The sequence below is a fragment of the Artemia franciscana genome, unplaced genomic scaffold, assembly GCF_032884065.1.
Source record: "Artemia franciscana unplaced genomic scaffold, ASM3288406v1 PGA_scaffold_174, whole genome shotgun sequence".
Classification (NCBI taxonomy): domain Eukaryota; kingdom Metazoa; phylum Arthropoda; class Branchiopoda; order Anostraca; family Artemiidae; genus Artemia; species Artemia franciscana.
This window is the reverse complement of record NW_027062641.1, coordinates 1-133,726: the sequence shown is the minus strand read 5'-3', so window position 1 is coordinate 133,726 and position 133,726 is coordinate 1. Positions and strand designations below refer to the sequence as shown.

General features: G+C 34.6%; 1 long non-coding RNA gene across 1 annotated transcript; it reads right to left on the bottom strand.

Annotated features, from left to right (window-relative positions):
* Positions 1-64,616: 64,616 nt before the first annotated feature.
* On the bottom strand, positions 64,617-133,702 carry LOC136041385 (uncharacterized). The gene is made up of 5 exons (XR_010621014.1): positions 133,556-133,702; positions 125,028-125,189; positions 120,409-120,580; positions 77,805-77,953; positions 64,617-64,781 (listed from the first exon to the last, which is right to left on the bottom strand). It is a non-coding gene; the product is annotated as an uncharacterized LOC136041385 (long non-coding RNA).
* Positions 133,703-133,726: the final 24 nt, after the last annotated feature.

Genomic DNA, 133,726 nt, shown 5'->3' with positions numbered 1-133,726 from the left:
AACCCTGCAAAAACATGGAAAGTAATTAAAAGTGTGATGCAAAAAGGTGCAGTCCATTTTTTCTAGACTTCGAAGGACAATATATTTGATAATGGAGAGATTTTTACCGAGGTAAAAACAATTTCAATCCTAAGAATGTCAAAGATCAATGAAAAAGCAACTGGGTCATATGAATGTGCGGCTACCAATGCTGCAGGAACTGAAAAGACCAGGATTTCAGTGAAGGTGTAATGTAAGTTCCATAAAGTTTTTACGTTTTGGTTCTATCTTCAGCTAAAACATAATTCTCCGTTTTGTTTATCAGAAAGACCTTACGGATGATATAAATACGAGTTTTCAAAGATTTTACGATAAACTAATTTTGTTAGTGACAAAAACATGTATAATGGTTCGTTCGCCATCAAGGAAAAATAATCCTAAGAAACCATGGATGTCGCCTAGCTCGTTGCGCTGTATTAATAAAAGAGATAAACTTTATAAGAATTCCATAATAAATGGAAATGATCCGACTTGCTTAAGAATTTATAAAAATTATAGAAATACCCTGAACAAATTACTGAGAAATGTAAAAAAAAAATATTTCGTAAATAAATTCACTGAGACTTGTGGTAACCCTGCAAAAACATGGAAAGTAATTAAAAGTGTGATGCAAAAAGGTGCAGTCCATTTTTTCTAGACTTCGAAGGACAATATATTTGATAATGGAGAGATTTTTACCGAGGTAAAAACAATTTCAATCCTAAGAATGTCAAAGATCAATGAAAAAGCAACTGGGTCATATGAATGTGCGGCTACCAATGCTGCAGGAACTGAAAAGACCAGGATTTCAGTGGAGGTGCAATGTAAGTTCCATTAAGTTTTTACGTTTTGGTTCTATCTTCAGCTAAAACATAATTCTCCGTTTTGTTTATCAGAAAGACCTTACGGATGATATAAATACGAGTTTTCAAAGATTTTACGATAAACTAATTTTGTTAGTGACAAAAACATGTATAATGGTTCGTTCGCCATGAAGAAAAAATAATCCTAAGAAACCATGGATGTCGCCTAGCTCGTTGTGCTGTATTAATAAAAGAGATAAACTTTATAAGAATTCCATAATAAATGGAAATGATCCGACTTGCTTAAGAATTTATAAAAATTATAGAAATACCCTGAACAAATTACTGAGAAATGTAAAAAAAAATATTTCGTAAATAAATTCACTGAGACGTGTGGTAACCCTGCAAAAACATGAAAGTAATTAAAAGTGTGATGCAAAAAGGTGCAGTCCATTTTTTCTAGACTTCGAAGGACAATATATTTGATAATGGAGAGATTTTTACCGAGGTAAAAACAATTTCAATCCTAAGAATGTCAAAGATCAATGAAAAAGCAACTGGGTCATATGAATGTGCGGCTACCAATGCTGCAGGAACTGAAAAGACCAGGATTTCAGTGGAGGTGCAATGTAAGTTCCATTAAGTTTTTACGTTTTGGTTCTATCTTCAGCTAAAACATAATTCTCCGTTTTGTTTATCAGAAAGACCTTACGGATGATATAAATACGAGTTTTCAAAGATTTTACGATAAACTAATTTTGTTAGTGACAAAAACATGTATAATGGTTCGTTCGCCATCAAGGAAAAATAATCCTAAGAAACCATGGATGTCGCCTAGCTCGTTGTGCTGTATTAATAAAAGAGATAAACTTTATAAGAATTCCATAATAAATGGAAATGATCCGACTTACTTAAGAATTTATAAAAATTATAGAAATACCCTGAACAAATTACTGAGAAATGTAAAAAAAAATATTTCGTAAATAAATTCACTGAGACTTGTGGTAACCCTGCAAAAACATGGAAAGTAATTAAAAGTGTGATGCAAAAAGGTGCAGTCCATTTTTTCTAGACTTCGAAGGACAATATATTTGATAATGGAGAGATTTTTACCGAGGTAAAAACAATTTCAATCCTAAGAATGTCAAAGATCAATGAAAAAGCAACTGGGTCATATGAATGTGCGGCTACCAATGCTGCAGGAACTGAAAAGACCAGGATTTCAGTGGATGTAATGTAAGTTCCATTAAGTTTTTACGTTTTGGTTCTATCTTCAGCTAAAACATAATTCTCCGTTTTGTTTATCAGAAAGACCTTACGGATGATATAAATACGAGTTTTCAAAGATTTTACGATAAACTAATTTTGTTAGTGACAAAAACATGTATAATGGTTCGTTCGCCATGAAGAAAAAATAATCCTAAGAAACCATGGATGTCGCCTAGCTCGTTGTGCTGTATTAATAAAAAAGATAAACTTTATAAGAATTCCATAATAAATGGAAATGATCCGACTTGCTTAAGAATTTATAAAAATTATAGAAATACCCTGAACAAATTACTGAGAAATGTAAAAAAAAAATATTTCGTAAATAAATTCACTGAGACGTGTGGTAACCCTGCAAAAACATGGAAAGTAATTAAAAGTGTGATGCAAAAAGGTGCAGTCCATTTTTTCTAGACTTCGAAGGACAATATATTTGATAATGGAGAGATTTTTACCGAGGTAAAAACAATTTCAATCCTAAGAATGTCAAAGATCAATGAAAAAGCAACTGGGTCATATGAATGTGCGGCTACCAATGCTGCAGGAACTGAAAAGACCAGGATTTCAGTGGAGGTGCAATGTAAGTTCCATTAAGTTTTTACGTTTTGGTTCTATCTTCAGCTAAAACATAATTCTCCGTTTTGTTTATCAGAAAGACCTTACGGATGATATAAGTACGAGTTTTCAAAGATTTTACGATAAACTAATTTTGTTAGTGACAAAAACATGTATAATGGTTCGTTCGCCATGAAGAAAAAATAATCCTAAGAAACCATGGATGTCGCCTAGCTCGTTGTGCTGTATTAATAAAAGAGATAAACTTTATAAGAATTCCATAATAAATGGAAATGATCCGACTTGCTTAAGAATTTATAAAAATTATAGAAATACCCTGAACAAATTACTGAGAAATGTAAAAAAAAAATATTTCGTAAATAAATTCACTGAGACGTGTGGTAACCCTGCAAAAACATGGAAAGTAATTAAAAGTGTGATGCAAAAAGGTGCAGTCCATTTTTTCTAGACTTCGAAGGACAATATATTTGATAATGGAGAGATTTTTACCGAGGTAAAAACAATTTCAATCCTAAGAATGTCAAAGATCAATGAAAAAGCAACTGGGTCATATGAATGTGCGGCTACCAATGCTGCAGGAACTGAAAAGACCAGGATTTCAGTGGAGGTGCAATGTAAGTTCCATTAAGTTTTTACGTTTTGGTTCTATCTTCAGCTAAAACATAATTCTCCGTTTTGTTTATCAGAAAGACCTTACGGATGATATAAATACGAGTTTTCAAAGATTTTACGATAAACTAATTTTGTTAGTGACAAAAACATATGTATAATGGTTCGTTCGCCATCAAGGAAAAATAATCCTAAGAAACCATGGATGTCCCTAGCTCGTTGCGCTGTATTAATAAAAGAGATAAACTTTATAAGAATTCCATAATAAATGGAAATGATCCGACTTGCTTAAGAATTTATAAAAATTATAGAAATACCCTGAACAAATTACTGAGAAATGTAAAAAAAAAATATTTCGTAAATAAATTCACTGAGACGTGTGGTAACCCTGCAAAAACATGGAAAGTAATTAAAAGTGTGATGCAAAAAGGTGCAGTCCATTTTTTCTAGACTTCGAAGGACAATATATTTGATAATGGAGAGATTTTTACCGAGGTAAAAACAATTTCAATCCTAAGAATATCAAAGATCAATGAAAAAGCAACTGGGTCATATGAATGTGCGGCTACCAATGCTGCAGGAACTGAAAAGACCAGGATTTCAGTGGAGGTGCAATGTAAGTTCCATTAAGTTTTTACGTTTTGGTTCTATCTTCAGCTAAAACATAATTCTCCGTTTTGTTTATCAGAAAGACCTTACGGATGATATAAATACGAGTTTTCAAAGATTTTACGATAAACTAATTTTGTTAGTGACAAAAACATGTATAATGGTTCGTTCGCCATCAAGAAAAAATAATCCTAAGAAACCATGGATGTCGCCTAGCTCGTTGTGCTGTATTAATAAAAGAGATAAACTTTATAAGAATTCCATAATAAATGGAAATGATCCGACTTGCTTAAGAATTTATAAAAATTATAGAAATACCCTGAACAAATTACTGAGAAATGTAAAAAAAAATATTTCGTAAATAAACTCACTGAGACGTGTGGTAACCCTGCAAAAACATGAAAAGTAATTAAAAGTGTAATGCAAAAAGGTGCAGTCCATTTTTTCTAGACTTCGAAGGACAATATATTTGATAATGGAGAGATTTTTACCGAGGTAAAAACAATTTCAATCCTAAGAATGTCAAAGATCAATGAAACAGCAACTGGGTCATATGAATGTGCGGCTACCAATGCTGCAGGAACTGAAAAGACCAGGATTTCAGTGGAGGTGCAATGTAAGTTCCATTAAGTTTTTACGTTTTGGTTCTATCTTCAGCTAAAACATAATTCTCCGTTTTGTTTATCAGAAAGACCTTACGGATGATATAAATACGAGTTTTCAAAGATTTTACGATAAACTAATTTTGTTAGTGACAAAAACATGTATAATGGTTCGTTCGCCATCAAGGAAAAATAATCCTAAGAGACCATGGATGTCGCCTAGCTCGTTTGCTGTATTAATAAAAGAGATAAACTTTATAAGAATTCCATAATAAATGGAAATGATCCGACTTGCTAAGAATTTATAAAAATTATAGAAATACCCAGAACAAATTACTGAGAAATGTAAAAAAAAATATTTCGTAAATAAATTCACTGAGACTTGTGGTAACCCTGCAAAAACATGGAAAGTAATTAAAAGTGTGATGCAAAAAGGTGCAGTCCATTTTTTCTAGACTTTAAAGGACAATATATTTGATAATGGAGAGATTTTTACCGAGGTAAAAACAATTTCAATCCTAAGAATTCAAAGATCAATGAAAAAGCAACTGGGTCATATGAATGTGCGGCTACCAATGCTGCAGGAACTGAAAAGACCAGGATTTATGTAGAGGTGTAATGTAAGTTCCATTAAGTTTTTACGTTTTGGTTCTATCTTCAGCTAAAACATAATTCTCCGTTTTGTTTATCAGAAAGACCTTACGGATGATATAAATACGAGTTTTCAAAGATTTTACGATAAACTATTTTGTTAGTGACAAAAACATGTATAATGGTTCGTTCGCCATGAAGAAAAAATAATCCTAAGAAACCATGGATGTCGCAGAACTCGTTGTGCTGTATTAATAAAAAAGATAAACTTTATAAGAATTCCATAATAAATGGAAATGATCCGAATTGCTTAAGAATTTATAAAAATTATAGAAATACCCTGAACAAATTACTGAGAAATGTAAAAAAAAAAATATTTCGTAAATAAATTCACTGAGACGTGTGGTAACCCTGCAAAAATATGGAAAGTAATTAAAAGTTGATGCAAAAAGGTGCAGCCCATTTTTTCTAGACTTCGAAGGACAATATATTTGATAATGGAGAGATTTTTACCGAGGTAAAAACAATTTCAATCCTAAGAATGTCAAAGATCAATGAAAAAGCAACTGGGTCATATGAATGTGCGGCTACCAATGCTGCAGGAACTGAAAAGACCAGGATTTCAGTGGAGGTGCAATGTAAGTTCCATTAAGTTTTTACGTTTTGGTTCTATCTTCAGCTAAAACATAATTCTCCGTTTTGTTTATCAGAAAGACCTTACGGATGATATAAATACGAGTTTTCAAAGATTTTACGATAAACAAATTTTGTTAGTGACAAAAACATGTATAATGGTTCGTTCGCCATGAAGAAAAAATAATCCTAAGAAACCATGGATGTCGCCTAGCTCGTTGTGCTGTATTAATAAAAGAGGTAAACTTTATAAGAATTCCATAATAAATGGAAATGATCCGACTTGCTTAAGAATTATAAAATTATAGAAATACCCTGAACAAATTACTGAGAAATGTAAAAAAAAAATATTTCGTAAATAAATTCACTGAGACGTGTGGTAACCCTGCAAAAACATGGAAAGTAATTAAAAGTGTGATGCAAAAAGGTGCAGTCCATTTTTTCTAGACTTCGAAGGACAATATATTTGATAATGGAGAGATTTTTACCGAGGTAAAAACAATTTCAATCCTAAGAATGTCAAAGATCAATGAAAAAGCAACTGGGTCATATGAATGTGCGGCTACCAATGCTGCAGGAACTGAAAAGACCAGGATTTCAGTATGTAAGAGTTTTTACGTTTTGGTTCTATCTTCAGCTAAAACATAATTCTCCGTTTTGTTTATCAGAAAGACCTTACGGATGATATAAATACGAGTTTTCAAAGATTTTACGATAAACTAATTTTGTTAGTGACAAAAATATGTATAAGGTTCGTTCGCCATCAAGGAAAAATAATCCTAAGAAACCATGGATGTCGTCTAGCTCGTTGCGCTGTATTAATAAAAAAGATAAACTTTATAAGAATTCCATAATAAATGGAAATGATCCGACTTGCTTAAGAATTTTTAAAAATTATAGAAATACCCTGAACAAATTACTGAGAAATGTAAAAAAAAATATTCGTAAATAATTCACTGAGACATGTGGTAACCCTGCAAAAACATGGAAAGTAATTAAAAGTGTGATGCAAAAAGGTGCAGTCCACTTTTTCTAGACTTCGAAGGACAATATATTTGATAATGGAGAGATTTTTACCGAAGTAAAAACAATTTCAATCCTAAGAATATCAAAGATCAATGAAAAAGCAACTGGGTCATATGAATGTGCGGCTACCAATGCTGCAGGAACTGAAAAGACCAGGATTTCAGTGGAGGAGCAATGTAAGTTCCATTAAGTTTTACGTTTTGGTTCTATCTTCAGCTAAAACATAATTCTCCGTTTTGTTTATCAGAAAGACCTTACGGATGATATAAATACGAGTTTTCAAAGATTTTACGATAAACTAATTTTGTTAGTGACAAAAACATGTATATTGGTTCGTTCGCCATCAAGGAAAAATAATCCTAAGAAACCATGGATGTCGCCTAGCTCGTTGCGCTGTATTAATAAAAGAGATAAACTTTATAAGAATTCCATAATAAATGGAAATGATCCGACTTGCTTAAGAATTTTTAAAAATTATAGAAATACCCTGAACAAATTACTGAGAAATGTAAAAAAAAATATTTCGTAAATAAATTCACTGAGACTTGTGGTAACCCTGCAAAAACATGGAAAGTAATTAAAAGGTGATGCAAAAAGGTGCAGTCCATTTTTTCTAGACTTCGAAGGACAATATATTTGATAATGGAGAGATTTTTACCGAGGTAAAAACAATTTCAATCCTAAGAATGTCAAAGATCAATGAAAAAGCAACTGGGTCATATGAATGTGCGGCTACCAATGCTGCAGGAACTGAAAAGACCAGGATTTCAGTGGAGGTGCAATGTAAGTTCCATTAAGTTTTTACGTTTTGGTTCTATCTTCAGCTAAAACATAATTCTCCGTTTTGTTTATCAGAAAGACCTTACGGATGATATAAATACGAGTTTTCAAAGATTTTACGATAAACTAATTTTGTTAGTGACAAAACATGTATAATGGTTCGTTCGCCATCAAGGAAAAATAATCCTAAGAAATCATGGATGTCGCCTAGCTCGTTGCGCTGTATTAATAAAAGAGATAAACTTTATAAGAATTCCATAATAAATGGAAATGATCCGACTTGCTCAAGAATTTATAAAAATTATAGAAATACCCTGAACAAATTACTGAGAAATGTAAAAAAAAATATTTCGTAAACAAATTCACTGAGACTTGTGGTAACCCTGCAAAAACATGGAAAGTAATTAAAAGTGTGATGCAAAAAGGTGCAGTCCATTTTTTCTAGACTTCGAAGGACAATATATTTGATAATGGAGAGATTTTTACCGAGGTAAAAACAATTTCAATCCTAAGAATGTCAAAGATCAATGAAAAAGCAACTGGGTCATATGAATGTGCGGCTACCAATGCTGCAGGAACTGAAAAGACCAGGATTTAAGTATGTAAGTTCCATTAAGTTTTTACGTTTTGGTTCTATCTTCAGCTAAAACATAATTCTCCGTTTTGTTTATCAGAAAGAACTTACGGATGATATAAATACGAGTTTTCAAAGATTTTACGATAAACTAGTTTTGTTAGTGACAAAAACATGTATAATGGTTCGTTCGCCATGAAGAAAAAATAATCCTAAGAAACCATGGATGTCGCAGAACTCGTTGTGCTGTATTAATAAAAAAGATAAACTTTATAAGAATTCCATAATAAATGGAAATGATCCGAATTGCTTAAGAATTTATAAAAATTATAGAAATACCCTGAACAAATTACTGAGAAATGTAAAAAAAAAATATTTCGTAAATAAATTCACTGAGACGTGTGGTAACCCTGCAAAAATATGGAAAGTAATTAAAAGTTTGATGCAAAAAGGTGCAGCCCATTTTTTCTAGACTTCGAAGGACAATATATTTGATAATGAAGAGATTTTTACCGAGGTAAAAACAATTTCAATCCTAAGAATGTCAAAGATCAATGAAAAAGCAACTGGGTCATATGAATGTGCGGCTACCAATGCTGCAGGAACTGAAAAGACCAGGATTTCAGTGGAGGTGCAATGTAAGTTCCATTAAGTTTTTACGTTTTGGTTCTATCTTCAGCTAAAACATAATTCTCCGTTTTGTTTATCAGAAAGACCTTACGGATGATATAAATACGAGTTTTCAAAGATTTTACGATAAACAAATTTTGTTAGTGACAAAAACATGTATAACGGTTCGTTCGCCATGAAGAAAAAATAATCCTAAGAAACCATGGATGTCGCCTAGCTCGTTGTGCTGTATTAATAAAAGAGGTAAACTTTATAAGAATTCCATAATAAATGGAAATGATCCGACTTGCTTAAGAATTCATAAGAATTATAGAAATACCCTGAACAAATTACTGAGAAATGTAAAAAAAAAATATTTCGTAAATAAATTCACTGAGACGTGTGGTAACCCTGCAAAAACATGGAAAGTAATTAAAAGTGTGATGCAAAAAGGTGCAGTCCATTTTTTTCAGACTTCGAAGGAGAATATATTTGATAATGGAGAGATTTTTACCGAGGTAAAAACAATTTCAATCCTAAGAATGTCAAAGATCAATGAAAGAGCAACTGGGTCATATGAATGTGCGCCTACCAATGCTGCAGGAACTGAAAAGACCAGGATTTCAGTAGAGAGTTTTTACGTTTTGGTTCTATCTTCAGCTAAAACATAATTCTCCGTTTTGTTTATCAGAAAGACCTTACGGATGATATAAATACGAGTTTTCAAAGATTTTACGATAAACTAATTTTGCTAGTGACAAAAATATGTATAAAGGTTCGTTCGCCATCAAGGAAAAATAATCCTAAGAAACCATGGATGTCGTCTAGCTCGTTGCGCTGTATTAATAAAAAAGATAAACTTTATAAGAATTCCATAATAAATGGAAATGATCCGACTTGCTTAAGAATTTTTAAAAATTATAGAAATACCCTGAACATATTACTGAGAAATGTAAAAGAAAAATATATCATAAATAATTTCACTGAGACATGTGGTAACCCTGCAAAAACATGGAAAGTAATTAAAAGTGTGATCCAAAAAGGTGCAGTCCACTTTTTCTAGACTTCGAAGGACAATATATTTGATAATGGAGAGATTTTTACAGAAGTAAAAACAATTTCAATCCTAAGAATATCAAAGATCAATGAAAAAGCAACTGGGTCATATGAATGTGCGGCTACCAATGCTGCAGGAACTGAAAAGACCAGGACTTCAGTGGAGGTGCAATGTAAGTTCCATTAAGTTTCTACGTTTTGGTTCTATCTTCAGCTAAAACATAATTCTCCGTTTTGTTTATCAGAAAGACCTTACGGATGATATAAATACGAGTTTTCAAAGATTTTACGATAAACTAATTTTGTTAGTGACAAAAACATGTATATTGGTTCGTTCGCCATCAAGGAAAAATAATCCTAAGAAATCATGGATGTCGCCTAGCTCGTTGCGCTGTATTAATAAAAGAGATAAACTTTATAAGAATTCCATAATAAATGGAAATGATCCTACTTGCTTAAGAATTTTTAAAAATTATAGAAACACCCTGAACAAATTACTGAGAAATGTAAAAAAAAAAATATTTCGTAAATAAATTCACTGAGACTTGTGGTAACCCTGCAAAAACATGGAAAGTAATTAAAAGGATGATGCAAAAAGGTTCAGTCCATTTTTTCTAGACTTCGAAGGACAATATATTTGATAATGGAGAAATTTTTACCGAGGTAAAAACAATTTCAATCCTCAGATTGTCAAAGATCAATGAAAAAGCAACTGGGTCATATGAATGTGCGGCTACCAATGCTGCAGGAACTGAAAAGACCAGGATTTCAGTGGAGGTGCAATGTAAGTTCCATTAAGTTTTTACGTTTGGGTTCTATCTTCAGCTAAAACATAATTCTCCGTTTTGTTTATCAGAAAGACCTTACGGATGATATAAATACCAGTTTTAAAAGATTTTACGATAAACTAATTTTGTTAGTGACAAAAGTATGTATAATGGTTCGTTCGCCATCAAGGAAAAATAATCCTAAGAAATCATGGATGTCGCCTAGCTCGTTGCGCTGTATTAATAAAAGAGAAAAACTTTATAAGAATTCCATAATAAATGGAAATGATCCGACTTGCTCAAGAATTTATAAAAATTATAGAAATACCCTGTACAAATTACTGAGAAATGTAAAAAAAAAATTGTAAACAAATTCACTGAGACTTGTGGTAACCCTGCAAAAACATGGAAAGTAATTAAAAGTGTGAAGCAAAAAGGTGCAGTCCATTTTTTTCAGACTTCGAAGGACAATATATTTGATAATGGAGAGATTTTTACCAAGGTAAAAACAATTTCAATCCTAAGAATGTCAAAGATCAATGAAAGAGCAACTGGGTCATATGAATGTGTGCCTACCAATGCTGCAGGAACTGAAAAGACCAGGATTTCAGTAGAGAGTTTTTACGTTTTGGTTGTATCTTCAGCTAAAACATAATTCTCCGTTTTGTTTATCAATAAGACCTTACGGATGATATAAATACGAGTTTTCAAAGATTTTACGATAAACTAATTTTGTTAGTGACAAAAACATGTATAATGGTTTGTTCGCCATCAAGGAAAAATAATCTTAATAAACCATGGATGTCGCCTAGCTCGTTGCGCTGTATTAATAAAAGAGATAAACTTTATAAGAATTCCATAATAAATGGAAATGATCCGACTTGCTTAAGAATTTATAAAAATTATAGAAATACCCAGAACATATTACTGAGAAATGTAAAAGAAAAATATATCGTAAATAATTTCACTGAGACATGTGGTAACCCTGCAAAAACATGGAAAGTAATTAAAAGTGTGATCCAAAAAGGTGCAGTCCACTTTTTCTAGACTTCGAAGGACAATATATTTGATAATGGAGAGATTTTTACCGAAGTAAAAACAATTTAAATCCTAAGAATGTCAAAGATCAATGAAAAAGCAACTGGGTCATATGAATGTGCGGCTACCAATGCTGCAGGAACTGAAAAGACCAGGATTTCAGTGGAGGTGCAATGTAAGTTCCATTAAGTTTCTACGTTTTGGTTCTATCTCCAGCTAAAACATAATTCTCCGTTTTGTTTATCAGAAAGACCTTACGGATGATATAAATACGAGTTTTCAAGATTTTACGATAAACTAATTTTGTTAGTGACTAAAACATGTATATTGGTTCGTTCGCCATCAAGGAAAAATAATCCTAAGAAATCATGGATGTCGCCTAGCTCGTTGCGCTGTATTAATAAAAGAGATAAACTTTATAAGAATTCCATAATAAATGGAAATGATCCTACTTGCTTAAGAATTTTTAAAAATTATAGAAATACCCTGAACAAATTACTGAGAAATGTAAAAAAAAAAATATTTCGTAAACAAATTAACTGAGACTTGTGGTAACCCTGCAAAAACATGGAAAGTAATTAAAAGGATGATGCAAAAAGGTGCAGTTCATTTTTTCTAGACTTCGAAGGACAATATATTTGATAATGGAGAAATTTTTACCGAGGTAAAAACAATTTCAATCCTCAGATTGTCAAAGATCAATGAAAAAGCAACTGGGTCAAATGAATGTGCGGCTACCAATGCTGCAGGAACTGAAAAGACCAGGATTTCAGTGGAGGTGCAATGTAAGTTCCATTAAGTTTTTACGTTTGGGTTCTATCTTCAGCTAAAACATAATTCTCCGTTTTGTTTATCAGAAAGACCTTACGGATGATATAAATACGAGTTTTAAAAGATTTTACGATAAACTAATTTTGTTAGTGACAAAAGCATGTATAATGGTTCGTTCGCCATCAAGGAAAAATAATCCTAAGAAATCATGGATGTCGCCTAGCTCGTTGCGCTGTATTAATAAAAGAGAAAAACTTTATAAGAATTCCATAATAAATGGAAATGATCCGACTTGCTTAAGAATTTATAAAAATTATAGAAATACCCTGAACAAATTACTGAGAAATGTAAAAAAAAAAAATTGTAAATAAATTCACTGAGACTTGTGGTAACCTTGCAAAAACATGGAAAGTAATTAAAAGTGTGATGCAAAAAGGTGCAGTCCATTTTTTTCAGACTTCGAAGGACAATATATTTGATAATGGAGAGATTTTTACCGAGATAAAAACAATTTCAATCCTAAGAATGTCAAAGATCAATGAAAGAGCAACTGGGTCATATGAATGTGCGCCTACCAATGCTGCAGGAACTGAAAAGACCAGGATTTCAGTAGAGAGTTTTTACGTTTTGGTTCTATCTTCAGCTAAAACATAATTCTCCGTTTTGTTTATCAGAAAGACCTTACGAATGATATAAATACGAGCTTTCAAAGATTTTACGATAAACTAAGTTTGTTAGTGACAAAAACATGTATAATGGTTTGTTCGCCATCAAGGAAAAATAATCCTAAGAAACCATGGATGTCGCCTAGCTCGTTGCGCTGTATTAATAAAAGAGACAAACTTTATAAGAATTCCATAATAAACGGAAATGATCCGACTTGCTTAAGAATTTATAAAAATTATAGAAATACCCTGAACAAATTACTGAGAAATTTAAAAAAAAAATATTTCGTAAATAAATTCACTGAGACTTGTGGTAACCCTGCCAAAACATGGAAAGTAATTAAAATTGTGATGCAAAAAGGTGCAGTCCACTTTTTCTAGACTTCGAAGGACAATATATTTGATAATGGAGAGATTTTTACCGAAGTAAAAACAATTTCAATCCTAAGCTGCAGTTACCAATGCTGCAGGAACTGAAAAGACCAGGATTTCAGTGGAGGTGCAATGTAAGTTCCATTAAGTTTTTACGTTTTGGTTCTATTTTAAGCTAAAACATAATTCCCCGTTTTGTTTATCAGAAAGACCTTACGAATGATATAAATACGAGTTTTCAAAGATTTTACGATAAACTAATTTTATTAGTGACAAAAACATGTATAATGGTTCGTTCGCCATCAAGGAAAAATAATCCTAAGAAACCATGGATGTCTCTTAGCTCGTTGCATTGTATTAATAAAAGAAATAAACTTTATAAGAATTCCATAGTAAATGGAAATGATCCGACTTGCTTAAAAATTTAAAGAAATTATAAAAATACCCTGAACAAATTACTGAGAAACGTAAAAAAAAAATATTTCGTAAATAAATTCACCGAGACTTGTGGTAACCCTGCAAATACATGGAAAGTAATTAAAAGTGTGATGCAAAAAGGTGCAGTCCACTTTTTCTAGACTTCGAAGGACAATATATTTGATAATGGAGAGATTTTTACCGAAGTAAAAACAATTTCAATCCTAAGAATGTCAAAGATCAATGAAAAGGCAACTGGGTCATATGAATGTGTGGCTACCAATGCTGCAGGAACTGAAAAGACCAGGATTTTCAGGAACTGAAAAGACATGAAAAGATTCAGTGGAGGTGCAATGTAAGTTCCATTAAGTTTTTACGTTTTGGTTTTATCTTCAGCTAAAACATAATTTTCCGTTTTGTTTATCAGAAAGAATACTTTCTAAAATTTGTAGAAAACAGTTGCAGCATGGAAATCGTCGTCTAAAGAATAATTTATTTCAAAAGGAAGAGCTACAAACTTGATGACGTTGGATGGCGTGACGTGACATTAAATGGCGTTGACTCCAAACTGGTATTTGGCAAAAAAAAATTATCTTACCCAAATAATTAAAAGTCATTTCCTTTTAAAATTTTTAAATTGCAATGGGACGATAATTATTTACATCAGATTTATCGCCTTTTTATGCAATGGAATTACTCGGGCCATTTTCCATCTACTAGAAAACATACCTGAACCGATAAATAAATTTAAACTATGAATAAATGCTTCAGAAATCCCTTAAGATACTCTTTAACAGCTTTGTTGATAGTCCATCACTTTTTATATTTTTAATAACCTAATGGAATTCTGCAAATATAACCGGAGCCAGAAATATGCTCATACCTTCAGAGGCAGGGAAATCATGATTACGCCTCCTGTAATAAGAAAAAAAAATTTCAGTAAAAACATTAGATTGTCAATTGCCAATAAAACAATTACTAAATATATTAGAAACAGCTTGTGGCCCTATAACTTCTTCACCATTTATGTCATATAATATCCTCGGGATGCGTTAACTGTTTATTTCTTTCAATTTCGTCTTTGATCAAAATCCAAGTTTTCTGCGGAGAATTGGGATTTATAATGAATTTTCATAGTAGGTTCTTTCGCCCTCTCTAAGAGTCATGCTAGTATCTTAAGAAGTCGTTGTAGTGACATCTGCAAATGCCACCAGTTCCTCAGAATCACTGTCATTCGTTTTAAGTGTCTTCACCACAGAACAGTTTGCAACACTAAAATTGGTTCTTCATAGGCTTTTCAAAGACTTTGAAGATGACGGAGAGAATTGACTCGGGTCGAAAGTTGGAAGAGTTTGCTGGAGGTCCCTTTTTATGAAGAGGTACAATTCTTGCTTTCTTCAAGAGGGATGGTAATACCCTCGTCTGTAAAGAGAGGCATATACATTTTAATAACGGTTTCAACACGAATGGAAACACTTCTTTCAACATTTCATATGAATGTGGTCGAAACCAGATGCAGATGTACCTTTCAAAGTTTTGATAATCACTGAAACCTCCATGGAAATTATAGGAATGACTGCAATTGACTTGAAACACGCTGGGCGCAAAAAATATTTGCAGGATTTGGCTTAAGCTGTTGCAGTCTTTGCTGTTTTCTCTCCAATAGTGTTGAAGAAGGTACAAAGTGCTTTTACAACTTCTGGTGGTTCAGTCACGGTTTTCCCATCAACGGTAATTTTGGTTGGTAGTTCACGTTTCCAGTGATTGGGTCGTAGCACTGTATTGATCAACATCCAAACTTTCTTTCATCCTTACCACTTTCAACTAGTCTTTTTTTTTTAACTAAACTAGTCTCTTTTGGCTTCTCTTAAAATTGACTGTTTGCACCTCTTGTAAATTACAGATTTCCAGGCACACTTGGCACCTTACGGTGTTTGGTTCATAAATTTTCCCGGCTGTCTATGCATCTAAGTAAAAATTCGGTAATCCATGGGCTTATTGGAATAATTTTTCTTGCATATTTGGTTGGTTTTTCTTTAAAAAAATTTGCCTTGCATACAGTTTTAAATATATTATGGAATTTTTCGAAACCTTTACCCATAACACTATCCCCTTTCGTTTTCTCCAGTTGATCCTTTAGTGACCTTAGATTCTCTTCATATAGGTTGAAAATTGTCTTTAAATAAACAGCACATTGTCTATAATTTTAGAAAATGACCTTGCTGCCTTTGATGGTTAGAAAACGGTGCATAGGGACAAATAATCCAACATACCCGCTATGTTTCTAGTCTGTTGGCTATTTACTTAAACTGGATATTCCCTCTTTGTATATATTGCTGATCCTTTTCGTCTTGTATCTTTTCTCTGCATAAAATTTGAATTGTATCCAGGAGTACATAATGGACTTTCGGTTTTACTGGTCAGAAACATTTCGTCTAGTCCAATGAAATGAGGCTTAATTTACCAGCATATTGACATTATATTTGTCATTGACGAACGTAATCCTTGACAATAAGGCTGAATTACATTGAGCTGAGATTCAGAAAATCTCTGGGCTAAATTGATTATTCGAACATGTTTAATCATAGGGAACTTACTGCTATTAAACAATGAATAATCTGATTAATGGCTTACTACACGATCAAAAATTTCTTAAGAATTTAAAAAGATTTTTTGAACTCTATCAACCTATTTTAGGCTCAGTATTGTACCCTGGGGACAAAGAGAAGGAACTCAAAACTTACCCAAATCTTGTAAAGGAGTGCGGTGGCGTCCGGAAGCGAAGCGAAGAGGTGCGAGAAATGTACATATCCGAATGGACCTTTAATAGAAAACTAGACCTACGTTGCCCGGGCAACGTGAAGGGTTGCGGCAACCTTTGTCTGGCTTCGCAGGCTAAAGTGTTGCGAGAAAAACACTTTGGTTTTGTTTCTTTGCTATCGACCAGTAATCACATGATCAAAGGCTATTCCTCAGTGTCGAAAAAACAACAGCAAAATAGTATCAAAAGAAGGGACAAAATTGACTTTGCAGCCAGTTGATATTTATCGTTTTCAATCGTAGACCCTTTTCAATCTTAGACCCTTTTCAATCGTAGACCTCGTGACGGATGAAAACTTATATATAATCTAGTTGGTATTATAAAGCTATAACTAACTTTTCAGGATCAGAACACCATAGATGACATTCTATTAATTATTACGAAACAATGTCATTGTTTTTCATTCTCGTTTGTGCTTGTTTCTTCACTATCGGTTAAATGATGAAGTTGTCAGCCTATCGAAGTTTTTAAAACAATATGTTCTAACAAGAACGCAATCAGTTATCACATGACTAAAGGCTATTCCTCAGTGTTGAAAAAACAACAACTACAAAATAATATCGAAAGAAGGGACTAAATTGACTTTGCAGCAAGTTGAACTTTATCGTTTTTAATCATAGGCATCGTGACGGATGAAACCTTCGAACAACATCTTATATAATCTAGTTGGTATTATAAAGCTATCTGTACCTTTTCAGGATTAAAATACCATAGGTGACACTAATTATTACGAAGTTACCTCATTGTTTTACGTTATCGTTTGTACCCGTTGCGTAAACACTTAATTCTCGAATACAATGTGCACCAATTTGCACAAATTTCTAGCCCAAAGTGAACAGATTCTTACTTACAAGTCCCTCTCCCGTGATAGACATTAAGTTCACCGGAAACAAATAAATGGGTACACCAACTAGCAAAAGCTGCAAACCCCTCATCGCTAAAGATGATTGCAGCCCAACAGCCGATTATTACTTACAAGTCCTCTACATGACTTACCGCTGGAACCAAATTGGTTTAACCATCAAATACACCGGAAACAAATAATAGGTACACCAACTAGCAAAAGTGGCAAACCCCTCATTGCCCAAGATGATTATGAGCTAACAGCCGTTTCTCGCCCAAAGTGAACCGATTCTTACTTATAAGTCTCTCTCCCGTGATAGGCATCAAGTTCATCGGAAACAAATAAATGGGTACACCAACTGGCATAGTTGCAAACCCCTCATCGCTGAAGTTGAATGTAGCCTAACAGCAGATTATTACTTACAAGTCCCCTACATGTCTTACCACTGGAATCAAATTAGTTTTACCATCAAGTACACTGGAAACAAATAATAGACACACCAACCAGCAAAAGTTGTTAACCCTTCCTTGCCTAAGCTGATTATTACCTGACATTCCAACTGTTGCTTACAAGCCTTCTATATGTCTCACAATTTGTATTGGCGTAGATTTCGTTTCAGTTTGTACCTCACTACTGAAGTTGTCAACCCCTTGAAACGTTCCAACTGATATACCCCACAAATCATCCTTTTTGGCCAAAGGCAAGAGTTCTTCGGAGTTTTCCAAAATGAAATGTCCTACTCATCAATCCGGCCTGAGTTCCACACTTTCCGTAAAAACTGCAAAGGCTAGACCTTTACCAGTTTCTTAGAATAGGCTGAGATCGGCGACAGAGGAAAAAAATCCGGGACTCTAAAAAAAATAGGCTCTCGCAACACAACTAGAGCAAACAAACATGAAAAGATACAAAGTACAAAAAACGTTACATCTTTGGAAACACAACAACTGCCACCAACCCAACCACATCTTGCCCCCAAACCCAACCAACAGCAGCTATTGCGGTTACAACTTCTACAAGTACTTCAACAACGACCTAGTCTGCTCCAATTCCAAACAGCTTTGGTGCTGCTCGCTATTTTGGTGGATAGTCCCATGTTTTGTCAGTGTTCTGTTTTATATGTTACAGATGTGACAGGTATTTGCACACTCAAATAATACCAATGGTATGGAAGAAAGAACCAGTTGCTGTCCTACAATAATCTCTATCCTTCCAACTGAGCTATGTAGATGTGAAAAGACACAGTATTCAGCGGAGAAGGTATACCCAAAACAAACTCACGTAGACACCTACAAGGATTACGACTATCAACAGATCGCCAGTATCAAACTATATAGAAACCCAACATTAGCAACATCACGAACACTTATGAAGATTGGAAAAGAACAACAAAAGTCCTAATTTTGTAACTTGCGTATCGACATACTAAGTAAGGTTTTAGAACTATCCAAGTCAAATGAACCTTAAGACAATTTAACAAACGTTTAAGAAACGTTAAGAAACTTTAATAACTCGTAAAAATTTTTAAAAGTAAAAATACTTATAGTGAAAAACTCAAAATGGACATTAATTGACAAGAGAGATAATATACCTATTCCATTAGTGAATGTGGCAGAGGTGGAAATTCTGGCACAGGTGTGAAAGAAAACATTATAAACTTAGTGATGAACGATAAAAATGTGCCAACAGTGAATTGTAAAAGTAGCTTGGTTAAAAATTATGAAAATGTACCAATAGTGATTTTATTATGATGCAATTTCAATCTAATTGTACACTTTAATGTTTTCGAATACCTGGGATAAATCGAAAGCTAAATACAATAAATAAATAAACAGTTAAATTATAATACAGTAAAATTGATTACAATTTGAAAAATGTTGAAATCAGGTATTCACGTATAAACCCATTTGTTGCTCAAGTGCTTTATATTAATGTAAGGTGTAGGAGTAAAATTTAAAAAAAGGAAAATAGGCATTTCGTTGTGAAGGAATTATTAAAAGAATCTTTAATAAACAGTAATGAATTTAAAGGAAACTTAAAATTTAAAAGAAGACTAGTCTGAATAATGAGGACAACATTCTACAGAGGGAAAGGGGATATGTAAAATACAGACCAACAATTCCCCCCTACAAAATTCAGGACTGAATCCGTTATTCATTTTCCCCTTAGAAAATTTTAAAATAAGATTCTTTGAAACATCTAAAGGTTTTAAAGTTAAATTCATAATTCCATAAGATACATGCTTTTAGGCACGGTTTCAATTTGTTTGTTGTTCTTGTTACAGCAAAACAAAAGTGTTCCTTTTTAAGCTAGTCAATAAGAATTGAGTTTCTACAAAAAGAAATCAACGAGTTTATTTGACCACAACGAATTAAATCAGAAAAATCTTGTTAATTCCATAAAGGGACAAGCTAGTGGGAGCGAGAAATATTAGTTACTGTTAAAGGGGAATAACTCTTTTGGTGGAGGCCGAACCATACACTATTGTTAAGAAATACCAGTTGGATAGCAACTATAGTCATCAAAGTTTCTGTCTTATCAAATTTTACCTGTTTTGAAATTTTTGTAAGTGACATACGGCTCCCTGGTTTTTACTCGCATTATCTATAAATATTTGGTTTTTATTTCCTTCCAAAAATCTTTGAAAGTTTACTTACAAAAGAAGAAGAATTAGAAATAACATTATGCAGATGACGTTAACTACTGGAACTGAATGATGCAATGTTATTGAAACTGACTAATGCAAATTTTCAAATTTGGTCGATTGTCAAGCGGCAAAACAAATCAGCCTCTCTACCCTAAAATTGATCTTCTGTCTTATCTCTGAAAGCTTTTTATCTGTTTTAATTTAAGTTGAGCTACTTTGCATCTAACCATGGTAGTTATCGGTAAACAATGTAGAAATTAAATATCTTAAAATAGGGTTTGCAACCACTGATGAACAAGGTGCATAGGCTTTATCATCAAGATAAAAACAATTGGGACTAGGCTATTATTATTCGTATCAACAGTTTCTTGACTTGGTACACAGTGACAATTAGTTATGTTGTTTAAGACGAGCATGTGCAAAAATGAAAGTTATTTTCAAGTGCTTGGATGTTTTGAAACATTATATTGTCTTAAATATGTGTTCAGTTCATTCGGGTTTATTAAAAAAAAAATTATAACAGTCATAACATACTTAATCTCTCATCTCTATGCAAAAACTGCATGCTGAGTCCCATATCACCTCAAAAATAAATACGCACTATGGCTCTCCCTCCACTTCTCGATACAACCATGGCCCCTACCAAAAAAAATATCCTTACAAGTCCCCGCCTCTTCATCCAGGAGCAAACCACTCCAACCCCCACAAAAAACCTCAATAATAGCTAAAATCACTTTTCTAATTAGATTCATTATTCAAATTAAACTACTTCAAGACAAGATAATTTTTTATTCTCTTTTTGAAAGAACCAAGGGAGCTCCTACCTCTCAGTTCAAGCGGTAGGGTATTGTGGGCCTTAGCACAGACGATGTCAGGCGTAAAATCCGACCTCACTGTTGGCGTATTTCGAATATGGATCTGTGCAGATAGTCTTGTAATTGGAAGACGCTGTTCGGATACCAAACGGAATAGATTCCTAAAAGGTGGTGGAAGCAAGCCGGAGAGGAATCTGAAAGCAAAAACCAAGCAGGAAAGCTCAAACAGCGATTTCAGCGAGAGATAATCTTCTGTGTGTTTGATGATCTTCAAGGCATTCTTGTGGATTGCATCCAGTTTTTTTCAGATGGGATTTGAATGTTGATTGCCATACCATTGCGCAATACTGTAAGTGGGGTCTAATGAGTGCATTGTAGAGAAGGGTAAGGGTTTTACGTGGGAATGTTTGTTTCAGTTTTTTCATGATACCCAGATTCGTTGAAAGCTTTAATTCTACAGCATGGATGTGAGGAAGGAAAGAAAGGTTTTCATCTACTATTACTCCTAAATATTTTGCACATCCATTTACTGGTCGTTGAACCTTTCCACGAGACGTCACAATTCCTGTTATTTCTGGGTGAAGGGTTCCTACCCTAGAAAACAGTAGGATGCAAGATTTTTCTACATTGATGACAAGTTTGTTGGCATCCATCCACAGATAGGTCTCTTCTATGTTGTTTTCAAGCTTCCGCTGGAGTGAAGGCATATCAAGTCCGCAGCAGGTAATTGTAGTGTCGTCAGCGAATGCTATAAGTTCATCTTGCTCGTTAGTAATGTCCTCAGATGTTTGATCAAAGCATAGGCTACAGCATTTTTGGTCGTCATGATTCGGATTAAGGATACGAGTTAGGTCATAGTTTGTTTCAGTTTTTTCATGATACCCAGATTCCTTGAAAGCTTTAATTCTACAGCATGGATGTGAGGAAGGAAAGAAAGGTTTTCATCTACTATTACTCCTAAATATTTTGCACATCCATTTACTGGTCGTTGAACCTTTCCACGAGACGTCACAATTCCTGTTATTTCTGGGTGAAGGGTTCCTACCCTAGAAAATAGTAGGATGCAAGATTTTTCTACATTGATGACAAGTTTGTTGGCATCCATCCACAGATAGGTCTCTTCTATGTTGTTTTCAAGGTTCCGCTGGAGTGAAGGCATATCAAGTCCGCAGCAGGTAATTGTAGTGTCGTCAGCGAATGCTATAACTTCATCTTGCTCGTTAGTAATGTCCTCAGATGTTTGATCAAAGCATAGGCTACAGCATTTTTGGTCGTCATGATTCGGATTAAGGATACGAGTTAGGTCATTTACATGGACTAAAAACAAAAGAGGACCGAGGATTGATCCTTGAGGCACACCAAATTTCACAGTAGCGTCGTTTCTTGGGTCGTCACCAATGTAGATGCGCCTATTTTGAAGGTAAGATTCAAACCATTGAAGGGCTATCCCCCTCACTCCAATATGTTGCAACTTTCCCAGTAAGATTGTATGATCCATGCTGTCAAATGCTTTCTTGATGTCAATCAATATAGCAGCTGGCAGAAGACCTGAGTCAAGTGCTCTGTTGATGAATAAGCTTAGGGATGCCAGAGCATCTTCTGTTGAATGACCAGGTCTGAAGCCGAACTGACGACTATTAAAAAATCCTTTTTTTTTCGAGAAACTGGTAAAGTAGTCTTTGTAAGGGTTTTTCAAAAACTTTTGAAAAAACAGATAATATGGATATGGGTCGGAAATTTGATGGATCGTCATGAGGGCCACCTTTATGCAGAGGGATTATTCTTGCTTTTTTTAGTATCGAAGGAAAAACACCACTTCTTAGAGACAGGTTTATCAAATAAGTTAATGGTTCTAGGATAGAAGGGAGGACTGCTTTCAGGGCTTTCGTGTGTATCCGGTCAAATCCAGATGCTGATGTGCCTTTCAAGGTCTTCACAATTAGCTCTACTTCAGTTGATGTCACAGGAATTATTGCCATTGATTTGGTGCATGCTGAGCCAAGGTAATGCTTGTAGGGTTTGTGGGGACTTTTCGCAGAATTAGATGTAATTCCTCCTATCCTTGCGAAAAATGTACTGAGTTCTTTTGCAACCTGAGTGGGTTCCGTAACAGCCTCCCCGTTGACAAAAAGTCTGGAAGGCAATTCTGCTTTCTTATCATTTGGTCGCAAAACCAAATTAATGACCTTCCAGACTTTTCGTCCATCCTTCCCACTTTCAGATATTTTATTATTCACATAAATTCTTTTTGCTTTCCTCAGAACTGAATGAAGGCATTTCTTATACGTCTCATATCTCTCTAGGTTTTCTCGGCTTGGGTGGTTTCTGTAATTTGCCCATAACTTATTTTTCTTATTTATGCATATGAGTAAGCTTTCGGTAACCCATGGGCATATTGGGGTATTTTTTCTTCCACGGTTTCTTGGTTTATCTATAAAACAGCATGCTTTATATGCAGCTACAAACGCATTGTGGAAAATTTCAAAACCTTCGTTCACATCCTCATTTGCTAGGACACTGTCCCAAGAAACTTTTTTAACTCATCATTTAACAGTTTAAGATTCTCCTCTTTAAGATTAATTACTTGTAGACCCTGGTTAGTTCTTACGAGTGGAGTTGGTATCCTCGCCGTGTTGAAGACAGTGTGTATAGGAAAATGATCAGATGTGTCACTGGTGATGACTGATACCTTCGCCGGACATAATGTAGAAAAAATGTTGTCAATCAGTGAGTTTGTACTTTCTGTTACTCTGGTTGGAATTGTAATTGAAGGGTAAAGATTAGACCCTGACATAATAGTGAGAAGATCCACTGAGCTATTTCTTAGAGGAAAGGCTAGATTAATGTTAAAATCACCCATGATGATCACATCTTGGTTCTTGTTTCCTATTAGCTGTAAAATCTGAGTTAGTATATCCGTAAAAGCAGAAACAGAACCAGAGGGTGAGCGATATATTTCTCCAATCAATATCTTTTTCTTAGAAGGCCCATATAGTTCATGGAAAAGTGATTCAAAAACGCCTTCAACATTCCGGCTCAGTTGATTGTTAATATGCACAGCATATTCATTCCTCGCATAAATAGCCAATCTTCCTCTGCGAGCTTCTTTTCTATGTAGAAAATTTGATTTATAGCCTGGGATATCTAGGAGGCTATCCGTTTGTCCTGTAAGAAATGTCTCACATAATCCAATTATGTTGGGTTGCAGTTGGTGGCACATTGAAGTTATTTCCATAAACGACGAACATAATCCTTGACAGTTAAGTTGAAGCACAGAGAACTGAGATTCAGAGTGCCCCTTGGTTAAATCTATTAAATCAACATATTTACTTCTAGGATAATTACTTTCACTAAATAACGGCAAATCATCTTCATTACTTATTTTTTCATCAAAAATTTTCTCTAAATCCAAAAAAGAATTCTCTAACTTTTTTAACCGGTTATAATCTTTTGGCAATGACGAAGTGATTAGCCCCCGGGATGAAGAATAGGAACTCATTACTTACCTAATAATTTCCAGGGGACAAGGCCATATCTTGAAGTGAAGCAAAAGCCATGAGAAATACACACACCCGTAGGAACTTTTTTTGAACTCTGAAAGAGAAAAACAAAACAAAGAAAATGGAATAACATGGATAAAAAATAGCACTGAAATACACATTTTAGACAGAAAAATGTAAGCAAGCAGCAATCAACTTGTAATGACAACTACATAATAAGGAGAAAAAAATTAAAAATATATAGAAAAATTAAGGAATGTTCAAGAACTTAATCAACATCCGACCGTGGCAAGGATGGGGGAAAATCAACATGGAAATCTAATCAATTGGCAATCAACTTATACTGGCAAAACTTATGAATGAAAGGAACACACACAATTATGACTCTGAGTCTAATTCCTCAGGTTGGATAGTTGGCACTTTAACTGGGTCAAAGCATTTATCTAGGTATTTCGCCCATTGTGAATTTTTAGACTTTTTAACATCCAACCACATTCTGACGCCTCGTTGGACAAGACGAGTTTCTGCAACTTTCTCAGCTGTCACTTTAGATGTTTTTAGCTTATACCCTAATGACAAAAGTTCCTTTCTTCTTTTACCAAGCTCCGCTGGTAGGTCCGTCGATATACTGAACCCCGTCTTCTTAAGTTTTCCACACTCCTTCATGATCATCGACCGGTCAAAGCCATCTAGGCTTACAAAAATAGGCTCTACAACCTTTTTTCGCTGTGTCCCACTCCGGAGGCTCAGAACACTCTCTGGTTCTGGTCGACTAGATTTCTTTGAAAATACGATAAATGGCACTCATACGTATTTGGTTAGCGTTGGATATTCCAAGCTTAGCCTCAAAAAATGAGGCTACAGTCTGCCGAAGATTTTCTGAGCCTTGCGGCGCTTCAATTCCGTGTATAATGATATTATTTTTTCTTGTATATAGTTCTGTTCGTAAAGTAGAAGTCTTCACTTGGACGAGCTCAGTCTTGAGCAATTTATTTTCTGCTCTGAGTAGTTTATTTTCAGTCTGTAACTGCGAAATTAGCTGTAGCATTTCGTCCATCCTCCGGTCAAAATGCTCTTTTGTCACTGCCATTACTAATTTCTGACGATAATGCCGCTTTGCCTATCTAATATACTAAAATATCATCGAGTGAAACTTACTCGCAAGGGCCCCGTTTTGTAATAAAACCAGTTATTACTAGGGCCCGCTTTCATCAAATGCAAATCTGAAATCCTATTCAATCGAGCTTGTTCTCAGGGAAAAAACACTGTATCCTAGGGGCGTGGCTATAGCAAATTCACTTCGCACAGCGGAGAACCACACTGCATGAATGCTCAACGATAACTGACTCACTAAGTTGTTTCTATTTTAATTTCAGAAAACTTTCAAATCAGGAATTCATTGAGAATATGTATATGAAAAAGCTCGTTTTTTGTGGCAGGTTTTCCCTCAGAACAGATATATTATTGAAGATATTGAATATATTATTGTTGAAATTAATATATTATATTAATATATATTATATATTAATTGATCTATTAATATATTATATATTAATAGATCAATATTGAATATACTAATATATTATATATTGAATATAATATATTATTGAATTTTCGGCACATCCCATTGACATTCATACAAAATTTTAGTAACAATTCGGCCATAAAAAGGAACTGGTTTGGCAGCTCTTCTGAGCCAGCCATGTACACAGATGTAATAGAAAAACCTAACAGCTGGACAATTTGCAACCACAAAGTATTTGGTAGGATTATTAGGAGGTTCCAACCTCTACTTAAACATCCTGTTAAGCCTTATTAAACTCTTGTTACTAGTTAGTCCAATCAAACTTGTATATATGTATGTAATCATATATTATCAAACTACGTAATCAATATATATGGTTATATGTAATCAGACTTGTATATATGTATATAGAGAAATAGGGGAAATCCCCTCAAGATTGTACTTTGGCCACGAGATTTATCCTTTGGCCATGTTGGATTTATCTTGTCTGAAGTTGTATGTGAGTACTGAAATAAAATTATTTTGTATTAATCGTCTTTGTTTATGAATCCAGGCACCGGGTACAGTGCCTATGGTCTTTAGGCACGCTCTCAAGGGGATGTATGTAACTTAGGTGACGCAAACATCGCTGAGATGATTCTGTCTCCCAGATCATTGAGGATTATCAACAAAGTCCTTCCATTCTAATTCCTCAACTATTTAGCTCCCATGAAATAATGTTGATTGGAATATCCCTTTTGTTATACCAACGTTAAGCCCCCGAGACTCAAGGAAAACTCCCAGCAAAATTACTAGCATCAAACCCCTAGTAACAATGTTACAAACAAGAAATCATTTCAGAAGACTTCAGTGTTAGAATTTTAGGCGATACACCATATGAATACTTAGATACCTTGCCCAGCTATACATGAAATAGGCTTTACTTGTGTCATAGTCTTTAAAAAGAAAGAAGGAGGAAGGTAATCAATAATCAATATACAAATCTACTTTTAACCATTGTCTTATTTGTGAACACCATGGCGTCAAAAATTCACTCACCTTGACAAACAACATTCGGTTATTCATTTTTCCTCAATTTAAGACTGATTAATTCATTTGGAAATTTTGTTGTCCTTTAGAACCCACAAATCCTATACCTAGTACAACAGTGGCTACAACGATTTCAATTAGTTCAAGCCCTGCAACAACAAGTCGTACGACTATAAAAACCGAAATCTTCACGACCTTAACATACGTTTACACTACAGTAAGCCCGAGTACATCGGCCCCAACAACAACTGCAACCAACCCAACAATATCTTGGCCCCAAACCCAAACAACAGCAGCTACTGCGGTTACAACTTCAACAAGTACTTCAACAACGACCTCGCCTGCTCCAATTCCAAACAGCTTTGGTGCTGCTCGCTATTTTGGTAAATAGTCCCATGTTTTCTCAAAGTTCTGTTTTATATGTTACGGACGTGACAGGTATTTGCGTACTAACAAAAGAGATCACCCCACTAGCCTTTAACCTTAGTTCCCAGGAAATAGAAAAGAAATCAATAGGAACCTGGTAGCATTTTTTTTTTCAAAAAGGTTTGGAGGGTAAAAAATGAAAAAAAAGGAACCACTAAAAACAAAAAAAAATACTTCTAAAATCAATTGGCTGGAATGAAAATTCTAGATTTGATAATGTGTTCCTACACGCTTATCTTTTTTTTACGTTTCGGTGTCTTCCAGGTCGTGAATAAAAGCGGCAGAGTTAAAATTAGCTCAAATTGTATCTCTTTTTATTTTAAGTATTCCAAACTTTTCAGTGGTCAAATATAATTTATTAATTTTTTGTTAATTTATGGAAAAAATTAAATTTTTACTTTGTTTCTACAGTTTTAAGCAGAGCCACTTTACACCCCCGGGCTGGGGATATACCCAATGTTAGAAAGGGCTAAAACATCTGTAATCTGATTTTGGCTGTTGAGAGAATCATATAAAAATGATCAGGAGAAAAAAGATGGCTAAATAATGGATTAATCCATAAAAATTGCGAGAAATACATAATTTATAAGTAAACGGTTGGATTAATATCTTCTACCTCTATCCAGTCCCTATTGTAAAAAAAAAATATTGTTAATGTATGGTTGAACGGCTATGACGCAATGAATTGTGTTTCTTGCTTTATATTTGGCGCAGTCATACATCTACACTATAAAAGAAGTGGCAGAAAAATATACGTAAAATCAGGCCTCTATTATTTACCAAATAGTTTGCTATTTTATAGACGTGTTCTTGCATTTACCGCCAAAACACTATAATTAGCAGTAAACTAGCAATCCTTGAAATATTGCTGATTATGTATTATTTCCAATTTTGTCATAAGGATTTTACCAATTTTATGTGCTATTTTACTTATACAGAATATGATTGTGCCAAGAAACTGTTATTACAGAAAACTGCAATAATATGGCAACCGACCACCCATTATGGTCAAAAATCAGAAAACGAGTAACATCTATGGTCATACTTTATCAACCACCGAAGAATGCCCATAAAACCACACAACTGATATTTCCCATTTCACAAAAGACCAACGAAGACGATAATCGCCCACCTCGATAACTCCAGTCATAAAGAAGAAAATTTCAACTATGATTACTTAATTAATCACGTTCAATCCACATTCTTAATACAGAGACACCAAGACCAAGTTGACCTAAGAAGAAAAAAGGATACAGCTACAAAATATACACGAACTGGCAACGAACTAATATCAGGTAAAAATTAAAGCGGCAACTCAAAGAAACAAGATATATACCACACATATACGGAACTCTACATCCAAAGACAACAACACTTGCAACCCAAGCCATTAAGAAACCCAAAATATCAACATCATCGGCAATCAAGAATATGAAAAATCCTCGACGTAAGCTGAAGCGTCATAACTTACGAATCGAAATATCCAAGTGAGGTTTTGATAACCTTCTGAATCAAACAGCCTTTAAAGATAAAAATATGAAGAAACTCTAGATAATTTAAAGAATTTTAAAGAAACACTACAAACAGTAACAAATCTAGTGAAGAGTTTACACATTAAATGTAGTTTGAGGTGAAAGGAGAAGGTGAAGAACTAAAAACTTATGTTAATAGGGACGAACAATATTTGACCAAATCTTAAATTGAAATGGACCGAAAACGTAAAATTATGCCTTGGATATGAAATAAAGACATAACAAACTTAGTGAAGAATTATAACAAGACTGTGCTAGTAGTGATTTGCAAAATATTATGAAACAAACTTAGCGAAGAATTATAATAAAAATGTGCCAGTAGTGCTTTGCAGAATATTTTAAAACTGGCAAGTTTTTTAATTGTTGATGCAAATTACACCAGACTATTGTACTTTAATATTTTTGAATACCTTCAAAATTGAAGCACCGCAATCATTCAAAAGAAAACACATTTTTTGCCCAATCGAACCAGTCATAGGTATATCCGAACCTCAACACAGCAGTTTAAAAAAAAAAATTCTTAGGGTTGTCTCAAAAGTATTTAAGTTATAGAACATAACCACATTTCTGACAGTGTTGCCACATTAATTAAAAGCACAAGTTAATTCCTAATGTATGAAAACACTTTTCACACTTCCTTGAAAGGAAAGCTAAATTATTTTAAGTTATTAGGTGTTCTATGTTTTTAGCTCATTTTTCACAAATGATTATGTTAATTTGGCAACCGCTACTAGAAAAACTGAATATAAACGTGTTTTTTTTTACAAAATTGAATTACCGATTTTTCCTATTTTTTCATATATATATATATATATATATATATATATATATATATATATATATATATATATATATATATATATATATATATATATATATATATATATATATATATATATATATATATATATATATATATATATATATATATATATGTATATATATATATATATATTAATATATATATATATATATATATATATATATATATATATATATATATATATATATATATATATATATATATATATATATATATATATATATATATATATATTGTAAATATTGGTGGTGTTTTATTAAGTTTGGTGTGCCTTATAATAATTATATTATATTATAAATATTTATTATATTATATTATATTTATATTATATTTTATATATACGATATTATTTTATACTAGCGGGGTCCAGGCGGCTTCGCCGCTAGGCCCCATTATGACACGCGGCAGGTTTCTATACATCGTTTCTCAATGCCTCTTGTGTTCTAGCCGCAGGCAATGCTGGCTCCCGGCAGCTTCGCAACCGGGCCCCAGGATGACACGCGGCAGGCTTCTATATATGGATTCTCATTGTCCCTTGTGTTCTAACCGCAGACAGTGTTGGATCCAGTTTTTTTAAGCTTTTACCTAATTTAGGTTTCTTAATTTTTCCTTTTTTTAGTTTTTTTCTTTTTTTTTTTTTTTTCTTTTTTTAGCTTTTACCTATTTTCCCCTTTTTTCTCTTTTTTTTAGTTTTTTTTCTTTAGTTTTTGTCTTTTTTTAGTTTTCCTTTTTTAGTTTTTATGGCACTTGGCATTAACCAAGTGACATATAGCAATCGCCGATTCTGTCGGTCTGGCTGTCGGTCTGTCGGTCCCGGTTTTGCTACTTTAGGCACTTTCAGGTAAGCTAGGAAGATGAAATTTGGCAGGCGTATCAGGGACATGACCGGCTTAAATTAGAAATAGTCGTTTTCCCAATTTGACCATCTGGGGGGAGTGGGGACCCGGTTAATTTGTAAAAAATAGAAAAAATGAAGTATTTTTAACTTATTTTAATGAAACTTGATCTTAATGAAATGTGATGTTTGGAATGATATTGTGTCTCAGATCTCTTATTTTAAATCCCGACCGGATCTGATGATATTGTTGGGAGTTGGAGGGGGGAAACCTAAAATCTTGGAAAACACTTAGAGTGGAGGGATCGTCATGAAACTTGATGGAAAAATAAGCACAAGTCCCAGATACATGATTGACATAATCGGAACCGATCTGCTCTCTTTGGGGTAGTTGGGGGGGGGGGGGGGGTCTTCTGAAAAATTAAGAAAAATGAGGTATTTTTAACTTACGAACGGGTGATCGGATCTCAATGAAATTTGATGTTTAGAAGGATATCGTGTATTAGAGCTCTTATTTTAAAGCTTAGTCCGGATCTGGGGATAATGGGGGAGGGAGTTGGGAGGGGAAACCTAAAACTTGGAAAACACTTAGGGTGGAGGGATCGGGATGAAACTTGGTGGGAAAAATAAACCCAAGTCCTAGATACATGATTGACATAAACGGAATGGATCCACTCTCTTTGGGGTGGTTGGGGGAGGGGTTAATTCTGAAAAATTAAAAAAAATGAGTTAGTTTTAACTTACGAACGGGTGATCAGATCTCAATGAAATATGTTATTTAGAAGAATATCGTGTCTCAAAGCATTTATTTTAAATCCTGACCGGATCTGGTGACATTGGGGGAAGTTTGGGGTGGGGGAACCTAAAATCATGGAAAACGCTTAGATTGGAGGGATCGGGATGAAACTTGGTGGGAAAAATAATCAGAAATCTTACATACGTGATTTAAATAATTGGAACGGATCCGCTCTATTGGGGGGGGGGGGTTAATTTTTCAAAATAAGAAAAAATGACGCATTTTTAACTTACGAAGGAGTGATCGGATCTTCATGAAACTTCATATTTAGAAGGACCTCGTAACGCAGATAACTTATTTTAAATCTTAACCGGATCAAGCGTAATTGGGGGGGGGGCAGTTGGGGGTTAAACAGGGTTAATCAGGTTTTAATTCTCTCTATGGCTGATTCTTGCAACTGAACGTAGCTTTACGCAACTTAAAAAATATATTTTCTCCAGATTCTGTTCTAGTCTTCTACGTTTTGGGAGGCTATCTTTTTTCAGACGAAAATTCCTTCTTTTACGGACACTTATTCTGATACTAGGGACTCGGGGGTATCTGGGATAAAGTTATAATCATTTGGGAAATTCGGATTTTTTTTTTCTCAGGGTGGAAACTCATGGATTGTATATTTTCAGTTGCCTTGAAAAAACTTAAATGGCAACAATGAATTACTTTCTAAAAATAAGCGAAAATTTCAAAAAAAGCTCAAGCATGGAAAATTATAACGTTTATTATCTATTTGGTAATTTAGGTAGACTAGTATCTAGTTTATTTTGAAGTATTATCTTTTATTGGTGTATAATGCTGAAACAGTGGAGAATTAGCTAGGCTATACAGCAGTTGTAGATTAAGAACCTTCAACCTGTGTGCTTATAAATTCTTTCAATCGGCTGGTGACCTTTTTTCCTTAGTCACCCTCAAATGCAAAGGGGATTATCCAAATAGACCACCAACTGCCTTTGTAGATCACGGCTGATGTGATTGGCTTAAAAGAATGTCTGAAAAAACTTAAATGGCAACAATGAATTACTTTCTAAAAATAAGCGAAAATTTCAAAAAAAGCTTAAGCATGGAAAATTATAACGTTTATTATCTATTTGGTAATTTAGGTAGACTAGTATTTAGTTTATTTTGAAGTATTGTCTTTTATTGGTGTATAATGCTGAAACAGTGGAGAATTAGCTAGGCTATACAGCAGTTGTAGATTAAGAACCTTCAACCTGTGTGCTTAGAAATTCTTTCAATCGGCTGGTGACCTTTTTTCCTTAGTCACCCGCAAATGCAAAGGGGATTATCCAAATAGACAACCAACTGCCTTTGTAGATCACGGCTGATGTGACGGCTGATGTGATTGGCTTAAAAGCATGAATGCACTTTTTTTTTACGCATTTTATATTGGCTAGTGTTTTTGCATTGATAGACTACTTGAAATTCTAACCATGACTTTTAATTCCAGTTCCCTGTAACTATGGCAGTCGAACAATGTGGTTTGAGTATGGATACGGAAGATGTATACCAAAAAGATGGATATGCGATGGGCAAAACGACTGCCCAGATGCAAGGGACGAATCTCCAGAGCTGTGTCCAGATTTGTTTATAATCCAGGCTGTGTTCAGACACAGAACTTAGTCTTGGACCAAGAGTCAATGTTCAACGTTGTTGAGCGTTATCCCATGTCAAATCCAAGATTTTGACCAATTACTTTGAAGATTCAAAGCCTTTGGGACTTGGTCCATGGCTGATTCCTGCATCTGAACGTAGCTTTAGGCAACTTAAACAATCTATTTTCTCCAGATTCTGTTCTGGTCTTCTACATTTTGGGAGGCTATCTTTTTTCAGACGAAAATTGCTTCTTTTACAGACACTTATTCTGATACTAGGGACTCGGGGGTATCTGGGATAAAGTTATAATCATTTGGGAAATTCGGATTTTTTTTCTCAAACAAAGGGTGGAAACTCATGGATTGTATATTTTCAGTTGCCTTGAAAAAACTTAAATGGCAACAATGACTTACTTTCTAAAAACAAGCAAAAATTTCAAAAAAAGCTTAAGCATGGAATATTATAACGTTTATTATCTATTTGGTAATTTAGGTAGACTAGTATTTAGTTTATTTTGAAGTATTGTCTTTTATTGGTGTATAATGCTGAAACAGTGGAGAATTAGCTAGGCTATACAGCAGTTGTAGATTAAGAACCTTCAACCTGTGTGCTTATAAATTCTTTTAATCAGATGGTGACCTTTTTTCCTTAGTCACCCGCAAATGCAAAGGGGATTATCCAAATAGACCACCAACTGCCTTTCTAGATCACGGCTGATGTGATTGGCTTAAAAGCATGAATGCACTTTTTTAGACGCATTTTATATTGGGCTATTGTTTTGGCATTGATAACCTAATTGACATTCTAACCATGACTTTTAATTCCAGATCAATGTTCAGTATTCGCATTTGATTGTGGCCACGGATACTGCATTTCAATATACCAGAAATGTGATGGCAACGACTACGAATCTAAATGTCGTGGCGAAGCCGACTGCGCAGATGACGAATCTCCAGAGCTTTGTCTAGGTTTGTTTTTAATTTTGATTTTTTTTTTTCTCAAACAATCTAGGTTTGATTTTTTTTCTCAAACAAAGGGTGGAAACTCATGGATTGTATATTTTCAGTTGCCTTGAAAAAACTTAAATGGCAACAATGACTTACTTTCTAAAAATAAGCGAAAATTTCAAAAAAAGCTTAAGCATGGAATATTATAACGTTTATTATCTATTTGGTAATTTAGGTAGACTAGTATTTAGTTTATTTTGAAGTATTGTCTTTTATTGGTGTATAATGCTGAAACAGTGGAGAATTAGCTAGGCTATACAGCAGTTGTAGATTAAGAACCTTCAACCTGTGTGCTTAGAAATTCTTTCAATTGGCTGGTGACCTTTTTTCCTTAGTCACCCACAAATGCAAAGGGGATTAACCAAATAGACCACCAACTGCCTTTGTAGATCACGGCTTATATGACGGCTGATGTAATTGGCTTAAAAGCATGAATGCACTTTTTTTTAGACGCATTTTATATTGGGCTAGTGTTTTTGCATTGATAGACTACTTGACATTCTAACCATGACTTTTAATTCCAGTTTCCTGTAACTATGGCAGTCAAACAATGTGGTTTGAGTGTGGATACGGAGTATGTATACCAAAAAGATGGATATGCGATGGGCAAGCCGACTGCCCAGATGCAAGGGACGAATCTCCAGAGCTGTGTCCAGGTTTGTTTATAATCCAGGCTGTGTTCAGACACAGAACTTAGTCTTGGATCAAATGTCAATGTTCAACGTTGTTGAGCGTTATCCCATGTCAAATCCAAGATTTTGACCAATTACTTTGAAGATTCAAAGCCTTTGGGACTTGGTCCATGGCTGATCCCTGCATCTGAACGTAGCTTTAGGCAACTTATACAATCTATTTTCTCCAGATTGTGTTCTGGTCTTCTACGTTTTGGGAGGCTATCTTTTTTCAGACGAAATTTGCTTCTTTTACGGACACTTATTCTGATACTAGGGACTCGGGGTATCTGGGATAAAGTAAAAATCATTTGGGGAATTCGGATTTTTTTTTTTCTCAAACAAAGGGAGGAAACTCATGGATTGTATATTTTCAGTTGCCTTGAAAAAACTTAAATGGCAACAATGACTTACTTTCTAAAAATAAGCGAAAATTTCAAAAAAAGCTTAAGCATGGAATATTATAACGTTTATTATCTATTTGGTAATTTAGGTAGACTATTATTTAATTTATTTTGAAGTATTGTCTTTTATTGGTGTATAATGCTGAAACAGTGGAGAATTAGCTAGGCTATACAGCAGTTGTAGATTAAAAACCTTCAACCTGTGTGCTTATAAATTCTTTCAATCGGCTGGTGACCTTTTTTCCTTAGTCACCCGCAAATGCAAAGGGGATTATCCAAATAGACCACCAACTGCCTTTGTAGATCACGGCTGATGTGACGGCTGATGTGATTGGCTTAAAAGCATGAATGCACTTTTTTTTGACACATTTTATATTGGGCTAGTGTTTTTGCATTGATAGACTACTTGACATTCTAACCATGACTTTTAATTCCAGTTCCCTGTAACTATGGCAGTCCAACAATGTGGTTTTTTTATGGATACGGAAGATGTATAAAAAAAGATGGATATGCGATGGGCAAGCCGACTGCCCAGATGCAAGGGACGAATCTCCAGAGCTGTGTCCAGATTTGTTTATAATCCAGGCTGTGTCCCGACACAGAACTTAGTCTTGGACCAAATGTCAATGTTCAACGTTGTTGAGCGTTATCCCATGTCAAATCCAAGATTTTGACCAATTACTTTGAAGATTCAAAGCCTTTGGGACTTGGTCCATGGCTGAGTCCTGCATCTGAACGTAGCTTTAGGCAACTTAAACAATCTATTTTTTCCAGATTCTGTTCTGGTCTTCTACGTTTTGGGAGGCTATCTTTTTTCAGACGAAAATTGCTTCTTTTACGGACACTTATTCTGATACTAGGGACTCGGGGGTATCTGGGATAAAGTTATAATCATTTGGGAAATTCGGAAAACAAAGGGTGGAACCTCATGAATTGTATATTTTCAGTTTCCTTGAAAAAACTTAAATGGCAACAATGACTTACTTTCTAAAAATAAGCGAAAATTTCAAAAAAAAAAAGCTCAAGCATGGAATATTATAACGTTTATTATCTATTTGGTAATTTAGGTAGACTAGTATTTACTTTATTTTGAAGTATTGTCCTTTATTGGTGTATAATGCTGAAACAGTGGAGAATTAGCTAGGCTATACAGCAGTTGTAGATTAAGAACCTTCAACCTGTGTGCTTAGAAATTCTTTCAATCGGCTGGTGACCTTTTTTCCTTAGTCACCCGCAAATGCAAAGGGGATTATCCAAATAGACCACCAACTGCCTTTGTAGATCACGGCTGATGTGATTGGCTTAAAAGCATGAATGCACTTTTTTTTAGACGCATTTTATATTGGGCTAGTGTTTTTGCATTGATAGACTACTTGACATTCTAACCATGACTTTTAATTCCAGTTCCCTGTAACTAGGGCAGTCAAACAATGTGGTTTGAGTGTGGATACGGAAGATGTATACCAAAAAGAGGGATATGCAATGGGCAAGCCGACTGCCCAGATGCAAGGGACGAATCTCCAGAGCTGTGTCCAGGTTTGTTTATAATCCAGGCTGTGTTCAGACACAGAACTTAGTCTTGGATCAAATGTCAATGTTCAACGTTGTTGAGCGTTATCCCATGTCAAATCCAAGATTTTGACCAATTACTTTGAAGATTCAAAGCCTTTGGGACTTGGTCCATGGCTGATTCCTGCATCTGAACGTAGCTTTAGGCAACTTATACAATCTATTTTCTCCAGATTCTGTTCTGGTCTTCTACGTTTTGGGAGGCTATCTTTTTTCAGACAAAATTTGCTTCTTTTACGGACAGTTATTCTGATACTAGGGACTCGGGGGTATCTGGGATAAAGTTATAATCATTTGGGAAATTCGGATTTTTTTTTCTCAAACAAAGGGTGGAAACTCATGGATTGTATATTTTCAGTTGCCTTGAAAAAACTTAAATTGCAACAATGACTTAGTTTCTAAAAATAAGCGAAAATTTCAAAAAAAGTTTAAGCATGGAATATTATAACGTTTATTATCTATTTGGTAATTTAGGTAGACTAGTATTTAGTTTATTTTGAAGTATTGTCTTTTATTGGTGTATAATGCTGAAACAGTGGAGAATTAGCTAGGCTATACAGCAGTTGTAGATTAAGAACCTTCATCTTGTGTGCTTAGAAATTCTTTCAATCGGCTGGTGACCTTTTTTCCTTAGTCACCCGCAAATGCAAAGGGGATTATCCAAATAGACCACCAACTGCCTTTGTAGATCACGGCTGATGTGACGGCTGATGTGATTGGCTTAAAAGCATGAATGCACTTTTTTTAGACGCATTTTATATTGGGCTAGTGTTTTTGCATTGATAGACTACTTGACATTCTAACCAAGACTTTTAATTCCAGTTCCCTGTAACTATGGCAGTCAAACAATGTTGTTTGAGTGTGGATACGGAAGATGTATACCAAAAAGATGGATATGCGATGGGCAAGCGGACTGCCCAGATGCAAGGGACGAATCTCCAGAGCTGTTCCCAGGTTTGTTTATAATCCAGGCTGTGTTCAGACACAGAACTTAGTCTTGGATCAAATGTCAATGTTCAACGTTGTTGAGCGTTATCCCATGTCAAATCCAAGATTTTGACCAATTACTTTGAAGATTCAAAGCCTTTGGGACTTGGTCCATGGCTGATTCCTGCATTTAAACGTAGCTTTAGGAAACTTAAACAATCTATTTTCTCCAGATTCTGTTCTGGTCTTCTACGTTTTGGGAGGCTATCTTTTTTCAGACGAAAATTGCTTCTTTTACGGACACTTATTCTGATACTAGGGACTCGGGGGTATCTGGGATAAAGTTATAATCATTCGGGAAATTCGGATTTTTTTTTCTCAAACAAAGGGTGGAAACTCATGGATTGTATATTTTCAGTTGCCTTGAAAAAACTTAAATGGCAACAATGACTTACTTTCTAAAAATAAGCAAAAATTTCAAAAAAAGCTTAAGCATGGAATATTATAACGTTTATTATCTATTTGGTAATTTAGGTAGACTAGTATTTAGTTTATTTTGAAGTATTGTCTTTTATTGGTGTATAATGCTGAAACAGTGGAGAATTAGCTAGGCCATACAGCAGTTGTAGATTAAGAACCTTCAACATGTGTGCTTAGAAATTCTTTCAATCGGCTGGTGACCTTTTTTCCTTAGTCACCCGCAAATGCAAAGGGGATTATCCAAATAGACCACCAACTGCCTTTGTAGATCACGGCTGATGTGACGGCTGATGTGATTGGCTTAAAAGCATGAGTGCACTTTTTTAGACGCATTTTATATTGGGCTATTGTTTTGGCATTGATAACCTACTTGACATTCTAACCATGACTTTTAATTCCAGATCAATGTTCAGTATTCACATTTGATTGTTGCCACGGATATTGCATTTCAATATACTAGAAATGTGATGGCAACAACGACTGCGAATCTAAATGTCGTTGCGAAGCCGACTGCGCAGATGACGAATCTCCAGAGCTGTGTCTAGGTTTGTTTTTAATTTTGATTTTTTTTTCTCAAACAATCTAGGTTTTATTTTTTTTCTCAAACAAAGGGTGGAAACTCATGGATTGTATATTTTCAGTTGCCTTGAAAAAACTTAAATGGCAACAATGACTTACTTTCTAAAAATAAGCGAAAATTACAAAAAAAGCTTAAGCATGGAATATTATAACGTTTATTATCTATTTGGCAATTTAGGTAGACTAGTATTTAGTGTATTTTGAAGTATTGTCTTTTATTGGTGTATAATGCTGAAACAGTTGGAGAATTAGCTAGGCTATACAGCAGTTGTAGATTAAGAACCTTCAACCTGTGTGCTTAGAAATTCTTTCAATCGGCTGGTGACCTTTTTTCCTTAGTCACCCGCAAATGCAAAGGGGATTATCCAAATAGACCACCAACTGCCTTTGTAGATCACGGCTGATGTGACGGCTGATGTGATTGGCTTAAAAGCATGAATGCACTTTTTTTTAGACGCATTTTATATTGGGCTAGTGTTTTTGCATTGACAGACTACTTGACATTCTAACCAAGACTTTTAATTCCAGTTCCCTGTAACTATGGCAGTCAAACAATGTGGTTTGAGTGTGGATACGGAAGATGTATACCAAAAAGATGGATATGCGATGGGCAAGCCGACTGCCCAGATGCAAGGGACGAATCTCCAGAGCTGTGTACAGGTTTGTTTATAATCCAGGCTGTGTTCAGACACAGAACTTAGTCTTGGATCAAATGTCCAATGTTCAACGTTGTTGAGCGTTAGCCAATGTAAAATCCAAGATTTTGACCAATTACTTTGAAGATTCAAAGCCTTTGGGACTTGGTCCATGGCTGATTCCTGCATCTAAACTTAGCTTTAGGCAACTTAAACAATCTATTTTCTCCAGATTCTGTTCTGGTCTTCTACGTTTTGGGAGGCTATCTTTTTTCAGACGAAAATTGCTTCTTTTACGGACACTTATTCTGATACTAGGGACTCGGGGGTATCTGGGATAAAGTTATAATCATTTGGGAAATTCGGATTTTTTTTTTCTCAAACAAAGGGTGGAAACTCATGGATTGTATATTTTCAGTTGCCTTGAAAAAACTTAAATGGCAACAATGACTTACTTTCTAAAAATAAGCAAAAATTTCAAAAAAACTTAAGCATGGAATATTATAACGTTTATTATCTATTTGGTAATTTAGGTAGACTAGTATTTAGTTTATTTTGAAGTATTGTCTTTTATTGGTGTATAATGCTGAAACAGTGGAGAATTAGCTAGGCCATACAGCAGTTGTAGATTAAGAACCTTCAACCTGTGTGCTTAGAAATTCTTTCAATCGGCTGGTGACCTTTTTTCCTTAGTCACCCGCAAATGCAAAGGGGATTATCCAAATAGACCACCAACTGCCTTTGTAGATCACGGCTGATGTAACGGCTGATGTGATTGGCTTAAAAGCATGAGTGCACTTTTTTAGACGCATTTTATATTGGGCTATTGTTTTGGCATTGATAACCTACTTGACATTCTAACCATGACTTTTAATTCCAGATCAATGTTCAGTATTCACATTTGACTGTGGCCACGGATATTGCATTTCAATATACTAGAAATGTGATGGAAACAACGACTGCGAATCTAAATGTTGTGGCGAAGCCGACTGCGCAGATGACGAATCTCCAGAGCTGTGTCTAGGTTTGTTTTTAATTTTGATTTTTTTTTTCTCAAACAATCTAGGTTTTATTTTTTTTTTCTCAAAGGGTGGAAACTCATGGATTGTATATTTTCAGTTGCCTTGAAAAAACTTAAATGGCAACAATGACTTACTTTCTAAAAATAAGAGAAAATTACAAAAAAAGCTTAAGCATGGAATATTATAACGTTTATTATCTATTTGGTAATTTAGGTAGACTAGTATTTAGTTTATTTTGAAGTATTGTCTTTTATTGGTGTATAATGCTGAAACAGTTGGAGAATTAGCTAGGCTATACAGCAGTTGTAGATTAAGAACCTTCAACCTGTGTGCTTAGAAATTCTTTCAATCGGCTGGTGACCTTTTTTCCTTAGTCACCCGCAAATGCAAAGGGGATTATCCAAATAGACAACCAACTGCCTTTGTAGATCACGGCTGATGTGACGGCTGATGTGATTGGCTTAAAAGCATGAATGCACTTTTTTTAGACGCATTTTATATTGGGCTAGTGTTTTTGCATTGATAGACTACTTGACATTTTAACCGTGACTTTTAATTCCAGTTTCCTGTAACTATGGTAGTCAAAAAATGTGGTTTGAGTGTGGATACGGAAGATGTATACCAAAAAGATGGATATGCGATGGGCAAGCCGACTGCTCAGATGCAAGGGACGACTCTCCAGAGCTGTGTCCAGGTTTGTTTATAATCCAGGCTGTGTTCAGACACAGAATTTAGTCTTGGATCAAATGTCAATGTTCAACGTTGTTGAGCATTATCCCATGTCAAATCCAAGATTTTGACCAATTACTTTGAAGATTCAAAGCCTTTGGGACTTGGTCCAAGGCTGATTCCTGCATCTGAACGTAGCTTTAGGCAACTTAAACAATCTATTTTCTCCAGATTCTGTTCTGGTCTTCTACGTTTTGGGAGGCTATCTTTTTTCAGACGAAAATTGCTTCTTTTACGGACACTTATTCTGATACTAGGGACTCGGAGGTATCTGGGATAAAGTTATAATCATTTGGGAAATTCGGATTTTTTTTCTCAAACAAAGGGTGGAAACTCATGGATTGTATATTTTCAGTTGCCTTGAAAAAACTTAAATGGCAACAATGACTTACTTTCTAAAAATAAGCGAAAATTTCAAAAAAAAGCTTAAGCATGGAATATTATAACGTTTAACTCTATTTGGTAATTTAGGTAGACTAGTATTTAGTTTATTTTGAAGTATTGTCTTTTATTGGTGTATAATGCTGAAACAGTGGAGAATTAGCTAGGCTATACAGCAGTTGTAGATTAAGAACCTTCAACCTGTGTGCTTAGAAATTCTTTCAATCGGCTGGTGACCTTTTTTCCTTAGTCACCCGCAAATGCAAAGGGGATTATCCAAATAGACCACCAACTGCCTTTGTAGATCACGGCTGATGTGACGGCTGATGTGTTTGGCTTAAAAGCATCAATGAACTTTTTTTTAGACGCATTTTATATTAGGCTAGTGTTTTTGCATTGATAGACTACTTGACATTCTAACCATGACTTTTAATTCCAGTTCCCTGTAACTATGGCAGTCAAACAATGTGGTTTGAGTGTGGATACGGAAGATGTATACCAAAAAGATGGATATGCGATGGGCAAGCCGACTGCCCAGATGCAAGGGACGAATCTCCAGAGCTGTGTCCCGGTTTGTTTATAATCCAGGCTGTGTTCAGACACAGAACTTAGTCTTGGATCAAATGTCAATGTTCAACGTTGTTGAGCGTTATCCCATGTCAAATCCAAGATTTTGACCAATTACTTTGAAGATTCAAAGCCTTTGGGACTTGGTCCATGGCTGATTCCTGCATCTGAACGTAGCTTTAAGCAACTTAAACAATCTATTTTCTCCAGATTCTGTTCTGTTCTTCTATGTTTTGGGAGGCTATCTTTTTTCAGACGAAAATTGCTTCTTTTACGGACACTTATTCTGATACTAGGGACTCGGGGGTATCTAGGATAAAGTTATAATCATTTGGGAAATTCGGATTTTTTTTTTCTCAAACAAAGGGTGGAAACTCATGGATTGTATATTTTCAGTTGCCTTGAAAAAACTTAAATGGCAACAATGACTTACTTTCTAAAAATAAGCGAAAATTTCAAAAAAAGCTTAAGCATGGAATATTATAACGTTTATTATCTATTTGGTAATTTAGGTAGACTAGTATTTAGTTTATTTTGAAGTATTGTCTTTTATTGGTGTATAATGCTGAAACAGTGGAGAATTAGCTAGGCTATACAGCAGTTGTAGATTAAGAACCTTCAACCTGTGTGCTAAGAAATTCTTTCAATCGGCTGGTGACCTTTTTTCCTTAGTCACCCGCAAATGCAAAAGGGATTATCCAAATAGACCACCAACTGCCTTTGTAGATCACGGCTGATGTGATTGGCTTAAAAGCATGAATGCACTTTTTTAGACGCATTTTATATTGGGCTATTGTTTTGGCATTGATAACCTACTTGACATTCTAACCATGATTTTAAATTCCAGATCAATGTTCAGTATTCGCATTTGATTGTGGCCACGGATATTGCATTTCAATATACCAGAAATGTGATGGCAACAACGACTGCGAATCTAAATGTCGTGGCGAAGCCGACTGCGCAGATGACGAATCTCCAGAGCTGTGTCTAGGTTTATTTTTAATTTTGATATTTTTTTTTTCTCAAATAATCTAAGTTTGATTTTTTTTTCTCAAACAAAGGGTGGAAAATCATGGATTGTATATTTTCAGATGCCTTGAAAAAACTTAAATGGCAACAATGACTTACTTTCTAAAAATAAGCGAAAATTTCAAAAAAAGCTCAAGCATGGAATATCATAACGTTTATTATCTATTTAGTAATTTAGGTAGACTAGTATTTAGTTTATTTTGAAGTATTGTCTTTTATTGGTGTATAATGCTGAAACAGTGGAGAATTAGCTAGGCTATACAGCAGTTGTAGATTAAGAACCTTCAACATGTGTGCTTAGAAATTCTTTCAATCGGCTGGTGACCTTTTTTCCTTAGTCACCCGTAAATGCAAAAGGGATTATCCAAATAAACCACCAACTGCCTTTGTAGATCACGGCTGATGTGACGGCTGATGTGATTGGCTTAAAAGCATGAATGCACTTTGTTTTAGACGCATTTTATATTGGGCTAGTGTTTTTGCATTGATAGACTACTTGACATCCTAACCATGACTTTTAATTCCAGTTCCCTGTAACTATGGCAGTCAAACAACGTGGTTTGAGTGTGGATACGGAAGATGTATACCAAAAAGATGGATATGCGATGGGCAAGCCGACTGCCCAGATGCAAGGGACGAATCTCCAGAGCTGTGTCCAGGTTTGTTTATAATCCAGGCTGTGTTCAGACACAGAACTTAGTCTTGGATCAAATGTCAATGTTCAACGTTGTTGAGCGTTATCCCATGTCAAATCCAAGATTTTGACCAATTACTTTGAAGATTCAAAGCCTTTGGGACTTGGTCCATGGCTGATTCCTGCATCTGAACGTAGCTTTAGGCAACTTAAACAATCTATTTTCTCCAGATTCTGTTCTGGTATTCTACGTTTTGGGAGGCTATCTTTTTTCAGACGAAAATTGCTTCTTTTACGGACACTTATTCTGATGCTAGGGACTTGGGGGAATATGGGATAAAGTTATAATCATTTGGGAAATTCGGATTTTTTTTTCTCAAACAAAGGGTGGACACTTATTCTGATACTAGGGACTCGGGGGTATCTGGAATAAAGTTATAATCATTTGGGAAAATTGGATTTTTGAAGAAATTCAAAAAATCTTCAAAGTCAAATAGAAGAATACACACTTGAAGAATGCAAAAGGCCACTCAGACAACGTTGGGAAGAAGGTGGCCCCAAAACAGATTTAGATGGATTGTAAGAGACAAAGTAGCATTTTGAGGACTAGCGAACTTGAAGTGCATGTAGAAAGGGTGGCAAGCTAGTATTCTCCATTTATTGAGTAAAAAGAATTTATTTATCTTTATATTCCCTTTTCTTTTTTAAAAATAAAAAAATTATAACTTTTGTATCGACATACTAAGTAAGGTTTTAATAACTATCCAAGTCAAATGAACCTTAAGACAATTTAACAAACGTTTAAGAAACGTTAGAAACTTTAATAACTCGTAAAAATTTTAAACAGTAAAAATACTTTAAAGTGAAAAACTGAAAACGGACATTAATTGGCAAGAGAGATAATATACCTATTCCATTAGTGAATTGGGCAGAGATGGAAATTCTGGCATAGGTGTGAAAGAAAACATTATAAACTTAGTGATGAACGATAAAAATGAGCCAACAGTAAATTGTAAAAGTAGCTTGGTTAAAAATTATGAAAATGTACGAATAGTAATTTTATTATGATGCAGTTTTAATCTAATTGTACACTTTAATGTTTTCGAATACCTGGGATAAATCGAAAGCTAAATACAATAAATAAATAAACAGTTAAATTATAATACAGTAAAATTGATTTCAATTTGAAAAATGTTGAAATCAGGTATTCACGTATAAATCCATTTGTTGCTCAAGTGCTTTATATTAATGTAAGGTGTAGGAGTAAAATTTAAAAAAAAGGAAAATAGGCATTTCGTTGTGAAAGAATTATTAAAAGAATCTTTAATAAACAATAAAGAATTTAAAGGAAACATAAAATTTAAAAGGAGATTAGTCTGAATAATAAGGACATCATTCTACAGAGGGAAAGGGGACATGTAAAATACAGACCAACAATTCCCCCCTATAAAATTCAGGACTGAATCCGTAATTCATTTCCCCTTAGAAAATTTCAAAATAAGATTCTTTGAAACATCTGAAGGTTTTAAAGTTAAATTCATAATTCCATAAGATACATGCTTTTAGCCACGGTTTCGATTTGTTTGTTGTTCAGGTTACAGCAAACAAAAGTGTTCCTTTTTAAGCAAGTCAATAAAAATTGAATTTCTACAAAAGGAAATCAACGAGTTTATTTGACCACAACGAATTTAATCAGAAAATCCTTATTAATTCCATAAAGGGACAGGTTAGTAGGAGCGAGAAATACTAGTTACTGTTAAAGGGGAATAACTCTTTTATTGGAGGCCGAACCACACACTATTGTTAAGAAATACCAGTTGGATAGCAACTATAGACATCAAAGTTTCTGTCTTATCAAATTTCACCTGTTTGAAATTTTTGTAAGTGACATACGGCTCCCTGGTTTTTACTCGCATTATCTATAAATATTTAGTTTTATTTCCTTCCAAAAATCTTTGAAAGTTTACTGACAAAAGAAGAAGAATTAGAAATAACATTATGCAGATGAAGTTAATTATTGGAACTGAATGATGCGATATTATTGAAACTGACAAATGCAAATCTTCAAATTTGCTCGATTGTCCGGCGACAAAACAAATCAGCCTCTCTACCCTAAAATTGATCTTCTGTCTTATCTCTGAAAGCTTTTTATCTGTTTTAATTTAAGTTGAGCTACTTTGCATCTAACCATGGCAGTTATCGGTAAACAATGTAGAAATTAGATATCTTAAAATAGGGTTTGCAACAACTGACGAACAAGGTGGATAGGCTTTATCATCAAGATAAAAAACAATTGGGACTAGGTTATTATTATTCGTATCAGCAGTATCTTGACTGGTACACTGTGACAATTAGTAATGATGTTTAAGACGAGCATGTGCAAAAATGAAAGTTATTTTCAACAAAGTGCTTGGATGTTTTGAAACATTATTTTGTCGTAAATACGCGTTGACTCACTAAGTTGTTTCTATTTTAATTTCAGAAAATGTTCAAATCAGAAATTCACGGAGAATATGTTCATGAAAAAGCTGGAATTTTGTGGAATGTTTTCCCTCATAACAAATATATTATTGAAGAAAATTTTGAAAATTATATTATTATATTATTATATTATTATATTATATTATTATATTATATTATTTAAATTATATATTATTGAAGAAAATTTTTGGCACGTCCCATTGACATTCCTACAAAATTTTAACAACAATTCGGCCATAAAAAGGTGCTGGTTGGGTAACTCTTCTGAGCCGGCCGTATACACAGATGTTATAGTAAAACCCAGCAGCTGGATAATTTGTAACAACAAAGTATTTGGTAATATTCAAATCAGGAATTCATGGAGAATATGTTCATGAAAAAGCTCGTTTTTCGTGGCAGGTTTTCCCTCAGAACAAATATATTATTGAAGAAAATTTTTGGCACGTCCCATTGACATTCCTACAAAATTTTAACAACAATTCGGCCATAAAAAGGCGCTGGTTGGGTAACTCTTCTGAGCCGGCCGTATACACAGATGTTATAGTAAAACCCAGCAGCTGGATAATTTGTAACAACAAAGTATTTGGTAAGATTATTCAAATCAGGAATTCATGGAGAATATGTTCATGAAAAAGCTCGTTTTTTGTGGCAGGTTTTCCCTCAGAACAAATATATTATTGAAGAAAATTTTCAGCACATCCCATTGACATTCCTACAAAATTTAACAACAATTCGGCTATAAAAAGGCGCTGGTTGGGTAACTCTTCTGAGCCGGCCGTATACACAGATGTTATAGTAAAACCCAGCAGCTGGATAATTTGTAACAACAAAGTATTTGGTAAGATTATTCAAATCAGGAATTCATGGAGAATATGTTCATGAAAAAGCTCGTTTTTTGTGGCATGTTTTCCCTCTGAACAAATATATTATTGAAGAAAATTTTTGGCACGTCCCATTGACATTCCTACAAAATTTTAACAACAATTCGGCCATAAAAAGGCGCTGGTTGGGTAACTCTTCTGAGCCGGCCGTATACACAGATGTTATAGTAAAACCCAGGAGCTGGATAATTTGTAACAACAAAGTATTTGTTTTTCTATTACATCTGTGTACACGGCTGGCTCAGAAGAGTTGCCCAACCAGTTCCTTTTTATGGCCGAATTGTTGCTAAAATTTTGTATGTATGTCAATGGGATGTGCCGAAAATTCAATAATATATTATATTCAATATATAATATATTAGTATATTCAATATTGATCTATTAATATATATTATATTAATAGATTAATTAATATATAATATATATTAATATAATGTATTAATATCAAAAACAATATATTCAATATCTTCAATAATATATTTATTCTGAGGGAAAACCTGCCACAAAAAACGAGCTTTTTCGTGAACATATTCTCCATGAATTCCTGATTTGAATAATCTTACCAAATACTTTGTGGTTGCAAATTATCCAGCTGTTGGGTTTTTCTATTACATCTGTGTACACGGCTGGCTCAGAAGAGTTGCCCAACCAGTTCCTTTTTATAGCCGAATTGTTGCTAAAATTTGGTAAGATTATTAGGAGGTTCCAACCTCTACTTAAACATCCTGTTAAGCCTTATTAAACTCTTGTTACTAGTTAGTCCAATCAAACTTGTATATATGTATCTGATCATATATATCAAACTATGTAATCAATATATATAATTATATGTAATCAAACTTGAATATATGTATATAGAGAAATAGGGGAAATCCCCCCAAGATTGTACTTTGGCCACGTGATTTATCCTTTGGCCATGTTGGATTTATCTTTTCTGAAGTTGTATATGAGTACTGAAATAAAATTATTGCTATTAATCGTCTTTGTTTATGAATCCAGGCACCAGGTATAGTGCCTATGGTCCTTAGGCACGCTCTCAAGGGGATGTATGTAACTTAGGAGACGTAAACATCGCTGAGATGATTCTGTCTCCCAGATCATTGAGGATTATCAACAAAGTCCTTCCATTCTAATTCCTCGACTATTTAGCTCCCATGAAATAATCTTGATTGGAATATCCCTTTTGTTATACCAACGTTAAGCCCCCAAGACTCAAGGAAAACTCCCAGCGAAACTACTAGCATCAAACCCCTAGTAACAATGTTACAAACAATAAATCATTTCAGAAGACTTCAGAGTTAGAATTTTAGGCGATTCGCCATATGAATACTTGGATACCTTGCCCAGCTATATATGAAATAAGCTTATCCTGTGTCATAGTCTTTAAAAAGAAAGAAGGAGGAAAGTAATCAGTAATCGATATACAGATCTAATTCATTTTGTTATTTGCGAACACCATGGCGTCCAAAATTCACTCACCTTGACAAACAATATTCGGTTGTTAATTTTTCCTCTATTTAAGACTGATTAATTTATTTGGAAATTTTGTTGTCCTTTAGAACCCACAAATCCTATAACTAGTACAACAATGGCTCCAACGATTTCAATTAGTTCAAGCCCTGCAACAACAAGTCGTACGACTACAAAAACCGAAATCTTCTCGACCTTAACATACGTTTACACTACAGTAAGCCCGAGTACATCGGCCCCAAAAACAACTACAACCAGCCCAACAACATTTTGGCCCCAAACCCAAACAACAGCAGCTACTGCGGTTACAACTTCAACAAGTACTTCAACAACGACCTCGCCTGCTCCAATTCCCAACAGCTTTGGTGCTGCTCGCTATTTTGGTAAATAGTCCCATGTTTTCTCAAAGTTCTGTTTTATATGTTACGGATGTGACAGGTATTTGCGCACTAACAAAAAAGATGACCCCACCAGCCTTAAACCTTAGTTCCCAGGAAATAGACAAGAAATCAATAGTGAAACCTGGTAGCATTTTTTTGTAAAAAGGTTTGGAGGGTAAAAAATGAAACAAAAATTGGAACCACTAAAAACCAAAACAAAATACTTGTAAAATCAATTGGCTGGAATGAAAATTCTAGATTTTAAAATTTGTTCCTCCACGCTTATCTTTTTTTACGTTTTGGTGTCTTCCAGGTCATGAATAAAAGCGACAGAGTCAAAATTAGCTACAAATTGTACCTCTTCTTTTATTGTCAGTATTCCAAACTTTTCAGTGGTCAAATATAAATTATTATTTTTTGTTAATTTATGGAAAAAATTTAATTTTTACTTTGTTTCTACAGTTTTAAGCAAAGTCACTTTGTACCCCCTGGCTGGGACCCAATGCTAGAAGGGGCTAAAACATCTGTAATCTGATTTTGGCTGTTGAGAGAATCATATAAAAATGATCAGGAGAAAAAAGATGGCTAAAGAATGGATTAATCCATAACAATTGCGAGAAGTACATATTTTATAAGTAATCGGTTGGATTAATATCTTCTACCACTATCCAGTCCCTATTGTAAAAAAAAATATTGTTAATGTATGGTTGAACGGCTGTGACGCAATGAATTGTGTTTCTTGCTTTATGTTTGGCGCAGTCATACATCTGTACTATAAAAGAAGTGGTAGAAAAATATACGTAAAATCAGGCCTCTATTATTTACCAAATAGTTTGCTATTTTATGGAAGTGTTCTTGCATTTACCGCCAAAACACTATAATTAGTAGCAAACTAGCAATCCTTGAAATGTTGCTGATTATGTATTATTTCCAATTTTGTCATAAGGATTTTACCTATTTTTTATGTGCTATTTTGCTTATAGAGAATGTGATTGTGCCAAGAAACTGTTATTACAGAAAACTGCCATAATATGGCAACCGACCACCCATTATGGTCAAAAATCAGAAAACGAGTAACATCTATGGTCATACTTTATCAACCACCGAAGAATGCCCAAAAAACCACACAACTGATATTTCCCATTTCACAAAAGACCAACGAAGACGATAATCGTCCACCTCGATAATTCCAGTCATAAAGAAGAAAATTTCAACTATGATTACTTAATTAATCACCTTCAATCCACATTCTTAATACAAAGACACCAAGACCAAGTTGATCTAAGAAGAAAAAAGGATACAGCTACAAAATATACACGTACTGGCATCGAACTAATATCAGGTATAAATTAAAGCGGCAACTCAAAGAAACAAGATATCTACCACACATATACGGAACTCTACATCCAAAGACAACAACATTTGCAACCCAAGCCATTAAGAAACCCAAAATATCAACATCATCGGCAATCAAGAATATGAAAAATCCTCGACGTAAGCTGAAGCGTCATAACTTACGAATCGAAATATCCAAGTAAGGTTTTGATAACTTTCTGAATCAAACAGCCTTTACAGATAAAAGTTTGAAGAAACTTTAGATAATTTAAAGAATTTTAAAGAAACATTACAAACTGTAACAAATCTAGTGAAGAGTTTACACATTAAAAGTAGTTTGAGGTGAAAGGAGAAGGTGAAGAACTAAAAACTTATGTTAATAGGGACGAACAATATTTGACCAAATCTTAAAGTGAAATGGACAGAAAACGTAAAATTATGGCTTGGATATGAAATAAAGAGACATAACAAACTTAGTGAAGAATTATAACAAGACTGTGCTTGTAGTGATTTGCAAAATATTATAAAACTAACTTAGCGAAGAATTATAATAAAAATGTGCCAGTAGTGCTTTGGAGAATATTATAAAACTGGCAAGTTTTTTAATTGTTGATGTAAATTTCACCAGACTATTGTGCTTTTAATATTTTTGAATACCTTCAAAATTGAAGCACCGCAAACATTCAAAAGAAAACACATTTTTTGCCCAATCGAACCAGTCTTAGGTATATCCGAACCTCAACACAGCAGTTTTAAAAAAAAATTCTTAGGGTTGTTCCAAAATTATTTAAGTTATAGAACAGAACCACATTTCTGTCAGCGTTGCCACATTTATTAAAAGCACAAGTTAATTCCTAATGTATGAAAACACTTTTCACACTTCCTTGAAAGGAAAGCTAAATTATTTTAAGTTATTAGGTGTTCTATGTTTTTAGCTCATTTTTTTACAAATGATTATGTTAATTTGGCAACCGCTACTAGAAAAACTGAATATAAACGTTTTTTTTTACAAAATTCAATTACCGATTTTTCCTATTTTTTCGTATATATATATATATATATATATATATATATATATATATATATATATATATATATATATATATATATATATATATATATATATATATATATATATATATTATTGTACTAGAAAAATAACAAAATAACTTCCACTCTATTATTTTATTGTTACAGGAAAATATTCAATATGTCAACAAACGAGATGAGCACAACAGGAACAGCAATGAGGATAACTATTGCCTATTTCAAAACCTTACCAGGAATTCTAAACGTGCTCCAGCTTGTAAGTCAAATCTAGAGCCTTTTTTCTAGACTAAAGTCATTTATGTTAAATTTGGCTCCTCCGTTTTTGTAATTTTCCTATATATCGTACATTTCTTAAGTATTCCTGACGTTTGAGAGCCTTGTCAGCGTGTTAATAAACATGGAGCTGTTTTTTTTCATATTTTGATTTTTGGCGTTGTTCGTTTATTGCTGTTTTAGCTTTTGCTGTTTTTGGCTTTCCAGGTGCTTGAATTTAGAAATTTTTCTTTTGTAATTCTTGTTAATATTAAATTATTAAAAGCATACCTAGATCATCAAACTGTACTAACTTGAAAGCAAAAACGGGAGTTTGCTCTAATCTTGTGTATTACAATTAGAAATCCATACATTAGAAATCCATACAATTAGAAATATCCATACTAGAAAACTTGCAGTTTTCTAGTATGGATATAAACCATTGTATTTTGAATACAGAAAAAAAACACCAGGTTCTATAAAAGTTCATGCAAAGCACCCGAGTTACACTCAAAACAAGTGTAAAATAAATTTAGAAATGTGTTAGCTTTCATAATATTTAATCACAGCACTTTATTTATTTGGGTATTAGAAGGGCTCCTTTTAGCAGTAGGTTAATACTAAAATAATTTATTTTACGGTAAATATAGACCTTTCATAATAAAAAAAAATGAAAAATCGACACATCACTAGCTCTATGAAAAAGTTTGTCAAAAAATATATAAGTCAACATAAAAATCATTAAGTTAATGTAACTTTATTTATTTTTGAAATTGGGTGACACCTGTCAAAGAAATTCAGGGAAAATGAGTAACCTTCCACCAACTTATTTTTTCGCCATTCAAGTAAAAAGCGCGCAAATAAAGGCAAAGGCCTCATAGATACAAAATCACTTGATTGAAAACGATCCTAGTCTATCACAGGCTCTAATTGAACACAATTCTTTCCACATTACATTAAAAGTTATCCACCTAAAAAACAATAGTGAAGTTGAACTAATGAAAAATGCTTTCACAAGAGCCATGACAGCTTTTCAGCAAGAATTTAGCGAAAATCAAATACTACTTGACTTTCAAGGCGTCGGAGAATTCTCTGAACAAATTTTATATGCAAAATTAAATAATGAGACAGAATGCAAAGCACGCTTAAGACCTGTTTTAGAAAGAATCGCTGAAGAAGCCAGTGTAAGCGGTATACATTTCGCAAGCCAGGAATGCTGGAAGCCTCACTTGACATTAGTAAACATAAGAAAAGTATCCAGGCTAAGAAGGATGGCGAAAAAACTTCACCCCTCTCGAACATCTGTTTCTAAAAATACGAAATTCGGGGTCGAATTGGCAACAAGCATCCAATTTTGTTCAATACAAGGTCCAAAAAACGAAGAAAATTACTATGAAATATTAACCGAAATTAAATTCGACCAAAAAACCACCTAAAGGGATCTGGAAGAATTTGGAACAAGAAAATAAAATAGATAATACAATTAACAGGTATCTATATTGACGGGGAGTAGTTATAACATATATATATATATATATATATATATATATATATATATATATATATATATATATATATATATATATATATGCCAGCCCTTTGGCTGGCTGAGAACTAGTAAAAAAAATGGTGATTTCAATATTGATTGCAGTTCTACTGGGAATTTATCAACTTTATTTTGGAGGTACTGATGATGGTATGGCAGTAATGCACCGGGTTTACTTTGGATGTATGACCGTAGGCATCATGGTAGTGCTGAATTTGTTTTCAGTAGCAAAGACTTTGATGGGTCCTGGGAAGACTTCCTACCCAAATGCAATAGTTGAGAGCTGAGCTGTAAGCTGAGCAGTAAATTTCGAAACTATCATTGCTATAAGCTTAATAACTCTTGACGTCACTAATAGCATAGTAACTAACCTATGTGTGTTTTTTAATACAATTAATATTTTGCTTACAAGTAAAAAAATATGTATTTTGCGAACCCAATATGTCTATAAATAAAACTGATTACCCTAATTATTATAAAAGCAAGTCTTAAAAACCTTAGATTATCTTTTGAATTAAACTCCTTTTATACAAATAAATAAATTCTTATTTTTTTAAATAATATATAAACATATATTTAATTAAACAAATTTAAATTCAATCAACAGTTTATCGCCAAATAAGGTGCGAATTTAGAAAACAAAAAAAAAGGGGGGAGAGAAACATAGAATAAATAAAATCGCAAAAATTTTAGCCTTACTAAATTTTAGCTGCGTCGTAGCATAAAAAAAATGCCAGTTCTGTAATAAATATACATCCTAAAAATTTAAAATATGAACGCTTAAATCCGTACGTATGAACAATAAGAAAAAAATCATACCTGGCAAAACAACAGAACTCTGAAGGGCAAAATTGCTAGCCGTGACGTTCGAAAGTGAAAATCACGAATAGGCATTCTATCTAAGAGACTTGTGAAACATAAAACGTACAATGTAATGCATTGTATGATAAAAACCTTTGAGGAAACTTCTATCAATGTAAAAATGACTTACGACCCAAAAATATACTTCAATTAAAACACCCAACAAATGCATTTCGCATAACAAGAGTGTGAAGGAATAATTACACTTGACAGATATATGCTCGCTGAAAAAAAGGGGTATAAATAAAAGTAAAAATGATATTAGAAAACATTATAACTAAAAAACCCGTTGCGATTTTGAAATAATGTTAAATTATACCTGAAAACTGCATGTCGGATTTCAGACTCATGAAAAGTTACCGCCCATTTCTTGAATTAACCAATTACAATGCAGGATCTCCACCAGGCATTTAAAGACATAACCAATCACAGTGCTAGATCTCAGTGATAGATATATATAAATTTGAAGCCCGATTATTTTGTCAAATAATTTCTGTTTATTTATGTAATCATCGCAAGCTAGATAATTATGTCAAATAATTTAATGAAAACTAAAACGCTATAATTTTAACTTTTTTACTTTTTCAAAATAATAATAGAAAATTATACAAGACAAAAAGTTACAAATTAACTTACCAGCCAATTTTGTTTATATTCAAGGAAAAAATGCAATCATTTTTATATTCATTAAATTGAAACTATTATGTTTACCTATTTATTTATCTAACCTAAATTTCAAGGTAATCTAGTTAACACTTAAAAATGTTAACTAGTTGTTCATAAACAAGTTCAAGACATCACTATATATAACGAATAATTTCACTTAATGTTTACGGTGCGCTGAGTGGGAAAACACTCAATGCGCTGTTCCGTGCACCATATTGTTCCGTATTGTGCCCCGCATAATAAAAAAATTTTGCGTTTCACAAAAATACTTAATTCGTTGTATAAAATAAATAATGCGACGCATAAAAAAATCTTAATACGCAGCATAAAACAATTTTTTCTTCTCTTACCGTACTTGGATAAGAAAAGAAGTGCATATAGAAATAAAATAACTTAAATCCTTTTAACCTAAAAGAATTAAAATAATAATATTTCTAGATAATCCTCAAGCTAATCCCACGATAACAGGTAAATATAGATTATATCCTGCTTTGAATAGAAAATAGTTTACCCAATTTTTACAAATTTAATCATGAAATTAATGAAATAACTTGGAACAGCTTGATCAGAAGAGCAGTAATAAATATAGATTACAAATTTTTGAGAATTCCCATCATTATTAAAAGCAATTTAATAAGAGAGATAATGAATACAATATTATATTGCCGATTTTCACAAGAAGTAATCAGGGAGGGTTTTGAGTACATAAGAAAACTTTCATCAATCACTTTTGAAGCAATACTTAATAAAGTCACCAAGAGGAATTACCCCTTGAAAGCAGACCTCATTAGTGAAAGTCTAGATATTATGTGTGACGTAGATGGTTTCACAATTATCTAGCCTCTACATCTTATATTAATACTAGCAGAAAAAGACTTCAAATTGTCAATAAAATCAAACTTAATTCTTTCACTTTACGATAAATATATCAGTAATAATTCAGAAAATGACATTTTTGAAGGATGTCCCATTTTACATAAGATAGATTACGATGCACTAAAGAAAATAACAGTAAACTTATACAAAAGTAAACAAAACTTTTGTTCAGACGTTTTTCCGGAAACAGGCATCATCGAATCTGAAACTTTTGTAGAATGTGTCAATCCTTCATAAGGTTATAAGCTATTAAAATATAATATAATTCGCACTAAAACTAATCAATTGAGTTTAATAGGACTATGTAGGGACTATGCAGGCACCAATATTTTTGAAACAAATTGAAAATACCATAGGCTAAGAAGCCACCAGAACAATTCACTCAATAGAGTTATTGCAACAAGCCCTGCAAAAAAGATTCATTGACAAAAGTTCACTGAATAAACTAAAACATGGTTAAATTATCGATAAATATTGTAGAAAATAAAACCCCTATAAAATCAGGAGATTCTTCTCCACGATTGTTCTCTAGAGAATCATCACCAGAACCCGTTCGAAATCAAAATTGAACCCCGACAACTCCAAGACAAATACGTTTTGCCCCCAATTATCAATTGAGCTCACCAACCAGTAACCAACCAATAAAGTGTTAAACCTGTAATCGATTAAGCCATATAGACAGGTTAGAGGGACGAGCAGCCGTTTGTCCAGGGGGACAAACTATAAAGGGTATGCAACAAATGGTAATCGAGGGCACACTTTCTTGACAAGAGGTAATTCCCATAAGATTCTGACAATTTCTTATTAAAGGAAGTAAGAAAAGTGATAAATTTTCAAATCTTTTTTTTTTTAGAGTTGGTTGTTTGTCAAAGCATTGGTGAATTGGTTTTTGAAAGCGAATATTGAATTTTGCAGAAACCCGGATCAGCCTCAGGTAAAGCTTTCCTTTTCAGTCACATATATGTCGCAAATTTTATTGCCGTAACCTGTAATCGATTAAGCCATATAGACAGGTTAGAGGGACGAGCAGCCGTTTGTCCAGGGGGACAAACTATAAAGGGTACGCAACAAATGGTAATCGAGGGCATACTTTCTTGACAAGAGGTAATTCCCATAAGATTCTGACAATTTCTTATTAAAGGAAGTAAGAAAATAGATAAATTTTCAAACCTTTTTTTTTTAGAGTTGGTTGTTTTTCAAAGAATTGGTGAATTGGTTTTTGAAAGCGAATACTGAATTTTGCAGAAACCCAGATCAGCCTCAGGTAAAGCTTTCTTTTTAAGTCACATATATGTCGCAAATTTTATTGCCGTAACCTGTAATCGATTAAGCCATATAGACAGGTTAGAGGGACGAGCAGCCGTTTGTCCAGGGGGACAAACTATAAAGGGTACGCAACAAATGATAATCGAGGGCACACTTTCTTGACAAAAGGTAATTCTCATAAGATTCTGACAATTTCTTATTAAAGGAAGTAAGAAAAGTGATAAATTTTCAACCTTTTTTTTTAAAGTTGGTTGTTTTTCAAAGAATTGGTGAATTGTTTTTGAAAGCGAATACTGAATTTTGCAGAAACCCGGATCAGCCTCAGGTAAAGCTTTCCTTTTAAGTCACATATATGTCGCAAATTTTATTGCCGTAGCCTGTAATCGATTAAGCCATATAGACAGGTTAGAGGGACGAGCAGCCGTTTGTCCAGGGGGACAAACTATAAAGGGTACGCAACAAATGGTAATCGAGGGCACACTTTCTTGACAAGAGGTAATTCTCATAAGATATTGACAATTTCTTATTAAAGGAAGTAAGAAAAGTGATAAATTTTCAACCTTTTTTTTTAGAGTTGGTTGTTTTTCAAAGAATTGGTGAATTGGTTTTTGAAAGCGAATACTGAATTTTGCAGAACAGAGGATCAGCCTCAGGTAAAGCTTTCCTTTTAAGTCACATATATGTCGCAAATTTTATTGCCGTAGCCTGTAATCGATTAAGCCATATAGACAGGTTAGAGGGACGAGCAGCCGTTTGTCCAGGGGGACAAACTATAAAGGGTACGCAACAAATGGTAATCGAGGGCACACTTTCTTGACAAGAGGTAATTCCCATAAGATTCTGACAATTTCTTATTAAAGGAAGTAAGAAAAGTGATAAATTTTCAAACCTTTTTTTTTTTAGAGTTGGTTTTTTTCAAAGAATTGGTGAATTGGTTTTTGAAAGCGAATATTGAATTTTGCGGAAACCCGGATCAGCCTCAGGCAAAGCTTTCCTTTTAAGTCACATATATGTCGCAAATTTTATTGCCGTAATTTTATTGACGTAATTTTTTTATCGTCAATTTTATTGACGAGCAGCCGTTTGTCCAGGGGGACAAACTATAAAGGGTACGCAACAAATGGTAATCGAGGGCACACTTTCTTGACAAGAGGTAATTACTAAAATCCAAACGAAAATTTCCAAAGCAATGCACATCAGTATCGCCGGAGAACAAAACAACCTTATAATGGTTGGAATTGGAATACAAGAGGTAGTTATACCAGCCGACAGGAACAATATAACAATTCCACTTCAAATAGTAATCAAACAAACCAAATTAGATCAGATCAAGTTTCTACACCTAACATATGGGAGCCCCAGGGAAACAATACAAGCCTCCATAACTCGTAGGACCAAAATTTGGCGGCAGACATTTTTAAAGGTCCCCAACAGTGATCACACCATTTTTATGGGCAGCAAATAATAAAATGTTACCGATAATTAAGAATTTTAGGGTAGCAAAATATTCATTTCTCAGCCCTTTTAGATTCAGGGGCAATGGTAAATGCGATAAATGCATTCGTATTTGACAAATTGCCCAATTATATTATACGGCAAATGAGTAATATATGCTCCAGCCTGTCAAGTGTAACCGGACATGATCTGGACGTGAAAGGATCTGTGTATCTAACCATACGTAAGGATAACAAAAACTTTCCTACTCGATTAATAATTTGCTAAAACTTCCCAGACGAGGCTAATTTTATAAAACCAATAAAATATTATTTTACGTTGCAAACTCAAAATTCGTCTACCTGACAAATAATAAAAGAATGATAAATAACAGAAAAACTAATCGAATAAAGGAAAAAATATGCAAAAAACATGAAAGAGTATAGAGAAAAATAAATTGATGAAATTTCAAATTTATGGAAGAAATTTGCAAATATAGAGCTGCATTGAAAGAACCAATGGATACATTCTGAATTTAATAAAGGAAAATCTTAATGAAAAATACTATAGATTTCTAGTGTGCCAGACTAAAATTCCTCCAAAATCAATTCAGAGTTCAAATATCGCAAATGCTAGAGCCAACAAATGATAAAAACAAAATTTGGGTGGCCTCACCGATGGAAGATATCCCGAAAAATCTAACATATGAAGAACAAATTATAAATTACAAAAGAGCTGAAGTTTATATTTGAGTAAAAAAGACTCACGCAAATGATCTGATTACCCTAAACAAAGGAAAATGTTTAGTGGAAATACAAGTAGTATCGAAGACTGATATAAGAAATTGGAAAAAATCGGAATAGAACTTCGTAAACGATATAAATTACCCAAACTGACCATGAATACTCCCTATCAAGAAATCTATTTCTTCAGAAATTTGATCTAAACCCCATAACTGACACCTCATTGAAACAAAAATTATACAACCTACTGTGGGAAATTAAAGATGTTTTTTTCGACATCTGAAGACGACATGGGACTTTTCCCATTTTACAAAAATGCAATCCAAACTACGGGATTATCAGTGGCAAAACAGCCCTATCGTATCCCATATAAGCATAAAGAATGGCTAATAAATAAAATGTAGAAGCTAGAAAGAAATGAGAACAAACATATGTATATAATATTCCACTTAAAGAAACCGATAGGATCGATTGTTGAAAGTCAGGACAAATCAATTTTATAACAAATTTTGAGCGACTGTAGTTTGTGGGTATTAGATTTAAAAAGAGATAGATAACAAGGTTATCGAAGGTCACGATGTTTCCTTGTATGAGGGGGTACAGTTAAAAGGGATTCAAAAAATTTTCAAGGGTGAGATAACAGTGTGCTCACTCAATTTCTATGGGTTTCCAGGTGGGCTAAAATTTGAGAGGATTTTCTAGAAGCTTCATTTTTGTCAAAATCTCAACTTTTGTTGATTTAAGCCCAAAGAAACAGCTAAGATTACATTTAGATTTAGTTATATTTAGTATATACTTTGGGTATTGTTTACTTTGAGGTCATAAATAAGCAAAACAGTGCTGATGACCTAGCCTTCGATTTTAAGCCTTTTGTTTGTGCGTAAATTGTATTCTGTTTGGGGCTATCGACATGTAATTTCAACAGTAAACTTAATCATAATTGGTCTTCTCTATTTAATAATTTAATGATAGAGTTATGATTCTTATGATTTATATCTTATATCGTTTCTATGTTGATTGTGTTACGTTCTGGATCTTTCGATTTTGTTCTTATGATTGTAAAAAGTACTTATTTTTGTTCACAGATTTTCTTCACTTTTCTCTTTTTCCCCCTAACATTATGATCTTTCATTTAGCGGATTTGCGCCCCTTTTTGTTTTGATAGGATATAAATAAAGTTTTATAAAGCAGTTGGTTGTCCAATTTTATTTCAATTTCCAGTTAATCCTGAAAGGAGCACTATGATTGTGGTAAAAGAAGATTGGTCTTTGATATTGGAGTGTAAGGCAACTGGTGCCCAACAACCTGATATTATATGGTCCAAAGAGAGCTATGGAAAATATAAAGAATGGAAGCGAAATTTTTTGATAATGGAGAAATTTTTAGCGAAACACTAACAATTTCAACACTAAAAATTTCCAACATCGATAGAAAAGAAGCTGGTTCATATGAATGTGTTGCTACTTTTTTTTAAGAAAGAAATGAGGTTGTCAAATTTTATTTCAATTTCCAGTTAATCCTGAAAGGAGCACTAAGAATGTGGCAAAAGAAGATGGGTCTGTGACATTACAGTGTAAGGCAACTGGTGCCCACAACCTGATATTATATGGTCCAAAGAGATATGGAAAATATGGAGAATGGAAGCAAAATTTCTTTGATAATGGAGAAATTCTTAGTGAAACACTAACAATTTCAACACTAAAAATTTCCAACATCAATAGAAAAGCAGCTGGATCATATGAATCTGTTGCTAATTTTTTTATAAGAAAGAAATGAGATCGTAAGACCAAGCACAAGTCCATATTCTGCACCCGTTATTTTGGTCACCCCAAAAAATAATGATCTTAGGTTAATAGTAAATTATAGAGGCCTAAACAAACAAAAGTTAGCGACAAATTTCCTCTACCTAGAATAGATGAAATTCTAGATCACATATGAAATAATAATAAAATATTTACTACCCTAGATACAACACATGGTTACCATCAAGTTAAAATAGCTCAGAATGAAGTATTTAAAACTGCGTTCTCCAAAACAGAGTGTGGCTCTTATGAATATTTAAGAGTACCTTTTGGCCTAAAAACGAGTTCAAGTGCATTATGTAGTGCAATTATTGTAAAAGTGCATTATTGTTAAGAGATCTAAATAACATAATTCATTTTGTTGAAGACGTCATTTGTATGGATAATAATTCAGATGACCATTTAGTAACCTCAGCAAAAGTATTTGAAAAATTTAGAGGAAATTTAAAATGAAGACCAGAAAACATATTTTTCTTCAAACAAACAAAAAAATAGTTTTGACACAAGGACAAATTTCCCCAGACCCTGAAAAATAAAATCAGTTAAAAATCTCAAAAACCCTCAAACTATTAAACAATTGAGAGGAATTCTAGGATTAATGAGCTATTTTAGGAGATTCATAAGGAATTACTCACAGGAAGCAAAACCACTAACTGACCTTATCCAAGCAAATTCACAAAAAATTACTTGGTCAATAAAAGCTCAAGATTCCTTAGATTACCTAAAAAAAGCACTTATTTCAGAATCTATCTGATCATTACCAGATTTCTAAACAGGAAAATTCGTTGTTACATCGGATGCCTCAACTAAGGGAATTGGGGCAATCGAATCCCAAATAATAAACGGAGAAGAAAAAGTTATTGCGTAGCCTAGCGTTTCAATGATACATGCAATCTATGTGTTTATGTAATAAAGGCTGACTAAAGTGTTAGATTAGATAAAGCAAAAAACAAAACAAAAATATTGTTCTAGTGTCTTTAAAAGTGGGTATTATTGTGTGTGTATTGTTTTTTATTTGTTAACTTGTGCAAGTATTAGTGTTGTGTTTGTGCTTTTGTTTCTAATGTTATAAAAATGGCTGAAATTCCACCTTATGATGAAAAAATAGAGTTTAAAGATAAAATACCCTTATTGACAAATATTAATGAATACGACGATGAATTTCCAGCTTTTGTCCTGGGGGGGGGAGGTTTTGGAAACACTTTCTAGAACTGATTTTGGTACTGATGAACATAATAACGCTGCGGCTACACGTGATAAATTGAATGAGGAAATTAAAGAAGCTAACAAAAAGACTTATGAAACTTTGCGTGCTCAGGGATATGACCCCGCAGTATATAGTGCCGAACAAATGATGTTGCTCAAATCATAACTGCTCAAATCACTCCTGCACAGAAAGCGTCAACAGTACCAAAACCTGTCCCTTTACCTACTGGTAAACAAGGTAGAGCACCAACTTCAAAACCAATTGAAGATAAATGGGGGGTTTCTAGATATGAACAAGATGTTGAAAATTTTAGGGAGAATGAAGGTATCGAAAAATAGGATGGAATTCAAAGGAAAAGAAGCAATCTGTTGATTTACCAGTGCGAGAATATGATGAGGACCTTCCGGACCCCGAAGAAGTTAAACAACTACTATATTTGTTCGAGTTGTTCAATGGTCAAGACACTTATTCCTACGAAAGGGTAACTTTTCGGGCCATTACGCAAGAAGGAATATTTAGTCATCCCACCTGATTACACTGTTCCAAGGATTGGGCCAGAACATGTTCTAACACAAAATGCTAGCGACCAGCTAGAAATTCGGCACTTCTTCCAGATTGCTTACTTAAATTCTAAAGTATTTGCAGATGACCTAACAGATTCTAACAAAGACATTGCTGCGAGTTTTGTGCGGGCTTTCATAGTACAAGACGGTTGGCTAGATCCTGATGATTTGTACGAGGTGAGGCGGGCTGATGTTACAGAAATGCCTAGTAAGAAAAATCTTCAAGAATTCAAGAAAAGGATTGTTAATAGTAAGGATAATAATGTTGAAATAAAATCTGGATCATTAATAGTAGATATAGAAAAATGCTCTAAAGTGGCAAAACTTATACCTATGGCGGCTGAGTTGGTTTTTAGGACTCGAGGACATCATTATATTACTGATCTATCAGATGAATATAAACAGGCTTACTCTAACATTCTTAAAGCTTGTTTAGCTGGTGACATTGTTGGTTACTTTCCACCGAATTACCTATTTCATAAAATTGCGCATTTTGTATCTGTCAACAGAGCTTATGATGTAATCCAAACGAGTGTATCAACTCAAGCCACTGAGGTACCACGAGCTATACAGATTAGGGCAGGAGCTACACCAGCTGGCACGGCTGTTGTTTGTTCTTCAGTTGCAGTTATTGCTCAAATGAGGAACAAGTATTGGTGGAATGAGCTGTATGGGTTATGTAAGACTGATATTGAGAAAATTGTGAACATGAATAAGCTCATAAAACAAGACCCAAGGAAATGGCATATAAATCAAGTCGCTTACAGATGCCCGAGGTTGACTCCATCCGAGTCATCGATGTTGGAAGATGCGCGAATGTCCGTCGCTTCATTGGCAACTATTGTACAAGCATATATTACTGCTACGGTGGATAGTTTTAGAGGCACAGCAAAGTCATCATTGGTAGGCATAAAAGCAATAGCCAAATATGCTCAAACGGACTCGGGCACATTAAGAGCTATGACCCACTTTTTCAAGAAGTCTTTTTCAAGTGCAGGTAGGGCTACAAACTTAACTGAAGTCCTTGGAAAAATGTCAAATAACACACCGAATGATCCATTTATGGACTAAATTGTAATGTGTTTTTTCAGTATGATAGTATATTCTATGTGGACGTATATATATAACCGTATTATATTATTGTATTTCTGGTATGGAATATATTCGAACTAGGCTAGTTTATATGTTCAATGTTTAACATGAATGCAATGTATTGTGTGTTTCCAAGTGCGTAACGTGTATTCGAATTAGTTAGTAGACATAAGCGAGTGCTTTAAAGAGTGCTTTAATGCTTCTCGTACCCTAGATACGTGTATCCATGATACACTTACGAGATACAAGATACATGGCACAGTACTGATGCATGTTTAAATGAAATTTCACCTCAAATCAGCGATGAAGCTTCTTCAAAGAAATTCACTGAATTGCGAGTGTTTAATTAATATCCAAAATACAGCAACAAGATACAAGACAGTAGAACAGCAATAGTTGAAAAGAATGCAGGAGATGGCAAACGGAAAAAACAGGAAGATTTGGCACAGAAAACGAAAAAGAACGAGAGTAAAATGGACAAGGAAGACAAGAAAAAGTAAAAGAGACAAAGGAGACACGAAAAAATTGATTCAAAATCGAAAGGCTGCAAAAAAAAATAAGGGGAAAAAAGCTGAGAAATTTATTTTGAAGAAGCAAGTTTTAGATCTTGTGCGGGAAAATCAACAAATGGAAGAAACGAAAAACAGTATAACGTACGCTTCTCGGACCCTAAACCCTGGAGAAAGCAATTACTCAGCTACCCGGCTTGAATTATTGTCAATTATACACCAATTAGATAAATTTCGACTGTATCTATTGGGAACATAATTTAAACTAAGTTTAGATTATAAAAGCCTTCAATATCAACAGACTTTCAAAAAGCCGACGGGGATACTTGCCCGATGGATCCTAAAAATTCAAGATTCGACTATCTTAAAGGAAAACACGCAATCCCTTTGGACAATGAATCCGAGAAAGTTAACGCAATAAAGCCAAAATACTACTCAAAACAGAAATAAAAAATAAAACCGACAATCCTATCAAGGAAGAATGCAAAGACAGTCTACTTTCATTAAATAACATAAAAATATGTCAAAAAAAGATAAAATCTGTGCTGCCCTAATATATTATTTCCTATAAGACGAAGAACTACCTAATGCCCCGTTAACTTTCAAAAAAGAAATTGACAATTTTTATTGTGACATAGATGAAAAAATATTGTACAGAATTGTGACTTGATTTAACTTGACTTAATGCTCCTGCCGAAATGCTTCCGGCGTCGAGAGTGATGCTACATGGTGCCTCCATTTGGACCGGTCTCTTGTAAGGATGTGGACATCCTCCTGAAAGAATAAATAAATTAGGACTAAATACAATTAGGAATAAATAAAACCTTCCATAAACTAAGCAGTAATTTTTCGTTACTTCAGCCTTAACAAAATTGAAGGATTACGCGAATAGCTGTGAAACATGTAACTGGTAAAATTGAAAACAGAAGCAAATAATTTTCTAATATTTTAGGAATTTAAACAAAAGAAAATAGAAGAAATTGACATGAAACCATCCCCTATTTAACAAATGCGATTAATACATTTTTCTCCCAAGTTATACGTGATAGCTCATTTTATATACTATTCGGACAAGATTTTCGAATCCCGTAAGATGAGATTATGAAGTCAAGACAATAATACTGTAATGATTCCGTAGATTATAAATAAGAATTTATCAACAGAATGAGAAAGATTTAGAAACTTGTAAAACAAGAAATCAAAAAATCAAAAATAAAAAAGAAGCCAAAAACATCTTAAATATTAAGAGAGAACTTATTATTCAAATAGGAGATTGTGTTTACTTAAAAAATGAAACGGAAGCCGACGGCAAAAAGCTCTCTGACCAATATTTTTTACCTTATAGAATTATAAACAAATATGACAACAACATTACATTTAAATTCCTAACCCTATATCTTAACAACACCTATACAACACATATTAGTCACATAAAAAGGGCGAAATTCACAGAAACATGGACCCAATGCCCAACAACATTGGATTCTTCCAATAATAAAAATAAATCTCCGCAATCAAGACTGAGGGAACTTAGACCTTTTAATTTCAAACAAGGTTATTTTGAGAATAGGAGTGATGAGCAAAAATTCAACAAATTTCTAACGATGACAAATATGATTACTTGCAAAGATAGAACCACCATCACGCAAAAACGCAAAGATAGGGATTCATCTTCCTGTGACATATGGACCAGCAGCCCCCCTCCGCCATACAGAACTCAGAACCGAATCCCTCATTTGTTCACTTTAGAAAGTTTTAAGATAAGAATCTCTTATACGTCTCAAAATTTTAAAGTGTAAATTACTCTATCGGATAACTCTATCGGAACGTTTTCAAATTTCGAAAACAAAATGACCACTTTACAGTTGTATATCTACAAAAAAGAAGCTATTTTTGTAGTTTCATAGTTTTATAAATTCTGATAATTCTAACGAAATATTTTCAAATTTTTAGAACAAAACGTTACTGTACAGTTGTATATCAACAAAAAAGAAGCTATTTTCCAAGCTTCGTAGTTTTATACTTTCCGATAATTCTATCGAAATGTTTTCAAATTTTGATAACGACCCCCTACCACCCCTAGGCCAATGGAAAAATTGAGAACAGGCACAAGCTATTCTCTAATAATTTAGGAATTTACACTAAGGGTGATGGAAGGAACTGGCACGAAACCTTACCTTATTTAACGAATGTGATTAATACAGCTTACTCCTCAGTTATACGTGATAACCCATTTTATATATTATCCCGACGAGACTTTAGAATCCCGTATCATGAAATTATAGAGTCAAGACAATACTATAATGACTCTCAAGATTATAAGCAAGAATTTATCAATAGAATGAGAAAAACTTATAAACTTGTAAAACAAGAAATAGAAAAATCAAAAAGGAAACAGGAGGCCAAAATGTCCATAATGTCAAAGGTGAACTCGATTTTCAAGTGGGAGATTGCGTTTACTTAAAAAATGAAAACAAATCGGACGGCAAAAGCTCTCTGACCGATACACCGGACTACAGAATAATTAAAAAATATGATAATAACGTTACATTTAAACTATTAAAACCAAAAACGGGAAAAATCTATAAAACGCATGTCAGTCGTATAAAAAGGGAAAAATTCACAGAAACATGGACCCCTCAACCTTCAACTCCGAATACCTTGGAGGACGAAAATGAACCACCTCGCTCTAGTCTAAGTGAGCTTAAACCTTTTAATTTTAAACAAGGATATTTTAAAAATAGTAGTGACGAGGAGAAATTTAAGGAATTTCTAACGATGACAAATATGGTTACCCCCCCAAAAAGTACCCCCGTCACGCGGAGACGGAGGAAAACAGAAGCATTGGACGATACGATTTCTCCACAAACACAATTTTTCCCAGATAGAATATCAACCCCTTATCCTCCAAAACGTTTCCCCGACAATTTGGTACACCCTATCACACCAATAGACAGACCTTTATCGTTACACGATGAATTAAATAAGGCTATACAGACTCCTGGGGGCATAGTCAGATAGAGTCAACCAGCCCCAAAGACAAACATTACGAGAAGCAATGGATCTTATTAATTATCAGATTAAGACTAGAAAAAGTACATTTAATGCTAGTCCGGCCACGGGTGAACAACAGTATCACAACATAACAGTATCAAAAGCAAAACCAAAGAACTGGGTTTCTTGGAAGGAAACCATGATGCAATCAATTCCCCATCCTCCCGAGGATATGGCTTTCAAACAATGGAGGCACCCCAAGAAAACGTTTGAATCCTCCCAAAGCTCCCAAGAATCCTTCAATTCTCCCAAGCCAAGAAATCAACAAGACGAGTCAATTAGTAAACCCTCTACTTCGCGAGGAGAAGAAATTTATGAAGGTCAAGCAAGGTCAACACCTAAATCTCAAACTTCTTCTTCAAAAGAACCAGATTCTAAATCTACAAATACCAGTTCCTCAGATACTGACAATGAATCAGACGCAGATAAGCTCAAGGACTCAGAAGGAACAAGACCACATAGTGCTACTTCCCAAGCTAAAAGGGCACAACTAAAAGGTCAAATATTCCTTAACAAACAGTATAAAAAATTTGATTTAATATCGCTAGCAAAACCGAAGAAGAAAACTGAGCCTAAGGAAGAAAAGGTAGCAACAAGATCAGGCCGAGTTGTCAAAAGACCAGATAAATTAGATTTTTAATAAGCAATCTATCGGTCTGGAGTAAAATAAAAATAGTTATTTATTGAAAAAATCAAGATAATTTAAAAAAAGTATTTTTTTTTATTTAATTTAATTCTTTGCCGCTAAGAAAGGAAAATAAGAAAGAAAAATTTTATGTAAAATCCAGACCTCTGACAAGTATAAATCACTTGTCTTTTTAATATAAACAAGAGAATAGAGGTTGTCTCTTTTAATATTCGATATTGTGTTCCTAATACGAAATATTCCTAATACATGAAAGTGGAAAGGCTATGACGCTATAAAATGACGTTTCTTTTCTACAAAGTCATGCGTTGGGAATAAAAAGAATTAGAAATATGTGAGAATCAAAGCTCTAATTTAATCATGTGCTTAACCGTCGCTTTTGAACAGTGTCCCTTATTAACATAACAAAATATTAATACGTTGCCACGTTTATCATATGCTTAATCATCCTTGAAACAAGTGCAATTAAATGTTTAATTGTTTAATGTTTAATTGTTTAATTTGTTAAATGTTTAATTTTTGTTTTGCTTAATAACCATATGATTCGGCCTGGAAATTTTTATTATAGAAATTGGCATACTCTGGCATTGGCCGATTATACGGCATGGTTAAAATTAAGAAACACCTATCATGTTTTATCAACCGCCAAAAATTGCCCAAATCACAAATCAGACTGAACCGACAGCTATCGCCCAAAGTAAGACTGCTCAAACAAGCTACAGCTACTGTCCTGCAATCATCTTCATCCCTCTAACTGAATCGTAGAGACTTGAGCAGACACAATATCCAAGCGAGGAGGTACATCCACCACACGCTCCCGAAGGCATCACGACGTACAGCCTGCATCAACTTGAAACCCGACTTAAGCAACGTCACAAACACAGATGAAGATTTGGAAGAAAACAACTTATCCTAAATTTATAACCAGTGCAACAACTGCCAAGTAAGGTATTACTTATTTAAGAATTACCATTAACCTCATAAAACAATCAACAAACGCTTTAAGAACAATACAAATGCAGAAGAGAGCGGGAACGGAACCGAAGAGCCGTAGTACCAGCTGTACTATCGTACTTAAATTGCTAGGGGATAGGTGTCCCGGATCCCACACTTCCCATTTTGTCAGAAAGCGTAAAATTAAAATAAACTTCAACAATCGCTAAAGTCTCAAGCAGTAAATATGATTTGAGGTGAAAGACTGAAAAATGACATTATCCTTAGACATCAGTTCAATTAGTGAAATGGGCAAAAATAGAAAAATTGTGATTATGCGTAAAACTAACATTCTAACAATAGGTGATGAACAATACAAGAAAATGCCAATATTAAAGTGAAATTGGAAATCAAAATAAATTTAAATCTAACAATAAGTGACGAATGATACAAGAAAATGCCAATATTATAGTGAAATTTGAAGTAAATGTGTCAGTGTAATCTTTATCATATTATTTTAATGTATTTGTATGCCTTAATGTTAGAATACCTGGGATCAATTGGAAACTAAATACAATACAAACAAATTCAAATAAAAGACAAACAATTGGAATCAGATATTCACGTGTAAACCTTGTTCATGTCAAGTGATGTATTCATATAATTCAAGTGTAAAGTGTAGGATCAATACAAGGTGTAGGAATATATACATTTTCTTTAAATAATCATTTTTGAGGTGAAAGAATTAAAATGAAAATATTTTGACAATAAAAATTTGTAAGAAAGGTAAAATTTAAGGAAAGGGAACGTTCTGATTGACGAGGGCGTCAATCTACAGCAGGATAGGGGATATTTGACATATGGACCAGCTGCCCCCCTCCCCCTTACAGAACTCGGAACCAAATCCCTCATTTGTTCACTTTAGAAAGTTTTAAAATAAGAATCTCTTATACGTCTAAAGATTTTAAAGTATAAATTCATCATCTCATAGGATTTGAGCTTTTGGCACAAGTTTTACAGCAAGCAAAAAATGATACTTTTTACTTTTGGCACAAGTTTTACAGCAAGCCAAAAATGATACTTTTTACTTTTGGCACAAGTTTTACAGCAAGCAAAAAAAGATACTTTTTAAACTAACAAAATTCGATTCAAAAATGTAACTTTTGATTAAAGCCAATTAGAAACCAGATTTCTATTGCTGGTTTGGTCAACGAACTAGAGGTGAAAATCCTCGTTGTAATAAATCTTTTGCAAGGAGGTTAGGCCATATGTTGGATAATTAAAAGAACAGTTGTATTGCAACATTTCTGAGGTCAGTCTACCCAGTGCTCAATTTAGAAATCCGGGTTGATTCTGGATATATAAGGTAGACCTGGAAGCCAGGAGAGTATTCAGTAAAATTCTGTCTTTGATGAACAACGTACAGCTAATTCATATTGAAGTCATTTTTATCTGAAGTTGAATACGAAGTAAGAAAATAAAGCTATTGTCAATAATTGTCTTTGTCTATGAGTCAAGGTATCAAGTACAGTTCCTATTGTCTGTTGGATCGTTCCCAAGGGAATATGCACAGCTCGGGAGACCTGAACATCACGATAATGATTCTGTCTCCATGGTTATAGAGATTTGTTAATAGAACCCTCTTAGTCTATGCCCCTTAACTACCCTGCTCCCATGTTCAAATTTGCACATCCACTTAACTTAACTTTATAACAAACCCCCCCCCCCCCCCCGTAACATTCCAGCAAAAATTGGGAAGAACTGGACAATACGATTTCCCCAAAAACCATAATTTTTTCCCGATACAATCTTAACTCTTACCCTCAAAACGATTCCCAGACAGCATGCTACCCCCTATCACACCATACATAGACCCCTAACATTATATGATGAATTAAAAAAGCTATACATACTCCCGGTGACAAAAGGTCAGAACAAGTGAATCAGCCCTAGAGGTAAACATTGCGAGAGGCCATGGACTTAATAATATACCCAATTAAGAACAGTAAAAAGTACGTTTGAATCAAAAGTGGTCACCAGTGAACAACAATACCATGATATAACAGTATCAAAAGCAAAACCAAAGGACTGGGTATCTTGGAAGGAAACCATAATGCAATGAATTCCCTATCGTCCTGAGGACATGGCTTTCAAACAATGGAGGTATAATAAGAAAATGTTTGACTTCCCTAAGCTCCAAAGAATCCTTCAAACTCTCACGAGCCAAGAAATCAACAAGAAAAATCAATAAACAACCCTTCTACCTCCCTAGAAGAACAAAAAACAGTTTGATTCCCCTACAATCTATGGGTTTGAAAATTGTTACTTTGCAATTCGATGTCTCAATAGCAAAACTTTAGCCAAAAATTATCTAAATAGTAATCAGACAAAAAGCATGACAAAAACAAGAGCTAAGAGCACACATAGCACTTGTGACGAGATTGGAAGAGCCAAGAGCTCATATGGCAAAGCTCAAGCGAAATTCGAAGGATCAACTGATCAATTTAAAAGGAATATCAGAGGCTTAATGTCGGTCATGATTTAAAATATCTGAAACACAAGGTCCTTCTAAATATCAAGATTCATTAGGATACGATCACCCACTCGTAATTAAAAAATAGCTCATTTTTTCTAATTTTTCCTCTCATTTCAGATGGTCGAATCGGGGAAAACAACTTTATCAACTCAATTTGAGCAGGTCCCTGACACGCATACCAATTAACATCGTCCTAGCACATCCAAAAGCGCTGAACTCACCAAAGGACTAGACTCCTCCCCTCTAACTCCCCCAAAGACAGCAGATCCAGTCCAGTTACGTCAGTGACGTATCTATATTTGCTTATTCTAACCACCAAGTTTCATCCTGATCTCTTTACTCTAAGCGTTTTCCAAGATTTCCGGTTTCCTCTTCCGACTCCTCCCCCTAGTCACCGGATCTGGTCGGTATTTAAAATAAGACCTCTGAGACATGAGTTCCTTCTAAATATTAAACTTCATTAACGTCCTTTCACCGGTTCTTAGGTTAAATATACCTCAATTTTTCTACTTTTTCCAAACTGACATCCCCACCCCCAACTCCCCCAAAGAAAGCGGATTCAGTCCGATTATGTCAATCACGTATCTAGGACTTCTGCTTATTCTTCCCACCATGTTTCATCCCGATCTCTTCACTCTAAGTGTTTTGCAAGATTTCCCTTTTCTCCCTCCAACTCCCCCAGTATCACTGGATCCAGTCGGGGTTCAAAATAAGAACTCTGAGACAAAAGGTCCTTTTAAGATCCAGTCACCCGTTCTTAAGTTAAAAATAACTCAATTTTTTCGAATTAACCCCCCCCCCCCAAGAGATAAAATCCATTCCAGTTATGTCAATCAAGTTTCTAGAACTTGTGCTTAGTCTTCCCATCAAGTTTCATCCCGATCTCTCCACTCTAAGTGTTTTCCAAGATTTCCGGTTTCCAAGATTTCTGTTTCCCCCACCCAGCCCATTATGTCACCGAATTCAATTCGAATTGAAAATGGAGGTTTTGAAACATAAGATCTTTCTAAATATCAAGTTTCATTAAGATCCGATCACCCATTCGTAAGAGAAAGATTCCTCAATTTTCACGTTTTTCAAGATTTTAGGTTTCCCCCCTCATCTCCCCCCTAATGCTACCGGATCTGGTTGGGGTTTCAAATAATATTTCTAAAGCACAAGATCCTTCTAAATATCAAATTTAATTAAGATCTGATCACCCGTTCGTAAGTTGAAAATACTTCATTTTTACTAATATTTCCAAATTACTAACACCCCCCCCCCAACTCCAACTCCCCAAAAACAGCGGATCCAGTCCGGTTATGTCAGTCATGTATCTTGGACTTTGGCTTATCCTTACCACAAAATTTCAGCTTGTTCTTTCCGCTTTAAGCGTTTTCCAAGATTTCAGCCACCCCCCCCCCCCCACAACTCCCCCCACACTGGACCCGGTAGAGATTTAAAATATGACATCTGAGTTACGAGGTCGTTATAAATATGATATTTCATTAAGATCCGATCAATCATTCGCAAGTTAAAAATACCTCATTCTTTCTAATTTTTCAGAGTTAACCCTCCCCCCCCAAACTCCCTCAAAGAGAGCAGTCCGTTCCGGTTATGTCAATCACGTATATAGGACATTGGCTTATTTTTTCCGCCAAGTTTCATGCCAATCCCTCCACTAAGCGTTTTCCAATATTTTAGGTTCCCCTCCAACTCCCCCAAATGTCACTGGATCCAGTCGGGATTTAAAAATAAGAGCTTTCAGACATAATATCAATCTAAATATCAAATTTCATTAAGATCCGTTCACCCGTTTGCAAGTTAAAAACACTTATTTTTCTTATTTTTCCGAAATTAACTGTCCCACCCCCTCCCCCTCCCCAGATGTTTAAATAAGGAAAATAACTATTTCCAATTTAATTTGGTCTGTTCTCCGATACGTATCTGAAAGTGCCTAAACTAGCAAAACCGGGAAAGACAGACCGACAGGCCGACAGAATTTGTGATCGCTATATGTCACTTGGTGAATACCAAGTGCCAAAAAAATAGCATTTGACTACTTAGTGACTCCAGCAAAGTTCCCAACCGACTTCAAAAGCAAAGGCTAATTTAAATGCTGAATATAGGTTCCATAAATTTGAGTATGCGTCACATAAATCTTATACTATCTCACTACTTCGTGACTCCAGCAAAGTTCATAATCGACATCACAAGCATACGTTAATTAAATGCTGAATATATGTTCCATAGCGAAATTGCAAAGTCGTGAGATCCTGGTTTACAGGGAGGTCAAAATTCCCATAACTAGTGAATATATACAAAAAGACTGAAGAAATTTAGCAGTCAATTTCTAGACGGGTGGAAGTGAAAAGCTAGCCTGGGTAGGATTTTAAGACAATATTGATTTGTACCTAGGCCTGAGTTTATCCATGTTTCAGTATTCAATTTGTTGCATTACACCTACTGTACAATTTGTATGTAAACACTGAAATAAATTATTATTTGTGATTTTATCATCTTTGTTTATGAATCCAGATGCCAGGCATAATTCCCGTGGTCTTTAGAAACACTTTATAGGGAATCTATGCGATAAACCAAGACCCATCCACCCCCAAGATGATTATATTACTGAGAAGATTGGGCATTATCAACAGCGTCCCTCTATCTTAATCTCTCACTTGTTTAACCCCTGTAGGATCTTAATCTTTCACTAGTTTCACTCCCATAACGTCATTTTAAGTTGAACCTCCCATATTGTTTTATTATCAACATACCCCCCTGTAACATTATTAACAATACCCCCCTCCCCCGAAACAGTAGTGTATCACGTTCGTCCTTCTTTCAAAACAGTTTTAAAATTGATGATTACCCTAACTTCTTCAGAGCTGGCATAAGCGAAACGAATGGTCAAACTATTAAGGGTTATTACTAATAACATAAATACTAGTTAAAACTTAGTTAAACCAAACTTAATAAGTGAAAACAGTTATGCTGTTATAATAAGAGTGAAGAAAAAACTTCTGTTTCAAAATGACAGTCAAACGTACACACAAAAATTGAAGAACTGTGTTTTTCCTTATCAAACACAACCTCTATGATACTTTTAAAACCTAATAAATTTATGAATATGTTTTTATCACAGCCTACTTTATTTAATTTTTATTTATAGCCAAAATTTTGGCTAGAGAGTAAACCAGAAGTATTTTAGCCAGAAATAAGAGAGCATCTTTGTCATGTGGAAATTCGAAGTAGGAACAATCAACCCGTGAGATTAGAAAGGTTGAACTTTTGGCTTTTTGACATTCAGTAAAAAAAAATCTATATGTTTTAATCAAAAACTGTGTTATCTTTTTTTATTTGTTAGTGGTAACTAGTTTTCATTTAAATAGATCACCATTTTTTGACGCACAAGCTTCTTGTTATCAGCGTAACAATTTTGTTATCAATAATAGAATCAAGGACGGCTAAATACCAGTTTAAGAATAAAAGATGAGATATGATTCTCGGAATAAAGTATTACCGAAAACTCAAAAACAAAAATTGCAACAAAAAATACATACCACACATCCAACAGTTGCAAAAAAAAATCAGCCAAAATTCAGGTGATCCAAGGACATTGGAACTATATGGCTCATGTTCATTCTTGTTTCGGTTTTGTTTTTGTTTTTTCAGTGAAGGAATGAGGGAAGGTTAAATGTCTGCTTAAAAATAAGAGATGAGAAATAACGCTCAGAAGAAAGTATTAACAAAAGTTTGAGCACAAAAAATTACAGTAAAATACATCAACCAAAGCTGCAATAAACAATATTTGTTTTCTAGACTGACCCAGTGGTCAGTCTAGAAAAGGTCTTTTAGGAAAAATACGAAAATGAGCATTCTTAATTTTTTTTTATTATTGTTTCTAGGTCTTTGTTTCTGGCAACTGTGAGTGCAATGGTTGTATTAATTGCGAGGAATTACCACAGAAATACAGCTAGAAAGAGGAACAGATAAAACACTAGAATGGTATGCTGACGACAAATGTCAAAAAAACGCATTCGGCATATTGTATTACAACACAATGAATTAACTGAGAAACAAAGTCCTTCTAAATATCAAATTTCATTAAGATCTGATCACCCGTTCGTAAGTTTAAAAAACCTAATTATTTCTAATTTTTCCGAATTAACCGTCCTTACACTACCCCCCCCCCAGATGGTCGAATCGGGGAAGTGACTATTTCAAATTTAATCTGGTCTGGTCCCTGATACGCCAACCAACTTTCAGCGATCGCTATACTGATCATGTATCTAGGTTCGTATCTTCTTCAAGTAAAAATCGGAGTGGGCCAGGATTGGAACCTGAGACCTCTCACACCCTAAACATGAATCATGCTACCAGCAAGCCACATGTATGAACAATAATCATTTCTCTTATCGACAAATAAAACTTTTCTCAACTATTTGGTTCACTCCCCCCCTCCCCAGATGGTCAAATCGGGGAAGCGACTATTTTAAATTTAATCTGGTCCGGTTCCTGTACGCCTGCTAACTTTAGCGATCGCTAAATTAATCATGTATCTAGTTCCAGATCTCCTTCAAGTAAAAATTGGGGTAGGCCTGCATTCGAACCTAAGACCTCTCGCACCCTAAACGAGAATCATGCCACTAGACCAACAAGCCAAACTTAAGACCAACAATCCTTTGTTTAATCGGAAAAAAAAAATTCTTCTCAATTATCTGGTTCGCCTGATCCACGCCCCAGATGGTCGAATTGGGGAAGCGACTATTTCTAATTCAATTTGGTCTGGTTTCTGATACACCTACCAACTGTCATCGTCCTAGATTATCTGGAGGAGCCTAAGCTAGCAAAACTGGGACCGACTAACAAACAGAGACAGACTGATGGACAGAAATTACGAACGCTATATGTCACTTGCTAAATACCAAGTGCCATAAAAACTGTATATTCAAAATAACAATATTACTCATAAAGCTAAATACCCTATCTCCTTTCTAAAACTCCTGAATAAGGATTCTCCTTCTGATTCGTCAAAGATTTATATATATTAAGGATGTATATTTATGAGAAAACTAAATAATGAGTCGAATGTAAGAAAGTAAAAGAAGGAATTCCATAAAATAATTAATTGTTTGTTTGTAAGGAATTCATTCGACTGAGGAAAGAATTTTTTGGGTGTGGTATATAAGGAAGGAATGGATGGAAATTATATTAAATGATAAGTTATATGGGGCTTAAGGAGTTGGAAGAGCTTTTGAGTGCATAAGGACCATTTTCTGTAATCTAATCGCTTCTTAATATAGAATAGAACATATTTATTCACTAGAGATACTCGTTTGTCCGTCCACATCTTGAATATGTTTCTACGGTTGGGCATCCGCAAATTTCGCAAAGATGTTCAACCACATTAATTTTATTCAAAGAACAGCACTTAACTTCAAGATACGAAAAAAAGTGTCCCTTGTGTCCGGGAAAAATTATAGAAGAAAATTCCTCTCTTTTACGCTTGTACTGACCTTCAGTTCACAGTCTTTTCCTTTTCATATAAGAAATTATTTGGTCCATATAATAAGGCTCAAAATATAAATAGGTGTTTTCAAAACTTTTATTGATTTGTTTTTTATAAAATGACGGTGCATTCCTTTGTCAGTTTTACATATAGAAGTGTTTTTAAGCCTCTAATATGTTGTTCTGCTTTTGGTTTTACTTCATAATAGAAATGCAACCCATGCAAGCTTGTGAGTTATATCTAAAGTACATTTTATCTTAACGTTTGCAATTACTTAAAACTTCTCTTTAGTCAAAGAAGAAATTTTAAATATTTGAAAATTTGAAGCGTAAGCAAAGTTACATTATTCTGGTCTAACTGATCAACTGTCTATAAAAAGGCAAACAAGCAATCAAATTTTAAAATTGTCAATAATGTAACAAGCTTAGCTTATGCCTCCTTTAGATCCCCCTTTCTTATATCCCCTTTAGGTTCCCTTCATAAAAATTCTATCAGCCTTTAAATTTCTATCAGCAAATCGAAATTTATTTTATTATTAAATATATCATTTTCCTGACTGAAAGACAAAGAACGAGTTCAAATAAACAATTTAGCAAGTAATTGTAAAATCCCAAGAACTATTATACTAGTTGTTTTACATTTTAGTTTTAATGGGCGGCTTTTGAGATTTCTATTCGTTAAACAGAGGGGTCTTGAAATCAATAGTGTGAATTAACTCAAGGATAAACGGCAAATTCACCCTTTACCGTTATTAGGATTTAACTCAAGAATAGCTTGTACAAATTTGTCCTCAGTCTTTAAGTAAGAAAAATTTTCTAAGAACAAAATTCTAAGTAAGAAATATTTTGTTAAATATCCGTGACACCAAAATTGATAGCCTCTACCTAATCTCTAGTATAACTCCAAAAGTAAAAAAAAATCTTTAGAGGGAGAATATCACAGAACGATGCTAACAGCAGCAAATAATATGCTAAAATAGCAATAGATAATTGCCAGTCAAACACATTTAATTAAATTTCAGCTTTCAATCAAGTTTCCAAAAATCTCATCCCCCTGTTTACATCCAAGAGACCCAATATTCCTCAACTGTTATCAGACAAATAATGCAAATTTGCTTTCCAGATTAATGTCTACTACCTTATATCAGCCATTGGTATCACATTGGGTGTCGCTGAGTCTCTTCTTCTCTCTTAAATATCATGAAACTACCATTTCCAGCTTCTATTGAGATTGTTATTCTATTTTTGAAGTTGTGCTTCTTTTATATCACGGTGAGAATTCTGCGCCTGAAAAGGTATGTAATTATATGTGAAGTAAACAGGCACATTTTACTCCCAGGCTTGCCTCATATACCTTGCTTTGGTACGGTGATCAACGAATAAGTTTTTTTTCAACAGATGAAACACAATTGATGAAACAAAATGTTGAACAGGAGACGTAAGATGGCACGTACGCAGGGGGTGGGATCCAGCCCCCCCCCCCCCTAAAAAAACAAAAAAATCCCACGATTTGATTTTATTTTCACATAGTCTTCTTATACCTCTCACAGAATAAGGAATGTGAAAGATTTGTGTACCCCAAAACACATTCCTGCGTGCGTACCTGGACAGGGGAATTCAATCACACCATCCCTTTACCGCAAAAAAAAAGTAGTTTTTTATTGTTCGACTATAGACCACTGTCTATAGTGTTTCGCATTGTTTCGCAACAAAAGACTCGAAACAAAACTTGAAAAACATCTAATGGAGAAGACAAACAAAAATAAAGTACTTAAAAACGAAACAAAAATAAAAATAGACGAAAATAACCACAGGGTATCCAGTTACTTTAAAATGTAGAGTACAGAAAGTAAACAAGAAGACATAACTTAGTGTTTTATATACATGGTATTGAGAGGATTATCCAAGCATATAAATAAATAGTAGCCTAATTAATGATAAAATAAAATTTTTAGCAACTTCAGAAACAGAGACTGGAAAATGGTCCTAGGGTCAAATAATATCACTAATTCCATCTAGAGTTCGACCGATCTTGCCGATATTGTTTTCTGTCATTAACTTAGTAAATTTGTTAGTTTCAGAAACTGAGACCCAGTGCTTATTACTATGCTAATATTGCCTTACAATTACACCAATGGAACTGAAGAAACGTCAAATACCAGAGCAGGCGTTGGTCACTTTTTCTTCGGTAGTAGCGCAAAATTTAACTGTTTTAAGCTACAAAGATCTCATCGAGATTTTCTCAATTTAGAATTGCGCAAGCATTACAACTTATAGCATAGGAAAGAAAAAAAACAGAAAGAAAAACAAGTATTTAGTTAGATACCAATCAGAAACATTTTCTGAATTTGATAATCTCCGCTGTCACAGTTATATACTACTCACACCCTCCTAAAAGACCGACACATAGTCCCTAGATATTTGCAAAATGAATATACAGATACATCTTGCTGAAAACAAATATCAACAAATATCCAGCAGATTGGTGTTTGCTTTTAGACGGAGGACTCTTAAAAACACGCGTTAGAAGACCAAACTTTGTGATAAACAAGCACTTTACTGAAAACTAAGGTTTATTAGAGAATTGAGACCTAAAAATGTTTATTAGAGAATTCCATAGCGGGCAAAAGACTATGCTGAGCTTTACAAACTTTATTTCTGTTGGCTAACTAAGGAATAATCTGCTCCTAATAATTTTTTGTGTTTTCAGTCAAGAGCTATAGTTTCATAATTCTAGAGCCATGGGAAAACAACAACAGCCAGTGTATTTGGAGGAGCTTTTTAAAAATATGATGCATAAACTAGGAAAACGAAACTTCAGTAGGTCAAAACTTTCAACTTCTCTCTTTACTTTAACCGAAAAAAAAATTAATTAATTTTTGGTAGAAGAACATACTTCTTTAACACCAATTAATTAACAATAAATTAATTATTGATACGGCAGTTCGTTAGGGGAAAACCAAAGAGGTTCGGCCGGGCTAACGAAGAACTGATTTTTGTTTTGGGATGAATCTAATTAACTTATTTTCGAAATTCCAATATAACCAAATCAGCAAAAAAATTGATCAATTCCCACAATTTTATGATTATAACTATTATATACAAAACAAGGTTGTTCTATTTATGAATGGCACAGCTGAGACCGGACCAGAAAAACGTGTTCAAAAAGCCAAGTTGAAACAAAATTATCTTTCTCCACGAAAAAATGAAAATTAGATTCGTACATCCAGATACAGTTCTGTATATTTTGAAGATACATTACTATCATTATTTGGGCTCTTGAAAAAAATCGCGTGAGCAATAGACAAGAGCATAGTAAATATCCGACATACATTTTTTCTCCCTGCTATTTTTCAGCGTTGCCAGTCAACCTATTTAGGTTTATGCAAAGTCTGATGGTTTAATCTAAGTTAGCTTTTTAACCCATTTCTAAGATTTATAACTTAATTATACCTAACATTTAATATCAAAGCTTGCATAAGACTGAAAATACTGATTCGCAAAGCTAATTGAATCCGAGCATGAAAAAGGAATTTCGGACAGTCACCGGTGAACGACGACGTTAACCAGATTTTGGAAATTCACAGTAACAGCTTTACTAAAATAACTATCCTTTCTTCTGAGAAGGAAGATCAAAGTTCGAGTCACTCTGTAAATACAAACAAAAGGAGACTGTTTGGTGTGACAACTTTTTGGATCACTACTTTTTGTGGATTCTGTACAACTAATAGAACTCACTGTGGCACTAAGCTGCCTTACTAAGCACTTTCTAAGACCAAGCTATTCTTCTCTCATACACCTGTCTATAGCATCTCTCAGTCTAAAGATCATCGTGTTACAAAGTAATTTACTGTCTACAAAGACCAGGCTAATGCCTAGATAAATACCACAGTCACTCACTTAACACCTGTCTTATATAATGGTTTAATTAAGCTTTTTTTCTGAAATCGCAAGGTACTTTCCCTTTTCTGTAAATCATATTTACAATCTTCAGGAGGTTATTTCTAACCTCAGGGGCACCCTGATTAAGAAACTCATCTTGTATTGTCTAATCTTGCACCGGCTGACATGATTTCCCCTTTCTTCCAGTGATTTTCGCATTAGAAATTGAAATAAGAATTGGGAAGCTAAGAAAAGCAAGTGCCTGTCCTTTAGATATCCCATTTCCCCTTATTAAAATACTGGTTTTGAAGGTGTTCCTCTGATCTCGTTTATTCTCCTAACTATACAGAGAATTTTTTTTGACTGGCAGAGAAAAAATCCTTCCTTCTTATAAAGACCTGGGAGCATTCAGAAGTCTCAGTTCCACATTTACCTTAATTCTATTGCTTATTTTGTCAACTTAACTGATAAAATTCCTCAAAAGCCTAACGCCTGACGTTGATATCCATTTAAGAGCAAAAAATAACATTTTACTTGGTTAATCACAATGTATTAGTTCGAAATTTTCACTGAATTCAATATTGACCTTTTCCTAGTGAAATTGGTTTATCTTTTATATCAAATAAATCACAAGTAGTCATATATCATATTCATTGTTTCACCCTCCCTGTTCCGAATGGAGTAACCCAACGTACTCTCCATGTTCGACACCACGTCTTGCTAAGGAGATTTCCCATAAATTGAAAATTACTGACGAGCTTATGGTTGTTGAAACCTTCTATAAAAATAAATGAGTGTCCTAATTAACATTAAACGAGATGCTTTCCTCAATAATGCCAATGTGTTTCCTTAACCCTAGAAGGGTAAAAATTCGTAAATTTTACGACACCAAAACACGTTTTGCAAGTTACCATGGAAACGGAAGCTTTGCAGGAACCCACCTCCCATATATACTAATACTATGCTTAGTCAGTTCTAGTGCTGTCATCGGGTATTTATTATCTGAACTGGTTGGGGAGATATTAAGGATTAGTGGTATAATTTACAAAAGCTTTACTATCTAAGTAACTTTCGCACTGTTCGTGAAAACTGATGTCTATATTAAAACTGCGTCATTACAAAGCTTTTTTGAACAATGGGGTCCGATCAGTTTTCAAACGTTTTTTGCAAGCTTCATAGCAAATTTCGTCTCATATAGCATATGAAAATGCTGAATTTAGCTTGAAAATTTTCTGGTTTAACATAATTGTTCGCCTATCTGGGAAACAAATAGAAACGTCACACTTGACAACAGGACATCGGTTACATTTGCAGCAGAGCTTCTGAAAAAATGTTTCGACTTAAGACAATTGGGACTGTATGAAAAAAAAAGGGATATTCTGGCAGAGCTGCTTGTGAGCAATGGGAGAATTACAGGAACCGGAATGTTCTGTTTCGATTAGGAGCTGAGTCTAGTGTCTTATCTAGCTAATCTATCAAAATGGTTCTGTTTCTGTCAACTTGCCATAAGGCTTACCAGTATAACACATATAATACAGAAGCCTGATATCACTGAATACTACAATAACACCAAAGGCGTGTTGAAACATTCAACTGACTGTGTAGTTCAATGTCAACCGTTTGGAAGATCAACATGTAGCCCATGTGCCTGTTTTATGGGCTGATCAACATCGAGTGCATCAACAGTTATGTCATCTACTCCTTAATTATCTCCAAACTCAGCAGCATTCGATCAGACTCGATAGCAGTCGAACAACGGAAGTGAAAGGTGAAATACGTTCAATTATGTCTGTGGAAAGGGAAAGAACGACCTGTAGCCTTTGCCCAGCGTGCATTTGTCGAATGACTACTAATTTCTGAAACCACTAAAAAATTCCGTTTTACGGTGAATACCATGCTAAGTCATGCACATAATGTAACTCCGAGAAATGACACTAATCTTTTGTGCTGTTTAAGACATTATTTGGATATCTATTTTCATAATTCCAACTTTTTGTTGGAATTACGTTTGAAAGTCAGTATATTTTCAATTAGTAATTTTTAAGAAAGTTTACTATCTACATTACATTTTGGGAAGATTACCTTTCTGGGGTTAATCCCCCCCCCCCTCTTTTTTTAATTATATGCCTTCTGAAATTTCTGCTTCCTCCCTGAAACTACTCGGTATCATAAATTCCTTCTATTAAAAACTGTATATTCAAAATAACAATACTATTCATAAAGCAAAAGCACACATTTCCTTTCTATAACTCCTGAATAAGGTTTCTCCTTCTGATTCGTCAAAGATTTATATATATCAACGACGTATGTTTATGAAAAACTAAATAATGAATCGAATGTAAGAAAGTAAAAGAGGGAATTCTGTAAGATAATTGTTTGTTCGTAAAGAATTCAATTGACTGAGGAAGGCACCCGCAAATGAAGATATGCTTCTCCAGTTTGGCACCTGCAAATTTTGCAAGAAATCCAAACAAATGAATTTTATTCAAAGAATAGCCTCTTCACCTCAACAATTGCTGCTTGACTTCACGATACGAAAAAAAAAATGTCCCTTGTGTCCGGGAAAAATTATCACAGAAATTTTCCTGGTTTTTACGCTTTTACTGACCTCTTTTCAAGTTCACAGTCTTTTTTTTTATATTATAGCCCATATAATCTGAACCAAAATTTATATTGGTGTTTTAAAAATTTTTATTGATTATTTTTATAATATGACGGTGCATTCTTTTGCCAGTTTTATATAAGCATATAAGCATTTTATATGTTGTTCTGTTTTTGTTTTTATTTCAGAATGGAAATTCAGCTAAGCCAGACTCGTGAGTTATTTAAAATATATATATATCTATCTATATAAAAATAAGTTGTCTGTCTGTCTGTGGATGTGTGGATCAGGTGACGTCACCTGAAAAAACTGGATCAGGTGACGTCAAAACTGAAAAAACTAAAAAAAGGCAAAAACTACAAAAAAAACTAAAAACTAATAAAAAAATAAAAAAGCTAAAAAACTAAAAAAACTAAAAAAAGGCAAAAACTACAAAAAAAACTAAAAACTAATAAAAAAAATAAAAAAGCTAAAAAACTAAAAAAACTAAAAAAAGGTAAAAAACTAAAAAAACTAAAAACTAAAAAAAACTAAAAAAAAGGAAAAAACTGAAAAATAAGCTAAAATAAAGGTAAAAACCAATAAAAAATTAAAAAAAAAACTGAAAAAACTAAAAAAAGGCAAAAACTACAAAAAAAAACTAAAAACTAATAAAAAAAGTAAAAAAGCTAAAAAACTAAAAAAACTAAAAAAACTAAAAAAAGGTAAAAAACTAAAAAAAATAAAAAATAAAAAAAAACTAAAAAAAGGAAAAAACTGAAAAATAAGCTAAAATAAAGGTAAAAACCAATAAAAAACTAAAAAGAAAAAAAGGAAAAAACTAAAAAAAAATTTTCATCTAAAAAACTAAAAAAAACTAAAAAAGGTAAAAACTAAAAGAACTAAAAAAGAAAAAAATAAATGACGAAACTCAAAGAGAAAGCGACCAGGACAAAAGGAATGTTCGATTAGCAATCAACAAAGCACCGGGACACAGGGAGTATAAATGACGATCAGGACATAAGTAAAAAAAAAAAACTATCTATATATATAAAAATAAGTTGTCTGTGGATCTGTGGATCAGGCGACGTCACCTGAAAAAACTGGATCAGGTGACGTCAAAACTGAAAAAACTAAAAAAAGGCAAAAACTACAAAAAAAACTAAAAACTAATAAAAAAATAAAAAAGCTAAAAAACTAAAAAAACTAAAAAAAGGCAAAAACTACAAAAAAAACTAAAAACTAATAAAAAAGCTAAAAAACTAAAAAAACTAAAAAAAAGAAAAAAACTACAAAAAAAACTAAAAACTAATAAAAAAAATAAAAAAGCTAAAAAACTAAAAAACTAAAAAAAGGTAAAAAACTAAAAAAACTAAAAACTAAAAAAAAATAAAAAAAGGAAAAAACTGAAAAATAAGCTAAAATAAAGGTAAAAACCAATAAAAAACTAAAAAAAAAACTGAAAAAACTAAAAAAAAGGCAAAAACTACAAAAAAACTAAAAACTAATAAAAAAAGTAAAAAAGCTAAAAAACTAAAAAAACTAAAAAAACTAAAAAAAAAGGTAAAAAACTAAAAAAAATAAAAAATAAAAAAAAAATAAAAAAAAAGGAAAAAACTGAAAAATAAGCTAACATAAAGGTAAAAACCAATAAAAAACTAAAAAGAAAAAAAGGAAAAAACTAAAAAAAATTTTCATCTAAAAAACTAAAAAAAACTAAAAAAGGTAAAAACTAAAAGAACTAAAAAAGAAAAAAATAAATGACGACACTCAAAGAGAAAGCGACCAGGACAAAAGGAAAAAAAACTAAAAAATCTAAAAATCTAAATAAACTAAAAAAGAAAAAAAAAGGAAAAAAATAAAGGAGAAAAACAAAACTAAAAAACGAATGTATATACAGACCGGTACACCGGGATACAAATGACGACCGGGACACAGGGAATATAAATGACGACCGGGACACAGGGACACAACTACAACGGGGACACCGGGGGAAACAGGGGGATATAAATGACGACCGGGACAAAAAAACTAAAAAGAAAAAAAAACTAAAAACTAATAAAAAAACTAAAAAATCTAAAAATCTAAATAAGCTAAAAAAGAAAAAAAAAGGAAAAAAATAAAGGAGAAAAACAAAACTAAAAAACGAATGTATATACAGACCAGGATACAAATGACGACCGGGACACAGGGAATATAAATGACGACCGGGACACAGGGACACAACTACAACGGGGACACCCGGGGAAACAGGGGGATGTAAATGACGACCGGGACACCAGGACAGGGAATGGTCGATTAGCAGTCACCATCAACAAAGCTCAAGGGCAATCATTAGAATCATGAGGTATAGATCTGAATACAGATTGTTTTCCCATGGACCATTATATGTTGCATGTTCAAGAGTTGGTAAACCTGACAATCTATTTATATGCAAAGACAATGGGACAGCAAAGAATGTTGTATATTCGCAAGTTTTACGTAGTTAAAACCATATATATATATATATATATATATATATATATATATATATATATATATCTATCTATATTCACAGGTGGGACATAGGGACACAACTACAATGGCGCGTAACTATTATGGCGCGTAACGACTTACGCGCGCGGGGGGGCTTGGGGGGGGGGGGGCGCGAAGCGCCCCCACCAACTAGGTGTTGGGGTGGCGCGAAGCGCCACCCCAACAGCTAGTATAGATATATATATATATATATATATATATATATATATATATATATATATATATATATATATATATATATATATATATATATATATATATATATATATATATATATATCTTACCGTTTGCATTAGGTGGCGTTTGCATTCACTCAAATCTTCTGTTTAGTCAAAGGAAAAATTTTAATATTGGAAAATTTGAACCGTAAGCAACGAGACAATATTCGGCTCTAACTGATCGACTATCTGTAAATAGGCAGATACATTATCAAATTTTAAAATTGTTACTAATGTAACACACTAAGTTTATGTCCCCTTTAAATTCTCCTCCTTAAAATTCTCCTTTAAATTTCTATCAGCAAAACAAAATTTCTTTTATTAAATATATAATTGTCCTGGCTGAAAGACAAAGAGCGAATTCACATAAACGATTACGCTAGTAATTGCAAATTCCCAAGAACTATTATTGTAGTTGTGTTACATTTTAGTTTTAATGGGTAACTTCTGAGATTTTTATCCGTTAGAGAGAGGTCTTGAAATCAAACAGCGGCAGTTAACTCAATGATAAACGGCAAAAAAGAGCCAAGAGCTCATATCACACTTGTGTAGAGGTCGGAAGAGGGAAGAGCCGAGAGCTTCTTCCCACCAAGTCTCATTACGATATCTCCAAATCGGGGGAGCGACTACTTCTAATTGTGTGGCGAGAGCAACACTTTGGTTTTGTCCAAGTTTTTTTTTTCCTATGCCACCGATCTCTGCTTATTCCTAGAAACTGGTAAAGATTTAACCTTTGCGGTATTTACGGATAGTGTGGACCTCAGGCCAGATTGATGAATATGACATTACATTTTGGAAAGCTCCGCAGAACTGTTGCCTGGGACCAAAAAGGATGGTTTTTGCTTGTCCACGAGCCAGAACCTATGGTGTTCGAAGTGAAGTGGAGTTATATAGCCTATGTCAGAGAAGAGTATCTAAAGTTGTGCAGCCAAGCTTTCGTTTCATCAAACCATGTTTCTGCTTTCGAGTGGAAAGCTCTGTTCGAGCAGGCAAGCAGACAAGCTCCACTTTCAAAGCAAAAATGTGGCATTTTCCCACGGGTCCGAGAGTGCTGCCATCTATTGTTTCTACCCATTGCGTGATTTCAGCTGTGTTTATCAGTCGGTATTTCGGACTTGGGATTGCGGTAGAGAAATGGTATTAGATGAGCCTAATAAACTTTAAAAGTTCTCTCATTGCTAAGGAAATTGGAGCTTATCCTTTCCTCCTTTTTAAGTGGTGACGTTAGAAAGTTGGTCTACGGAAAAAAAAATTTTTGAACTAAGACAGATAGGATTTTTTTTACGGTAATCGATACCTCTTGATGAGCTGATCGAAGTGTAAGACATCCATTTTTTGGCACAAAAATTCCTTCATGAGGTATACCAGTTTGAAAGTTTCAAGGGGTTGACAACTTCAGTAGTAAGGTACACACGAAAACGAAATCTATGCCGATAAAAATTTTGAGATATATAAAGGATTTGTAAGCAACAGTCGGCTGTTAGGTAATAATCGGCAATCTTCGGCAATGAGGGGTTGCCACTTTTGCTAGTTGGTGTACCCATTATTTGTTTCCGGTGTATTTGATGGTTAAACCAATTTGGTTCCAGTGGTAAGACAAGTAGGGAACTTGTAAGTAATAATCGGCTGTTGGCCTACAATCATCTTCAGCGATGAAGGGTTTGCATCTTTTGCTAGTTGGTGTACCCATTTATTTGTTCCCAGTGAACTTAATGTCCATCACGGGAGAGGGACTTGTAAGTAAGAATCCGTTCACTTTGGGCGAGAAATTTGTGCAAATTGTATTCAATCTCTTTAAATCTGACAGAATTAAGTGTTTACGCAATGGGTTCAAACGATAACGTAAAACAATGAGGTAGTTTCGTAATAATTAGTGTCACCTATGGTATTTTAATCCTGAAAAGTTACGGATAGCTTTATAATACCAACTAGATTATATAAGATATTGTTCCAAGTTTTCATCCGTCACGATGTCTACGACTGAAAAGGACAAAGTTCAACTGGCTGCAAAGTCAATTTAGTCCCTTCTTTCGATATTATTTTGTAGTTGTTGTTTTTTCAACGCTGAGGAATAGCCTTCAGTCATGTGATAACTGATTGCTTTCTTGTTTGAACATACCGTTTTAAAAACTTCGATAGGCTGACCACTTAATAATTTAACCGATAGTGAAGAAACAAGCACAAACGAGAATGTAAAACAATGAGATAGTTTCGTAATAATTAATAGAATGTCATCTATGGTATTTTGATCCTGAAAAGTTAGGGATAGCTTTATAATACCAACTAGATTATATAATATATTGTTCCGAGTTTTCATCTGTCACGATGTCTACGATTGAAAAGGATAAAGTTCAAATGGCTGCAAAGTCAATTTAGCAAGTCAATAGCCTTTGATCATGTGATTACTGATCAATAGCGTAGAGACAAAACCAAAGTGTCGCTCTCGCAGCACTTTAGTCGGTGAAACCGGACAAAGGTTGCCGCAACACTTCACGTTGCCCTGGCAACTTAGGTCTAGGTTAGTCTGGTCAGGTCCCTATACACCTGCCAGCTTTCAGCGATCGATGTATTGATCATCCATCTAGTTTTGGATCTTCTTCATATAAAAATTAGGGTGTTCCTGGATTCAAACCTAAGACCTTTCGCACCTTAAGATAGAATCATACCCCTAGCCATTCTTAAGAAGAACAATTATTTGTTTTATCGGCAAATACAATTCTTCTCAACTATCTTGTTCGCTTGCAACCCCCCAGATGATCGAATCGGGGAAGAAAATATTTCTAATTTAATCTAGTCTGGTCCTTGATACGCCTGCCAACTTTCATCGTCCTAACTTATCTGGAACTGTCCAAACTAGTAAATCCCCCAACCACCCCTAAGAGAGTGAATCCAGTCCGGTTATTTCAATAACACATCTAGGACATGCGCTGATTCTTCCCATCAAGTTTTATCCCGATCTCACCACTCTAAGCGTTTTCCAAGATTTCCTGTTTACCCCTCCAAATACCCCCAATGTCACCAGATCCACTCAGGATTTAAAATAAGAAATTTGACACACAAGGTCCTACTAAATATTCAATTTCATTAAGGTCTGATCACCCGTTCGTGAGCTAAAAATATCAGATTTTTTCTAATTTTTCCGAATTACCCCTTCCCCCCAACTCCCTCTAAGAGAGCCAATCCGTTCTGGTTATATTTATCACGTATCTAGGACTTGTGTTTATTCTTCTCACCAAGCATTATCACGATCTATCTACCCTAGGCGTTTTCCAAGATTTCCGGTTTCTTCTTCCAACTCCCTCCAATGTCATCAAACCGGGTCAGGATTTAAAATAAGAGCTCTGAAACACGAGGTCTTTCTAAATATCAAATTACATTAGGATCCAATCACTCGTACGTAAGTTAAAAATACCTCATTTTTCCCAATTTTTCCAAATTAACAAATTAGATACCTCTCCCCCCCCCCGCCCAAACTCCTCCAAAAAAAGCTGATCCTGTCCTATTATGTTAATCACAAATCTAGGATTTGTGGTTATTCTTCCCATGAAGTTTCATCCCGATCTCTCAACTATAAGCGTTTTCCAAGATTCCCCCCCCCCAACTTCCCCAAACACCACTGGATCTGGTTGGGATTTGAAATAAGAAGTCTGAGTTATTAGGTACTTCTAATTATCAAATTTCATTAAGATCCGATCACTCGTTGGTAAGTTAAAAATACCTCTTTTTTAATAATTTCTCCGATTCCCCCCCCCCCTCCCAATCTCCCCCAAAGAGATAAAATCCGTTCTGGTTATGGAGAGCAGGTATCTAGGAATTGTGCTTATTTTTCTCACCAAGTTTCATCCCGATCTCTCCACTCCAAGCCTCTTCCAAGATTTCAGGCTTCCCCCTCCAACTCCCCCCAATGTCATCGGATCCCGTCAGAATTGAACATCAGAGCTCTGAGATATGGTATACTTCTAAATATTAAATTTCAATAAGATCCGATCACTAGTTCGTAAGTTAAAAATACATTTTTTTCAAATTTTTCCGAATTAACAGTCCCCCTACTCACCCCAGATGGTCGAATAGGAGAAACTTATCATTCTAATTTAATCTGCTCTGGTTCTGGTCTGGCCAAATTTCATCGTCTTAAGTTATCTGGAAGCGCCCAAACCAGCAAAACCGGGACAGACAGACCGACAAAATGGTCTGGTATCTAGGACTTGTGGTTATTCTTCCCATATAGTTTCATCCCGATCTCTCGACTCTAAGCGTCTTCTAAGATTTTCGGTCCCCCTCCCCAACTTCCCCCAATAAAGTGGATCCGGTCGAGATTTATAATAAGAGGTCTGAGTTATGAGGTCCTTCTAACAACCAAATTTCATCAAGATCCGATCACTCTTTCGTAAGTTAAAAATACCTCATTTTTCCGAATTACCCCTCACCCAACCCCCCCCCCCTCAAAGAGAGCGGATCCGTTCTGGTAATATAAATCACGTACATATGATCTGTGCTTATTTTTCTCACCAAGTTTCATCCTGATCTCTCCACTGTAAGCGTTTTCCAAGATTTCACGTATCCCCCTCCAATTCCCCCCAGTGTCACCAGATCTTGTCAGAATATATATAAGACCCCAGAGACACGGTATCCTTCTAAATATGAAATTTCATTGAGATCCAATCACCCGTTCGCGAGTAAAAAAAAACTTCATTTTTTCTGATTTTCCTGAACTAACTGTCCCTTTACCCCCCCCCCCCCCCCGATGGTCAAATCGGGGAAACGACTATTTCTAATTTACTCCAGTCTGGTCCCTGATACGCCTGCCAAATTTCATCGTCCTTGCTTATCTGGAAGTGCCCAAACTAACAAAACTGGGACAGACAGACCGACAGCAATTGCGATCGCTATATGTCAATTGGTAAACATCAAGTGCCGTAAAAACTCTTTAGAGGGAGAATAGCACAGAATGATGCTAACTACTGCACATAATAAATAGAAATCCAATAAAATAAGAAATCCAAGGTAAAATAGAAATAAATAATTTCCAGTCAACCACATTTAATTCAGTTTCAGCCTTCAATCAAGTTTCAAGAAACCTTATCCCCCTGTTTATATCCAAGAGACCCAATAATCCTCCAAGAAATAATACAAATACAAAATAAATAAATCCAAGAATAGTACAAATACAAATCCAAGAAATAATACAAATTTATTTTCCATATCAATGTCTACTACCTTGTATCCTCCTTCGTAAAATAGGCAAAATTTACCACAGGGTATCCAGTTGCTTTAAAAATGTAGGGTACAGAAAGTAAGCAAGAAGACATAATTCAGTGTTTTATGTAGAAATTATTGAGAGGATTATCCGGGCAGAAAGATAAATAGTAACCTAGTTAGTGATCAAATGAAAACTTCTATAAACGGTGGAGACTGAGACTGAAAATTTGTCCTAGCGTCAAAAATATCACTTGTTCCATCTAGCGTTTGACAGATCTTGCCGCTATTGTTTTTTTTTTTTTTTAACTTAGCAAATTTGCTGGTTTCAGAAACTGAGATCCACTACTTATTACTAAATTAATACTGCCTTACAATTACACCAAAATAACTGAAGAAACGTCAAATACCAGACCAGGCGTCGGTCACTTTTTCTTTGACAATAGCGCAAACTTTAACTGTTTTATGTTACTATGATCTTATCGAGATTTTCTTCATTTATAATTACGCAAGCATCACAACTTATAGCATATAGTGCAGGCGAAAAGCGTCGAAAAACACCAGAGTACTTCCGTATTTGAGGAGAGCACCAAAATCGGCTGAGATGTACTTTCGAGTATGCTCTTTTCCCTCGGATCGCCGCTAGGTGGCTTGAAATCTAGGATGGCGGACAAAATACGAATTTGTCAAGATGAGAAGACATGTCCGTTCAAACAGGCTAGTATGGAGTAATCGATGGCATATGTTCCGAATATATGATTAAAAATAACCTAAGTTGTACCGTAGTGCCGGTAGGTGCCTCAAATCCAAAATGGCAGACGAAAATACGAGTTTGTCAAAATGAGAAGACATGGCCGTTCAAATAGGCTAGTATGGGTTAATCGATGGCATAGATTCTGAATACGAACGCAAAAACAACCTAAGTTGTACCGTAGTGCCGCTAGGTGCCTAAAATTCGAAATGGCAGACGAAAATACGAGTTTGTTAAAATGAGAAGACATGACCGCTCAAATAGGCTAGTCTGGGGTAATCAATGGCACTGGTATATGAAAGTAAGAGTGGACTAAAGTAATAATATCTGGAATTCCGTCTATTGCTCTGAATAATGATAAAAAGCATTTCACACCATCAGATTCAGCGTATCAGAAAACCCTAATGTAGGAGTTTCGAGCTTCTATCTACAAAAATGTGAAATTTTACATTTTTTGCCAGAAGGCAGATCACAGATGCGTGTTTATTTGTTTTTTTTTCTGTTTTTTTGTCTGTTATTTCCCAGGGGTGATTGTATCGACTCAAGTGATCCTGATATGTCGCGAGAGGGCTCACTATAACAAAAATTAATTAAAAGTTCTAGTGCCCTTTTTAAGTGACCAAAAAAATTGGAGGGCACCTAGGCCCCCTCCTACACTAATTTTTTCCCCATGGTCACCGGATCAAAATTCTGAGATACGCATTTCATTCACCATAGTCGAAAGAACCTATTAACTATGTCTTTGAGGCCGACCTACTCCACCACAGTCCCCGTGGGAGGGGCTGCAAGTTACAAACTTCGACTAGTGTTTCCACATAGTAATGGTTATTGGAAAGTGTATAGACGTTTTCACAGGGATTTTATAGTTTGGAGGGGGGAGTTACGTGGGAGGATATATCCATGGACGAATTTTTCATGGGGAAAAGAATTTCAATGAAAGAGATGCAGGATTTTCTAGCATTACAAAAAAAAATTAAAAAAAAATATGAAAACCATTTCTCCGACAGAAGACCAAGAGCATGCAGAGACTTCTTCTAGCTAGTGCTTCGCTTTTACAACATATTCTTAGAGTTGCACTACCGTCCGATCATGTGTGAAGTGGCAGCCTGAAATCAACACCCACCCTTCCCAGTTTTTCTGACTTTGGCTTGGTCAGAGGCACCGATGGAAAGTGGCTTCCCAATTGGTTAGGTTCCCTTCCGCCAGTGTCGAAAGTCTGTCGCGAGACAGTGCGTTGTGGTTGCAAAAAAGGGTGTGAAAAAAGGTGCCGCTGCAGAAAAATTTGACCTTAACTGTAGCCCACTATGGTGTTGCAAATCGAAGTGCTTTAATTGTTGAACATGTGATTATTCTTTTTACCTGAAGATTCAATTGATCTCTTTGTGTTCCTGATAAAATTATAATTCTTAAATGCTTTAATCCGTCCGTTGAGCTGATGTTGATTCACTTATAATAAATAAAGAGATGACGTGTTAACAAGTATTTAACTGATTTTGATTTAGCAAATGTATACAAAGGCCATAAATTGGACGCGTCTTGGTCTCATGCTTAGAAAATTTGTACTGTACAGACTGTATTACTATTCCCCGTATGTCAGAATGACAGAACGATATTTAAAACTGCTGCATTAATTACTCCACTCCAGCCAGTAATATCGAGATCATGAACCTCGCGCGATTCGAAAAAATGACATTTTCTTCCGCCATCTTCGATTTTAGACCCCAATTGGATCAACGGTACAACTAAGGTATATTTATGTGAATGTACGTGCGTTTTCAGAATCTGAAGTATCAATTGCTCCTAATCGGCCCATTTGAAGTCATTACTTCTTGTTTTAACAAAACTTGTCTTTTTCGACCGCCGCCTTGAATCTGAAGCGGCTAGCAACACTATGGTACAACTTAAGTTAGTTTTACGTTCATATTTGGAACTTCTGCAATCGATTGGTTGGTCAATTTACAGAGGATTATTGTTTGGATATTTATTTCATTGCGCAACTATTGAAATTGTGTACAATGCTGTATAGTGCTGTGAACAATTTGCTTTCGATAATTGGATAATTAAAATCATGTACGCAACTATTGAAGTTGTGTAAAGTGCTGTATAGCGCTGTGAACAATTTGCTTTGAATAATTGGATATTTTGGATAATTAAAATTGTGTACGCAACTTGTGAATATACATCTTGTGAATATTGCTACCTGATTTGCTATTGCCCTTACTGACAACTATTGTGGCCCCGCCCACGAATTTTGATGAAATTTGATCATTTCACCGGATGATGCCAGGTGAAAGACTTGTATTGAATCTCTTGTTGAATTTCATTTCACGGGCTAGAAATGCAGGTTGTTCAGCTGATAACATCGTAAAAATTGCTTGCGATTTTTACAAAGGAGAGATGTTAATTGAAGCAAAGAAGATTTTGTGGGCTGACGCCTCTATTACTAGGGTAACTGAGCGCCCCAAAGTGACTGATAATGTAAGCGATATGGTTCGAGCCTTTGATCTTTGTGACGAGAAAAAGATCAGCCTACCTCAGTATATGATTTTCGAGCCAGATCAGGTCCCATGTGTGCCAGGGGAGACAACAGCTACGTTAACTCGAAAGGTTAATGAACTCTACATGAAATTTAAAAGCTTCGCTGAGCACCATAAAGCAAGGTCAGTCGTGCAAACTATTCCTGAAATGAAACCTCCCCCACCCGAAAAACCGTCCTATTCAGTTATTGTGAAAAAATCCACCAAAAAACTTGAATAATCCTGACGCTCGAAAAGATTTCCTGGATAAAGCTTGTGGGGGTGTCAGTTCAAGCATAGTTGTTTTGAGGCCTAGGAGGGATGCATGGCAAGTAGTTCTGTCAGACAAGGGTGCCGCCAATACTTTGGCAGATGCATTAAGCAAAGCAGACCAATCCATTAATGCTAAAGTGAAGAGTCCTGCCTTTTTCGGTATAGTACGCCGAGCGCCTGACGGAACATCTAAAAGTGACCTATGCGATCTCGCTAATAACTGTACAGAAGTTGTTCAGTTAGGAAGTACGAGGTCTTTTCGATTAAAGTTTGAGTCACGTGACCACCTAAAGTATGCCAGTGAGAATCCCCTTGTTATTGGTTACGAGCGTCTACCCATAACTGAGTACAAGTTTTTGCCTACCCAGTGCTACGGCCATACTGCAAATAACTGTAAAGCTTCCCCGAGATGCTCTAAATGCGCTAGTGACCACCAGAACTCCAAAGAAAACCCGTGTCAACTTGTCATGAAATGTGCTCTCTGTGGCTCCTCCGATCACCCCTGTTATTCGTATAAATGTCCAGAAGCACAAAAACTACTGCTTAAGAAATGAACAGTCAAACAAACACAAGTACAAGTACTGTACAAGATTTTACGTTTCTTACTAATTTATCACTGTGCAATAATGTTGTTTTTAATTATTACGATGACCAAAATAATCTGTCCACCAACACCTTAGCTAGCCCCGATAGCCCTTTAAACCAAATTAACTGTAAATATCTCGACACTTTTGATTTTGTGAAAAATGTGAAACCTAAGCTAATGGAAGAGACCAAACTTAATGTAATTTGCTTTAATATCAGAAGCATATGGGATAAGTGGGCTAATTTTAAAGATTTAATTTTAACAAATGGTTACTGCCCTTTCGACGTAATTGGAATAACGGAGACGTGGCTTTCAGAAATTGATGATACTAATGAATTTTCCCTCACTGGCTTTCAAGCTATTCATATTGAAAGAAAATTAACCAAGTCCTCTGGCGGCATTTCTCTTTACATCCGATCAAGTCTAAAATTCACCAGACTATTAGACTGTGAATTCTTGTTCTCGCAACCTATAAATAATAGATACATTTATTCAATAATCGTCGACATAAGTGTAGACGAGAATTCTTTTATTTTTTCGTTATTTTATAAACCACCCTCATTTCCGACACCTTTCTTTTGTAATCTGTTTGATGATTTTTCTAGTTTTATTAATTTACCACAAAAGAAGGCAATAGTTTTTGGGGACTTCAATTGTAATTTATTAAATGTTAGCAATAACAATGATTGTGATACCTTCTTTGAAACATTTACCTCAAGTGGTCTTCTTCCCACAATCCTTTTTCCTACTAGAGTTGATCCCATAAGGTCTACCGCTACTTTAATTGATAACATTTTTGTATCCACTTCCCTGGGAAACCTGTCCTCCAAAAAAATATTTTCTGACCTGTCAGATCACTTTCCAATCTATTTTTCCTTACCCTGCCTATCAGCTACTCAACCCCGTAGAACTCATACCCCTACGCCTAATAGAATATATAATAATGTGAATATGAACCGGTTCACGGATTGTTTAAAATCCTTCGACTGGTCCAAAACTTTGGATTGTCAGGATGTTATTCTGCCACAAGTAGTTTTACACAGGGATTGAGTGATCTTATCAGTTCAACCTTTCCAGTTCGTAAATCAAACCGAAAAACTACCCATATACGCCCCTGGATGTCAAATAGCCTGATAATCTCTTTATACCGAAAAAATAACCTATATAAGTTAGTTTGCAAAACCAGTAGCGTTATTGACCTGACTAATTATAAAAAATACAAAGACGTATATACCAAACTCATCCGGGAAGCAAAGAAAAATTATTATTATTCAAAAATCTCTCACTGCAAAGGGAACTTGCAAAAAATTTGGTCTACAATAAATGAAATTCTTTCAACAAAAAGGAATTTAAGATCTGTTCCTATTAACCTTAGGGACATCAGTGGCAGATTAATTGACCCAATTTCAGTACCGGATGCTTTTAATAATTATTTCACTAATATTTTAAATGCTAACTCCTGTTCCTTCTCACAGTCAGTACACCCTAGCAAGAATCCCAGATCCATGTTTTTCTCTCCAACTGATCGCAAAGAGGTGCTTCAAGTTATCGAATCTCTCTCTAATAGTAGTACACCTTACTTCTTTGGCATAAGTAATAAGCTTCTTAGGACCGTATCTTCCTATATTTGTGAACCCATTGTGCACATAGCAAACCTGTCTATGCCAATGGAGTCTTCCCAGAAATATTTAAATCAGCAATCGTTATCCCGATTCATAAAAAAGGCGATCCGTCTCAGATAAGCAATTATCGTCCAATCTTACTTCTCCCAGTTAAATCTAAGGTGCTCGAGAGAATTATATTCCGACGTCTTTCTCCCTTTGTATTTGGGAATCATTCATCAGATTCGTTGATTTCTCCTCATCAATATGGCTTCCGTACCAAATTTTCAACTGCTCATGCACTAATAGATGCCACACAGTTTATACGTTCCCAACTTGACCTTAAAAATACTGTATTGGGTTTATTTTTGGATTTTTCAAAGGCCTTTGACAAGGTTGCTCACAGTGTTTTATTAAGTAAACTCAATAACCTAGGGATTCGCGGAATTCCTTTCTAATGGTTCGGCTCTTATCTCTCTGGTAGAGTACAGAGTGTGAGACTGGGCGGGGTGACTTCACATCCCCTACCTGTCCGGAGGGGCATCCCACAGGGCTCTGTTCTTGGTCCAATACTTTTTCTCCTTTATATTAATGATTTGATTACAGATCTGGGTCCATCAGTGCACCCAGTACTTTTTGCTGAAGATAGCAACTTTTTCATCACCGGTCCTAATTTACCATCCGTCGTCACCTCTACTCAAACCCTTCTGAATAGAGTACAGGAGTGGTGTCCCGTTAAGTGCATGATCATTAACAGCAAGAAAAGTCAGGTGGTATTATTTCGAACCCCTGACAAAAAAAAATGAAGCTCATCCAGCACTTGGCCTAAAATATTCTACCAATCTCCTCCCGCAGGTCGAAGTTGCCAAGTTTCTTGGTGTCCACATAGACTCCTGCCGATCATTTGCAACACATGTGTCCTATATCAGGGCCATAATTTTGCGACAGATAAGTATGATTAATCGTGTGAATTATTTTCTTCCTCCCGATATCCTTGTCACCCTTTATTATTCTTTTATTTACCCATATATCTCATACTGCGGATCTATATGGGGCAATACTTATCCTTCAGTTACCAATAAATTAAAAGCTGCTCAAAACCATACCGTCAAAGCAGTTTTTCGGTTGCAGCGACTATATCCCAGCAAGGACTCGTACTCCAATTTTGGTATTATCCCTTTTGAACAAATCATCAAAAAATTAAATCTATCCCTTGCATACTCCGCTTACCATAATAATCTTCCTCCCCACTTATTATCTTATTTTAATAGTAATAATTTTGAAGGCCACTGTCTCCGTTCATCCAACCATTTCTTCATTGTCCCCAGGTGTATCTCTAGTTCCGCCCAGCGATCCCCAATTTATAAACATGTAATTCAATGGAATTTAATACCCTCCAGTGTCGAGCTATCCACAAGTTTTCGGACGCTATATAACAATGCACTAAAATCTTGATATTATATTTCTCTAAATGTTTATTCAATTTGCTTTAATTACCCCTGTTTTCTCTTTTCTTTTTTTTTCTCTCCTTCATTTTCAATTTTTTGTTGTTTTGGTCATTAACAAGTTCGCTTCTAGGATCTTTATTATTATTGTTGTTATGTGTTTTCTTTTCTTTTTGAATAAATTGAATTGAATTGAATTGATTACCCCATACAGGCCTATTTGAATGGTCATATCTTTTCATTTTGACAAACTCATATTTTCGACCGCCATCTTGGACTAGAGGCACCTAGCGGCACTACGGTACAACTTAGGTTATTTTTAAGCTCATATTCGGAACCTGTGCCATCGATTACCCCATATTAGCCTATTTGAACGGTCATGTCTTCTCATTTTGACAAACCCATATTTTCGTCTGCCATCTTGGATTTCAAGCCACCTAGCGGCAATCTGAGAAAAAATTTCGCTTGCGCAATCAAGCCATATTAAAGAGCATGCTCGAAAGTACATCTCGGCCAATTTTGGTGCTTTCCTCAAACACGGAAGTATTTTGGTCCATTTCGCCCGCACTAACAGGAAAGAAAAAAAAAACATAAAAAAAAAACAAGTATACAGTTAGATTACCAATCAGATACATTTTAAAAAACTGATAATCTCCGCTGTCACAGTTATATACTACTCACGCCCTCCTAAAAGACCGACACACAGTCCCTAACTATATGCCAAATTCAAATATATCTTGCTTAAAACAAATAGCCGGCAGACTTTGTGTTTGCTTTTAGCCGGAGGACTCGCAAAAAAACATGTTAGAAAACCAAATTTAGTGTTCAAAAAGCCAAGTTGAAAAGAAATTATCTTTCTCCCCGAAAAAATAAAAATTTGTGGAATAGTGTATCCTGATAAACTACTGTATATTTTGAATATATATTACTAACAATATTTGGGCTCTTGTAAACATCACTTGAGCTTTTTCAGTTATTTATAGAGAGGCTAAGCTGTGGAATAAGCTTGTTCTAAGTACCAAAAAACCACCCATCAATCAATATATATATATATATATATATATATATATATATATATGTGTGTGTGTGTGTGTGTGTGTGTGTGTGTGTGTGTGTATTCAAAAAATACTTCACTTTTAAATAAAAACTTCACATAGCTATATCTCCTCCGAATCCCAACTGGAAGGATAATCAAACAAATCCACAAACTTAACAAGAGCTAAGAGCTCATATGGCACTTGTGACAAGGTCGGAAGAGCCAAGAGCTCATATGGTATGAGCTCTAGCAAAATTCTAAGAATTAATAGATTGCTTTAAAAGGAAAATCAGAGGCTTAATGCCGGTCGGGAATTTATAATAAGAACTCTGAGTCACGAGTCCTTCTAAATATCAAAATTCATTAAGATCCAATCACCCAATCGTAAGTTAAAAATATCGCAATTTTTCTAATTTTTCCTCTCCTTTCATCCCCCCAAACGATTGAATCGGGGAAAACAACTTTGTAAAGTCAATTTGTGCAGCTCCCTGACATACCTACCAATTTTCATTGTCCTAGCACATCCAGAAGCACCAAAATCACCAAAGCACTGAACCCATCTACCTAACTCCACCCAAGAGAGCAGATCCAGTCTGGTTACATCAATCACGTACTCACAACATTTATAAGCGTTTACCAAGATTTCTGGTTTCCCCCTCCAACTCCCCCCATTGTCAAAAGATCTGGTCAGGATTTAAAATAAGAGCTCTGAGACATGAGTTCTTTATAAATATCAAATTTCATTAAGATCCGGTCACCCGTACTTAAGCTAAAAATACCTCAATTTTTCTGATTTTTCCAAATTAACAACCCCAAGCTCTCGCAAAGAGAACGGATCCGTACCAATTATGTCAATTTCGTATCTATACCTTGTGCTTATTCTTCCCATCAAGTTTCATCCCGATCTCTCCACTCTAAGGATTTTCCAAGATTTCCAGTTTCCAAGATTTCTGTTTCCCCCCTCCAACCCTCTATGTCCCCGGATCCGATTCGAATTGAAAATGGAGCATCTGAAACATAAGATTCTTCTATATATCAAGTTTCATTAAGATCCGATAACCCATTCGTAAGATTAAGATACCTCAATTTTCAAATTTTCCAAGAATTCCGGTTTTCCCCCCAACTCCCCCAAATGTCACCAGATCTGGTCGGGATTATAAATAAGAGCTCTAAAGCACGAAATCCTTCTAAATATAAAATTTCATTAAGATCTAATCACCCGTTCGTAAGTTACAAATACCTCATTTTTTTTCTAATTTTTCAGAATTAACCCCTCCCCCAACTACCCCAAAGAGAGCGGATCCGTTCCGGTTAAATTTCATTAAGAACCGATCACTCCTTCATAAGTTAAAAATACCTCATTTTATTTAATTTTTCAGAATTAACCCTCCTCCCCATGATCCCCCAAAGAGAGCGAATCCGTTCTGGTTATTTCAATCGCTTATCTAGGACTTATGATTATTTTTACTACCAAGTTTCCTCCCTATCCCTCAACTCTAAGCGTTTTCCGACATTTTAGGTTCCCCCCCCCCTCAATTCCACCCGATGTCACCGGATCCAGTCGGGATTTAAAATAGGAGCTCTGAGACACGATATTCCTCCGAACTTTAAATTTCATTAAGATCTGATCACTCCTTCGTAAGTTATAAATACCTCATTTTTTCTAATTTTCAGAATTAACCCCTCCCCTAACTCCCCCAAACAGAACAGATCCGTTCTGGCTATGTCAATCACGTATCTATGACTTTTGCTTATTTTCCCCACCAAGTTTCGTCCCGATCCCTCCATTCTCAGCGTTTTCCGAGATTTTAGGTCCCCCCCCCCTCAACTCCCACCAATGTCACCGGATCTGGTCGAGATTTAATAAAAGAGCTCTGAGATACGATATTCTTCCAAATATCAAATTTCATTAAGATCCCATCACCCGTTCGTAAGTCAAAAATACTTCATTTTTTTATAACCGACCCCCCACTCCCCTCTCCCAGACGGTCAAATTGCGGAAACGACTATTTCTAATTTAATCTAGTCTGGTCCCTGATGCGCCTGCCAAATTGCACCGTCCTAGCTTACCTGGAAGTGCCTTAAGTAGCAAAACTGGGACAACAGACCGACAGACTGACAATTGCGATCGCTATATGTCACTTGGTAAACATCAAGTACCGTAAAAACTCTTTAGAGGGAGAATAGCACAGAATGATGCTAACTACTGCACATAATAAATAGAAATCCAATAAAATAAGAGATCCAAGGTAAAATAGAAATAAATAATTTCCAGTCAACCACATTTAATTCAGTTTCAGCCTTCAATCAAGTTTCAAGAAACCTTATCCCCCTGTTTATATCCAAGAGACCCAATAATCCTCCAAGAAATAATACAAATACAAAATAAATTTAATCCAAGAATAGTACATAATACAAATCCAAGAAATAATACAAATTTATTTTCCATATCAATGTCTACTACCTTGTATCCTACTTCGTCATTAGCCACTGGTATAAAATTGGGTGTTGTTGCGTCTCTTAACTATATGTCAAATTCAAATATATCTTGCTTAAAACAAATAGCCGGCAGAGACTTTGTGTTTGCTTTTAGACGGAGGACTCGCAAAAAAACATGTTAGAAGTCCAAACTTAGTGTTCAAAAAGCCAAGTTGAAAAGAAATTATCTTTCTCCCCGAAAAAATAAAAATTCGTGGAATAGTGTATCCTGATACAGTACTGTATATTTTGAAGATATATTACTAACAATATTTGGGCTCTTGTAAACATCGCTTGAGCTTTTTCAGTTATTTATAGAGAGGCTAAGCTGTGGAATAAGCTTGTTCTAAGTACCAAAGATTTGCCCATTAATCAATTCAAAACCGAGTCGCCTGTGGGGTTGCTTGGTAGGTCACTAAGGTTAGGAATAAGTGAAGATGAACAGGTGACCTTAGGTAACGAAAAGATTGATCAGGTTGGGAGCTTCAGTTACCTTGGTAGTATTATTAGTAAAGATGGTGGGAGCAGTGAAGATGTTAAAAGTAGAATAGCTAAAGCTCAGGGTGTTTTTTCACAGTTAAAAAAAGTTTGGAAGAATAGAAAGATAAGCCTACAAACCAAGATTAGAGTATTGGAAGCTACAGTGATGACAGTGGTCAAATATGGCTCTGAAGCATGGACACTCCGAAAAGCAGATGAAATTTACTAGATGTTTTCCAGAGAAATTGCCTACGGATTGTTCTGGGTACCCGGCTGACTGACCGTATTTCAAACAGTAGGTTGTACGAAAAGTGTGGTTCAATCCCGCTTTCTGGGGCTATAATGAAAGAAAGGTTGAGATGGCTAGGCCACGTTCTACGGATGAAGGATGACAGATTACCGAAGATTGTCCTTTTTGGCCAACCGTCTGGGGCTACACGGAAAGCAGGTCGTCCTTGTCTGGGTTGGGAGGATGTCATAAATAAGGATTTAAAGGAAATGGGAACTTCCTGGGAGGGTGTAAAGAGGGAGGCTTTAAATAGATTAGGTTGGAGGAGGAGCGTGCGTAGCTGTGTTGGCCTCAGGCGGCTTGGTGCTGCAGTGAGTTATTAGTAGTAGTAGTAGTAGTATACCTTTGAAATATATTGAGATTTATGGATTTATTTATATATATATATATGTATATATATATATATATATATATATATATATATATATATATATATATATATATATATATATATATATATATATATATATATATATATATATATATATTAAGATACGATCACTCTTTCGTAAGTCAAAAATACCTCATTTTTTTCTAACTTTTGAGAATTAACCCTCCCCCCAACTCCCCCAAAGAGAGCTGATCTGTTCCCGTTCCGGTTGTATCAATCTCGTATCTGGGACTTGGGCTTATTTTTCCCACCAAGCCTCACCCCGATCCCTCACCTCTAAGCGTTTTCCAAGATTTTAGGTTCTGCCGCCCCCCTCCCGCGGAAGGGGCCCGAGGGGAAGCGGCCTTCCCCTTCCCTTTCCCGAGGGGAAGGGGCCTTGTGGGAAGATCTTTTCTTGGAAGAATATATCATGTGGGAATACAAATTCAATGAAGGGGGGCGCAGGATTTTCTAGCATTATTATAAAAAAACAACAATGAAAAAATAAATATGAAAATGTTCTTTCAACTGAAAGTAAGGAGTAGTATTAAAATTTAAAACAAACAGAGATTATTACGCATACGAGGGGTTCTTCTCCTCTTAAATATCTCGCTCTTTACGCTCAAGTATTTTTAGTAATTTCAACTATTTATTTTACTGCCTTTCTGATTCAGGGGTCATTCTTAAAGAATTGGGACAAAATTTGAGCTTTAGTGTAAAGAGCGAGGTATTAACGAGAGGACAAACCCCCTCGTATACATAATAAAAATAGACGAATATAGAAGTTCGTTACGCAAGTTAATTGTTAAGTTACGTACAGTTGTCTACAGTTGTACAGTTGTCTTACGTTCTAGTTGTCTTTTTAAGTAACCAAAAAATTGGACGGCAACTAGGCCTCCTCCCCCACCCTTTTTTCTCAAAATCGTCAGATCAAAACAAAGAGAAAGCCATTTAGCCAAAAAAAGAATTAATATGCAAATTTCATTTTAATAGTTTTTGAGCGGAGAGCCAAAATCAAACATGCATTAATTCAAAAACTTTCAGAAATTAAATAAGAAAACCTCGTTTTTTTAACTGAAAGTAAGGAGCGACATTAAAACTTAAAACGAACAGAAATTATTCCGAATACGAAAGGGGCTGTCCCCTTCTCAACGCCCTGCTTTTTACGCTTAAGTTTTTTACTGTTTAATAAAGTAGAATTGAGAGAAAGAGTCAAACTTTAGCGTAAAGAGCTGGGCGTTGAGAAGGGAACAGCCCCTTTCGTACTCGGAACAATTTCTGTTCGTTTTAAGTTTTAATGTCGCTCCTTACTTTCAGTTTAAAAAAAACTATTATTTTTTATTTAATATCTCACTGAGACGAAGTTAATTATCTCTGAACACAGACAGACTCCCGTTTTACTCGGATCAAGAACTTGAGTGTGGTTGCTATAACGCGCAAGTACCTTAAATAAACATAATTTAAATAATTTGATCATAATAATCAATAATAATTTAATAATTTTAATGATAAATTAATAATAGTCAAAAAGATACTATTCATTATATAATAAAATTACAATAATTCCTTTAATATAAGAGAACTTTGTTAAAATTTTGCCTGGAAATTTGGTGAAAGAGGGAGAGAGAGGCGATAATCAAGATTTTAGCACGATAGCCTAGTAGGCTGACAGAAGAAAAATTGTTAATTCTTAATTTTTTCTGGTTTCCATGGTATTTAATTTATCATCCTGTTAATATAAGAATTGCTAATATAAAAATTCACTGCAAGTAAAGAAGTCTTGAAAGCACTAAATAAGATTAGTCCAACGATTTAAGTGGGAACCTGAGTTAAGTTGGCAATTGATCTTGAGGGAAATTTAAATACTTTCTAAAAACCCTTTTTTTCACGATAAATTTATAAAATTAAAAGTACTGGAAAGTTTAATACGAAACTAAATACAAATAAAGCAATCCAAAGAATACACAGGCATAATTCAACATATTTAGCGTTCCCACGTTTGATGCTCCATTTTTACGATAATAACAGTAATTTCCCTATCAAACGTAACCTAACTTTTTTGTGTCCAAATATATACCCCATTTTAGGCTATATATTTCCAACCAGATTCAGCGTATCAGCGAGTCCTTCTGTGGAGGTTTCAAGCTCCTACCTGTTGATTTTTGTATTTTCTGCCAGAACAATGATAACGGATGCGTTGTTAGTTTTTTTTTTTTTTGCTTTTTCTTCAGCGGTTATCTTATCGACCCAGGAGCCCTAAAATATCGAGAGAGGGCTCATTTGACCAGAAATTAAAGGTTCTAGTCATGTTTTTTATGTGACCAAAAATATTAGAGGGCAATTCAGCAATTTAGTATGTGTTCTGGCCTGGCCAGTCCCCTTTCTACAATTCTTTGTTATAGTTTCCATGATTTGTTATACTAAAATATTACATTTTCATCATATTTTAGAATATTTGATAAGGATAAATCTAATTAAATTTTTGGAGTGTTGTCGGGCTAACACGTAAGTACCAAATTTTGAGATAGCCATTTTGTTCAGCATAGTTGAAAGGCAGAATAACTATGACTTTAGAGATAACACGAAACCCCACAACCCCTGGGGAAGGGTCTAAGCTATAAGATTTCCCTATTGTTTACACATAGTATTTGTTATTGGTAAGTATGCATACATTTTTCGAGTAAGGGGCAAATTTTCTGCAGGGGATTTTTCCACAAGGAGAATTTTCCATAGGGGGAAAGTTTCCCGGAAGTGAATTTTAAACTGGGGGAATTTGCCAGAATTCCAAATATCTTGGAATTCTGTGGCCAAATATTGGGGGAATAGCCAAATATCTTCATTTATGATTCTAAATAAGTTTTAGATTGCCTGGTATAATTTCCTCCATGTCCTCTAGAGGGGAATAAATTCTGACAAAAGAAAATTTAAAGATAAAAAAAAGATAATTTAAAAATACTGCTCATTTATTTTTTCCTTGTCGAGAGCATCAAATTTAGTTTTACCAATACAAGTCCTTTCACTTTGAAGCATGTCATTTCTAAATGACAATTCTCACATCTGCCTAAAGGCACTTTGAGGCCCTTTAAATGAACTTGCCCGATTCAGATGAATTTGTAGCAAAGGGAATAGCGGATGGAAACAACCGGGGTCGCATCCAGGATTTTCCGGAGAGAGGGGGCCGGTGTTAATGAAGGATCTTTTTTGGGGTGGGTGTGAGATTTATAAACCACTTTTCAGCTAAAACAGTATATATATATATGTATATATATATATATATATATACATATATATATATATATATATATATATATATATATATATATATATATGTATATATATATATATATATATATATATATATATATATATATATATATATATATATATATATATATATATATATATATATATATATATATGTATATATATATATATATATATATATATATATATATATATATATATATATATATATATATATATATATATATATATATATATATATATATATATATATATATATATATATATATATATATATATATATATATATATATATATATATATATATATATATATATATATATATATATATATATATATATAGGGAGTCTCATTCTCGACGTGAAAGTGTGAACATCTAAACCCTGAGGATAAACCCGTTATAATTGGATATACCATAAGTGCTATAGCTTACGTTGTCGTTAAGACCAAATTAAATTTGAAGAAAACAGTTAAAATATGTAAAATTTGACCAGGTTTAAAATGATCTCGATGACTTAAATGTGAATGACGATCTTTAGAAATTGAGACGACCGTTGGAAGTATGGCTGACCCAGATGAAATCACTTTCACTCAAGAAAAAAATGTGTCTAAATTGCTTGCCTATCTGAAAGAGGCAATCAAAGAGCATAGAGTCAGTGGCGGTAAAAGAAATGCTTCCATTGCCTGTGATAGGATCGGTGAACTCTACACTTTTCTAATAGAAGAGAATGCAACATTACTGCGAAGAGATAATGACAGACTTTCTGAAATTTTAAGGCTAGAGAAAGAAAACCTACTTCTCAAGTCAAATCCCCTTCCTTTTTCTTCACCCATTGCACCAAGATCGCATATCACTTCATATGCGAGCACTATTAAAGGTCCAGAGAAGCATTCGGTTATTCTTGAGCCCCTGACATGTAATACGAGTCAAAACCATCGTGGAAAAAAAGTTGCGAAAAGTGAGGTAAGAAAAATTGTTTCTGACCTGGGGAAAAAGATCCAGGATAGTGGAAAAAGCTTTTCTGTTTTGAACGCTATGCCTGGAAGGAATGGGAAAATAATCCTTGAATTATCCTCGCAAGAGGATGCAAAAAAAGCAGTTCAAGTATTTGAGTAGAAATCGGAACTGACCAGATATGACCCAAAGCAACCAATAAAGAAAAGACCAAGGATGATAGTTAGAAATCTTTCTTGTTCAAACGATATTGAATAAGTTAGAACCTGTCTTTTAAATAGCAACGCAATTATAGCCGAATTGGAAAGTCGAGGAGAATTTTTCAAAGTAATTACGTTGCTACGAAAAAGTGAAGACTCGTCCGACGTTGTGCTAGACGTTTCCCCGAAGATAAGGAATCAAATAAAAAATCAAAGAGGTGTCAAAACCGGTTTTATGATAAATGATTGTACTGATTATATATATTTGCAGAGATGTGGTAGGTGCTGCTTATATGGACATAAAAGTGCCGAATGTAAAGGAACTACTGTCTGTTCTTATTGTATGGGGAACCACGAGTACGGAACATGCGATTCAAATCGTCCATACTGCCATTCTTGTCACGTGAAAGGTTTGAAAGCGGATGGCCATGCATCCTATGATATAAAAAAATGTCCCACTGCTCAAAAATTAAAAGAGATTTTGCAAAACCGCATAGATTATTCTTATGACTAACACTCCTTCGACAACCGTCCGTTTGAAGTTCTTGCAGATAAATCTACAACATTCACATGAAGCAATTTTAGAATTATATAATATCATGGATGAATTGGACCCCAATGTGGTACTCATCCAAGAACCATATGTCAATAAGCAGTCCAAAATTATTTCTGTGCCTGTTAATTATATATGCTACGATAAAATAGATTTAGAAAAAAAGTTTTTTAGTGCTGCTATATTAATTAAGAAAAATCTGAAATCTGATATTTGTGCCCATTTATCTTCAAATGAATGTGTTATTGCGACGATATATTTTAGAAGCAAAAAAAATAACTGTGTGTTCTGCCTATTGTCCTCCGTCAGGAGCCTCCCCCTGTGACAGTGTTTCATCAATTGACAAGTTGAAGAACCGTTCATCTTTAGTAATTGGTGCCGACGTCAATGCGCGCAGCCCCTTGTGGTCGGAAGTTAACAATGCCGATAAAAGGGGTAGAGATATGGAACAAAATTTGGTCGTGATAAATAATCCTTCTGTTGCTACGTATTGTCGTACTGGTAGTATCAGTCCAGATATCACCGTGTTGGGATCTTGGCTATTGTCAAAGTTGTGCGATTGGAATGTGTTAGACTACCCCTCACTATCCGATCATAGTTATATCACGTTCTCACTCGATTTTGGGGAAGCTGAGTTTCAACATAATTCAGGCCCTGTTCGCTATAATTATAAAAAGACTGATTGGAATATTTTTAGCACAGTATTATTACAAAATATAGATGGTATTTACAGTTTACCCGTTTGTTCACGGGAAGATATAGATGTTATAGTTTCCAACCTGACAAATTTAATACAAAAATTCACTGAAAGTTCAACCCACAGAAAGAGCTATTGTGAATTTTCTAATTATAAACGATGGTGGAATTATGACCTACAAAAAATTTAGAAGTCCCGAATTAGAAACGAAATTGTTAGATGCAAAAAAACATTATGGAAATGCAATCAGAAAAGCTAAATTTGATGATTGGAAACGATTTTGTGCTGAACAGGCAAGTGTAGACCCTTGGAATACAATTCATAAAGTCTGTAGCTCAAAACCTCCCCCTGTATTACCTATTCATATACAAAAAAGTGACGGGTCTCAGACCTCTTCGTATGCTGAAGCTGGCGAAGAACTGTTAAAGAAGTGGTTTCCGAGTGATGATTTACAAAGCGAGAGTTTCTATCATAAAAATATAAGAAATAAAGTGAAAGAAAAATTAAACTCCTGTGAAGGAGTTCCTGAACCTATTGCGCTAGATTCACTAGAGGATATAATAAAGTCTTTAAAACCATTAAAAGCTCCTGGCCCGGATGGAATTGTAAGTTTAGTCATACAAAAAAAATTTGGAGTATTATCTCCAACGCTGTTAAAAATCTATAATGCATGTTTGTCATTGAAGTATTTTCCAAGAGCGTGGAAGGAGGCGAATGTAATCGTTCTTTTAAAAAGAGGAAAATCAAACGATGGTATATCTTCATCGTATAGGCCTATTAGCCTTTTGTCACACCTTGGAAAAATCTTAGAGAAAATAATATTGAATAGAGTTTTTGAGACAAACCTTGAGAGTGAATGGGTATCAAACGAACAGTTTGGATTTGTTAAAAGCAGATCAACAATAGACGCTTTAGATAAACTGGTAACGATAGTTGAAAATGATCAAAAATCAAAGCGTTACACATTAAGTTTATTTTTTGATATTAAAGGTGCTTTTGATAACGCGTGGCACCCCGGAATTTTGTATAAATTGGTTGAAAAAGGTTACGATTTATCGTTGATTAAGATTATTGAAAGTTATTTGAGCGATAGGTGTGCTATGTATGGTAATAGTTCTGATTTTTTCAATACGTCTTTAGAAAAATCCTGTCCTCAGGGAGGTATTTTATCCCCTTTCCTTTGGTTAATTAATATAGATGACATACTGCGTGTCAATTTCGGGAGACATTGTGCAGTACAGGCCTATGCTGATGACATTTGTGCTACAATTTCTGCAGATACTCCCCAGAAACTCATTCATATGGCAAATGGAGTATTTATGAGGTTTTGTGAATGGGCAGGCAATAATAAGCTTAAGTTTGATGAAAATAAAACAGAAGCGCTGTTGTTCACAAGAAAACATAAAGTACCAGATATAACGCTAATGTTTATGAATACCCGTGTAGAAATTAAAGAGAAAGTCAGGTACCTCGGTGTTATTTTGGATCGAAAGCTGTCGTGGAGCGAACATGTCACTACCAGAGTTAATGCAGCTAAACAGTATTCCTTGCGACTTATGTCAGCAGCAAAAACCACATGGGGTTTAAAACCACTGGCTTTAAGAAATTTATATAAAGGTGTCATTGAAAGCACTATATTATACGCCGCGCCTGTATGGGTAGTAGCCGTGAAGAAAAAATTTATTCAAAATGCACTAAGATCCGTACAAAGAATGTCAATGATTGCCATTTCAGAAGGTTTTCGATCTGCGAAAACAGATACAGTGACAGCTGTCGCCGGATGTCTTCCTCTCGATCAACGTGGAATTGAAGTATCTTTGAGCAGATATTTTAAAATAGGTAGACCAAATTACTGGCCTAGTCAAGAAAACAGGCATTCTGGCATTTGTTTCAGGCCAAATATGCATAGTGTTTTTATAGATGAAGAAGCATTATTATTATTTACGAGTTGTGAAAATATAAGTGACCAATTTCCTAACTTTGATAGGAAAAAATTACATGATATAATTTTATCTCGATGGTTTTCAGCCTTCCAAATGGCAGCCAAGCCGTGGACAAAACACTTTTTTAAAACAGTCAATGATTTTAAAGCAGCGGCAAAGACAAACCCATCTTTTAAGCTTACACAAGTTATTACATGTCATTCTAGATTAAATTCATTTTTATATAAAATCAATAAAATCGATTCCCCTTTATGTGTCTGTGGTAAAGATGAAACTATGGATCATGTCATTTTTGATTGTCCCTTGCACATACGAGCTAGATTTTCATTACAAGTAAATTTAACTTTTTATAGCGTAAGCTTCCCATTTGATCTAAACTTGGTGTGGGTAAACAAGAGCCCATGTTAATTTGAAATTTTTAAAAGTTATTGAGAAGTTATATTTACAAACATGCAAGTGTTTAGCTCAGTCGGTAGAGCGTGGGACTTTTAATCCTCTGGTCAAGGGTTCAAGTCCCTAATCCTCTGGTCAAGGGTTCAAGTTTTTTTTCACAACATCAAAAAAATTTTGATAACACCTGGACAGCTTATCATTTGAGAGATAACAGAATATTAGCTTCTTATGAGCAAAAGAAACATTTCGGTCATTCTATCTATTTTTTTTCTATTTTATACAATGATTTAAAAGCGGGGGGGGGGGTTCCTCTCCTAATTCCTGTACGAGGAGTACAGGAATTATTAAATTACATCCACCATGGATTGTAGAAAAACGTACAGAATTAATATGAAAAAAAATTAAACCTGTACAAAAGAGTCTTTAAAAGCGGGGGGTTTGCCTCTCCTAATAGTCTTCTTATAGTCCTAAGCACCTGGACAGCTTATCAATTGAGAGATAACAGAATATTAGCTTCTTATGAGCAAAAGAAACATTTCGGTCATTCTATCTATTTTTTTTCTATTTTATACAACAAAAATTTAAAAGCGGGGGGGGCGGCAGCCACCCACGTTCCTCTCCTAATTCCTGTACGAGGAGTACAGGAATTATTAAATTACATCCACCATGGATTGTAGAAAAACGTACAGAAATAATATGAAAAAAACTTCGTTTTCTTAAAGAGTTAAAGAGGCTGCGTCCCAAAGTCGAACCTTAAAACATACAGGAATTAGAAGAGGCAGTTGGGGGGCTGCCGCCCCCCAAACCCCCAGTTTTTAAAGACTCTTTTGTACAGGTTTTTTTGTGGGGGGACTTCATTGTTACTAATTACTAGTTTCGGCGCAATGGTTCTCCTGTCCTCTTGTGTTTAACATTTTTCGAAGTTATTCCATTATTCATTCATTTCATTTTTTTGTTAATTAAAAGAGGGCCTTTCCGAAGCCAAGAGCGGGGGGTTAGCAAAAAAACAAAAAACCTGTACAAAAGAGTCTTTAAAAGCTGGGGGTTTGCCAACTGCCTCTTCTAATTCCTGTACGTTTTAAGGTTCGACTTTGGGACGCAGCCTCTTTAACTCTTTAAGAAAACGAAGTTTTTTTCATATTATTTATGATAAGTAAACGGTCACATTTTACTACCGTGCTTTGGTACGGCGATCAGGAAATCAGTATTTTTTATTTTTTTTATTTTTAATAGATGAATAACAATTCCGAGAAGGTAGGCAGGAGACATGGGCATTCAATCCCAAAATCTTAAATTTTCTTTTTTCACTAAGTGTTTCGCGACTTCACGAAAGACTCGAAACAAATCTTGAAAAATACACCTAAATTAAAAATCGTACAAAATTGAAGTGCTAAAAACACAACAAAAATTACAATGAGTCTCATTGACAGGGTATCCAGTTGCTTTAAAGTAAAGAAAGCAAGCAAGAAGACATGTTTGCCATGTCTTCATAAGGCCTAATTCAGTGTTGTACAAAGATACTATTGAGAGGATTATCCGGGTCATACAATAGAATATTACTCTAATTAGTGGTCAAATAAAAACTCCTAGAAACTGTTCTACCGTCTTTCATAATTATGCTACCGTGGTACGTGACGCTGCTTTATTGACTCAAGCTTTCTTAAAATTAATTTTTCAAACGTATTCTAGCCCCTTGAACTCGCATAATTCATTTTACCAACATTTTCATCTAAGATGCTTACATTATCATCAAGTCTAGGGGACTTTTAATTCCGTGCTCTCACATTGCCTTTGCTGTGCTCCTTAGGACAAAGTGCACCAGAATCATACGTGCTAATGGTGATAGAACGCAACCCCATTGAACTCCTGATTAAATATGAAACCAGCTTCTAACCTCATATTCTACCTTATCCGCAGCAGTGTTATCAAACAGTTCGTGGTAACAAACTGTAGTAAGGAGGAACCCGACTGAATAGTAACCGAAACTGTAAAAAATGGAATTTTGATACCAATACATACATCACCTGAATCGGACTTTTATGCTGATTTTAAATATACACGTTTCATCAAGTTAAATCCTACCCATCAAAAGTTAAGAGTCTGAGAAAAGTTGTCTTATTTTTGAAAAACAAGTAAAGACGCCCTAAAAGTCATAGAATCTAAATGGAAAGCACACAATCAGATTCAGAATATCAGATTACCCTACTGTAGAGGTTTCTGGCTCCTATCTGCAAATATGTGGAATTTTGTTGTTGTTTTTTGCCAGAAAAATCACAGTATTTATTTGTTGTTGTTTTTGTTTTGTTTTTTAGGGGTAATCCTGTCGACGCAATGGTCAAATAGTGTTGCGAAAGAGCTCATTCTAACAGATTTAAAAGTTCTAGTGCCCTTTTTGAGTGAACATGAAAAATGAAGGGCAACTAGGTCCCCTCCCACACTCATTTCATCGGGGGAACAATGAGCGCCCCTCACACCCCTCTCTTTAAGCAAACGCTCTTTACGTTGAAGTTAGAATCTTTCTCACGACTCCAATTTAAAAAAAAATTAAAAACTTTAGCGTAAAGAGCGGAGTGTTGAGGAGGGGAAAGTCCCTTTAATATACGGAATATTTTCTGTTCGTTTTAAGTTTTAATGTCGCTCCTTATTTCCAGTTAAAAATAAAACTTGTTTTTCTTACTTAATTCTTGTACACAGCACTAGTCACTTTAATGTATTTGTCTGGTATACCATACAAGGACAAGACCTTCGCTGAAGCGCTTCTATCAACAGAATCGAAAGCTTGCTCATCATCTATAAAACTAAGGAATAAATGTGTTTGATCACTCAGACACTTCTCATTTATTAACCTGAAATGGAAAATTTGGCCAAGACGTCCTCAACACTTTTTAAGACCAGACTGTTTTTCTGTCATAAACTTGTCTATACCATCTCTCAGTTCGAAAATCAACATGTTTACTTAGTAATTTGCGGCCTACAAAGACCAGGTTAATGCCTAGATAGATACCACAGTCAGTCACGTATCACCTATACAGGGGATTAATTAAGCTCCTTTTTTTTAAATCGCTAAGCACTTCCCCTTTTCCGTAAATCATATTCACAATCTTCAGTAATTTATTTATAACCTCAGGGCCACTATGTTTAAGAAACTCATCTTCTATTGTCTAATCGTGGAGGCTTCATGTAGCACGATGAGGACCACGCTGTTCCTAGTAGGGGAAAACAATTTCTTAGGAGGTAGAGGATGCAGAAACTCCTTACTTTCATTTAAAAGTTTTTTTTGTTTAATTTCTGGACGTTTTTGAATTAACGCATGTTTTGATCTTGGCTCTCTGCCCATAAATAATTAAAAAGAAATTTGCATATTATTTAATTGCAATTAATCGGAAGATTTTGAGAAAAACTAGCGAGGGAGGAGGCCTAGTTGCCCTCCAATTTTTTGATTACTTAAAAAAGCAACTAGAACTTTTAATTTTTTCCAAACGTTTTCATTAGTAAGAAATATACGTAACTTCAGAATTAACCTACGTAACGAAATTCTATATTCCTATGTTTTTATTGCGTATATGAGGGGGTTCAACACTCGTCGATACCTCGCTCTTTACACTAAAGCCTAAGTTTTGCCCCAATTCCTTAAGAATGACCTCTGAATCACAAAGGCCGTAGAATAAATAGTTGAAATTACTAAAAATACTTTAGCGTAAAGAGTGAGGTATTTTAGGTTTTAATGCTGCTCCTTACTTTCAGTAGAAAAATTTTTCAAATTTATTTTTTCATTGTTTTTTCAAATAATGCTAGGAAATCATGCGCCCTTGATTGAAATTCTCTTCCCCCATGAGAAGTTTCTCCATGGAAGTATCCTCCCACGTAACCCCCCCCCCCTCAACTCTCCCCCTAAACCAAAAAATCCCCCTGAAAACGTCTGTACACTTCCCAGTAACCATTACTATATGTAAACACAGGTCAAAGTTTGTAACTTGCAGCCCCTCCCACGGGGACTGCGGGGGAGTAAGTCGTCCCTAAAGACACAGTTATTAGGTTTTTCAACTATGGTGAATAAAATGGCTATGTCATAATGTTGATCTGGTGACTTTGGGGAAAAAATAACCGTGGGAGGGGGCCTAGGGGCCCTCCAATTTTTCACTTAAAAAGGGCACTAGAACTTAATTTCTGCTAGAATGAGCCCTCTCACGACATTGTAGGACCACTGAATCAATACGATCACCCCTGGGAAAAAAACTAAAACAAAAAAACAAACAAACAAAACAAATCCGTGATCTGTCTTCTGGAAAAAAAATGCGAAATTCCACATTTTTGTAGATAGGAGCTTGAAACTTCTACGAAAAGGTTCTCTGATACGCTGAATCTGATGGTGTGATTTTCGTTAAGATTGTATGACTTTTAAGGGGGTTTTCCCTCCTGTTTTCTAAAATAATACAAATTTTCTCAGGCTCGTAACTTTTAATAGATAAGACTAAACTTGACGAAACTTATATATTTAAAATCAACATTAAAATGTTTCTTTGATGTAACTATTGGTTTCAAAATTCCATTTTTTTTTTAGTTTCGGTAACTATTGAGCCGGGTCACTCCTTACTACAGTTCGTTACCACGAACTGTTTGATGACCGTAAATTCTTCTGTTTTTACCGAGCAAACCTTAGTAACAAGAGAAGGATGCCATTGAACTGGCAAGACATCTGGCAAACTTCGCTAGAAGTAACACGCGGTAACAATAGATAGCGCTGTCGGTCAAACTAATAAAGAGGAACTACTTGCCGATACAAGTATCAACAATACGTTTCGTTATTCCCTGAGTAATGTCTTGCATACATCTTTTTCAACCACCAATTCCTGTGGACCAACATCACCAATAAGATTGTAAGACTTTTAGGGGGTGTGTCCCCCTATTTTCTAAAATGAGGCAAATTTTCTCAGGCTCGTAACTTTTGATGGGTAAAACCAAACGTGATGAAACTTATATATTTAAAATCAGCAAAAAAAATCGATTCTTTTAATGTATCTCTTAGCATCAAACTTTCGTTTTTTAGAGTTTCTTTTACTATTGAGCCTCGTCAATCCTTACTTCAGTTCGTTACCACGAACTGTTTGAAACGGTATGCGTGTAACTTAAATACCGTGTAACTCAACCCCCAGCAACTGAACCCCAATAACTGAACCACCTTGGAACTCTTTGTCACAACCTTGTCACAATGCGAAATCACACCATCGCATTCAGCGTATCAGAGAACCGTATATTAAAAGTTTCAAGCTCCTATCTAGAAAAATGTGGAACTTCGTATTTTATGCCAGAAGACCGATGACGGGTGCGTGTTTATTTGTTTTTTTTTTGTTTGTGTTTTTTTAAGCGGTCATCGTATCGACCAACTGGTCCTAGAATGTCACAAGAAGGCTCATTTTAACGGAAATGAAAAGTTCTAGTGCCCTTTTTAAGTGATTAAAAAATTGCAGGGCACCCAGGCCACCTCCCACGCTCATTTTTTCCCAAAGTCAACGATCAAAATTGAGATAGCCACTTTGTTCAACATAGTCGAAAATCATAATAACTATGTCCTTAGGGATGACTTACTCCCCCACAGCCTTTGGGGGGAGGGGCTGCAAGTTACAAACTGTGACATGCGTTTACATACAGTAATGGTTATTTGGAAGTGTACAGACGTTTTCAGAGGGTTTTTTTTTGGTTTGGGGGGATAGAGGGGAAGGGGCCTTGTGGGAAGATCTTTTCTAGGAAGAATATGTCATGGGGGAAAACAAATTCAATAAGGAAGGGCGCAGGATTTTCAGAGGGATTTTTTGGATTGGGGGGGGATAGAGGGGAAGGGGCCTTGTGGGAAGATCTTTTCTTGGAAGAATATGTCATGGAGGAATACAAATTCAGTGAAGGGGGGCGCAGGATTTTCTAGAATTACTATAAAAAAAAAACAATGAAGAAATAAATATGAAAAAGTTAAAAAACTTTTTCATAGTTTGTCCTAATTAAAGAATTAGGACAAAATCTGAGCTTTAGTGTAAAGAGCGAGGTATTAACGAGAGGACAAACCCCCTCATATACATAATAAAAATAGACGAATATAGAAGTTCGTTACGCAAGTTAATTCTTAAGTCACGTACATTTTTTACTACTAAAAACGTTTGATAAAAATTTAAAAGTTCTAGTTGTCTTTTTAAGTAACCAAAAAATTGGACGGCAACTAGGCCTCCTCCCCCACCCTTTTTTCTCAAAATCGTCTGATCAAAACAAAGAGAAAGCCATTTAGCCAAAAAAAGAATTAATATGCAAATTTCATTTTAATAGTTTTTGAGCGGAGAGCCAAAATCAAACATGCGTTAATTCAAAAACTTTCAGAAATTAAATAAGAAAAACTAGTTTTTTTAACTGAAAGTAAGGAGTGACATTAAAACTTAAAACGAACAGAAATTATTCCGAATACGAAAGGGGCTATCCCATTCTCAGCGCCCTGCTTTTTACGCTTAAGTTTTTTACTGTTTAGTAAAGTAGAATTGACAGAAAGAGTCAAACTTTAGCGTAAAGAGCTGGGCGATGAGAAGAGAACAGCCCCTTTCGTACTCAGAATAATTTCTGTTCGTTTTAAGTTTTAATGTCGCTCCTTACTTTCAGTTTAAAAAAAAACTAGTTTTTCTTATTAAATATCTCACTGAGACGAAGTTAATTATCTCTGAACACAGACAGACTCCAGTTTTACTTGGATCAAGAACTTGAGTGTGGTTGCTATAACGGGCAAGTACCTTAAATAGACATAGTTTAAATAATTTGATCATAATAATTAATAATAATTAAATAATTTTAATGATAAATTAATAACAGTCAAAAAGAAACTATTCATTATATAATAAAATTACAATAATTCCTTTAATATAAAAGAACTTTGTTAAAATTTTGCCTGGAAATTTTGTGAAAGAGGGAGAGAGAGGCGATAATCAAGATTTTAGTACGATAACTTAGTAGGCTGACAGAAGAAAAATTGTTAATTCTTAATTTTTTCTAGTTTCCATGGTATTTAATTTATCATCCTGTTCATAATAACGTAACCTACCTTTTTTGTGTCCAAATATATACCCTATCTTAGGCTATATATTTCCAACCAGATTCAGCGTATCAGAGAGTTCTTCTGTGGAGGTTTCAAGCTCCTACCTGTTGATTTTTGCAATTTTCTGCCAGAACAATGATAACGGATGCGTTATTAGTTTTTTTTTTTGTTTTTTCTTCAGTGGTTATCTTATCGACCCAGCAGCCCTAAAATATCGAGAGAGGGCTCATTTGACCAGAAATTGAAGGTTCTAATCATGTTTTTTATGTGACCAAAAATATTAAAGGGCAATTCAGCAATTTAGTATGTGTTCTGGCCCGGCCACTCCCCTTTTTATAATCCTTTGTTGTAGTTTCCATGATTTGTTTTACTAAAGTATTACATTTTCATCATATTTTAGAATACTTGATTAGGATAAATCTAATTACATTTCTGGAAGGCATTTGAAAGGCAGAATAACTATGACTTTAGAGATAAAACGAAACCCCACAACCCCTGGGGAAGGGTCTAAGCTATAAAATTTCCCTATTGTTTACACATAGTATTTTTTACTGGTAAGTATGCACACATTTTTCGAGTAAGGGGCAAATTTTCTGCAGGGGATTTTTCCACAAGGAGAATTTTCCATAGGGAGGAAAGTTTCCCGGAAGTGAATTTTAAACTGGGGAAATTTGCCAGAATTCCTATGCCAAATTCTTCTTATGTCTGGCTTTCTCTTTGTCGACTCGGTTTTACGCAGAGATGTTAAGGGTAATTGTTCGGGGTAAATTTTCACCAAGATTGAATTGTCTAAAGGATATATCCGTGGGGAAGAAATTTCCGTGAAGGTGGAGCCAGATTTCCTGTCATTATTTCAAAGAACTATTGGAAATTAAATAAGAAAGCAAGTTTTTTCAACTGAAAGTACGGAGCAACATTAAAATTCAAAACGAACAGAAATTACTATGGTTATTAAGGGGTAGCCCCCTCCACAACACCTCGCTCTTTATGCTATAGTTTGAAATTTGTCCCCATTCTCTCGAAACAACTCCTGGAACGAAAGGTTCGTTTAATTAGAACAGTAAGAAGCTTTTTTGAAATTACTCAAAAACTTCAGACTAAAGAGCACTGTAAAAATATTTACAACACGTCCCGAATTAAATGTAAACAAAGAGCGGAATCGAAGAGAAAAATTGGGTCAAAATGGGATATTTCCGAGCCGCGGTTCCCCCTAAGCCACGGCACCCGGAATACCTCTCACAGTTACCCCCCCCCCACCTGGGAATGGTTCTTGCTGGAGTAAAGTAGAGTGGAAGTGCCTTCAAATGTGTTAATTAGGCAAAAATGTTCAGCATATTATGAAGCATGAATTATTCTCTTAACACTTATCCTTTTCAATCAAAACAGTCCCATTTGAAGGTTAGCCAAATATCTTCATTTGTGATTCTAAATAAGTTTTAGATTGCCTGATATAATTTCTTCCATGACCTCTAGAGGGGAATAAATTCTGACAAAAGAAAATTTAAAGATAAAAAAAAAGATAATTTAAAAATACTGCTCATTTATTTTTTCCTTGTCGAGAGCATCAAATCTAGTTTTACCAATACAAGTCCTTTCACTTTGAAGCAAAACTGCTCTTATTCCTATTTAAATACTCCATAGAAAACAAACCACACAGAAACTCGAATTTAAAAATAAAATCATATCGTTCCACTTTGACTGCCTCATCCAGAATGTGTGAATCAACATGATTGATCATTTGAAGATATTTCCAGGCATTGAAAGAAAAAGGCAAGAATTCAACGCAAAACGTCTTCATACATAAAGTATGTATAACCTGTTTATTTGTATCAATAAAATATTGAAAGCGTGCTTCCACATTAGGGAATACCATTCAAGACGAGTCTGTGAACTTTTCCTGCGCATACTCTAGTCATCTAAAAAATCATGTTATTTACAATGATGTTCATAATGTATTGTCAAATTCCAGTAGGGTGCTCGGGAGCTTTCAAAGAGTTAGCTAACTGTAAGATTTCTAAATGACAATTCTCGCATCAGCCTAAAGGCACTTTGAGGCCCTTTAAATGAACTTGCCTGATTCAGATCAATATGGGTCTTTGTCAATCGACCTTGTGTCTCCGGCTTGACCCTTTTTTTATATATTGTGTGTGTTGTACAGAAGTTTAAATAAAATCTTGAATAAAATCAGATGAATTTGTAGCAATGGGAATAGCGGATGGAAACAACCAGCGTCGCATCCAGGATTTTTCGGAGGGAGGGGGCGGGTGTTAGTGAAGGATCTTTTTTGCGGTGGGTCGGAGATTTATAAACAGCTTTTCAGCTAAAACAGTATATATATATATATATATATATATATATATATATATATATATATATATATATATATATATACATATATATATATATAGGTATTTTCTCGATCTGTGTCTACTACCTTGTATTTTGTTTGCCATTAGCGATTGGTATCACATTGAGCGTCGCTGAGTCTCTTCTTTTCTCCTAAATAACATCTTGCGGTCATATCCAATTTCTAATATTTCTGTAGACGTTGTTCTTCTTTTTTTGACGATGCGCTTCTTTCATAATACGGTGGGGGGCTATTGCACCTGAAAAAGCATATAATTTATGATAAGTAAACAGTCACATTTTACTACCGTGCTTTGGTACGGCAATCAGGAAATCAGTAATTTTTTTTTTTTTTTTTTTTTTTTTTTTTTTTTTTTTTTTTTTTTTTTTTTTTTTTTTTAATAGATGAAAGACGATTCCCAGAAGGTAGGTAGGAGACATGGGCATTCAATCCCAAAATCTTAAATTTTCTTCGCGACTAAGTGTTTCGCAACTTCACGAAAGACTCGAAACAAATCTTGAAAAATACACCTAAACGAAAAATCGTACAAAATTGAAGTGCTAAAAACACAACAAAAATTACAATGAGTCTCATTGACAGGGTATCCAGTTGCTTTAAAGTAAAGAAAGCAAGCAAGAATACATGTTTGCCACAACCCTAAGCCGTTACAAGATATCAAAGGCCTAATTAAGTGTTGTACAAAGATACTATTAAGAGGATTATCCGGGGCATACAATTAAATATTACCCTAATTAGTGGTCAAATAAAAACTCCTAGAAATTGTTCTACCGTCTTTCATAATTATGCTACCGTGGTAAGTGACGCTGCTTTGTTGACTCAAGCATTCTTAAAATTAATTTTTCAAACGTATTCTAGCCCCTTGAACTCGCATAATTCATTTTACTAACATTTTCATCTAAGATGCTTACATTATCATCAAGTCTAGGGGTTTTTTAATTCCGTGCTCTCACATTGCCTTTGCTGTGCTCCTTAGGACAAAGTGCACCAGAATCATACGTGCTAATGGTGATAGAACGCAACCCCATTGAAGTCCTGATTAAACATGATACCAGCTTCTAACCTCATATTCTACCTTATCCGCAGCAGTGTTATCAAACAGTTCGTGGTAACAAACTGTAGTAAGGAGGAACCCGACTGAATAGTAATTGAAACTGTAAAAAATAGAATTTTGATACCAATACATACATCACCTGAATCGGACTTTTATGCTGATTTTAAATATACATGTTTTATCAAGTTAAATCCTACCCATCAAATGTTAAGAGTCTGAGACATGTTGTCTTATTTTTGAAAAACAAGTAAAGACGCCCTAAAAGTCATAGAATCTTAATGGAAATCACACAATCAGATTCAGAACATCAGATTACCCTACTGTAGAGGTTTCAAGCTCCTATCTGCAAATATGTGGAATTTTGTTGTTGTTTTTTTTTTTTTTTTGCCAGAAAAATCACAGTATTTATTTGATGTTGTTTTTGTTTTGTTTTTCAGGGGTGATCCTGTCGACGAAATGGTCAAATAGTGTTGCGAAAGAGCTCATTCTAACAGATTTAAAAGTTCTAGTGCCCTTTTTGAGTGAGCACAAAAAATGAAGGGCAACTAGGTCCCCTTACACGCTCATTTCATCGGGAGAACAATGAGTGCCCCTCTCTTTAATCAAACGCTCTTTACACTGAAGTTTGAATCTTTCTCACGACTCCAATTTTTAAAAAAAATAAAAAACTTTAGCGTAAAGAGCGGGGTGTTGAGGAGGGGAAAGTCCCTTTAATATACGGAATATTTTCTGTTCGTTTTAAGTTTTAATTTCGCTCCTTATTTTCAGTTAAAAATAAAACTTGTTTTTCTTACTTAATTCTTGTACACAGCACTAATCACTTTAATGTATTTGTCTGGTATACCATACAAGGACAAGACCTTCGCTGAAGCTCTTCTATCAACAGAATCGAAAGCTTGCTCATCATCTATAAAACTAAGGACTAAATGTGTTTGATCACTCAGACACTTCTCATTTATTAACCTGAAATGGAAAATTTGGCCAAGACATCCTCAACACTTTCTAAGACCAGACTGTTTTTCTGTCATAAACTTGTCTACACCATCTCTCAGTTCAAAAATCAACATGTTTACTAAGTAATTTGCGGCCTACTAAGACCAGGTTAATGCCTAGATAGATACCACAGTCACTCACTTATCACCTATACAGGGGCTTAAATAAGCTTCTTTTTTTAATCGCTAAGTACTTCCCCTTTTCCGTAAATCATATTCACAATCTTCAGTAATTTATTTATAACCTCAGGGTAACTATGTTTAAGAAACTCATCTTCTATTGTCTAATCATGTACCGGCTGACACGATTTCCCCTTTCTCCCAGTGATTTTTGCCATAGAAATTGAAAGAAGAATTGGGAAGCTAAGAAAAACAAGTACCTGTCCTTTAGATATCCCATTGCCCCTTATTAGAATGCTGGTTTTGAGGGTGTTCATCCGATCTCATTTATTCTGCTAACTAAACAAAGAATTTTTTGTTGATTGGCGGAGATAAAATTTTTCCTCCTCTTATAGGCCTGGGACCATTCGGGAACCTCAGTTCCACATCTACCTATAATTCTTGTGCTTATCTTGTCTACATAACTGGTAAAATTCCTAGAAAATCTAATGCCTGACTTAAATTATTTCCATTTAAGATCTAAAAATAGCATTTGATTTGTTTAATTATAATGTATTATTTCAAAACTTTCACTGAATTCAATATTGACCTTTTTCTAGTGAAATTGGTTTCTTCTTTTATATCAAATAAATCATAAGTAATCAAATACCATATTCGTTGTTTCATCCTCCCTGTTCCAAATGCAGTTCGACTCCACAATCTCCCTAAGGAGTTTTCCCAAGAATTGAAATTTGCTAATGAGCTTAAGGTTGTTGAAACCTTCTAAAAAAACTAATGAGTAAATTGATTGACACTGGACAAGATGCCTTTCTCAATAATGCCAATGTGTTTCCTTAACCCTAGCTAGAAGGGTAAGAATTAGTAAATTTTACGACACCACAACACGTTTTAGCAGTTACCATGGAAACGGAAGCTTTGCACGAACCCACCTCCCATATATGCTAATACTATGACCAATCAATTCTTGTGCTGTCACCGGGTTTTATTATCTGAACTGGTTGGGGAGATATTAAGGATTAGTAGAAAAAATTACGAAAGCTTTACCATTTATGTAACTTTTTCACCTGTTCATGAAAACTGATATTTTTTATTAAAACTGTGTAATTATAGAGCTTTTCAAACCTTGTTTACAAGCTTCGTAGTAAATTTCATCAGGTATAGTGTATGAAAATGCTGAATTTAGGTATTTTCTGGGGAAAAAAAACAAACAAACAAATAAACACGCACCCGTGATTTGTCTTCTGGCAAAAAATACAAAATTCCACATTTTTGTGGATAGGAGCTTGAAACTTCTACAGTAGGGTTCTCTGATACGCCGAATCTGATGGTGTCATTTTTGTTAAGATTTTATGACTTTTAGGGGGTGTTTCCCCCTATTTTCTTAAATAAGGCAAATTTTCTCAGGCTCGTTACTTTTGATGGGTAAGACTAAACTTGATGAACCTTATATATTTAAAATCAGCATCAAAATGCGATTCTTTTGATGTAGCTATTGATATCAAAATTCAATTTTTTAGAGTTTTGGTTACTATTGAGCCGGGTCGCTCCTTACTACAGTTCGTTACCACGAACTGTTTGATAAATTTTATCTTACCGTTTGCATTTGATGGCGCTTGCATTTGCTTAAATCTTCTGTTTAGTCAAAGGAAAAATTTTAATATTTGAAAATTTGAACCGTAAGCAAAGATACATGATTCGGCTCTAACTGATCGACTATCTGTAAATGAGGATAAACGTTATCAAATATTAAAATTGTTACTAATGTAACAAATTTAGCTTATGTCCCCTTTAAATTCCCCTTCTTAAAATTCTCCTTTAAATTTCTATCAGCAAAACGAAATTTCTTGTATTAAATATATAATTTTCCTGACTGAAAAACAAAGAGCAAATTCACAAATTGCAAATTCCCAGGAACTATATATACTAGTAGTTTTACATTTCAGTTTTAATGGACGGCTTTTGAGATTTCTATCCGTTAGAGACAGGGGTCTTTAAATCAAATAGCGTCAGTTAACTCAAGGATTAGCGGCAAATTCGTCCTTTACCGATACTAAGCTTTAACTCAAGAATAGTTTGTGCAAATTTGCCCTCAGTCTCTAAGTAAGAAAATTTTCTAAGCAAAACGTTCTGAGTAAGAAATATTCGTTAAACACCCGTCACACCAACATTGTTAGCCTCTCCCTAATCCCTAGCATAACTCCAAAGGAAAGAACAATTTAGGGGGAGAATAGCACAGAAGGATGCTAATAACTGCAAATAATATGCTAAAATAGAAATAGATAATTCCTCTCCCTAGATCCTAGCATAAATTCAAAACAAAAAACGCTTTAGAGAGAGAATAGCAAAGAATGATGCTAACTACTGCACATAATATGGTTAAATAGAAATAGATAATTGCCAGTCAACCACATTTAAAACAGCCTTCAATCATGTTTCCAAAAAACTTCATCCCCCTGTCCAATATTCATCAGTCGTTATCCAAGAAATAATAAAAATTTGTTATCCAGATTAGTGTCTACTACCTTGTATCCTAATTCGTCATTAGCCATTGGTATCAAATTGGGTGTCGTTGAGTCTCTTCTTCTCTCCTAAATAGCATCTAACAGCCAGGTTTTATAGACAGGGTTCTTCCTTTTTTGAAGTTACGCTTCTTTTATAGTAGGCCTACGGTGAGAATTGTGCGTCTGAAAAGGTACGTAATGTATGTGATGTAAACAGACACATTTTACTACCGTGCTTGCCTCATAACACCGTGCTTTGGTACAGGGATCAGCGCATCAGTATTTTTTTTTTAAGAAACACTATTCCGAAATGGTGAGTAGGAGACATGGGCTGGCACGTACGCAAGGGGTACCTCTCCTGAAATCCCACGATTTTTTTTTTATTTTCACATAATTTTCTGATACCTCTAACAGTATAAGGAATTTCAAGGATTTGTGTTCCCCCCCCGAAACACATTCCTGCGTACGTACCTGGACACGGGCATTGAATCCCACCACCCCTTCACCGCAAAAAAAAAACGTAGTTTCTCATAGAACTTGAAAAACATCTAACCGAAAAATCGAGCAAAATAAAGGTACTAAAAACGAAATAAAAATAAAAATAGGCATAATTAACCACAGGGTATCCAGTTGCTTTATAAATGCAGAGTAAAGAAAGTAAGCAAGAAGACATAATTTAGTGTTTTATATAAATAGCATTGAGAGGGTTATCCGGGCAGATAAATAAATAGTAGACTAATTAGTGATCAAATGAAAATTTCAAGAAACTCCGGAAACTGGAAACTGAAGACTGGTGCAAGTGTCAAAAAAAATCACTAGTTCCATCTAGCGTTTGACAGATCTTGTTGCTATTGTTTTTTTTCATAACTTGGCAAATTTGCTAGTCTCAGAAACTGAGATCCAGTGCTTATTACTATGGTAATATTGCCTTAGTATTACACCAAAAGAACTGAAGAAACATCAAATATCAGACCAGGCGTTGGTAACTTTTTCTTCGACAATAGTGAAAACTTTAACTGTTTTAAGTTACCAAGATCTAATCAAGATTTTCTTTATTCAGAATTATGCAAGCATTACAAATTATTGTATAGGAAAGAAAAAAAAATAACAGAAAGAAAAAACAAGTATACAGTTAGATTACCCGTCAGATACATCTTCAAAATTTGATAATCTCCGCTGTCATAGTTATATGCTATTCACACCCTCCTAAAAGACCGACACGCAGTCCCTAACTATATGCAAAAAGAATTCATCGATATATCTTGCTGAAAATAAATAGCCGGCAGAGAATTTCATCAATATATCTTGCTGAAAACAAATAGCTGGCAGAGACTTTGTGTTTGCTTTTAGACGGAGGACTCGCAAAAAAACATGTTAGAAGACAAAACTTAGTGATCAAAAAACCAAGTTGAAAAGAAATTATCTTTCTCTCCAAAAAAAAAATCGTGGATTAGTGTATCCTGATACAGTACTGTATATTTTGAAGATATATTACTAACAATATTTGGGCTCTTGTAAACATTGTTTGAGCTTTTTCAGTTACTTATAGAGAGGCTAAGCTGTGGAATATGCTTGTTCCAAGTACCAAAGAATCACCCATCAATCAATTCAAAACCGAGCCGCGTGTAGGGTTGCTTGGTAGGTACACCTTTCAAATATATTGAGATTTATGGATTTATATAGATCAGGGCTTCTTAAACTATGGGTCGCGACCCCATTTGGGGTCGCGTAGCAAAAATATGGGGTCTCGAGTGATAAAAATACAATTTAACAAAAAATGTTTTTTAACTTGTAAAATTATTGTTATAAAGAAAAATAACAATCATCGTAGATAAATACATCATAAAATGTTCTGGTTCGGAAAGACTGTTTATACCAGCATTTCTATTCCGATCATTATAATATATTGTATAAATTTACAATGAATCAGAGTATGTTATAGAAATTTATAAAAAATGTAGATTTATTTTTGTCAATCTCTTAAAACTGAAATAATCCTGATAAATATTATCAACAAAATTTCTAAGTGTTATTTCGAAGAAACTATATAAACATTACGTGTTATTTTTATTTAGCCGTTGTATGATTGTGAACGAAGTGCATGTTATTCCGAATTAACCCTTAGTTGAACCCTTAGTTTTCCGAGTTTAACCCTTTCGCGACCGACAGGACCTTACAGTCCCAGCATGTAAAATTCCTTTGGGCGCTTCTTAACTGATTGATAGCACCAGAATTGAACGATGTGCTTCGGGATGCTGTAAAGGTCATAAATATTATTAAGAGCAATGCCCTTAACAGTCGCTTATTTTCAAATCTCTGTAAGGATACGATTACCAATTATACAACTTTTTTGTTACATGCAGAAGTAAGATGGCTGTCAAGAGGTCAAAGTTTAAAAAGATTATTGTTATTAAAGGACGAGATCGAAATATTTTTAACTGAACGAAAATGTGAATTTGCTGCTTTTTTTCAAGATGACTTGTGGCTATCCAAGCTGTGTTATTTGGCAGATATTTTGCGAAGTTAAACGATCTTAACTTGTCTCTCCAAGGAAAAAAATGCGATATATTTACTTCAAACGATAAAATTTGAAGTTTTATTAAAAAGATCAGCATTTGGAAAAGTAGGGCCGACACAAATTCGTTCGAAATGTTTTCCAGTGTCGACAATTTTGTAATTGAGGAAATTCATCGTAAAACTTTTATCGCAAAAACTATTGTAGATCACTTAAAAGGGCTAGAAATACTGTTCCAGACATATTCTATATTTAATATTGATTTACAAAACATATATTGGATTCAAAAACCATTTTGGATTGGCTTAAGCGAGATTGATCATCTGCCACTTAAAGCTCAAGAGGAATTTGCTGAGCTTTCGTGTGACTCAAACTTAAAAATACAATTCCAAAAAAAAGCCCTTGACCGAATTCTGGATCGGAACTAGAACTGAATTTCCCACAATCGCCGATATGGTGTTAAAAGTACTTCTGTCATTCAACACCACATATTTATGTGAAGTTACTTTCTCAGCTTTAACACACATTAAATCCCAATATCATTCAGCGATAAATATGTTGAAGAGGTCTTACGTCCAGCAGTTTCAAACATTACACCAAGATTTGATTTTTTTAGGCAATAAAAAACAGGCACGTCCATTTCATTAAATTTTTAACGTAAACTTTAATTTAATATTTACCATGCAACTACCTGGATATATTCGAGAGAATTAAGACGGTCAGAATCGACTTTTGTCTTTGAAACTATAATAAAAACATTTCTATAACGTTTTTGGCAAATTTCAATTTTAGATTTTTATATGTTTCAAAACGAATTCTAAATTTATATAATTTCATATGCATATGTATATTGTTACCGAAAAAATATATCATAAAAAAATATTAATTTATTTTTCTTTTATATTTGTTGGGGTCGTTAAGAAACTCGCAATCATAAATGGGGTTGGGAATTACAAAAGTTTAAGATGCCCTGATATAGATAGATAGATAGATAGATAGATAGATAGATAGATAGATAGATAGATAGATAGATAGATAGATAGATAGATAGATAGATAGATAGATAGATAGATAGATAGATAGATAGATAGATAGATAGATAGATAGATAGATAGATAGATAGATAGATAGATAGATAGGTAGATAGATAGATAGATAGATAGATAGATAGATAGATAGATAGATAGATAGATAGATAGATAGATAGATAGATAGATAGATAGATAGATAGATAGATAGATAGATAGATAGATAGATAGATAGATAGATAGATAGATAGATAGATAGATAGATAGATAGATAGATAGATAGATAGATAGATAGATAGATAGATAGATAGATAGATAGATAGATAGATAGATAGATAGATAGATAGATAGATAGATAGATAGATAGATAGATAGATAGATAGATAGATAGATAGATAGATAGATAGATAGATAGATAGATAGATAGATAGATAGATAGATAGATAGATAGATAGATAGATAGATAGATAGATAGATAGATAGATAGATAGATAGATAGATAGATAGATAGATAGATAGATAGATAGATAGATAGATAGATAGATAGATAGATAGATAGATAGATAGATAGATAGATAGATAGATAGATAGATAGATAGATAGATAGATAGATAGATAGGTAGATAGATAGATAGATAGATGGATAGATAGATAGATAGATAGATAGATAGATAGATAGATAGATAGATAGATAGATAGATAGATAGATAGATAGATAGATAGATAGATAGATAGATAGATAGATAGATAGATAGATAGATAGATAGATAGATAGATAGATAGATAGATAGATAGATAGATAGATGGATAGATATAGATATAGATATAGATATATATATATATATATATATATATATATATATATATATATATATATATATATATATATATATATATATATATATATATATATAAATATATATATATATATATATATATATATATATATATATACAAAAATCACTTCTAAACAAAACTTCATATAGCCATATCCCCTCCAAATCCTGTGGCATGACATACACGAAGGATAATCAAACAAATCCACAAACTAAAAAATTAGGGTGACCGATTTGAGATCTCATATAGACATCTAGTGGTAAAACATTAAGGAGAAGATGACAAAAATCATGACATATATGAGGGGGGAAAGGTATATTTTGATTAAGACGATTATTATATCCGGGAAAGGCCTAAACAAGGCATTGAGTAGGGTCCACTTTATTCCTATGTAAGTAAAGAATTTATCTCCAAACTTATATAAAAAATATTTTGCAAAATCTAGAAGGGGGTGTGAGTTTTTTCAATTTTTTTACGTGAGAATCGCAAAACAATGTAACTTTCAAAATCTAAGGGAAGGAGCAACAAATATAGGGGATATACCCCCTCACCTAGATTGTATTCCGAAAGAAATACGACTTTAATAGTTCTTAAATTCATTGTTCATAATTATCATATCTGGAAGCAAGCATTTTGCACAAATATCTATTAATAATCAATACAAAATATATCGCTTACGTCTAAAGTCAACTTCTAGAAAAAGAAGTATAACATACTATAAAATTGCATTACTTATAATTGTTTTAAAAATTAGGCGCCTCCTCAAGCGAAAAGATCAGTCAACAAAAAAGAGAAAAAAGTTATTACTGATGCGTCTACAGTCTACACCCAATCGTGTAGTCAGGTAACAGAACCGGAACCATGTCGTCACAAAAAGCAAGAATTAGACAGGTCCCCTGCAAATAGATTCATTTTTAACGAAAAATTCAATTAATTAGGAGGCGTCTTGTAGCACGATAAGGAACGCGTAGTTCCTTGTAGGGGCAACAAATTTCTTAGGAGGTTAAGAATGCAAAAACTGATGAAATCCAGGAAATATTAGGATTTTGTGTTTCTGTGAATATCACACGAATGTTGACATTTACCGGTGAATATAAGACATAGATTTTTTCTAGTTGGTTTTATTCAGCTTGGCAGTCATTAGTTTTATGCACGGTATGATGGTGATAGGTTTATATAGGTTAGATTTTTTTACCCATTTTTAAGATTTATAGCTTAATTTAACCTAACTTATCAAACAGTTCGTGGTAACGAACTGTAGTAAGGAGCGACCCGGCTCAATAGTAACCAAAACTCTAAAAAATGGAATTTTGATACCAATAGCTATATCAAAAGAATCGCATTTTAATGCTGGTTTTAAATATATAAGTTTCATCAAGTTTAGTCTTACCCATCAAAAGTTACGAGCCTGAGAAAATTTGCGTTATTTTAGAAAATAGGGGGAAACACCCCCTAAAAGTCATAGAATCTTAACGAAAATCACACCATCAAATTCAGCGTATCAGAGAACCCTACTGTAGAAGTTTCGAGCTCCTATCTACAAAAATGTGGAATTTTGCATTTTTTGCCAGAAGGCAGATCACGGATGCGTGTTTATTTGTTTTTTTGTTTTTTTTTTGTTTTTTTTTCCCAGGGGTGATCATATCGACCCAGTTGTCCTAGAATGTTGCAAGAGGGCTCATTCTAACGGAAATGAAAAGTTCTAGTGCCCTTTTTAAGTGACCAAAAAAATTGGAGGGCACCTAGGCCCCCTCCCACGCTAATTATTTTCCCAAAGTCAACGGATCAAAATTCTGAGATAGCCATTTTATTCAGCGTAGTCGAAAAACCTTATAACTATGTCTTTGGGGACGACTTACTCCCCCAGAGTCCCCGTGGGAGGGGCAACAAGTTACAAACTTTGACCTGTGCTTACATATAGTAATGGTTATTGGGAAGTATACAGGCGTTTTCAGGAGGATTTTTTTGGTTGGGGGGAGGGGTTGAGAAGAGGGGGATATGCTGGGGGGACTTTCCATCGAGAATTTGTCATGGGAGAAGAAAACTTCCATGAAGGAAGAGCAGGATTTACTAGCATTATTTAAAATAAAAAATTAAAAAATAAATGTGAAAAAGCTTTTTCAGCTGGAAGTAAGGAACAGCAATAAAACTTAAAACAAACAGAAATTATTACCCATATAAGGGGCTCACCTCCTTATGATACCTAGCTCTTTACGCTAAAGTATTTTTAGTAATTTCAACTATTTATTCTACGGCTTTTGTGATTCAGGGGTCATTCTTAATGAATTGGGATAAAATTTAAGCTTTAATGTAAAGAGCGAGGTACTGACGATGGGGCGAATCTCCTCATATATGTAATAAAAACATGAGAATACAAAAGTTCTTTACGTAAGCTAATTTATAAGTTACGTAAATCTTTTACCAATAAAAAGATTCGTAAAAAATTAAAAGTTCTAGTTGCCTTTTTAATTAACCAAAAAATCGGAGGGCAACTAGGCTTCGCCCCCGCTCTTTTTTTCTCAAAATCATTCGATCAAAATTATGAGAAAGCCATTTAGCCCCCCAAAAAAAAATATGCAAAATTTCGTTTTGATTATTCCTCTGCGGAGAGCCAAAATCAAAACATGCATTGATTCAAAAACGTTCAGAAATTAAATAAAAAAAACGAGTTTTTTTAACTGAAAGTAAGGACCGACATTAAAACTTAAAACGCACAGAAATTACTTCTTATATGAAAGAGGCTGCTTCCTCATCAACGCCCCGCTCTTTACGCTAAAGTTTTTTACTGTTTTAAAAAGATGAATTGAGAGAAAGAGTCAAACTTTAGCGTAAAGAGCGGGGCGTTGATGAGGAAGCAGCCTCTTTCATATACGAAGTAATTTCTGTGCGTTTTAAGTTTTAATGTCGGTCCTTACTTTCAGTTAAAAAAAACTCGTTTTTTTTATTTAATACCATCAAAGCTTGCATAAGACTGAAAATGCTGATTCGCAAAGCTAATTGATTCCAATTAGAGAAAAGGGAATTTCGAACAGTCAACGGTCTATGACGAAATTAACCAGACTGCGGAAATTCACAGTAACAGCTGAAATGCAATGACTATCCTTTCTTCTGGAAAAGGAAGATCAACGTTCGAGTCGCTCTGTAGATACAGACAAAAGGAGACTTATAGGTATGAAGAATTTTGAAATCACTACTTTTTGTAGATTCTGTAACAACTACTAGAGCTTACTACGATACCAAGCTGCCTAACACCAACATAGCTAGGCACGCTTCTCCTCCGTACCAACATCTCTAGAGCCACTCTCTTTGTACCCTTCCAAAAATTTTCAATTCCCCTTAAATCCTCCGAAATGAACTCGCCAGCCTAATTTGGAAACGACTTGCATTCCGTTTGGTCGTGGATAGTTGGTTGATAGTAGATTATTTGATTGTCTGCCATTTTTCATTTGCAGCACGGGTCCTAGCCATCTCAACCTTTCTCTCATTCTAACACTTTAAAGCAGTATCGAATCTAATTTTCTCTACAACTTACGGATTGAAACACAATTAGTCCGGCAGGCTCACTTAAAGGAGTATTTATTTTTAAATGAGCTCCACCGGTTGCGGCCAGGGATGCCCCCCCCCCCCCTTGCTTTTCTAGGAAAACTCCGAAATAATTATCAAAGTATGGAAATGAGAAATAAGGTTCTCCCGTTTTAGGAATTTCTAGTTTCCCTCCTTGTCTGAACTTGCCCATCCAAAATAAATAAGGTGGGTAAAGAAAAGGTAAAGAATACCCCATTCGACTTTAAAGTCCCTAGAGGCGGCGCTGCTCTCCGTTTCTTGAACCTTCAGCCCGGAAGTCCAATGGGGGTAGGGGGCCAACCATCCTGTGTTTTCGTACACCCTTCCTGCTTACCTTCCGCAGATTTCTTCCGGTACCCATTTACAGCTGGGTTGACTCTGGCTGAGCTTACAGAGTCTAGCCATTGCCCCCCGTCCCAAACTAAATAATTGGGTACGTTCAAAATAAATACGACAAAATAAATCAGGCATTGTGGCACTTTTCCCGGTCTGTCAGTTTCTCTGGTAGAATAGTGTTTTTTTTTTAATATTCGAGTTACTTTTCCGAATTTTCAATTCATCAAAAAAAAGAAAAGCGACAATAATAAAAAAGGGGCCCCAAATACCTGTCAATCTTTCGTAAGACCCCTTCCCAGTCCACTTGAGGATACCCTGCCCTTGATTGGGTCCATTGAATGGATGAAAGTAAAAGCAAGATCTTCTGATAGATGTTTGGATGGTAGAAAGACGAACTTTGGAAGCTATAAAGAGAATTCAAAAATAGTAGAGTAACAGTA